At 42.7% G+C, this 144,179-nt stretch overlaps 5 protein-coding genes across 5 annotated transcripts; 3 read left to right on the top strand and 2 right to left on the bottom strand.

Moving 5' to 3' along the window:
- Positions 1-225: 225 nt before the first annotated feature.
- Positions 226-40,817, top strand: itga5 (integrin, alpha 5 (fibronectin receptor, alpha polypeptide)). Its single transcript, XM_084365563.1, has 30 exons — positions 226-635; positions 12,023-12,153; positions 16,589-16,689; positions 17,789-17,912; positions 18,103-18,164; positions 18,246-18,291; positions 18,392-18,517; positions 18,619-18,663; positions 19,654-19,697; positions 19,916-19,972; positions 20,604-20,656; positions 20,831-21,039; positions 21,443-21,634; positions 21,728-21,773; positions 22,482-22,595; positions 23,942-23,997; positions 24,406-24,563; positions 24,864-25,001; positions 27,384-27,451; positions 28,794-28,944; positions 29,054-29,146; positions 30,456-30,535; positions 30,671-30,751; positions 30,840-30,945; positions 31,278-31,436; positions 32,019-32,126; positions 35,567-35,680; positions 36,301-36,402; positions 36,494-36,616; positions 37,328-40,817. The coding sequence occupies exons 1-30, from the start codon at positions 427-429 to the stop codon at positions 37,409-37,411; spliced, it is 3,180 nt and encodes a 1,059-aa protein (XP_084221689.1). The 5' UTR covers positions 226-426; the 3' UTR covers positions 37,412-40,817.
- Positions 40,818-40,869: 52 nt separating this feature from the next.
- rapgef3 (Rap guanine nucleotide exchange factor (GEF) 3) lies at positions 40,870-60,756 on the bottom strand. Its single transcript, XM_084365751.1, has 27 exons — positions 60,328-60,756; positions 55,577-55,621; positions 50,300-50,406; positions 50,081-50,202; positions 48,747-48,924; positions 48,553-48,637; positions 48,068-48,128; positions 47,535-47,611; positions 47,290-47,436; positions 47,092-47,198; positions 45,798-45,886; positions 45,601-45,686; positions 45,300-45,443; positions 45,117-45,199; positions 45,009-45,039; positions 44,785-44,860; positions 44,303-44,440; positions 44,048-44,145; positions 43,829-43,954; positions 43,290-43,471; positions 42,822-42,912; positions 42,679-42,729; positions 42,497-42,584; positions 42,339-42,403; positions 42,184-42,238; positions 41,977-42,048; positions 40,870-41,554 (listed from the first exon to the last, which is right to left on the bottom strand). The coding sequence occupies exons 1-27, from the start codon at positions 60,409-60,411 to the stop codon at positions 41,436-41,438; spliced, it is 2,607 nt and encodes an 868-aa protein (XP_084221877.1). The 5' UTR covers positions 60,412-60,756; the 3' UTR covers positions 40,870-41,435.
- A 6,551-nt stretch (positions 60,757-67,307) lies between these two features.
- On the top strand, positions 67,308-70,651 carry slc48a1a (solute carrier family 48 member 1a). Its single transcript, XM_084365641.1, has 3 exons — positions 67,308-67,766; positions 69,022-69,189; positions 69,350-70,651. The coding sequence occupies exons 1-3, from the start codon at positions 67,637-67,639 to the stop codon at positions 69,484-69,486; spliced, it is 435 nt and encodes a 144-aa protein (XP_084221767.1). The 5' UTR covers positions 67,308-67,636; the 3' UTR covers positions 69,487-70,651.
- Positions 70,652-72,143: 1,492 nt separating this feature from the next.
- Positions 72,144-80,126, top strand: LOC311264635 (solute carrier family 26 member 9-like; the record flags this gene model as incomplete). Its single annotated transcript, XM_084365657.1, has 20 exons — positions 72,144-72,268; positions 72,483-72,622; positions 72,790-72,900; positions 73,064-73,239; positions 73,337-73,501; positions 73,583-73,735; positions 73,848-73,930; positions 74,015-74,162; positions 74,251-74,364; positions 74,472-74,549; positions 74,632-74,727; positions 74,811-74,917; positions 75,028-75,097; positions 75,176-75,268; positions 75,358-75,498; positions 75,662-75,913; positions 76,809-76,863; positions 77,869-78,005; positions 79,829-79,882; positions 79,982-80,126. 20 exons carry the CDS (start codon positions 72,144-72,146, stop codon positions 79,991-79,993), a joined length of 2,310 nt encoding a protein of 769 aa, XP_084221783.1. The 3' UTR covers positions 79,994-80,126.
- A 12,007-nt stretch (positions 80,127-92,133) lies between these two features.
- tmdd1 (transmembrane and death domain 1) lies at positions 92,134-96,463 on the bottom strand (the record flags this gene model as incomplete). Its single annotated transcript, XM_084365805.1, has 5 exons — positions 96,319-96,463; positions 95,815-96,006; positions 93,902-94,021; positions 92,873-93,016; positions 92,134-92,402 (listed from the first exon to the last, which is right to left on the bottom strand). The coding sequence occupies exons 1-5, from the start codon at positions 96,386-96,388 to the stop codon at positions 92,134-92,136; spliced, it is 795 nt and encodes a 264-aa protein (XP_084221931.1). The 5' UTR covers positions 96,389-96,463.
- Positions 96,464-144,179: the final 47,716 nt, after the last annotated feature.

Raw genomic sequence — 144,179 nt, forward strand, 5'->3', positions numbered from 1 at the left:
GAAAGTCTTTGAACTCAAAAGCGCAAAAGTGACCACGTTTAAACCACACTGGTCAACATGTACTCACAGATAGTGGATGAGAAGAGCCCCCTTCAAGTTTTTCTTTTTTCCTTTTTTAAGGGAATCACAAGCTCCTCCTCTCCCAAACTTTGTCACGGGTGTGGGAACTCCCTGCTCCATGTATGATGAGTAGGTGAGCAGAGAAGGCGTGGAGGTCTGGAGAGAGAGAGCGAGAGGAGCGAGGACGCAGAGAGGAGCTGACGGAGCATTAATGAGACACTGGCCGGTTAGAGTTACAGGGATGCAGTTTTAACCCACCTACCACCGCTCTTCTCAGGCTTCATCTGCGGACTTGAACGCACCACAAACTGGGACAATTTCGCCTTTTGAGTACAAACTTTAGTGGATTAATTTATTCTCAAGAAAATGGGCTTGGAACGATTTCGCGTAAAGACGCCGGGGATGGCAGCCCTCCTCGCCCGCTCCCTCCTTTGTATAACGGGGCTATTACTCACTTTTTCTCCGCCTGTCTGCGAGGCGTTCAACTTGGACGTGGAGAACCCAGCTGTTTACAGCGGACCTACAGGGAGCTACTTCGGATACGCGGTTGACTTTTATTTGGCTGATTCTTCCAGGTGAGTTTCTGTAACACAGCAATGATTTATCTTCTCCAAATAGGAAAAAAAAAAAAGTGGGCTTTTCAGCAACAAGCTCCGGGAGGAAATCTGAAACATTTGTTTACAATCTTCATCTGGACACTTCACGATACCCAGCTGTACACAAATATGCTGCGTGCAAACTTTCCACTGGCTAATATCGCAGGTTTTTTCTTGTGCCAGACGTCAGAACATTTACAACTCGCCCGTTAAAGTTGCAGCTCAAGTTTCCTTTTGTCGTTTTGGAAATGCTGAAATCATTTGCGGGGTTTGTTGTTGTTGCGGCTCTTGATATTAAATCTGGGTGTTGTGTACATACTGTGATCTCTGGGCACATGCTTTACGCACAGCGCACACGCCCTCAGTGCGCACACAACTCACTGTAATTAAATAGATTCAGGAAATTGCATTTGTGCTCTGAATGATTGCCCACATTAAATGCAATAATGCTGATATAAAAGAGTGGCCATGTCATTATAGAATAACAGAATGAACCCAAGTAAAGACGACAAGATTTTGGATTCGCCCTCAAATCTTAATCTTGTTGCACTACGGAGTGACATTTAATCTGACCTTTTAATCTGCTAAACCTGTTAACTTCAACCTCTTGTAATCAAATCTCATCGGTCTGAAATTCTGCGTTTAATTGTGATGCTTCCTGGCTCAGTGGGGTCTGATCCCTGTGACACCCAGCATGTTGTGGTTGTCTCCGCATTCTTCTTTAAGAGATTTTGGCATCAATCATGTTGAGGGTCTTAAACGCATACGTACATGCCTGTGGTCAGGTCTAATACCTCAGTAGTATGGGGAGAAAATAACAGTGTGGGACATCCTGACAGTCCTAGGAGCCTTTAAATCAATTAGGATGCACCAAAAAGCGAGGCATGGGTTAATGTAGCTGCTGACGGATCCACACGTCGTGTTGCTGCACACATTCTGTACATTTTGGTGAGCCTCAGACCCTCTAATCCCAATAATCATTAACAAAAGGTTATGCAGCCGCAGTCAAGGCTTCGCTCAGACGTAATCAGACTTCCTGGCAGAGTCTGTGTCTGCTGAGCACCAGCGGTGTCTCGGCCCACTGTTCAACCAGCCGGCATGCTGGGATTTGAGAAAGGGCTTTGTGCCGAGTGGGCCGCCAGCAGCAGCTCTGGTTTCCCTGTTTCTCCTCCCCACTTCCCTGGACGGCAGACACTCAGACATGGGGAGATTTCCCCCCTCTCCAGCCCTGGCCTTAGCTGTCTCTTTAAAAGCCTGCTGCTGCTATTGGTCTTCACCTCTCTGTCAGGGAAGCAGGAGCTTCAGGAGTGCCGTATGATTTAGGATGTGAAGCCTGAATGCTTGAACCCGGCTTCTCTCTCCAACATCCCCCTCCTTTACTTCCTCCTATGCTGATGTCATTCTGCGGGGCTTTTTAATTCATCCATCCCGTAAAGTAGACCTTCCCCCCACTGTCTAGCCTCCCTCCCCATCATCTCTCCCCGTCTCATTAAGTGTGAGGCAGAGTAGACGTCATCTTACTGATGACTTAATCTGAACTTTCCTGCAGTCGAGACGCCGTGCATATGGAGGAGGAGGAGGAGGAGGTGAGACAATGGTTTGTATGTGTGCAGAGCAGGAATAATGTTTAAGTGCAGCTTCCCTACATCCCGGCGCCCTATAATTTTCCTGTGGATGATATGTATTCAGAAGTCAAATGTCAAAGAAAACAAAGTAGGAGAGAGCAGATTTAAGGCCGTGAGTCATTGCTTTATCTGTAAACCACATGTATCTGCTGCTTTTCATTCACAGTTTCTTAGAAGTCGACACATCAAAACAATATCAGTGGACTCGTGGAAGGAGTTTCTGTTATCTCTCGTTTTTGCCGTCACATCATCATCGCCCAACACTTTGGAGACATGGGGGAGAGGAGGGGGAGTAGCTGGGGTGAGGTCAGCTGAGGGTTGCACAGAGACTTTCTCCTAGTCCGGATGAGCTGCTGTCAGCCCGGCTCCGGCCTTATGAGTGAAACTGTTGCTTCTTTTGAAAAAACTTGCACTCATCGCTGGTGGGAGATGAAACTGATGGCAGATGCAGATATAAGGGAGGAAGATAGCTCTCCCATCCATAATAACCCCCGTCAGGCCTGCGAACACAAAGGCTGACTTTCTTCCACTTTGACACTCAATCTTGACAACGAGTTTATATATGCGGGTCTGCCGTGCCCTTCGGCCCGGCCTAACACAATTAAGTTTGGACACTGGTGGACGGCCCACCGTGGAAGAACGCCCGAGGACGGAGTCTGTGAACGGACGGCTCTTGTCAGATGAACACAGGAAGGGCAGGAGGATATATGTTCCCCTGCAGTGTCTGTATGTTATTTCATGTTGAGCGAGGGTTGACTCCTCACATGTAATGCCAGTCCCCACGCACGCCCTCCGCTGCATCATGGGAAGGACTTCCCAGGGCTCACTCTCTCCTCAAACACTTAATAATCAAACAGCGGTAACTCCTCTCTGACTGTCTCCGGTGCCTGGCACAGATGAGGGAGTGGATCACACTGAGATAGACAGAGTCAAAGGTCACGGGCTGTAAATAATAACAGACCTGTCCTGGAGTGTATGAAGGGACGAGACGGCTCCTGGTGCCTCTCCACAAGTGAATGTTGGGCTTGTGAGGGAACATAAATGTAGACACTTTCATTTTACAAGTACATTTTACTCTGGCACTGTACCTAATTACCATTTTGAGGTACTTGTACTTGAGTATTTCCATTTTCTGCTACTTTATACTTCCACTTCACAACACTTTGGAGGATAATATTGTACTTTCACTTCACTGCATTTATTTCGTAACTGTAGTTACTAATTACTTACCTCTGCCAAGGCCCAACATTCCCCCTTTGTGCTCAGTCATAGATACCAGCTACCTAAATACGCCTGCTTTCTTTAATCAAAGTCCATCCAATAAACCCTGAGAAATGGATGAAAAGTGTTTTAAGAACGCCTTATCTCAATTCTGGACCGAGACCCATCCTCCATCCAAGTGTTGTGGAAATCCTTTCAGCAGGTTTTCTGTAATCCTGCTGACAAACCAACAAACTGATGTAGGCAAAAACATAACCTCTGTGGCCCAACAGTCCCCTTTTGTTCTTACTCATAGACACCAGCCACCTAAATGAGCCTGATTTTCATCATGTTTCACGCATTATTCACTGAGAAATAAATGAAAATGTCAAATGTTTTCATTCAGTGGGGTAGATTTGTTGGTCCAGGTGTGTTTGATGGGATTTTGAGGGATGTCTGTCTGCGAGTCTTCAACCCTACTTAAGACCTCCCCCATTGTCTTGTAGAGTCTTTATCCTTTATTCCTAAAGAAAGTGAGAAAAAAAAATCCTCAATCCGTCCCTTTACCCGGATTCACACCAAAAGTTAATGGGGTCTCTTCTGGGCCGAGATCCATCCTTCATCCAGGTTTTGTGAAAATCTGTTCAGTAGTTTTTGTGTAATCCGGCTGACAAGCCAACAAACAAACAAACAAATGAAAATGGGTGAAAACACAACCTCCTTGGCGGAGGAACTCATTTATTCAAGTGGCAGTTGGATTAAAAAAACACTTCTTGGATTTATATTATATGTAATAATGGACCAGGCGGATAATTGACCAACCCATAGTATACAGTATTTACTTACATGTAAATATGTGTATAATATTACTTTAACTCGAACTGTACTTTTGATACTTAAGTACATTTATTGACAAAAAAACCCATTTAATATCACATACTTTAAGACTTTTACTCAAGTACTATTTGTACAGGTAACTTTCACTTTTAACAAAGTAGTATTTAAGCACAATATCTTCACTTTTACTCCAGTATGACTTTTTGATTCTTTTTACAGCACTGTCCCTGTGTGGGATTATAATGTCATTTAAAAGCTATGTCTAATGATGGAGGACGCTCTGATGAAGTAATATGTTCCAGTCCACACCAGTCCCGTGTCTCAGGGACATGTCACTGATGTGCATTAGCTCACGGATGGTTTGACCATGACGAGCACACAGCCGAGGTCAGCCGGTCCATGTAGGTCACTCTCCTGGAGTTTACCCTCCCAAACAGGGTTAGAGTTGAACTAATATTGACATTGGCACCGGGTCTCTTTTGGCCACTAAAAGCTGCAATGTTTTCTCTGTCTACACCGAAGTCCCTCTCCATATATGATCAGTCTTGTTTCTGTTATTGTTTTCATTGGTGTCCTTTTCTTCGGACCTGCCTCTAAATCAAACCAGTAAGTGTTTGAGCTGCAGGAGCGCAGCTTGTATATTTGGGCTGCCAAACTTTTCTTCGTCCAGGTTCTTGGCGTTGCGTGCAGACAATGGGGCCCTTTGTCTGACGGCAGAAATTGTTTACTGTTTTCCATTTGAGGAGTTTTCACCGTGACTCATTTCTTTCTTAATTTATTGGCCTTTTGAAAAGTTGCCTTAATTTCTCTGTTGTCATACTTTGTGTGTTACCTACGGTAATCAGACCAGTAGGTGGGGAAAATAAGTGTCTGTTGCTGGAAAGGTCAGTCGGGATATACTTAGCGTGGCTACACTCTGTCTCTAACTTAAAGTGCCTGTCTAGCTTTTACTGCCCTGTTGGTAAAAGGGGGCTTTAAATAATGAGCCTGTGTGTGTTTGACTGGAAAAAGTTGTCGGTGTGGATGGTGGCGATGTGTGTAAAGGGCCCGTGGCCCTCCGCTGTCACGTCTGCTGCGCTGGGAATGCCCCGAGGACGTCATGTCTCACTCGGAGTGGAGTTAGCCGCTGGTCAGGGTCGTCCTGACTCATACTCACCAGATTTAATCTGTGACTACCAGCAGGTCTGGTTTGCTTTAACCCCCCGGGGTCACTTGATGACTCACATCCATGGTAACTTGATAAAAGCTGTGCTTTATATAGCAATAAGCAAATGACGCCATCGTCAAGCTTGTTCACAATGAGATCCTGCTTGGCTGAAAGTCAGATTAGCATAAGAACTCATATTTAAGATGGAAATGAGATGTAACCTCTGGCCGTTACTGTCTTCTGGATGTGTGTGCGATTGTATGCATGCATGTGTGGGTGCGGCTGGGAATGGGGGGTGCACACACTAAAGTGTTTCAACAGCTGCTTCCCCCCCCCTCCTCCAATCAGCACGTTTAATACAACAGCCTCTCTATCCTGAGGTGAGACGACTGGACCCCCTGACGTGGGCATTGTGGAGAGGTGTGAACCACCGGCAGTTAAGCTCCCTGCAGGAAAGATTTTAGGGCAGTTGGACTGTGAAAGGGGAGGGAGGGCTTGTGTTTGTGGGGGTGCAACAGTTTGGTATGAGAAAATGCTTGAGCACATGTCGTTGTGATGGGTTTTTTTTTTAAAGTAGGAGGATGTTTCAGATTTCTCCCTTGCCACTTGTGAATCGCTTTTTGCGTGTTTGGTGGTTTCGACAGAACAGCTGCTGGTTTACACACAATAACCGTAAAAAGCGCCCATAAGGAGGGCAAAATACAGTCGCTCCATGATTGCTGCCTGCTGAAAAGTCAAAGAAGTTGAGCTGCGAGCGGCTGCTTTTTTAATGAAACCCAGGTTTTGTGAGATTTAGCGAAATCGGCGTTTTCATTCTGTGAGCGTTTGTCATGGAATAACTTGTAAAAAGATCTAAAATTGGACACATTTAAATCCATTTTTGAATTTACAGGCATCATTAGGAGTTTAGTGAAGGAGGCGTGTGGTCGTTCTTCTCTAGAGGCCACTGTGTTTGAATATTTTGTGATTTTGTACGGCTCCTGCCTCGGCCTCTTGTAAAAGAAACCTTGATCTCAATGGGTCTTCCTGGTAAAATAAAAGGTGAAAGAAAGGCTTTGTCCTCGCCGCCATGGCCCAGGGTTCAAATACGACCTGTGGCCCTTTGCTGCACGCCGTCCCCTCTCTCTCCCTGTTTCCTGTCACTCTTCGCCTGTCCTTTCAATAAAGCCAAGAAAAAGGAAAAGAAAAATTGAATAGCAATAAAGAAAAGGTTAAATACAATAATCGCTAAATCAGCTTGGTGTCCGCTTACTGATTCAGTTACCAGACTTGTTACTCCTACCCGGCCGCAGAGTAGCGTAAAATCATCACGTATAAACAATCATTTTGAATTGCCTTTGGACGTCGTTTGGATGACAAAAAAACATTGTTTTGCTATCTTGGCCAGCAGCACTTGTAATTTGCAGGCCACCTGTTGCCAGACACGGTAATCCTGTCGAGGATAACAAGGAAATGATTTTATGGCGATGGTGGGATCAGATCCTTGACATATTGGACTGTTTATCTGATCAACACTGATTGGTGTGGGCTCCAATCTGCCTTTCAAGTTCACTCTTGGATGTGGAAATGTCTATAGATGGTATAAAAAACCTGACTTGCTGCAGCCCTGTAGAGCAACATGCAGATCCTTTATCTGCTCCCGCTGCTTTTTACAGCACCGTCTGACCGTTAACAAAGAATAAGGCTTCAGCACAGCACAGTAGACTTTCTGTAGTCAGCAGCACACGCCATCACAGCAGGCACTGCTACTCTCATCATCTCCAGGCTCCTGGACAGCAGCACGGAGAACATGTGCGTATGTGGTGTGCGAGGAGACGGTCGTCCATATGGCAGACGTAAGGACTCAAACAGCTTCTGTCTGGCCTTGGCTCTGAGAGGACGCGAGACGGTTCGTGTGGCTCCATGTGGTCTAGAATAAGTCATCGCACACTTCTCACGTCTGTCATTCAGCTGATCTCACTCTAAGTCACCACGCATGCTTTGAAAAGTCAATATTGCAGTGGGATGACATCATCCCGCCGCAAAATTGACTATTCATTAATTTGTTGAACATGTTAGCTCGCTGTCCGGCTCCATATTTCCACTCTCATTGATCCAGGTGTCATTTAATCATGTTGGTGAAGTGATTCTCCAGAGTCGAAGGGGGAGAGATGGTTGTACTTTTGGCTATAGCAGCAACAATTAAAGGGTAACTCCACCAATTTTATAATTTAAAGTATGTTTACAGGACTACTCCATATGTGAAAAAAGTCAGTTTTTATCATTTGTTTTGTAACTGTTCATAATGAGTCAGACAGTGTTCCAAACTGATAAATTGCCTTGAGTGATGTCACTCAGTTACTATATTGCATTGTGGGTAATGTAGGCACCAGATTTTGAAAAGCAGTCCACTGGTTACACTCGACGAATGATCAAAATCAATAGTGCAGAACCAGAAATATCGCCTTTTTTAATGCTCACATTCTTCTTCCTTTTCAAAGCCAGACGCCTACATTACCCACAATGCAACTTAGCCACTGAGTGACATCACTGGAGGTAATATATTAGATTATGGGCAGCTTCCTCTGGAGCCACAAAAGGCTTTACACTACTTTTTTCCCCACGTATTCAGTAATACTCCCTCAGACCTGTAAACACACTTTGATAGGTAAAACTGGTGAAGTTACCCTTTAATCGGTTAAGTTGTCTTCTTTTAAATTAATCAGCCATTATTGTCATAATAAATAAATCAGTTGGGGAAATGTATGTAAGAAAATCTAAATATTTTCTGCTATCACAGTAAACTGAAAATCTTTGGGTTGTGGACAGAACAAGACGTTTTTAGGACGTCCTCTCCGGCATTTTTCACCATTTTTAGACATTTTGCAGACCAAACAACAAATCACTTAATCAAGAAAAAATAAACACATTAATCAGCAGTGAAAATAACCGTTGGGTGCAGCCTTTATTTTCGCATTGCTCCATTTCTCTGCTGCTGGAATGAGAGCAGTGAAGGTCAAGTGCTGCCTGTGGCTCAAATCAGTTCACTGCGTCTGACTTCTTTTACTGATATGGAGCCACTCCAGTGTTTAAGCATGTGTTGATAGGTCAGTATGAACTCCATGGGTCACTGTTTTTTACTGAAGTGTTGCTGAGATGTGAAGGCCACTTCTCCTTTTTTTTCCCCCTTTGCATCTGTGCCGTAGCGCTCGTCGAGTCGTGTTTATGACCGCAGATGGCGACTGCAGCCGGCTCTGGGGGGGCCTAACAAATGTGATTGTAATTTTTCTCTTTCTTGCTTAAACTGGTTATAATAGCGCTCAAGTGACATCAGCTCTGCAGCTGGGATGGAAGACAATTAAATGTGGAATGGAGGACGAAAAAAAAAAACTGTTGGGGCTGAAGGGCGGGGGGTAACACAGGAATTTGCCCCGTGACAACTTCCCTCTGTAACCTCATCATAGACCTTTATTAGCAATGTCTCCGCATCCTTAGTGTCACATCAGCAAGTTCCAGCACTCTCCATCACCCCTAATCTCTCAGCCCCACATAAAAAAGTGGTCGCAGTCTGGCAATTATGGTGTGGTGAGAGATTTTTTTTGTAGACTTGTGTCCTCTGATGAGACAAACCCTCAGTCCTCGCTTACAGTGGAGCTGTTGTTTACGCATTCCTCGCTCGCAGCCCAAATCACTCACAGTAGTTTAATTAATGCTTAATTGTCAGCTGGTTGGTGGAGGCCATTAGTGGCTGCTGTATGGCAGCTGGTGGGGTTGGCTATGCTAGACATGGTGAAGCCGCTAATGCGTCTCATCCGCCCTACACCCTAACTAGGACATTGCTCAAGTCCCCCTCTTGTGAAACGCTGTTTGTCCGTAGCAACATGGGAAGGACTTGTTTAATTCTCCAGCAGCCAAAACATTTCAGAGAGCATCACTCACGACTGTTCATGGCTTCACAGATGTGTCCTGAGCTCTTCCTGCTGTGATGGTGCTGCTTTCAATCCCTCCGTGAACGGTCTTTTGTCTAGACTCACTGTTAGCCACAGCGGCTCAGACGCAACCCGATGAGTTTGTCTTTCAACTGAACAGCTGAGGATCGCTCCCCCCCCCCCTCCCCTGCCAATTACATATATTTGCATACCCATCCCAAGAGCCCTACATACACTCCACCTACTTCAACAAAGGGATTTGCAGTGCAGCACTCAGCCGACTGCAGCCAGAGCTTCATTAAATGCTGGTGAAACAAAGGCTCTACCTTTTGAGCTCACGGCCGGCAGATAAGGTGAAGGGCGGGCAAATGCCAGTTAAGAACCAGACTGATCCTCGCCAGATAAAGACCCATTAGATGCTAATTTGCAGCACTTTAAGATCGCTATCAAACTGTGTTCGTGTGTGACTGTCTGCACATCTGCATGCATCTGTGCAAGGTAGTGAAAACCGGCTTCAGCTGCCAGCTTGCTGATTAAAGCGTGATCTGCTTGTTTTGTTATTTCCTGTATTTTTCCCCCTTTGAAAAGCTGCCACGGCCAACTACAGCTGGACTGCATTCAGGTCTGATTCAACAAAAAAAAAAAAAAAAAAGATGCTGCAGCTTCCAGTTTCCTTGGCCTCGTTAGTGTTTGCTGCATACATGTGCATGCACTTGCATTCAGATTATTTCTAGAAAAAGCAGTTGATCCCTCGTTCAAGGTCTTGCAGGTTGCTGCCTCATAGATGCATAGTTCTTGTTCAAAACACATTAACAGAGTGCGGTCAGCTCGTGTTAAATATTTACTGACTGCTCGCATATCTGTGAGTTTTGGACACAGCGAGAGGGAGATCCTCAGCTGTCTCATCGTGAGAATCCCCGACCTGGAAGCCTCTCTGTGATTTAGATTACTGCGCAGGTGGAGGCTCTGCAGGGAGATTCCTGGGTCTGCACATGCGGTCAGGAGCTGTTTCTTGGCTCTCCAAGTCAGACTGGTTTGTTTCTGTTTCTCTCTTCCAACACAAACCAGGAGTTTTTCTGCTCCACATTTGGACTTGGCATCGTGCTGTATCTCTTCCGAGGTATTAAGACCACAGCGACGGTGTGATACTAAACTCATAACTTCTCCTCTGTGGCGCTTCCTTTGTTCTCTCACAGTTGTGTGTTTTCAAAACCGGAGATGCTGAAATGATTCGAAAGCTTTGTGCTGACCACCAACACACCCCAGCCCCGCTTCTCTTAGATTTTTTTTTTCCATAAGCCGTCCCATAACTTTCAGCATTTTGTCATCTGAGGTAATAGATAGGTTCAGTGGGATTAATTACCGTGGCTCACAAGGCTTTTGAATATCGCTGGGTTTAACTGCTTTTTGAGTCATGGCTGGCTCCCCAGCTTCCTCTGGACCCTGCTGAGTAGTTACCCTTGGGGGCAGGATGCTAAGTTTAGCCAAAATGTAAACCGTTCATGGACTATTGGAAGATCTCGGCCAGGAAAGGGTGTGCTCTTCCTCTGTTGGAGTCCCCCAGGACACCGTCTGGTCTCAGTGGTCCTTGATTCCTTTGCCCACATCAATGCCAGAAAACTGTGTCTGTGATGCTTGTCAGGGTCAAGTGGGTCTAGAATGAGGTAATGCCTAAGTCATCCACTTAAGACGCATTAACTACTGGGAGACATTTTTTTTCAAACTTTACCAAGCCCAAATCCTGGTTTTCTCCATTAACGTCTCATCACTCTCCGGCCGTTCTTCTTTCATCTCTGAAGGCCGTCCTGCATGTAATTAGTCCTGCGCTCACCTGTAACCTCACCGATTCTTTCCACGTCGGTTAAAGTGGTCGGCCGGCTCTTCCTGTGGTTGTACAGTGTAGCTCCAAGGACATGGAAGTTTAGTGCCCCAGCTGAAGAAACAAGAGTGTGACTCCACTTAGCCTGTCTGCTTTCTTGTTTTCCTATCGAATCCGCCCCACAGGGATTCATGTGTGACCGTGTGAGTGCTTCTCTTTGTGTGTGTGTGACTGCACAAGTGGAGTAAATATGTCTCTGAGCATCACATGTGCACATGTCATAGCAGCAGTTCCCCCCCCCACCCCCCGGTTGGACAGGGATTATGTAAAGCAGAGCTGCAACCTGTTAAAATGTTTTGCTTCTGAGTCAGAATACGGCAGTAAAGCGTGCGTACTGCATCGTGTTGAAAGCCGACAAGTGGGAGGTCTGGAATGCGATTTTTAATTAAGGCCAGGCTAAGAGCTTACAAACCTTTAGCAATGGTTTGGTAGAGAGTTTCAGGTTTATAAGGTGTCGTCCTGTGGTTTGGTAAACTTCTAACATTTTGAATTACAGTAACGTGTCTCTGTTTCTAACGTGGATTACCCAAAGGTAAAATGGGAGCACGCACACAGATCTTCAGGACAGTTTCACCAAATTGTCATCAAACATGTTAAAGTTTCGGCAACTTATGTCCAGGAGTTGGCAGGTGATTGGCTTAGAGGGATGATAATTAACCCCCCAAGTGCCCCAAAGGTCTTTTTTTAACATTATGACATTGATTAAACAGGTGAAATGTTAAATCCTGTAAAGTTTAACAGTTGTCTCTCTGTCTGTCTCTCGTTCACAGTGTGAGTGTGGTGATAGGAGCTCCCAAGGCCAACACGAAGCAGGTTAACGTTACAGAGGGAGGATCCGTCTTCTACTGTCCCTGGAGCCTCGGCCAAACGGACTGTCACGCCATTGAGTTTGATGTTGAAGGTAAGCGTTCTCTGTATATGTATTTATATGTATATAAACCTAAACGAACCCATCAGCATATCCTGATTTCTGACACCAGGTGCGAACATGACTGACATGTGCGCTACAATGAAAACGGTCTATCTGGTGTAAAGCTTCATGAGAGTAACCATCGCACCCTCTGACATTTGACGTTGTCCATACATGCACATCGCAGGTAGCTAGTTCACTTTTGTACCTGCTCTTCAGCTACAAGAGAAAAGTTGGACTTCTTATCACTTTAGCAACACGCTGTCACTTAAAGTGATTGAAAATCAACCCCTCATTTTTATTTCCCTGATATTTGGTTGGAAGACAAATCTTCTACAAATGCTTTTTTTAACAGTCTTTTCCCTGAAGCTAACTCTACTGTGGGGAAAATGAACACACGCTGCTAACTTTGAGTTCGAACTGTAAGCATATATCTGCGACTGCCTGGTTTTTGGAGAGGTTGAGAAGATTGAGATGTCGTTTAAACTCAGGTTTTCTGCTTCTTTATACACTCCTGAAGCCAGCAGAGCGTTTCCTCTCCGCTCCTGTTGTCAGCAGCAGGTCTTGGATCAGGCGTCAGTGTTCCACTCCGCTGAACCGCTGTTGGCTCCGTTGGTTCCTGGATGATCCTTTTTTCCTGTTTGTGTCCTCTCTTTGGGGGATGAAAAGGATAATGGGGTGCTGAGGAGGTTTCTGAAGGATACTCCTCCCTTTCCTCTGAGTCCTGTTTGTGTTGTCTCGCCCCAGGAGCTATTTGGGAGATAAGCAACCAATAAACAAATAGGGTCGGACAAAGAAATGTCCTGTTTGTATGACAGATGGAGCAGACGGCACCGGTTCCTGACAAAAGGGCTCCGGTTGAGTCAGAATTAAGTAAAGTGGTTTTGGGAGAGCACGAGGAAGTCTGTGAGGTTGTCTAATGAATGGATTCGTGTTTCAGTGTGTTGACAGAGTACCCCTCAGCCTGTTTGGCACAGTGTAGCCCTGGTGAGGTGAGGATAGGGACAATGTGTAGGCACTAGCTTTTTTAGATTGAACATAGAAGGACACTCACCGCAGCGCTTTTGGCTTCCTTCCTGAGAAATCAAAGCTTAACATTGTCGGCCAACTTAAATTTACTGTCCATACTGCACAATGGGGAGAAATATTCCACTGAGTGTTTCACAAGCCTGGTTTAACAACATACTTTTATTGGACACCGCTGCTTGGTACCCTTTGCTCCACTATTTTTTTTTTTTTGCACTGTTTTTCTTGCAACACACAATGTGTTGCACGTCCACGGGCGCTGGCTGCAGGCCCACAGCGAGTGATGTCATGCGCGAGCGGCGAGGCCCTCACAGTGAAGGTTGGTTCCCCGGGGCCGTCAGAGAACGTCCTTCATATTTTTTTTTCAAGGGGGCTTTGAAGGGAGCTGATTTGAGAGCCAGAGCCGGTTCCGACATCTGGATCGTGGCAGAACCGCCGCACAGAGGAGGAACACTCAATACATGGACATCTGCATGCAAATGCGGCTCTGCCAAACAGCTGTTACATGGATGACATTTACTGCTGTAGTTCATTTACTGTAGCTGTGACTTTTTTTTTTTTTGCCAAGCCGGATAGTAACAGCTAGAGCAATAAATAAAGACACTCAGTGATGAAGCTGCCATTTTTCTTTATCCACTATGAATGCTCGAGTAAAGGAGCGCTGCTGCATTATGTTTTGTCTTAGGGTTAGGGTTAAATATATTAATATATTTACTTTACTTACTCGGCCATAGTGCACCTTTAAAACCCAGAGACTTTTCATTTAATATCATAAATGACAAAGAAAATCAGCAAATCTTTACATTTCAGAAGCAGGAACATGCAAGTGTTTGACATTGTTTCTTTAAAAATGAAGTGATTCATTAACTCAGCCAAGGAGGTTATGTTTTCTACCATCGCCGTGTGTGTTGGTTGGTTAAAATTTAAAGTGATATCAAGGCTATCAAGTCTGATATTGGATCAGGCTTGATTTAATCAAAGGGGTCTGTTGGGGGTGAGTCCTATTCTCGTTGATTATGAAAATAGCTGGCGATTCATTTTCTAATCGATGTCGCTCTATCTTCCTGTACATTATTGCTACTTAGAAGTATATTCCTCCAGCGAAGTGGTGTCATAGGTCTCGCTGTCTCTTGGTGTGTTTGAGCTCTGACCCACAGGCCACAGACCCTCTTAATTAGCCTAACTAATTGGGTCAAAGTGGCCAGAACTCTCCCCCATCCTCCTCTCCACTTCCTCTGCCATCGAGATAAGAGTCTTTCAATGGATCTGAATGGAGAGAGGGCTAGTAGGGAGGGTGTGTGGGGGGGCTCATACAGGATGGGAGGAAGGGGAGGGAGGGTGAGAAGGCCAGAGGGAGTGAGTGGAGGGAGGAAAGAGGGAGAAACCAGAGCCCTGTTCCTCCGCTCTGTCCCCCCTGCTGTCCCACGGGGGGGGCAGCTGATGTGATGAGTGAATTTGGCCATTTGTCTTCCACCACACACACAAACACACACACACACACACACACACACACACACACACACACACACACACACACACACACACACACACACACACACACACACAACGAGGGGCTCTAACTCCACTAATGGCCGTCCCCCCTCACACTCAGTTCAAAGGCGAGAGTGATTCTATATGGACGTGCTCCAGAACCCCCACGCTCCTCTGCTGGTCCCGGGAGAGTCCGTATTGGGCACTGTCACATCAGCACACTGCGCTTCACCGGCCTCCCATGGGAGGGGGGGTCCGGTCAGATGGCATGTGGCTGTGACCCGTCTCTATCGCCACTCTGGATCTCCTCCATTTTCATTGAAAGCGCTCCATGTGACTCCGGCTGGGAGACAACAAACAGAACTTTTCACGAGCCGTTACTGACACAGAACGAAATGCTATAACTAATGCCACCATGTGAGCGCCGTACAGCGCTGCGCTTCCTCGCCTTTACACGGTCAGATAAGCCATCACAGTTATGCTGTATGGATTTAAGAGGCCTTTACTTTTCTCGCTGCCTCGGTAACACGACTCAAACCAACACGGTCCCCTCCTCAGCTCCTGCCCTTCTCTGGTGGCTTTGCGTCAGCCTTATCCAAACAAAGACCCCCTGAGTTATGAAAATATTAAGAAGGTGTATGCTTAAAGAGAGGGTGCCATGCAGCTAAGGCAGATTAGTTAAAGTAACAAGCTCGTAAGAAGCCGTTTGAAGTGCTGGTCATGTTATTGCCTGTATGGCTAAAGCACTTCTTTTCACACTTTCTGACCACTTAACACAGTGGCGGCAGGGGTGGGCTGCTGTAGGCCCATGATGAATAACATTAGCAGGAAAGCCCGGTGTTGGAGATTAAGCAGAAATAGTTGGGTTATTAAAAAACTATAATCCCTCCGCTAACCGTCTTTGGGTGAGGGGCAGCAGGACTCCCTGAAAGCAAAGGAGAGAAAGGGGCTGCACAGACACGGAGACTCGAGCGAGATAGTGCAAGAAAAATGAATCGGAAGACGAAGATAATATTGAAAATGAAAACGGAGAAAGGGAGGCAGAAGTGTGTGCCTAAACAGAGATGACTGAGAGGTTGCTATGAGGAAGCCTGGGCCCGAGTGTGTATGTTTTGCTTGGACCCCGGCCTCCTGAGCTGTTTCCACAAAGACGCGGAGCGACTCCAAGCTGCCTTGTTGGCCGGGGGAGGAAGACGAAGGGGCGGGAAAGGCACGGATAGAGAGAGAGGCCCGACACACAGCCTGCTTTCCTCACATTCACAAAGGTCTTGATCTCCTGCAGTATGTATCCGCAGTCGTCAGATGCTGCTCTGCTCGGTTGCAACACGACTGTGGTTTGACAGTTAACAGGGGAAATGAGTCTGCGGGGTGGAGTTTTTCCTGCTGAGGTTGCTCTCTCCCTAATAGGTGTCACCTCACACTCTGACATTGACAGCTAACTGGAAGTGATGCGGCTTCCTCGCTTAATCAATTTGTTTGCGTTGCACTCTCAATTGCAGCACATCTGCCTTCCAATAAAGCTGAGTTTAAACCTGACTCCCCGCGCCATCTGTCACGACACCTGCTGCTGTCGAACGCGTCGATGTGGGAGATCAGTGTTAGCGGACAGGTGGTCAAACAGACCAAAGGGTCAGCGAGGTTAAGCGAGGCGAGTCCAGTCCAAACCTCGGCTAAGCTAAGAGAGCTATCATGTCCTGAACAGTGGCCGAGCAGCGGATACATTCTCACCCTGATTGTCTTGAAAAATAGTTTAACTGGAGTCTTACAGCCTGCTTTCTGCCAAATGTCCAGATGTTTCCAAGGGCCTGGGAAAGGGAAGATAGAACGAGGGTACTCAGAGTCCAGCTGAAGCAATACATGTTTTGTCGTACTGCTATTACTCACTGTCACTTCTCTGTGTTTTTCTCAGGGGATCGAACCGTCTTGCTGAACGAAACAGACCAGCAGGTCGATTTCAAGTCCCACCAGTGGTTCGGCGCCACTGTGCGTTCTCACGGTGACACAATTCTGGTAAGGTGACCCTCTCAGAGAAGACACTGGGGGGTGGGGTAGGAGAAGCACTAGTGTTTCAGGTTCACGCCACACCACTGGTGCTCTCCTGTGTTATGATTGGGGCTTTTAGAGAAAGCCTGTTCTGGCCTCAAGGCTGCGAGAAAAACTTTGTACAACCCTGACTCCTTCACTTCTGAGTTAGATGCTGTAGTTTTCCCCTCTAGCATCATTCAACAGTCCAATTTGGGGGCGAGTTTGGGTGTTTGGATGGGTCGGACACAGGACTTTGCCCACCAGTTGTGTCTATTCATCAAGATTTATTTATTTTAGTTTATGTCACATATCGTCATTATCTTTTCCTAAACCTAACCAGGTAGTTTTTGTGCCTGAACTTAAGCAAACTTCGACTGTTTCAGAGCATTAGTTGCAGTCCAAAAGCCCTAATATGTCACAAGATGTGAAATATTTGTCAGCAAGACTCACTTTGAAAGTTTAACCAGACGTTGCATATTTTGTATTATTGCTGACTTGAGTGTGAAGCCCTTCATGTGCAAAACGGACGCTAGAAGTGTGAAGAAAGTGTCAAAGTTTAAAGCTTAAGGCCACTGACTACTGTTGATTTGACTGACTTTCCCGGGCTTTTGTTGCCCCGTCCCATCTACTAAAATGTGCAGTAAAACACTAAATATATTGTCTGTGTACTGTTTTTGATGATGTCTCACTCTGCCGTCAGTGTAAATGTGTGTGTTCTTAGTTATATATTTGTCTCCCACATTACCGTCCATTACGTTGTTGTCATTCCAGTTCAATTTTCACCTCCAGTCTCGACACACTGTAAAGAAATGTTTCACGACCCCCCTCCGCCGTGACATCAAAGCAGAGCCGCCTCTTGTTTGGTCTGATAGTAAAGGTTGTGACCCGGGTCGAGTTACCCTTGCTCCAGATGTACCACTGACCTCGGCCCGGGTCTCGTCCTGAGTTCACCGGGGTGTTGTTGCAACTGGAAAAACATCTCCTACCTTAAAGCTCACCCCATTCATCACCACATCTCCTCCTTCCCCCCCTTTTACCTCCCTGTCAATCCCCATCCCTCCCCACCTCCTCCTCTCTACTCCAGGCTTGTGCCCCGCTCTACTCTTGGCGGACCGAAAAGGATATCCCCCGTTCTGACGCAACAGGAACCTGCTACCTCTCAGCCCGTAACTTTACCAAATTTGTCGAGTACGCTCCCTGCCGCACAGGTAACTGTCAGTCCACGTTGCTTAGCTTATCTTGACATGACAGCTGTCCACAAGGGAAACTGTCTCATCCATGATTTTCATTGAATATTATGTCTTGATGTGCTGCAATCCCCTTGAAACAGGAAGCTGTGGCTTTTATTAAATACTTATTACACCAAGTAATTCACTGTATGACTTCACTGTGTTTCAGAGATCACTGATGCGGTGGGACAAGGTTACTGTCAGGGAGGATTCAGCGCTGACTTCACTACGGTAATAACTATCTTCCTGTTAAACCACCTGGGTCATCTCCTCCCTTTTTCATTGTAGTGATTCACTGGTTTTATCTTTCAGGATGGCAAAGTGGTACTGGGAGGGCCGGGGAGCTACTTCTGGCAAGGTATGTAGGGCATACCAATCACCGGCTTGAATATCATCAAAAACCAAGCCTCAAAATATCCGTCTGAGGTTATTTTCATTTCCCTTTGGTCTTACTTTAGGTCAGGTGATCTCCGCAGCTAAGGAGGACATTATCGACTCGTACTGGCCAGGATTTTTCATGCAGTCTGTGAGGAGCCAGATCCAGACCAAACAGGTCCAGGCTGCACATGATGACAGCTACCAAGGTGAGAGAGGCGAATATAATTCTCAGTGCTTTTATTTACAACATATTTACACATATCTTCATTTGTTTGCCGAGGCTGATATCTGTCCTTTATGCCTACAGGCTACTCTATCGCTGTTGGGGAATTCAGTGGTGATCAGGTGGAAGGTGAGTCTATAAAAAGGGGTTTCATTGTTTATTTTGTTTTATTTTTTGCTGATGAAATAACCCTAACCCTAAGACAACTATCCTCTTTCTTGGATAGTATGGATCTACTTAGGAAGTCAACTAGCGTGCACTGCGCTTGCTGCATGCCTCACAAACTGTACAGAAATAAAGTTTGATGAAGTATCGTGCTCCATAAAACATTTCTGGAGCTTCACAGTAAAACAATGTTGCAGAATTCCCCTAAACAACTGAAGAAGCTGGGGACGAGCGTGACCACACGTCAAGGCTGTAAATTATGTCTTTTCAAATCAATTTGTGATCTCGGGGAACTTCTGGAGACTTGGATTACTTCGGATGAGCTGTGTGGAGCTATTTTTAAGGTTTTTTTTTCTCAGTTATATTTTTTGTTCGGGAGATTGCTGCAACACTGTTTAGCTGTGAAGCTCCATAAATGTGTTTTTGGGACTGCTTGGGGCTGATTAGAAGATAATGACTGAATTCCCACTTTTTTTTTGTGAACTTTTCCTTTAATTCTAGACATATGATGGGAGGGAGGAACAGAGAGTAGAATAAACACATTTCCAATCACAACAGTTAAACCTGTGTCTATATTGCTTGTTTAAACCTTAAACACCCTCCACATAATTGATCTACAGTTAATCGATGTGTACTTCAGGGGTGTGTAATAAATTTGGAAATTCTAGAGAAATGTTTAAACTAAATTGAATTAAAACTAAATCAGGCTGCAGGTTATGTGCCCTGGTGGCCAGTGTTGGATGATGGTGTGCTGTAAGTGAAGCACATATGGGAAGTCACGTAGCAATTCAGATATTACAGCTGTAAAGTAAAATAAACTGAGGACAGCTACGATATTTTACACCATTATTGAGCTGGAAACGTCGTCAGTACTGGAATCCTCTCGTCCCCCCCTGTCGTGCTTGACCTGTATATATATTTTCCCTCCTTAAATCTTTGCTTCATCTCTCTCAGATTTTGTGGCCGGCGTTCCAAAAGGACTCATGCTTTACGGTTCGGTAAGAGAGCTTCATCATCACTCTTCATTTTAGAAACGAGCGGCCTGGGCTTTAGACTTGGGACCGATGCAGGAAAATCGGAGAAATAAAAACAGCCGTAGCGATATTGTCACAGTGGGAATTATTTTCGCAGTGAATTCCTGAACAGAGACTGTGCTTATATTAGAGCGTATAAAAAAAAAAAAGACGTTCACCATATGTGGTTTGCTGTGTTGCAGGTGTCTGTTCTGAACGGTTCGGATCTGAAGACCATGATTAACTACACTGGCGAGCAGGTGAGTCCTCTCGCCGTCCTCTGCAGAAAAAGCTCCTCCACGCTTCACTTCCTCTGTGTTTTCACTGCCTGGCTCCTCATGAGAGCTCTTAATTTGTTGAGTCAGTGTAAGCAAAAATAATTTCCTTTACGGCGTCCTCTTTACTAGATTTGGGTCTCTTTTTCGTGGTTTGCTGTAAAGCTCAATTATGGAGGGGGAAAGTGCAGTGGCAATTTGTGCAAATGGTTCTGGGAATAGAGACGCACCGAGCTCGTTTAAACAGTGATGATTGACTCAGCTGAATAAATAAAAAAAAATCACAAGCGAATATGCTTACACTCTGGTAATTCAGACTCGCTCCTTACATCGCCAGTGTGTTTTTTTGGACTAAGGTTCACGACAGGAAATTCAGAAAATGAAACTGACCTGGAACAGAAGCGGCAGCAAACTGGGCCGAACCTGTAAAACGCATCAGTTCTTCATGTTTCCTTAAGGCCTTTCCTTTTTCTAGTAAAGCAGAAAGTCTGAAGTTTGCAGCAGCAGCACTGTTTTGTATTATCTGAGAACAAAACCGAATCCTGATGATGATAAATGTCTTTGTACAATGAGATTTTTATTAGCTAATGTCACATGGAAACACTTTTGTTTACAGATGGGATCATATTTTGGCTATGCAGTGGCGACGACAGACATCAACGGTGATGGGTGAGTAGAAACCCTGTGTCTGTGTTTCTCACCCTCCCTGTCTTCCTCTGTCTCCTCCACTCTCTCCTTCTCGATAATGAGCTGCAGGATCTACATTGGATGCCACCAACAACTTATTACAGGCGTCGACGTGTCTGCGCCTTGATTGAGTAAAATCTCCTGTCTTGTCTGCAGGATGACCGACCTGCTGGTGGGAGCGCCCATGTTCATGGTCCGAGGCTCCGACGGCCGTCTGGAAGAGATGGGCCGCGTCTACGTTTACCTACAGCGAAGCCCCCTGAACCTGGAGCTCCGCCTACCTCACCTGACAGGCACCCAGGTGTTTGGGAGATTTGGCAGCACCATTGCACCATTGGGAGATCTGAACCAGGATGGGTTCAATGGTAAGAATTGGGCGACTGTAGTAGCGGGACTGATGGAAAAGAAGAAAATAAAATGAGCTAGCACTATGATTTATTGTTTTATCTTTTAAATTATATACAGAGGAAGTGTAAAAAGTAGGTTGGTTACCGGTCTAACTCAGGCAAACCTTTTGTTGCTTCCCCAGTAACGTGCTCCTGTTGGTAGGCTGGTTGGTCCAGGATATTGGCTGTATTACCATGACATTTTTACACAAATTGGATCAGCCCTTCTTTGTGTTTACTGCCAATTTGCATTAACTTTAGCATTTAGCACAAAGCACAGCCTCGCCAGAGCTGCTGGCTGTAGACTCTGAAGCAATTTCTACACAATGTACCTGGAGCTTTTGAACCCGGGATAATATTCGTGACTTTTGCTCTTTGGCAGACGTGGCTATCAGCTGTCCGTTTGGAGGGGAGGATCAGCAGGGACTGGTCTACATCTTCAATGGATACTCAGAAGGACTCAGGGAAAAGCCATCTCAGGTGATCACTGGTCAGTGGGCTGTTGGTACGATTCCTGCCAGTTTTGGATTTGCCCTCAGAGGTGCTAAGGATCTGGACATGAATGGATACCCAGGTGAGTGAGGCGGCTGCTGGATAACAATAACCATAACCAACCACATTTTATCTTTTTATTATGTTTTCTAATTCTGCTGCTTTATTTCCTCAGATCTCATAGTTGGTGCCTTCGGTGTGAATAAGGCCGTTCTCTATAGGTACGTTGTTTTGAATCTCTCTCTGACGAACAGTGATATTCAAATGAAATAGTCATGTTTACGCTAAATAGGAAGCTAAAGCTAGAAGATAGTTAGCTTAGCTTAGAAGAAAGACTGGGTGACTGACCAAGGGAAACAGCTAGCCTGGTTCTGTCCAAAGGTTAAACAAATCAACCTACTAGCGCCTCCACAGCTCACTTTAGCTTTTACGTTACACCCTGTTTGTGTAAAAAGTGTAAAAATGTGATTTTTAGAGTTGCTGGTTGGCAGGTTTTGTTTTTTTTTTACCTTTGGACAGAGCTAGCTACCTGTCCCCTCTGTTTCTAGTCCACATGCTAAGCTAAGCTAACCGTATCCCAAACAGACACACAAGATGCATATTTCCTAAAAGGTGAAACTTCTTTACATTTTCCAAAATGTCTATTGTCAAATAATGCATTTATAATGAGTTTCTTCTCTGATGCTTTAGGTTAAAATACTGTCACCAGCTCACATTCTCGTCTGTTTTGTCTGTCTATATGAAGTATATGAAATAAACTCACAAAACGTGAAGAGATTAGATATTTTTACACCTGTTTTCATTACTAACCAGAAAAATACAACCTTGTTACCTCATTAAACACACTCAACACCTTTTAAGGCAATAAAAGTGGAACTTAAATGTCCGATGATTGAATCTTAAGTCCACATTCCTCTTGTTACCAACAGATCCCGCCCGATTGTCAACACCAGTGCCGCTCTGACAGTTTCCCCCACCATGATCAACCCCGAAGAGAAGAACTGCATGGTCACCAACGGAAACACGACCGTTCCTGTTTCCTGGTGAGTTTTGCAGCTCGTCCAGTACCGTCACTCAGCTTCCTCTGACTCAGGCCTCAGTAATGCTCTGTTTGACCCCACTGCAAAAAGATGGGCTTCCCCATTTCCTCCGCATGCATAAACACTCCTATCCTGGCAGGAAGCTCTGATAAGGAATATCCTTTCCATCAGCAGTCACGGTATTAATATGTACCCAGGGCTGCTCTTATCTGACCTATTTTTCAAATGTCTTCACATCACACTGCCTCTGTTGCGGCGCAGAGGAATAACGTGCTGAATAGCAGCATTGTTGGGCCGTTTTTGGCCTCGTGCGCGCAGTATTCAGGTCCAGGAAAGGAGAGAGGAAACAGACGACGGTTGCTCGCTGCTCGACATGGTTGACACTGCGCTCACGTGTCTGCTTCTCCCCCCCCCACTCCTTTTCCAGATCCTGATCCATAAAGGAAACTCTTGTATACACATGTGTCTTGATTACACTACGTTGCCTGGTGATGAGGAGTTTTTCGGTGGGGGTGAAAGGAGAGCACAAGGGGATAATGGGAGGGAGGGCGGGAGGGCAGGGGCTGGAAGGGTTTTTTCTGCCGTTGCTTTGAATGAGATATTGTTTGGTGGTGGAACACAGCTGGGAAACATCAGGACACGTCGACTCCCGTGAGCGTGCGCACACGGTTGTGCAGGAACAGGAGTGGAGAAAGTTATTACTACTCCTCGATAGAAATCCTTGTAGCCTATGTGTCTCTCTGTCTCGTTTTTCACCTCTCTTCCCTTTCCTGTGTTTTTTTTCCAACAGACTCTCTCTTTTTCTTTCTGCGCTTCTTCCAGCTCTGTTCCTCTTGTGTGGGTTTACTAGTAAAAAAGGATTGGGGGTTTTTTGGGGTTGCAGACTTTTGGATAGCAGCGGCGTGTTGTGCGGCTGATGTCATGGGAGAAGAGCTGCAGGCTTATATAGACAGCCATTGACTGGTCAGCCTTGAAACCTGAGTCGTTGCCCAATTTCACCCTTCTTAACTCTGCTATGCGTTTGTGTGTGTGTGTGTGTCGGTTCTGTCAGTGAAAACGTAGACCCAGCGATTTATCAGCTTGGCTGGTGAAAGCAGTCAGATGCCAGCACGTCTCCGAACAGTTGGCATTTCTTTCATATTATTCATTGTATTCCCATTACGTCTCGTGCCTTGTAATGTGAACCATGTAAGGAGCTGACACAAGAGAAGCGGGCCGTTAGAGGGAAGTGAGAGAACAAGCGAGGGCAAGTGAGGTGTCTTGTGTGTACAGAATATTTGTACTGAGTTTCTGCCATAAACGAGCAATGCTTCTCTCATCATGTCTTTGTCCCCGTCTGTCCAAAACAGTGTCAACCTGAGTTTCTGCATATCTGCCGATGGGAAGCACCTCCCAGACGTCCTAGGTGAGCCAATTTTCCACATCTGCACTTTATTACAAGTTAGGAAACTTTCAAAAAGGCCACCAGTGGTAATGTTTTAAACCCATAACGGTCTGTAGGTTAAAGTGTTTTGGCAGCTTTTCGGATTTTGTTATGGCAAAAAGGAAGTGCCTGTGTGCAAAATACCTTCTGTGATCCACCTTTTAATGATCAAACCTCATCTGTGCTCGGTCCCGTTCCCTATCAACCCCGAGTTATTACCTCTAATTGCTCCTTCCTTTATAAACAACTGCCATTAAGTTAAAGTTACTGCATTGTGTGTGCGCTTCAGAATATTTATGGAGGTCTTTTTTTTTTTTTAAAACCTGTCATTACGTGACTCGAGAACATTCATCATGCCATGAATGCTCATTTGTGCGTTACGTGGTGCAGATTTCCAGGTGGAGGTGCAGCTCGACAGTCATAAGCACAAGCAGAAAGGTGCCGTGAAGAGGGCTTTGTTCTTGGATTCCCAGCAGCCCTTGCTCCAGAAGAGTGTGACGGTGCGGCATGGCGAGCGCGTGTGCAGCAACACAAAGATCTACCTAAGAGTGAGTCCTCATACTAATCAAAAAATGACCGTGATTGTTCTTCATGTGACTTAAAGGTGCAGTATGTAAGATTTTAGTCTGAAAACATTCAAAAATTGTCCAGGAAATGCAAAGAAACAACAGTTTTGATGTTTTGATGACTATGTATTATGCTGCAGAGCTTTCTAGTGAAGGTAGCAACCCTGGCCTCTCCTGGGATCAAACGATACCGATCATCCTGGGACTTTCTTGACCAACAGATCCTCAGTTTTTTTTTACTAAACTGCCGCTGACACAAACTCTTTGTTCCTTTGTCTGCAGGATGAGAAAGAGTTCAGGGATAAACTCTCCTCCATTTATGTGGCCTTGAACTTCAGCTTGGATCCAGAAGCTGCAGCTGACTCCCACGGGCTGCGGCCTATCCTCAACTATCAGACCACCAACGTGATTGAGCAGAAGGTACTGCGGCTTTGACGTGCACTACACTTCCCACGTCTTCTATCAAGCACACTTAACTAACTCTGGAGCGCATCGATATCTGGTGGAGCAGTGTTCCTCTAATAATGCACATATGGTTCTTAGACTCATTCTCCCTGAACTGATGATAAGAGTATCCACCACACTGAGTAATCACTCCCTGTAACCGCTGACTTTCTCCTGTCCCTGATGAAAGAGTCTGTTTTTTTGAATGTAAACTCTCAACTACTCTGCTGGGAAGAGGTCCAGGGTGTCTGGAAAGCTGTTTTTCAAAATGAAAATGTGAGGCATATGTAGAGCAGAGTGTTTCCCTGCCCCAGTAGGAATTGTTCTCAGCCTGCTTCGCTGCACAACGTTGCGTAGGTGACTCGTTCCAGAGCTGCAGGCACAAAAAAGATCGGTAGATATTTGAGCGCAGGAGATTTGCCCATCTGGTTGAAATCTCTCGGCGTCTTGCCAGTTTTCCTCTGGCAGTGAGCGGAGTTGGCTCAACATGTGGGCATCCTCTCAGCTGTGGCACAGCATGCACCATGTGTGAGTTCACAGGGTTGGGGCATTAAGGGAATGGCAATCAGCATAGTTTTATCTCCCCCCCCCTTCTTTCTCCTTATTCCTGTTGGATCAGGACTGAACCCTGTCATTGAAGTCATTCCATGATATCAAAGCTGTCAGGCCTCCGACAGATGTGGTCTTTTGCTGAACCAAAACCTTGAGACAAGCCTGAGCTAAGATGTCAACCTTAAACCTGAAAAAGACACTTTTTGCCAAACACCCCAAAAAGAGCCAAGCTAATCTGTGTGAAAGGGGAGTGAGGGCCTGCCAACATACCTCATTAATCTTGCTTTAGACTGTGTGAATGTAACTCAGTCTATGGGTGACTATCACACCGCAGCCTCGGCCTTCATCAGACACATGATGCCTTATTGATTTGCACATATGCTTTGAGACTATGTGGCAGCCCATGTAACATTTTGTCGACTCTGCCAAGGTCTTACTTTGTTTGAGCCCGAGTGAGAGTGAGAGATGGTTGATGTGCTCTCACTCTCTCTCTGTGCTCTTAACAAATCCCACATGTTTCTATGAGGAGTTATGACATTGTGGAGGATCTTTTAATTGCCATGATCTCTCAGATCTTGCACAAAAGCATACATTTGTGCGAAACTTGCAGGGATCCCAGTTGTCGTCACCTTCTTATTGAACCTGGAAACCACCAAAATTGTGCATCAATGCCCTCATTGTTCTTAAAATAATAACATCTGACCTAATTTGTGTGATTCTGATTAATGTGCTCCGCTCATTTTGCCAAGTTAGCGTTTTGAAGTCACAGTGTGATGCTTGCCCTCATTATGTCACTCGCTGAGGTCAGCTTTGTTGTTGTTAAACTACACTGACGGGCCTACAGACGTCGTTTTCCTGCGCTACGCGGGCGTACGGACGGGGGTGCACATGTGGCCGTGTTAGCATGGTGGTTACCACGGTGTCCATAATTAGAGCCCCTGGATGGTGTAATGACAAGGGGGGCGCTTGGCACCCTCTAATCTCCTCCTCCATTTCTATTTATTATCCTCATCGTCACGAGTATCATCACACTGTCACAGTCGCAGCGGGATGCAATTTAGCAATCCCGCAGGGCTTTCCCTGCCGCGGCCCTGCCACACGTTCAGCGGTCGTCCACTTATCCAGCAGTGTTTCTGTTGCTTTGTTGTCTCTCCCTGCACTGTAATCTTCGAACCCCCTGCTTCTGCTTTTCAGGTCAACAGAGATATCCTATGTCTCAGTCAGTTCCTCTAGCGTGTAGGCTCCTCCCCGGCCATATGATCAGATACCGCTGTGGTTCGCTGGGCGGTGTAGTGTGTGGTGAAAGCGCGGTTTGCCGCACGGGGCTGTGATGTGGGACGCCGAGAGCAGGCGGCTTTGTGTCAAGCTCCACAGGAGTATCTCCTCTGGGCTCGGACTCATCATTTCCTTCTCTTTCGTCGCAAACAAAAAGCGTGTGTGTGTGTGGGACAGCTGGTTCGGGGGGGGGAGTGTGTCTGCGCCTGTCATGACCTCACTGAATCAGTCATTGTCCTTCTGAGCCACAACATTGTTTCTTACTGTCTGATGTTGTCTTGTAGATAATGGGGACTGCAGTGCAGGTGTGTGCTGGGTGGCGGTCGGGAGGTGGGGGTGGAATGTATTAGTCATACCACATGTCGCATCTTGCTACACTCATCCTGTTGTCTCCTTTAAACAGATACTTGATGTATCTCATGTGTGTCTAATTCCTCTCACATGTAAAAGAAGTATGTTTGTAGTCAGAACCGATGATGATCTGCAGCCTGTATTAAAACTTTATCACCAACAATGTGTGGTGTCTTTTAGGCTCAGATTCTGTTGGACTGTGGCGAGGACAACATCTGCGTTCCCGACTTGAAGCTGGCAGTCCACGGGTGAGTGCTCATTTCCTTATATATTTCTTTATAATCCATATGGATTTCAGGGAATATCCTAGAGTGATGTCTCATGGTAAACTGTGAACGGGGTCACAGACCCTGAACTCTTCACCTCCTCTCTGGATTTGAGCGCTAAAGCACAAATACAGCTGTTTTTGTTGTTCCGCTGCTTTGTTTAGCCTAGCATACCAGAGTGGGACCGTTAACAGCCACAGCGCTGCAGTAGAGAAGAGGTACACCGTCTTCTGAAAACAGGAAGCGGCCCGGCTCTACAGGTGCAACGACAAACCGTTAAGGGGAGATGAAAGGAAATATGGGAGCTGTGTGCCAGAGTCCTCGACCTCGCCTGCTTCTGAAGCTGTCAGGAGCAGCCTGCCCGCCACACTTTGATTCCAGAAATCTGTTAGCATTTTCCTCAAAAATAACAGCCTCCCTGATACTCCCTTCTCCGCTCTGTCATTTTGATTTCACATTCCTATATTTATCTACCATCTGCCTCCATTTTTTTTTTTTTTTTTCTTCTTCAACGTATGGCTGATCCATCACATATGGAACAACCTGCCGCCGCTCCATCCGAGAAATTGAGACGCAGAAAAGTGCAAAGATTAGTGCAATTAGAATAATAGCTTGATGTTTTTGTCTGGCCTGTAGTAAATTAATAGAGTCTAAATTAGTTTGAGGGGTTGACGGGAAGGCCATGATTTAGTGGAATGTCCATCATTCCTGCAGTGTTGTTTCTTTTATTGCGCTGCCAAAACACATAACCTGTTGGACCAAGGGTCCCTCAGGGAAGCTTTACGTTTTTTTTTTTCGTGGCGTTTTCTAATTTTGAGCCTTTGTTTGGTTTGAAAAGTGCGATGCCAGTTAGAATCAGAGCGCCGCCGACTCGAGGATCGGCTGCAGACGTCTTCTCTCTCCTGCGCCGCTTTATGAGAGCAGGCTGTAATTAAAAACGTCTGTGTGGCCCTCCATATGGAATTTCTCATTGTTCTGAGCTGTGGAGCGAGGGTGGAGGGAGTGAGAGAAAGCAAGGAAGGGGGAGGTGTTTTACACTCCCACTCCTACGCCCTGTACATATATACATGCATGTATGAGTTTATTACCACATCGGAAAAAGTTCTCATTTAATGGGGGAGGGGCTTTGTGAGATGAATCTTCTGCAGTTTCATTAACGCAACTGCAATTTGTTTAAGGCTCTTCTCCCCACAACACAAACAAAGAATGACATTGTTTACTCTTAACGGCGATACGTTTATTTGTCGAAGGAGTCGTGACACCAGTCATCCTGACCGCTGACCCTCTTTGTAATCATTTTTTTCCCCTCTGGTTGGCTCCACAGGAACAGGAAGGAAGTCTACCTGGGCGATGACAACGCGCTAACCTTGACTTTCAACGCCAAGAATGAGGGTGAGGGAGGGGCGTACGAGGCAGAGCTGTATGTGGTGCTCCCCCCTGAAGCTGACTACAGCGGTATCGCCCGCGGTAATGAGGTGACTAGAACTGCAGAAACAACCCACAACTTCCAGCGACTAATATGCCTCTCTGGACCTGATTATGGTCTGTTTCTGTGGTTTGACCAATCTGTACTCTTGTTTTCAGAGCCTGACCCAGCTGACCTGCAGCTATGAGTCGGAGAACCAGACCCGATACCTCAGCTGTGATTTGGGCAACCCCATGAAGTCTGGTACCAATGTAAGCACACCGCCGTCGTTTGGCAGTTTTTGGGCTCTATGTCTATTGAGTTCAAGGGTTAAAGGATACAGAGTCGTGCAGGGATGATGCATGTTTGTAGGCCGCCCTGGAAGTTGGCATCGCCCCGGCTCCCTCGACATAAAGCCTATGGGATTATTGCATTTGCTTTTTTCTTTATTATTGTGGAAATTAAGCTCTGTGGCAAACAAAAGTTAATGATACTTTTCACGCTTTGTTCGGACAGATAATCTTCACAAATGAACGCCACTTTTATGATTTTTGAACGTCCCAGATTACCTCTGTAATCTCCTGTAGCCACTTGTTAGCAACCGCAGTTTTTAAGACGTGTAAAACCGTCAAAGTCGGGTATTTACTGACGTATTTTATGTCATAGAACAATACGTGAAAATCTCTTAAGCTTGTGTTACCCACAGACTTAATTTCAGACATATTACAACAGAAGGAACTTATAAAACCCTATTTAGTTTGAGAAAGGGGAACCAAAAGTGCAAAAACTCTATCTTATTTCCAGGAGTTATGACTCAGCCCTACATCTTGAGTGTTTTTATTAGAGATAAACATTTGACACATGATTTCCTGCTCTCTGTAAAAGGAAAAAAAGATTGTGTGTCTGTGTCATCCCCTGATTGGGTGTGAACAGCACAGGAAAAGTTGGTATGCGTTAGGAAATGTTGTGACAGGAAGCACAGACTCCATCTGTGCCCCTCGGCCTCCTGCTGGGCAGAGTTCCCTTTTTTAATGGTGGAGTCACAAGCTGGCAGGCTTTTAATTGGTCTGCGGAGGAAAACCGTCAGCGACATGTTAACTGGAAGAGACAGACAGGCTTGTTGTCACAGAATGTGCTGACTTGTTTCTCTGGGAAGGTCTCAGACTGCAGCGTTATTGATCTAAAGTGACCGGCCAGTTGTGTGGGAAAGAGATGGATCTGAAATTATTAATAGAGAAAAGGGCGGAGCAGGAACTCTCAGATACATTTCGGACATGCCCGCTTGTAATGAATCTGCCTGTCGGACGGACAAGAAGCTCACTGACCGACACACCCAAGATCTTCACATATCTGTCAGAGGATGGGAAGAGTAAAGTGGAGGGGGGAGGAACGGCTGAGAGTCTGAGTTAGCTCTACCGAAAGTTAGCTAAGAGCTGTCTTAAAGAGTGTTTTTGTGCCTCACTGTTAAAATATTGTCATTTCTATTGACATTTTATCAACCTTGACAACATGAGGTGCTTGTTCCAGGTGGGGCAGCTGCAAAATGATGATGATCAATATGTTGTATCTTCCTCTTTGCAGCTGTGGGCAGGTCTTCGCTTCACCGTGCCACGGCTGAAGGACACACACAAGACTGTTCAGTTTGAGCTGCAGATTCGCAGGTAAAAACTTAAAGTCATCATGCAACAGACACACGTTACGGCATCTTATTGAACATGCTTGGATTCTGATCTCCGCAGCTCTCAGATGATGTCAGCTCATCAGAATCTTTTTTCTTCTTCTCTGTGTTTCCACAGTAAAAATGAGAATAATTCCCACAGCGAGGTTCTTCCCTACAAGCTGGAGGTGGTTGTTCAGGCTGATGTCATCCTGCAGGGGTGAGCTCAGTTGAACTTGTGGAATTTCATTAACTCTCCACTGCCTCCTCGACACATCTTCTAACGTCCTTCTCTTTTCTTGTTTAAGTGTGTCTCGACCAGATAAGGTCTTCTTCCCGCCGCCCAACTGGAAGGTGACCAAAAGCTACGAGGTGGAGCAGGACGCCGGGCCTGCGGTGGAGCACATCTATGAGGTAATCAGCCATGTTCGTAGCTGTGCAGACTCATCGCGGGGCTGAGCAGATTGGGTTGGAAAGCAGACCTTACTGCTCATAAAGCGAGCTGACTTCTCAGGGAAAACGTTCTCCAGATTACGCAGCATGATTTATTCTCAGGCTTTCCTGATCTACTTTCTCTTGGATGAGCTTTAACAGTGCTCTACTTTAGGTGACCTATTTGTAGATTAAGACAATATGTCAAATATGAAAGTTGCAGCATGAGAAAGACGATCTGTTGCAACCTCCCTTTTGTAGTTTTCTAACGCTTCACATACTAAAGTTTCCTCTTCTTTGTTTCCTCTTTCCAGCTGGTGAACAACGGGCCCAGTCGGATCAGCCACACCCAGCTCGAGCTGCGCTGCCCCCTCAGTGTCCAGGGTCAAACCCTCCTTTACCCCCTGGAGTTTTCCACAGAGGGCCCCATTAACTGCACCTCGGACAAACACATGAACCACCATCGCCTCAAAGTAAGTGCCTCACACCTCTGAGGGGTCACATGAGGCTACAGCAGACAGCGAACATCTCCCACCGATTCCCCGTCAGATGTATGATTAACAGCTGGATCGTCCCACTGGTTGGCCCACACCCACCTCCTCCCAGCTTTTTCAGCCCCACCCAGGACACTTCCCCCACCACCACTTTGAAGTCCCAGCTCTTCCCTATGTCCCGCACAGCTCGACGAACCACCTCACCCAGCAATACACTCACTAATCTTCGACATCCAGCAACGCCCCCCCCTTATACACAGTTGCAGCTTTCGTGTTTGTGTTTACATTTTGAAGCTTGACAGATGTTGAGCGGGGTGGTCATCAGTCTCAGCAATTCACAAGGGGAAAAAAAACATTAGCTCACAGCTAAGTACGCTGTATTTACCACGGGAATCCATGAGGAGTAGCGCTCACATGCTTCTGATTAATGACAAAAAGCCTCTGGGTCACGCTAACATTAGGTCTTATATTGACAGAAAGGGTGGTGTGCTCGTCTGCATAGTGAGGTCAGTGTCTGTGTTGTCCTAATGGGTGTTGTGTGCGTTTCCTCTCCTCCTGTAGCTCCAGCGGACTTCCACAGAACCACCTATCCTGGCGCTGAAGGCCAGCGAGCACCACGTCGAGAGGAGGGACGTCCACAAGAATCAACTCGCCCATTTGACTAACCTGGTAAGAGGCTTGAAGGGGAAGTGTCAGGTTCAATAAATACAAGATGGTGTCTGCATGAATGAACGTCGTCAGGCCAAAAGGTGAAGTCTTAACGTAATAGGTGACTTGAAAGTGAGAGAATGAGGAGCTTGAGTTTACAGTTCAGGGTAAATGAGGTTATGTAGTTAAACAGCAGGACGCTGCTCAGAACAAAGGGGTTCAAACAATGTGTTTTGCTGCATCGCCTTAAGTTAAGTGTGTAGGTCTGGATCTATTTTGGTGACACTGGCCCTGATCTTATATGAGGCTCCTGGGATTGGGTAATTAGGTTATGATGTCGTTAAAAGGGAGGGGTCAAAGGGCGCAGGCTTGCCCCGTTGTGGTGATTAACATTAAAGAGCCCTTTAGTAGTGGCGGAGGGGTGGAGAGGCTGAGAAGACATGGGAGGCTTTTTGTCAGTGATGCACTGGTTACTTCACAGACTGCTCTTTAATTTTGGGCTCTGGGTGGTGTGAGGGCCCCCGGAGGCCCCCACACACTGGCCCTATTGATCCACCCAGCTGCAGGTAGCTTCTCCCTCTGCCTGCGTCTGTGCATACCTGCCGCAGCCAAAGAGGTCTTTGTCCGAGCGCCCGTCGCTCCCGAGCACGCTCGTCCATCAAGCGCGTCCAACGACACGTTAGCATGAAGGACCCCATTCTCCCGTTTTTCTCCCGCGTCTGCACTTTTTGTGTTTTACGCTCAGCAGGACAGACATCTCTGTTCAAAGTGTCTCTTGATCTGAGTGTGTTAGTGTTTAGCAATGCTTGAACGAAGCTGTCAGCCGAGGTCAAAGCGTGAGAGTTTAAAATGACCCGCCTAGTCTTTGAAGAGCGGTGCTATGCACAGAGAACAAAGGACCGACTTTAATTACACTTATTATCAAAAGGCATTTTGTAATTTAACTTTTTTAATTTCTGTTGTAGTACTTTTATTGTGTTTTAAGTAGATAAGTGGGTTACATACGTGTGTTTACTGCTCTTGTAGAGTAACACTGCACATGTAAAAATAGAGGTATAAAGCCTATTATGGCTCCAGAGGAGTGATGTCACTCAGCGGTTTAGTTGCATTGTGGGTAATGTAGGCGCCAGGTTTTCAGGAAGAAAAATGTGTGGAATAAAAAAGAGGATATCTCTGGTGTTGTACAGTGGATCTTGTTTTTAAACTGTCCGAACAGTGTTACAGGAGTGCAATGCTAGACCAGTTGACTGCTTTTCAGAACCTTGTGCCTACATTCCCCACAATGCCACTCACTAACTGACATCACTGGAGGCAATTTGTCAGATTACATACAGCTTTGGGGTCGCCACTTGTGATATGTTTCTCTGGCAGGTGTTCATCACGTGTCTTTTCAGCTTGTTAATTCATCTTTAACTGTAGACTGGATGGTTTATTATAGAAAATGTGAAACCCCTAAGTTTTTATTAATGATAACTAAAGTTTATAACTGCATTATTAACAAATTTAACACCAGACAAACAACCTGACACGCCAAAAGATGCTATTCAAGATTATTTATTCAATGGCTTATAACTGATCTGTAAAACATTAGTATCATATGAACTAACCATTGATAAAGCCTTTATTAAAGCTGTCTGTTTTCTCTTTGTATTATCGAGAAATAGGTCAAAAAGGGTTAAACTAGTATTTACAGTCCAATACTGCAGAACCCAGAGGGATTACATTTATAAAGACATAAAGCCGAGCGATCCTCAGATTCAAGAGGCTCAGACCAGCACTTGTTTGGTTGATGCGTCGATAAAATCTCGACTGACTCAGTGATTAATTGACTTCCTACAGTGTCGACCTGGTGCTGGTCTGCAGCTGTGTAGTGATTTTTTATGAAGCTGTGGGAACAGATCTTGACCACATAATCCCACAAGGGAGGATATGTGAGACTTGGGTCTGAGGCATCTTTGGCACTGGTCCACGTTCATGTCATTTCCACAAACCTCCGTGGCCCCGGTGCCCTGGGGCATTAGGGAGGTCTACCAGGAGGAAGTGGACTGATATGCTCCCTGTCTGTCTGAATACCCTCATTAAGTCTGTCTAATACTGAGCCTAAAGGAACCAGGCAGGCTCTCTCTACTCCTCTTTGTTTGCCCTACTTGGTGTAATAAGTAAACTAATGCGCCGCCGCAGGAAACCCGCCGAAACCTCTCAGTCTGGTTGGTGGCCGAGCTACAGCGCCCGCTCCATAACACAGTGTGTTGCATGTTCCTAAATGTTAAACATACCAAGCTGCATTATGGGGATCTAATTAGGACTGTGTATTATACAGTCTTGAGAAAAATGGGCTGGTTTTAGTGGTTGGGCAATAATGTGGAGAGTGGTGCGTGCTGCATTTTTACAGTCTCATGACATTCCTTCGATCTAATTTGAAGCAGGCGTGGAATACAGATCATAACATTGGGCTCTTTGTTATATTTATTCGACCTGCGGCATTAACATGGCTCTTATTTGTCCTTCACTTATGTTTTTTTTTGCCAGTTTTCACTTTTGCTTGTCCTTCACCTGCATGCAGTCATGTGATCCTGTTAGTTAAACACACTGAAGAATATGAACTGGCTGTGAAATAACTCAATTTTAATACTGATTCCTCGGCATGACCTACTTAAGCAAACGAGACCAGCAGCACGAGGATCATATTTCTAAACAGTTGTTATTAGTTATTAGTTCTTAATGCCTGTAACCCAGTCCACTTTTGAAAAGTCATAACATTAAAACGGTGATGTGAGTGGTGAGGATGAATGGAGGGGTCTCATCGCTCCAGGGAAAGAAGCTGCTCTGTAGTCTGGTGGTAGAGCACGAAGACAAAGATGACTTTGTTTTGCTTTGTTCACAGAATAAACAAAAGAAAATGAAAGTTCCTTGTAGAAGCTTTAAAGGAGCACTATGTAGTTTTGGAGAAGAAATTCAAACTCAGAATTTTTATATTTACTATATTAATGAGGTGATAATACAAACTTTTTTCCATAAGTGAATAAACAAGCCGTTCTCAGAGGGAAATAAGGTCCCCTGAACACTGTTTGAAGCTAGAAAAGTGGCAGGGTCCGCCACATATAAACAGTAAAACAGTGTGAAAACAAAGCTACTATTACTGAGCAACCTATTCTGCTAACTGTAGGATTACATGTAATGTATGTATATGAACGGGAATATTACAAAAACAAAGTTTATTTTGTTTCACCATCGTCTTAATCATCGCTGTGCTTTTATAAAAGCAACATAGCATTAATAATGTTTCCTCTTTCCTTCCCTTGCTTCAAAAACAAACACACATGCTAGCCAGATCTTGATCTTTACGACAAGAGGCGGCGGTGTTCATACCAGAATAGCTGCTATGCACAAGAATGACTCAAATAAAACTTATTCAGCGTTTAATTAACATCGTCTTCGCTCCTTCCTCTCTGTTCCTGCAGTCCTGTTCTAATTCGGAGTGCTGGACGCTCCAGTGCAACGTGGGTCTGCTGGAGAAGGGAACCACCGCTATCCTGAAAGTGCGCTCCCGAGTCTGGGCTGAGACCTTCATCGAGGTTTGTTGGAGATGACCCTTGCCTTACAAACTGAGACATGTACTGTAGATGAACACGTGTTACGACCAGATGACAGAGGCACAGCAGAGGAAACTACAGATCAGTCTTTTCCCACCGGTGCCTGTGTATTTTCTCATGTCAGGCCTTGGCAGGAAGTAAGAGGCAATTTTCCATTAAAAAATAAAACACTGAGATTTTAAAAATGTGCAGCTGGCAGAGATACATAGCTGCAGTAGTCAGTCTCACACACGTATTTGTGTTGACTAGGCATCAGCACTGGTTTTGGATCAGTTCTTAAGGCTGCCAGTATGTGCCGTCTCACATATTTGCCTCAACAAATGGGACGACAGTTGCTAACTGAGATTTCAACTGTAGTTTCCAGCAAGTTTACGTTTATTGTCAGCCTGCCATGTCTGAGCTAAACATTATTACCCCCCCCTGCATGCTGTAACACAAGGCCTACGTGTGAATGCATTGAAAATTCATTATCCGGTATCACAGCTTCTCATAGGAAAGGAATGCTGGAGGGATTTTCTTTTGCAGAGGCCGACGGTCTCTGTCGCCTCCTAGTGTATGATCACTGAATTATTTTTTATAACTTGCATTGTTTCTTCCTTCAGAGAGCCTACAAGCAGTATGTGCTGGAGTGCCTGGCCAGATACAGTGTGGAGAAGATGCCTTACGCCATCCTACCCAAACACTCTCCCAGCGGACACAAAAAGGTATTTAAGATCATCTTTCGTTCACACCAGAGACGTCGTCGCTGTTTCATTTTGTCCAGTCAAACTCATGAGCTGTGCTTTGTGTCCTCAGGTGGTGACACCAGTGGTGTGGAACAAGCCAGATATCGAAAACTCGGTTCCTCTGTGGATCATCATTCTGGCCATTCTGGCTGGTTTACTGCTTCTGGCTCTACTCATCTACGTCTTATACAAGGTCAGTGAAATAAGGATTTTAGAGCTCATGTATACTGTTTTACAAAAGTTACGTACTGTACCTATTTCCATTTTCTTCAACTTTGCTACTCTGTTAGATTACAGGGAGAAATCTTGTACTTTTTACTCCACTCTACATTTATTTGATCCTTTTTTTCGACTAGTTACTTGCAGATTCAGATGAATAATGCAAAATAGAATCGACAAATACATTATGATGATATAATACTATGAGAAGATAAAACTTCACAAGCTACCCAGAAGATTAAATATGAAAGGTCCAGTATTATAATATGCATTTTTCTGAAATGGTCCATTAAGCATAAGAAGTACTTTTATATACTTTAAATATAATATGATGCCAGTTCTTTTGTTCTTTTACTTAAAACTGGCCATGAATAATGTTTTTTTTGCTTTAACGTATCATTGTGAAATAATATTCAAGCATGATGTAAAGCCTATATAATAATAATGACACCGTATGCATTTAGATTGGTCCCCTTTATACTCTTTCACTGTGCAGTTTTTGCCATTGAGCACAAAACCTCCCAGAACTGTTTCCACTCCAAGTAAAAATGTTGAGATCTGAGTTCTTCCTCTATCTCTGCTGTTACACGGTGTACCAGAAGATTTGTTTATGCAGTCTGCAATTAAACTAATTAGGGTCTGTGCTCGCTTCTAATTTCTGCCTCTCTTCAAACGTTCGTTGTAGTTTGGCTTCTTCAAGCGATCTCTACCTTACGGCACCGCCATGGAGAAAGCACAGCTCAAACCACAGGCTGCCTCCGAAGCCTAGATGGACAACCAGAGCTACCAGAACCCCAGTTACACGGCCGTATGATTGCAAACGGAGGAAACGCGATGGATCATGTAGAGCGGATCAGAGAGCAGTTGAAGCGAAAGAGAGACCACTGGAACTCCACTGTGCTGCACTAGATGAAGACAAAAATCCAAAGATCTCCACGCCAAATGAATGTTTTTCTTTTTCTTTTTTTAATTTATGTCTTGTTTGTTGGCAGGTTGGGATTATTACCAAAAAAAAAAAGAAAACTAGAACTTTTTTCTAACATGAGACTGGCGAGAAAGTGACTGCAGAAGGCTGCCGTTAGCCTTCCGTTGCAGTGAGATGCCTGTTGAGTTTCCTTTTGTGGATTCTTGTGATGGAGAGTATCTGTATCACCCCTAACTGCCTTTATTTTGGTGCTAATGATGATTTTCCGATGTGTTAATGGCCACATGTAGCGTGTGGCGGCCAGGAGCTGTGAATTATGCTGCCTGCTGAGGCCTGAAAGTATTCTTCTCGAATCTCCTGAACACATTTTCTTTTATTTTTCAAAAAGATCAGTGGCTACAGCAAAGACAATAATACCTGCTAGATGTTGAAATCTATTTAATAGACTCACAAAATTGTAAGTTTTACACAATCTAAACCTGATCTGTCAGAGGTGTTCCCCCCTTGATTTTTGCCCCGATGCATGCTGGGATAGGCTAACCCAGCATGAAGTGGGCGTAGAAAAAAAATGCATGGATGGATGTTTCTCAACTGTTCATGAAAAATGATCTCTCTCTGCCTCAGGTTGGTGGACAGCGCTGGGTTGAGTTGTTTTTTTGCACTCAAAGGAAATCTACTGATATAACTCCAAAGACACCTAAAGACTGACTGACTGACCTTCCTTTGAGTTCTGATTTTGACTCCTACTGATCACTTTGTTTAAACCCTGTTTTGTTCATGTTCAGAGTTTGCCGGCATCATCATCGTTGTTGTGTAGTCGACTGGGATGGGACTGGAACCACCACAGACCTGTGAAACCTCACATCAGGGCCTAAAGCGGCGTGGTGCTTCTGTCACAAAAAAAGTGGCGTTTATCCTAAAGATTTATTACTCTTAAGGGGGAACAACCAAAGAGTTAATGGCCATGTCGTAATGAACCAAAGACGGGACAATCAGCAATGTTGTAGCCTTGACAGAGAGTTTAAGTCTGAGATCATCGCTCTCTTTGAGTGTGAAGGATCCATTTTTCGGCTTACAGTGTGTGTGTTACTGTGAGATACTGTATTTTTGATTGTCTTTTGAGTCGAAGCTGCGTGTGTGCAGAAAAGAGAAGTGGCTGAGTCATCCCACTACCAAAAGGCTACAGGGACTGAACATTGTGTTGGTTTCTTTAATTTTGTCGTGTACATAGATTGTTACGTGCCTTAAAATGTAAATACTTAATGTCTGTGGGTTTGAGTGAGGGCTTGCATGTATATATGTGTGATTTCATGCGTACATGCATTTGCGTGAATGGGATATTTATGAATGCTTGTTTTCGTGTATGAATCGGTCATTACCTTTCCCACTGCTTAGTCATGTTCATCCCTGTCACCTCTGTAGCTTGAGATCATTGAGGTTAAGCCATTCTGCTTTTCTAGTAGTCGTGATGGCATCGATTCAGTCAGTATTCAGGATTGTTTTAAGGTTCAGTGTGTAGGATTTAGGAGGATCCACTGGCGGAAATGGAATATAATATTCATAATTATGCTTTTATCAGTGTGTAATCACCTGAAACTGAAAATCAGTGTGTTTTTGTTACCTTAAAATGAGCCCTTTTCATATATATAGAGGCAATAGATCCTCTTCTACGGAGTCCACCATGTTGGATTTAAGAAGTCGTCAACTAATCCCAAAAAGTAGTCAGTTAATTGTAGGTAATTCACCAAATTACGATGAAAAATTTTCGTCAAAAAGGTCTAAAATACAACCAGTAAAGGGTTAAATAATTTCAACAGAATCTGGGGGAAGGTGAGGTAGCAGAGCCGCGATCTGATTGGACTAAACCCTGAGGAAGCTTATCCGAGCCGGAGTCGGGGCTTTCCCGCAGAAATGACTCGACTGCTTTCTTGCAGGGACAGCAGGAGTATTTCCTTCTCTAAATATATTAATTTTTAAACATGACATAACATAGAAACTGATCCTTCCTGTTGCTAGAAGTCCATCTCAAATGCTCTGAATAGCCTACCATGATGCATTATGATAAAAATGATCACTGCATCTTGCTCAAGTCTCTCTTTAACAACTGGTCGACAACAATGCAAAGTGTCGACTGATGGTTTTCATAGCTGACTAGCTGATTATTATGTGAAACCCCTATTTTCTACAGTAGCCTAGAAGGTACAAACCAACACTGACTCTAGAGAGGGCTTTTTGTATTCAGCTAGATGCTACTGAATCCTACACACTGAACCTTTACATGCAAGGCAGTAATTAAAATACTTAAAACCTCAGTGGATATATAAAAAAAAAATGACTAAGGCTGCCGTCCAGATTTTGCATCCAACAGGATGTCTTGTACCTCTAACAAAAGGGATAACAACTAGGCACTGGGAACTAAATGTTGTTTGGAAGTGCAATATTTATATTCACTCTGTTTTTTAATATTACAGTGCTTTTCTTTTTTGTTTTATGTTTTATTGTTGTGATAAATCAGAACTTTTTTTTTGTATCCAAGTATGTGAGAAGCACATAGTCCAAATCCGTTTGTGAGGTTCTGGCTTTTCACTTTCACCTGCTTTAAATTCTCACTAAAGTGTGAAACTTTAAAAAGAAAAAGAAGAAAAAAAAAAGACTTTTTCCACTTCAGATACGCTCACCACTTCATTGCTGGACCACTTTTTTTTAGTGTTTTTATACCACAGACTGCCACAGAAACACAAATACCAGAACATATCGGAGTTGAACTCGCGGTATGTTGACACAGTTTGATAATTTATGTGCTCTGCTGTTGCACCTGTCCAAACGCCAACATTATACAACCACATGTTTTACATTTGTTTGCCTCATCACTCTCTCTCACTCTTATTGGATAGAGATTTACTATTCGTCAAATGGTCCTCAAAATTCTTTCCTGAACATGTCAACCCATTATTTATAATGACACGGGATCATTTCACTACTTCCTCCGTGGTCACATCCGGAGAAGGCACTGGGTTTTTTCTTTCCTTTTTGATTTTTTTTTATACGTCTTAACCCATTTTCATTCTCCGGGACTTCCAAAAAGAAGTTGTACATATTTATGACACGGAGAATAGTTTTTGAATACAAAGGATAACTGATTTGTTGTGAATTTTCTCACCCCATATTGGGGAGAACATTTTTGTCAGGGGGGGGAAGGACGAGGTGGGCTTTGGGGGTCAATTTGTACCTGTTATGGTTTGTACTTTAAATAAAAATATTTCCCTTTTTACATACTCTTGTGCTTTCATTGAACACACACGTGTGAGAAAATAATTTATTTAGAAAAAAACAACATTGTATGAAATTATATGCATGTCAGTTCGTCACCAAAAAATGATCCGATACAATATATTAGCTTTAATGTGAAAACACTGGTGCACAGAACACTGACCTAAAGTGATAAGCTATGGCTAATATCTGCAGAGTGTGTGTTCTTATGGCCTTTTTAGTGGTATCACCACAGTGATGCTTCCACAGACAGCAGTATACAAAATGTAATATGAATGAATTTTTACACGGACGTCACTCAGCATGTTGTAACGTTGCCTTTGTGAGGGGGATCAGTTTCAACTGTGGCACATACACATAAAAATGTATACACCGGTGTGATGTAAGGCTTCCTGGATAAAAAAGTGTCCACCAAGTCTCATGGGCACAGAACTAGTTCTGTTCTTGTTGTCCTGCACAGACAGCGTCTCCATGACTATAGTCCTCCAGAGATGCTAGGCAGGTGTGGAAGTTTTTTGTTCATCCAGCTACAATCCGTTCTCTGTTTTCAGATTTGTGCTACAGTTTCAGAGTCTTTGCACGTTTGCAGGTTGAAGTCTCAGCATTCTAACGTTCTCGATAGCTGCGTGAGTTTGCGCTGGCTGTCGATCACCTTCAGGTGCTGAATGTAGTGCCGGATGTTGGTGGGACTCTGCAGAGGGAGGGTGTGGTTCGAGCCTGGATAAGAAGAAGAAATAATAATTTTTACAGGATCATGAAGCATGCCCATTCTGAAGTCAACATGTTGCAAACAAGTTGGCACGAGAGCCACTAAAGACTGGGAAAGTTGTAGACCGCTCCATAAACACCTGTTGGGAACATCCCACAGGTAAACATGTTAATTGGCAACAGGTGGTAGTGTCATGATTGGGTATAAAAGGGGAATCATCCGTCGTTCACATGCGAGGATGGGGCGAGGTTTACCACTAGTCAAACACATTATTGAATAAAGGATGTCAGGAACACTTTCTTAAAACTGTTATCAGTAAACACAGTTTGCTTGCAGATAATTGCATTCTGTTGTAAAAGCAGGCCGGGGAGGAACAGGACCATGACAGCGATAATTTAAGAAAGTTAATGTTAAGATATATGTAGCTTACATGTAGATATGCGTGTCGCGGGCCCTTCCAGAAACATCCGGTCTGCCAGGCCCCTCTGTGGAGATGCCGGCACTGCAGAAGAAAAAATAGACACCTGTTGTTCACCTGACGTATCCTGCATGTATTATTCATAGCCAATGTGTATATATGCTTGCCAGCACTGTGAGCGAGTCGTGCTTGTATGACGAGCTCGGCTGGATCACTCACCATACGGCTGGCTTCTGCATCCTCGTACTATTTTCACCGTCTTGGCGATCATGCGCTGTGAGAATCGGAGGAAAAGGGAAACATTTGAGGTAAATCTCATACTGAGGAGAAAAAATCAAGCTGAGCAACGTTTCAAAAACAATTTTTTGTCTTACCAGTTTCTCAAAATTGACCAGTTTTTCCACATAGTTTGGATTTCCCTCATTAATGAATGTCATGTCTGGGCACAGGCAAAAGAAAACGTGATTAGAGATTTAATGTACAGGAGAGTCACGTCTAATGCTTCACAGGCGACACTGCTAGTATCTGTTACCTTTGAGCAGCAGAGGCATGAAGGGGATGTAGGGAGGACTGAGTTTGGCCACAGCCAGTCGGTAGGCCCGGTGGTTTCGTGAGGGATCCTGACAGGAGCAGAAAATAAACAGGAGAAAGTATAAGCTGTCTTTGAATGTTGCACGCAGGGAGATTATAAAGAGTTTCGGGATTGTAATTTACCATCAATCTCTCATATGCACAGTAAATCCTTTTTGTCTTGCTGGGGATTCTCTGTAAGAGACAACCAAGCAAATAGTTTCACGAGTCATTACCAAAGCTGTGTTTCAAGTCGTTAAATATCATCATGAACGTCGTGTTCCCACCTCCCAGGTCTTGTAAAGCCTGTGCACGGCACTGTTGCTCAAACCGAACATCACGGCGAAGAACGAGTTGAGATTCTTCTGCTCCTTTAATCTGTGACAGGGAGGACACGAGGTTTTAAAGATATTATATGAAAACAAGAGTCTACAGCCATGCTAGCAGCTCTGTGAAGCTGTACTTTGAGTGCTGATGCTTTGAGCTAACATGGTCACAGTATAATGTTTAGCATGTTAGCATGCCATGATGGTAAGGACATTCATTTTCCAGGTACTTGGTCATGAACTAGCTCGATCTTTGACCAGATATTGGCACAATATGACAAGTTACGGGATCCCAAAAGTGATGACAAAGGGAACTAAATTACAAGGACATACAACCAATTCTTGTTGAGGACTCAAAACCCCAAATTTATTGACCTTTAGTATTTAACCATCAAAACATGGCCGAGGTTTCTTGTAACTGACTCTTACACTGCTGCGATCTTGATGAACTTCTTGAGCAGAATGGCTCGTTTCACCAGGTCTTCACAGAGGCACAGCTCGGTCACCACCCAGTGCTGCACCTCATTGAAGCGGCGCACAAAGCGCTCAAGGTTAGCCGTGATGGCGCCGGGGAACTTGTGCCGGCCGAATACGTAGTAGACGAGCTCCACCTGGAGAGGCGGGGAGAGTGAGTCACGACCACTGACTTTTTAGTTAAGTAACAGTTTATTTTACAGGTGACTTCATGAATGTGATTTGCTTCAGAGACACGTGAAGAATGCAGGAAGTTGTACTGGACGACCAGGTGATCTCAAGGCTGTTAGATAAGAAGTGACAAGGAGTGTGTCATAGGAAAACATTTAATCGAAGAGATCAATCTTTTGTAGGAAGGAGGAAATGTCTGCGTATCTGGACTAGACTACTTGAGTCTCACCATGACGAAGCATCGCCAGTGCAAATAAGCAACTTCCTCTTTGCTTTGGTATCGGTTTGTACTGTATGCTGTAATCAGATGTGAAATGTGTCACCTCGTGCATGGCGGTGAACAGCTCCCAGTCGTAATTGGTGAGTTCAGTGGCGATGTCTTTAGAGCTCATCTGTTCCAGGACATCGGTCGTTCCTCGCTCCGGACCCTGCTGCTCCTTCAGTGGCGTCTGGGGGGAAAGAGACAGAGGAAGAAAACTGTTTAAATAATGATAATTAAAATATGTCTGAACTGATGACATGTCCTCTTTTGGTTTCCTCACCAGTTGTTCCACTTGGCTGCTTGTGCAGATGAACAGTCTCTCGTTGAGTCCCAGGGCCGTGTAGACTGCAGTGGCATCCAGCTTTAACTGAGCTCTTTCTGTGTGGATTTAATACATCAAAAACTCATTTTCAGCATAATGGACTGACTGTGAATGGCAAAAAAATCTAAGATGACAGGCTAGATTGCTTTCTTCTAACAAACGACAGTAACAGACAACATCTTTAAGCACAAGATGTGTTTTTCCGTGTCCCACCTCCCGTGGAGTTCATTTTGACCAGGACGTGATCTCCTCCGGGTTTGACGATTGCCGACATCACATCCTGCACAGATGTGTTCACTGGGAGCATCAGGGTGAGAGGTTTGATGTCTGGCCTGTAGATCTCATACAGCACTGCACCGAGACAAGACAGGAGCCGAAATGTCAGTACTGGTGACGTGAGAAATGAGGTGCGGTGTGTTATTCATATACACCCACAGACACCTGAGCGTGCGTAAACTCATCTGTGTTGCAACCAGGGAATGAAATTAGCACCTGCCACCTGCCATGGTGGTGACAATTTCAGGTCGCCTGTCACCCTGACATATTTGTCTTATGAATGTTATTGTTAAAAAGTAATTTGCTCTATTTCTTTATTCTAAAGTTTGTGTTTATATTTGCATGAATATATGAAGGAATGATGATGCCAAAGGTCCATATATTATCCATATATGTATTTGATTTCATGCCTCGCTCACCTTTATCTTGCGCTCTGATTGGTTGTAGCCTCCCCACCGGCTCCTCGCAGTTTGAAAACCAATCAAACTGCTGGTTCTGTCGATGGCATCAGAGAGACTCAGTGACGTTAAACCGAAAAAATGACATTGGAACTGTTTTCTCACTAAGATGAAACTCTGATATCAATATTCTGCAACCAGCTGTCATCTGCAAAATGCAAAAAAAATGATAAGAGGATGCTCACCCTGCTCAGTGACTGATATCCATTCTCCAGTCTGTAAAGAGATAAATCACATGTTCATGATTTGAGGCATTAAGTTGAAATAGCAGACGTTATAAGATTATATATTACATTTTTGTTCTCCTCCTTTCCCGAAATTGTTCCTTCAGCATGCTGTACAGACGGAAATCAGCTGCCACCTCCTTCTTCAGCCTCTGTCTCAGCAACATGAACAAAGCAGGAGCATGATTATTGATTCTCCTCGCAATAAATATAATCTTTATCCTTGCAATGTGTTCGAGCCTGCAATCTCACCTCCAGGAAGTCCATAGCAATAGGGTCCTCTTTCAGCAGGAGGCCGTACAGCGCCACCCACTGGCCGATCAGCTTCACTACCTTCTGCTTTGTTGTGAGAATGTAGGACGCCTTCTCCTGATCCGACCCCTCTGAGAGCTCCGCCTTGTACGTGCAATGATGGTTAAGGGGCATAACAACAAAAATCTGAGATAGTAACGACATTGTGGGTCAACAGAATATACTTGTTTTAAACAGTAGCAGTACACATTATCCTTATGATCAGCATCATCATCGCTGTGTATCATTATTGACTATTCGCAGGATATTGGTGCTGCAGTGCGGGACACAGCAGGCTGGAGGGCATGAAGACTTTGTGGGTGAGCAGAAAGTCGCTCACACAGGGATCTGCAGGGAGACAAACATCACAACAACACTCGGTTAACTAACCAGCTGACTACGCCTGATTATCTTGAATCACTCAGGGGAATAGGCGAGAAGATGCCCGCGGGCTCCCACCTATAGCGTCATTTCCATTAGAGTCCAACTTGATTGTTTCCAGCAGGTGTTCCAGGATTTTCTCAGGTGCTCCTGACATCACTGTGTACCTGTACAAGAGAGGAACAGATCAATCCACTGTATTGCTCTGTGTGTATCCGTTCTGCTTCTTCATTTGTGTTTTTAAATAACTGCCTGATAATCTGGTGTTACCTTTATTTTAATCATATAGAATTGCACCCGTTGCTCGATTAATAGTTCAGCAACTATTTTCCTAATTGATGACATTTCAGTCATTTTCAAGCAAAAATGTCAAACAGTTACAGGTTCAGACAAAAGAAGCATTTTGTGCAATTTTTTAAGATTAACGCAATTAAGCATCAAACGATTCATTGATTAGTTGTGAAAATAATGACAAACATGAAACGAGCCTAAATCAAATGGCCTGCAATTATAATAATTATGTGCTTTTTCAATGACTCCCGATTTACAAACGATGCAGAGGCTACAGCCAGGCTGGTTCCTCTGTGAGACTGGTCTTTCGGCACAGAGGTGCTTGGAGCTAACACATGTTAGTGTAGTGTGAGTTGCACTGTATCTTTTAAATAAATACATCCATAAATAAAACAATAAATGATGAGAAGCATCTCTCCACATTGACTTTATCATTGGTTTGCATGTACGTTGGCTGATAACCTCCCAGCGACAACAGCCAGAAAAAAAATGACGTAGCCGTTGTGTATGTTGTCCTGCAGACTCCGGACAGCACCCGCTGGGTCAATCACAGATCACATGTTTACTGTTGAATGCCTTGCCTTCCCTCAGATACTGTATCTGATGGCATCATGTCCGAAAATGTGATATCAGTTTGGCTCCTCTGAGAAGTCTTGGTTGCTTGGTTGAGTGGACGGAAAACAAGAGAAGATGGTTGTATGGTGCAAGGTGTGCAAGCGAAGAAAAGAAACAAGGTAAAAACAGGTTAAGTTTGAAGGGGAGGTCAACCGTCACGTTAATTCACCTATGTTTGCTAAAACACTTCAAGACTGATAACGAGTCTCTCAACAAGGCAGGGTTGAAGTCCATTTCTTCCCCGGCTGTCAGATAACAGCCCATTAATACGATCTTAACCACGTTTGACAAAAAGATCTGTATGCTCTACACCGACAGTGTTATGGTGACCAACGGCAGTGTTTGTTGTTATTGGTGTGATACAGTATCTGACCTCACCCAGGTGAAGTGTCTCAATGATTATGGACCAGCCTGTGCAGTGACTGTTGTATTGTCTCGGACGTGCGTGCGTCAGAGTTTTTCTCACTTGCTGTTGTTTCCCGCTCCTCCCTGCTCGGCCCAGTCGGAGCTCTTCTCCAACACCAGCACCGTCTTCCCGTGCTCTTCAAGTCGCACCGTGTTAGCTTCAACATCCTAAAAGACGAGACGAAGCTTTGTGGAATCAGACCTGCAGCGTTTCTGCAGTCACTGCATGCACGTTCAGTAATCTGCCGGTCGTACACACCTTGAGGATGCGGATGAAGTCCTGCTTATCGACACGGAGGAAGTGGCAGTTGTCTTCTCTCAAGATGATGGTGGCAGCACGAGGTGCATCGTTCAGCAGAGCTAGCTGCCCAAAGTCCTCGCCCTCATGTAGAGTAGTTACCAGGCCCTGTATGCACACAGCTCCATCAGTATCACATCATACTGACATCTAATTCAAAGGCAACAAAGCATTTGACAGGTGACGATTCCTCGAAATGGATTTACCTTCCCGTGTGTGATCACATTTACTGAGCCTTTCCAGATGATGTACCAGGAAGTGCCTTTGTCCCCCTGACTGAACACTACATCACAAAAAAAAAAAAGAAAGACCGTCAGCATCGACAGTGATCATTCAGACGCGTCTATGTGTGAATAATCATCAGAACTGCATTAAGATCACGTTTACAGGGCATGTTTATACAATAGGCTTTATCATGTATCTGGGCTATGACTTCCATATTCAAGGCCAGATGGGCAGCGTGATGGAGAGACTAAAAAAACAAACGTGTTGACCTGATTACCTCCAGTGAAGTAATGAATCAATCATGACTGGAGGATGTTTTTAATATTCCTGATGTTATACACGGTTTGATAGAGATAATATACCTGACAGGCGTGTTTGGCAGAAGAGGATGTTAAGAGGGCATTTACGCACGTCGGTGTACTTCAGTGCGGTTCAACTTCACAATGAAACTGTGTGTATGTAGCTCGACTCTCTACCGGCCGAGCTCAAACGTCAGCAAAGCTGTCACACTCACAGACTGTTCCGGCCTTGGCATGTGATTCAAAGACCAGCACCGCCGCCAGCTCCTTACGCACCTGCAGGAACAACAGGGCAAGAAATGAGACCGAACTCGATCCGAATCGATAAGTCGTGATTTCATTGTGTGATTGTTATACTAGTGGTTCATAAAAGTTAAAGAATCAGAGAGAACTGGATGCAAAGATTTGGTTGATTATCACAAATGAACAAAAATGGCAGAAGCATTATGGGGCAAATGCCACAAATTATCTTCATATACACAATTTTCTTCATTTTTCATACAATGTCAAGAGTTTTATGGATAGTTCTGTTGAAAACAGGTTCAAATGGAGCTCTTGTGTCAAATTTAATACAATGTGCACACAAAATTTGTCTCACTTTTCTACGAATTCTGCCTTAAAAATGATTTACAAGATGCTATAATCACATAAAGAAATCTACATATGGTGGCTTTAGTCAAGAGCAGTAATAGTGACTAACGGAGGTGGAGAGATGAGCCGCGGCCTTGACGTGAAGCAGCTCCTCGTAGATGACCTCCAGGTCCTCAGCGCTCCTCTGACTGGGACTGAACACAAGAAGGAGACGACAGGCACAATCAACCACAGATGGACCAGCTGATACATAAACGACAGGTTCTCGTGCATTGTATTTGTATGACGGTTTAACATGCTGACCATTTGCGTAGGATCATAGTGAGCAGAGCGTCTGGGCCGAGCTGAGACAGCAGCGACAGGCTCTCCTGCAGCTCGTCGTCCGAGTCCCTCTCGTTCGTCATGTGGTTCAGGCCGCACTCTGCGTCCTGGAAGCGGTAGAACTGGGTGTCCTTGTCGAGGAAGTTCAACTCGTGTTTCACTTGATTGAGGCAGAAAAAAAACAGAAGGGAAGATATTAACGACACCTGATTGTAACTAGACCTTCAGCGACTGATATAGCAAATGCCGACCTTCGGGAGGATTAAACTGTCTTTTAATAACTTTACAAAAGTCCAGAATGACCAAGACACATGAAAATAAGTGCAAATCTATTCTGAGTGACCCCTTTCTTCTGATGATGAAGCATTTATACCCTGATTGGAGTGTTTCTCCTCGAGGAAGACAGAGCCCCCAAACAAAGAGCATAAGCGCCTGGTGAACACTCGTCTGAGTGAGAACAAAATGTAAAACACATGCCCTGGCAGGCTCCATCAACAGATTCCAGACTGCTCAAGCACTCCTGGGACATTCTCGAGTGCTGCCTGAGATATTATGATCAGAATATATTAAAAAATACCAGAATATGACAGGATTTCAAGTGGAATTACTCCACATACTTCTACAGCGAATGCCAAGCTCGCCGAAAACATGAGAAATATTATGTAAATTTTGTCTTTAGTTGTGCCTGCTGGCCGAAGGCTTTAATTAAAACTGAGAAAACTTAAAGCCAAAGTTATATTTTAGAACGATATCAAGTATGACAGTACTAATACACAGAATATACATAAACACACTTTTTTTGTTGTTGCAAAGATCACCTTAAATGTGGTTATCAACGATAGGTGTGTAATGGAGGCAGGATATTTTACAGTTTAACACCAAACTGTATCGTCCAAGATGACACTGGTCACGATAAACGCGTCTGCTTAGGGCGTGTTGAGATAGTGAAGCCCAAACTAGTGTATAAATACACATGAAAATGTGAATTAAATCAGTTTTTTGGGGATATTTTTATGTTAAATTAAAATTATTCTCCTTATATGTATCATGGATGGTTTGTCCAAATTACTTGAGTGATAACACATCCTTTGATGATTGAAACAAACAAAAAAACAAAAAGTTAATGGTCTTAATTTCTTTTCTTTGGCAGGTGACCATGTTATGAGAGGGATAAATCCATTATCGGGAACTAACGGCCTCCACGTCGTCCTTTAGTTCCTGATAATTGACGCCTTGTCGGGCAATATCTCTTACATAATGGCCCATAATATCGCCGATATACTGGACTCTAATCAAAACTGTCTTTAGTTTCTTACCATGCACAAGGATTCCTTCATCCACCAGCACCTGCCACATCCCAACTGCCTGGCTTCTTGATTGCAGGCCATCATTTTGTTTCATCAGCCAGTCAACAAGTTCCTTTCCCGAGCAACATTGTCTGTGAGAGACATTCAACATTGTAAATGTGCATGTAACTCCCAGGTTAGAGTCACACTTCTAACACAGAAGAAACCACCTCCCCTCAGTGTGGGTACCTGTATGTTTTGAGGTGATACTTTCTGTCTCGGACCAGACCGGGGTTCCTCTCGATCATAATGCTATACAGCGATCTCGCCGCCTTCACGACACGATCTGAAAGAAACTTAATAAAGACAAGAAAGGAAAGATTAAGCAGTTAAACTTTTAGCATATTTCTTTATAGATATAAATCTGAGTTGTGTTTTCGTTGTGATGATGTGATGAAACAGGCTGAGAGAGGGCTGAGCACATAAGAGAGGAGGATGTGTAACACAGGCGTTCTTGTTTACCGAAACGGTTGAGTTGTGTGTTGGCGGCAGACAGAAGTTAGCAAAAGAAACAAGTGGGCATGTGTGAGCGCAAGAGAGAGAGAGAGAGAGAGAGAGACAAGTTTATTTCCACTCAGCATGGAGATACGTGTGATGGCACAAGCGTCAGCAGCGTGAGTGGAGATTACTGTGGGTGTTGGAGTGTGTAGTGTGGGGTGTGTGTGTGTGGGTTTGCAGGGAGGTGAGAATGTGTTAAAAATGTAAAACCCACCCACACCTCGCTGAGTTTCCCAGCCTCTACAACTCGCTCTGAGGCCGGCACGCAGCGACAACAAACTTTCCCTTTCCGACCACCCTAACTGTATTTCCTTTGAACCTCTCTCCATCCCCCCACCACCACCAGGCACACATGCACGCAACTCGCTCGGGTCGACCCGAAAAGACTGCAGACCAGGGTGCAAAAACTTGTCAGCTGCTGATGCAGAAAGGAGGCTTACGCAACACCAAAGTGCTTTGTCTGCTGCTGTAATGTGCCTTTCCAAAAATCAGGCCATTTCAAGATTTACTCTGTTACCACCCAACAATATATATCTTACTCATGATTGTAGACGTTTTTATTTTGCTCCACCCTGTTGATCTCCCCCCCTCTCACATCTCCTGCACCCAGTCTTGTGACTCCACGAGTGACTCAGTCGGTTTGCATGTTTGTTCTTTGGTTTTTCTTCGAGGCACTGCTGTTTGCCCAAGGTGGTGGTCTTGAGATGCACACAGGAACATAACAATGAACATTTCCTACATCGGTTCTTTCTCCTTAAAAGGACAGCTCACCCCCAAATTCAAAAATATTTCTTCCTCTTCTCTGTAGTGCTGTTTATACATCCGGATTGTTTTGGTGTGAGTTGCAAATGTTTTAGGAATATTGGTCGGAGAGACATCTGCCTCGTCCTGCCTCGCAACTAGACATCACAATGGGCCCAAATGCAGACACAGAGGCAGGTAGGTCGAACAACAAACACTGAGCTTTATTGCAAATAAAGCTGAAATCGAAACTCTAACTGTACCCATCAGCTGTACTACCACCCAGAAGGAAGAGGTCAAAGGCTGCAACCAAATACCTAGAACTCACCGTGCTTCTGGTGACTGAGAGGGCTAACGGCTGTCCAGATCCACAACTCATTCAGTCCAGGAGAGGCCTGGAGGGGACTTTCTGCAGACCTCCAGAGAGTTATATTGGCTATCATGGGCATCTCTTCCATTAGCAGATACAAGCTTCCTTCTGCAGAGTGATTCGGTTGGCGGGTGTAATACGGTGCAAAGAAAAACAGTTCCTACATGAAACTGCGAGGACGGTGGGTTATCTTGACCAGCTGGGTCATGATTTCCTGAAAGAAACATTGCTGTTGAGTTTTACAGAATTGTTTTGCCATCTAGTTCGATTATATTCAAGAGAAGACAGACGTCTCTACAGCCGATGTCTCCAAAACTAGGCCACTCAGGACAAATATGTATTTCTGATTGTCCCTTTTAAAGTGCCGATGTGAGACAGCCAGTGCCAAAAAACTACCAGTAACTCATTAAGGATTTAAAAAACGCCTGCTGACTCCATACCACCACGACACCAACGCCACCTTTGCTCTTTCGCCTGGACTTGGGGTCACGACACATGCGTGTTAAATCTAAGTTCACACAGAACTGCTAATTATAATGTGCCACAATAACGGACAACTGTGGGTCGCACAGTGCAGCACGCACTTCAACCTATCGTTCCCACATCAGCTCGTTCCCAGACATCGGCAGAGTAAATGCGCCACAAGGCGTCTGCTGTGCCCCGCTGGAGTTATGCTGTCTGGAGGTCAGCATGATTCCCAGGGGCCTGTTCTCCCCTGGGACTCCCGCACTTACGTTCTCAGGCATGTCAGCTCAGACATTTATTTTCCTGATGAGACAGTTTTCCATTACCTAAACCCAGCCTTTAAGAAAACAAAAATCAAAAGCCATTTTTCACAAAGTGGACCTGGCCTTCGATACCATCATGTAAAACCTGCAGAAAACTGTGCGTGGTGATGCTGTTTATTGTCTGCATGTAGGCCACCTAATCACGTTATCTCGGACGCCGATTATTGTTCCAACTGAGTCGAGTTACAAAGCAAACAGCCCTTCCTGAGCAACAATACATGCTCGGCTGGTGTACAGTGACCAAACGCTGATGTATGGGCCGTCTGTAAAGTTTGGACAGGCAGTCGTAAACTATTTTATAACCGGGGTCTGTCGCTCTACTGAGGTCATTTTTACAATCAAGCGCCTACGTTCAAAAAGTGCTTTCAGACCTGCTGATGTAAAGTACAATAATAAAAATTCACACTGGTTTGCACTTAAACTGTCAAACTTACATGTACTTTACATATGATGGTTCTTATGCAGAGCTGGCTACAGAGCAGCTGCTCTACAGTTTACTCAGTCTCTTCAGCGAGGCATATGCTTACTATCAGACAGAAGTGCACAGTCATTTGCTCGGCAGAAGGTTGTAATTGTCTCTTGACACAGCATAATCACATCATCTATTCTGTGTTTGATTTTTCTTTAACATCAGTCTGGTCTCCGGCTGAAAGAGTCACGAGCTTTTTGAAGTGTGCGGCTTCTGTTTTCCTGCGTTTGTCTTTTGTGGGGTGGAATGATGACGAGCAGAGTTATCCACTGTGTCTCCTCTGTGGGCGAGACATTTTTTATGCTCCTCACTCTCTGTGTGACCTCAGTGGGCTGTGCTGTGTGAGAAGCAGCTCCGGATGAACGCTGTGCGAGTCGACAAGCAGATTAATGCAGCTGTGTGGACTGCAGATACCTGACTTTTCCCCTCCGTGTGCGTGAGAAAAATGCAAGACCCACACTAAAGACGGCGACGTCTCCGTCCTGTGATACTGACGGATCTGGTTCGATTAGGTCATTTGGTTCTCATCATATGAAGCTGTTATTACCCAAATGAAAAATGTATTTTTTTAAAGTGAATCATTAATAGTGACACGTGGATGTTTCAGGCAAGCCACCCTTGTTCAGCATGTATTCTGGCATCAATATACACAAGATAATAAAGCAAGACAACACCATATGACTATTTTTTTAAAGATTCAGCACCCAGTGTTTAGCTCTAATTGTGAGTTGAGCCTGTTGTGTCTTTTATTAGACTTTATTAAGTCAGTTGAAGTAGTAGTCCACAAATCATTTCTGGAGCTTTACAGCAAAACAATGTCTCGACGTAGCCAGGACGCTACTCGTCAGGCATAATCTAATTCTCCGGAAGCCCCGAGATCCCAAATTAAAGTGAAAAGACGTCATTTTTTATGCGGTTGAGCTCTTGCACCCTCATAAAACGGGGTGTGCGTCAACACTTTTAGCTTAGCAGCTAAGATTTGTCTTAAAAATCAATTTGGGATCTAGGGGGCTGACAGACTTGATTACACTTGATGAACTGCATGGAGCCATTTTAATGTTGTTTTTTTTTCAGTCCGTGAATGCATTGTAGACGTAGACTGCAAAACTTTGCCTGACGCTCCATCGGCATGGGGCTGAGTAGATAATGACTGATTTTTCACTTTTGGGTGAATCCTCCTTCAGCATGTTCATGTCTCCAGAGGAAAACTCCATCTCTCTGTGCGTATAAAAGCCGGAGCACAATCAAACGCAGGTTATTAAAAACAATCCATCTTGCTGCAGCAATATCACAATGTACGACGCTCATTAGTGTCCTTCAGAATCCGGAGCCAACACTCGCTCGGCAACCAAACAAAGCTGCGAGAGGTTAGCAACACCTGCCTCCTGCAGACACAATTACTCTCAGGACAAAACTAAATGGAAGAGGCATTGATTCTTTTAGGGTTGAGATGCTCTCTCTGTCTCTCTTCCTCTCAAAGCCTACTTCCTGTGTCTTGGGGGAGACCGCTGAGCCCGAACTGGATTCACTTTCCATGTCATGTCCTTGTTATCAGTGTTTTAAAGGTTCTCTCCTTGACATGCTGTCGAAGAAGCTGAGATAAAGCAGTGCGAGGGGCCTGCCAGGGTGGGGAGGGTCAATTAACCGTGGACCCTGAAGTGCCCTTTAGACTCCTTGTGACTGCCTGTCCCTGCTAGGAATGTGTTTTTTAAAGACTCGCTTGAGTAGTAATGCAGGATATTATAACAACAAAAGAACAAGTTCAGCAGTCTGAGAGGATGCAAGCGCTGCAACTCTGGATGAGGGAGAGGTCAGTATGGCTTACAGCCAGCTGGACTGTGATAGTTTAAAGAGTAACAGTCTGAGGAACGATGCCAGCCAGCGTCAGATATCGTGGTCAGCGAATTAGCAGAGTGACAGAAGCCTGATATGTGATTAAGGACCTGATTATGAAATTGTCCTGGAGGTCTTGCATAAAAAAGCACAAAAGGATACCACATGACTTAGTATGAGCTAAGTAATAATTAACCTCAATGACTAAAGCTATAAAGAATCCACTTTTTTACAGTCATATCTTATTCAAATGTCCGTTCTTAGTGTTAACAGACATCAGACACTTAAATTTAATGCCTTTAAGACCTTTTGAAAATCATTTAAACCAAATTTAAGACTGATTTTTCTTATTCAAGCATTGCGGGTATGCATGGTTATTAGATTTGCTTAGATTAATATACACTTTCCCTACTGGTAAGTATGAATATAATGTAAAAAGATACGATTTCAGACTCAATGGTAAGTTTAAAGATTTGCAAAGTCAGAAATGTTCACTTTTCACGAAGAAGTCCTCGAGTCAAAGTCTTTGAATTAAAAGTTGGACAAATTAAATTAGTGTTTGTGGCAATTAAAACCTCACAAATTCAAATTTAAGACTATTTAATGTCTTTTAAGGACCTGCAGACACCCTGTTCAATCATGTAAAAGTGCTAGAGTGCTAAAACCTCCTCTGGCATTGTGTCTCAACCCTAAAACACCAGCAAGAACACTGGATTACTCTGGACTGTGTGGAGCTGATGCACCGTCACCGTCTCTGATAAACTCACCTGCTTCATTGTGTCCTTTGAATTTAAGGCCTCTGGCAGCGGAGTCTAAGAGAAACAGAAATAGAGAGACGTTAGCCATTTCTGCATATCTAAAGCCTCTGAAATAAAGCAGATAACTTGCTTTGGAAAACGACATTCCAGAGGAACTAGCTGGACTGGTCGCTGATGATAATCTGGCCGCGGTTTCAACCAAATAAACACTTATAACCAAGCTGGACCGTCCAGATAGACGGAATAATTATTTTCTTTTCATCCGGATGAAGGTCAACACAAATACATTACCTCAACCTGCTCTGTGCTGCCATTGTCGCTGGTGTGATGTGGGTGGATGTAATGAAGTGGGAGGAAAGAGTGCACACTGTGGACAGCAAAGGGAGAGTACATAACCTGCTGCCACGCACATTTTGTTAAGTGAAAAGGGCGCTTTTAACTACAGACCATCCTTTCATATGAAAAGGCTTTTTGAAAGTCTTCACCATTTAAAGATTAAACACACTGCAGCTGATGGCACACATGAAGTTTAATCATATTTCTGGAGACTCCCTTTACTCTCCACGCTTACACGTCAGATCAGGCCGGACTCAAACCTGCTGCCGTGGACAAATATTCAACATTCCCACGTCTGTACTTTGGCCTGAGTTGTATTTCCTCTTTCTGGCTTCGTTTTGATGTGTTTATGATCCCCTTGTAGCTACCGTTGTCCAACTTTATTCCCAAGGCAATTGTTTTCTCTCCAGATCTGGTAGCTTGTGGGTGCTTAGTGCAATCTCCGAAGGAAAACTGTTTTACAGGCACCATATTTCACTCTGTCTCAGCATTGTTTTGCTCACGTTGAGAGGGAAAAACCATTCACTAAAAAGAGATACAGGTTCCTGTACACAATGCCAGAGTTTCCTTCGTTGATGCATCGTATGAGCAGCTTGCAAAGAATTTAAGACATGCAAAGGGATCACATGGCACAGCTGACATCCACACACACACACACACAATAGCTGTCTGTATTGATCAGGAAGCTGTGATCAGCTCATCACATCTCTGATACACATCTCTTAAACGTCTCCAGTCCCTCCTGCAGACAGACTCCGTGGCATGTTTTGTTTGGTCTGCTGTGCAGCCAGCTACGTCACATGATTACAGCCTGAATGGCACACAGCGAGTTGTTTTACTTCCCTCATAAAACAACTCAACTAGTTCCCACTGCAAGACTGCTGCTGTGGGTGAAGAAGTTGGAAAAACATGATACATTTTTCACTGGTTGTGAATCGGGTTCTCAAGTATTTTTGACTGTATACGACTCCATAAAACCATATATTTAGTTTTATCATTTATGAGCCGACCAAAATGACACATGTGCCCTGTGAGTAAACACATCGTGTGGAGTCCTTCCCAGTCTGCAGGCAGACAGACATGTTTAGGGACCTTTATGAATGTGTGGCATTTTGTTTCGCATCGAGTCCGTGTCTCAGCACTGGAATGCAAGAGTGACAGGGACAGGGAGACGATGCCCCGGCATCTTCTAATGATGACAGCAGAATGAGGACAGTTTTGACCCTGTTAGAGGTCTCCGCCTGTGCGAGCTCAGGGAAGGAATTAGCAAATGCCTCAGTGCCAGTGAAACTGTGCTAATTGCTGATATCACCCCTCAGTGAACAGACACACCGGATACCATTCAAGCCAGTCGCCAGAATAAACGTCAGCTGAGTACGTTTCTGCAAAACCACAGATCAGTCAAAACTTTCTTTATGTTGAGGTGCAACTTTTTGCTTCTCTCTCTCTCTTGTCACAACACTGTGCTTAGTTTAAAATACCTCTTTTGGTTGCCACAATCACGGATGGACGTGGTCTTACTTATATAGCCTGTTTTGGCTGCCACAAAAGCAGCTGGAAATATCCCCAGGTGTCCTTAAAAATATCCAGTAGTGTGACTCAAACTGTTGTCGGCCATTTGCCAGCCTTGTTCGCCTGTTAACTCCACCACCATCCCTCCACCTCCTGATGTGAAAGGTGGGTAATAAGCATATAATGTGAACCTGACATGCCACCTTTTGTACTAATGTGTCTGTGGTTAGCAGAAATGTGCACTGTTGACATTAGATGCCGGCAACTGGGCTGCACCAAATTTAAAGATGCAATATGTAAGAATTTGCCAGCTGTCGAATGTATATCCCAAACGAATAGGGGGCAGTGTAGCCGTTATAATGCTGTTAACTGTAATGTTAGCTAGATAACTCAGTTAGCCATGCAGCTAGCGGTCCTATTAGCTGGACCTGCCCAGACTGGGAGCTCACAGAAAGTGTTACTAAGTGATATTATGAGAAATGATGGGCAACCCTGTTATTTCTTCACATTTTGTTGATAATTTTGGGTAATTTACACTAAAATTCTTACACATTGCATCTTTAACGCAGCTTTGATTAATATTGAGTCATATAGTCGAATGAATGTTGTTATTGAGGACGATCACACTGGTTTGGTGCCGATATACTCCTGTACTCCTATACTTGTAATGTCAGGTCCATGTATTTGATATTTTATGATTTGAGTGCTTTTAGTACGCTGTCAACTTGAACTTTACACTTTTGTGTAAATCTCGTTATAGGCCTGACGAGGACGTCTCTGTGGAAATGTTCTTATGTAATTCATCATGTGTAAGATAACCTGTATAAACTCACTCGGTGCAGTGACACCAAGTTTAACTCCTTTTCCATTTGGGAGAATATGTGTAGTGCGGTGATGTCGTGCTGCTTTTTAGACTCAGGTTGTGTGGTGTCAAACGGGGCCAGATCCAAAGCACAGTGAACTTGTTCCTTGTAGTTTCACCTTTTGAGCTGCTTTATGTGAAATGTGATGTTGATATTTTGGCTGGTAGCTGCAGGAAGTTGAGAATGCAGCCTCTGGAGATTTACAGTTGTCTTTGACCTCTTGATGCTTTAAAAGTCAAGTAAATTTAGAAGCTGAGCGCCTCACCGCTGCTCTGTGTCTTCCTGTGACCGCAAGAACAAAAACCTCCCCTCCACATTCTTCTACAAACTCTTCTGTAAACTGAGCACGGGGGTGAAATGGACGAAGGTGAACAATAAACAATACGCTATTTTTAACCTGAGCTTGATCAAAAAACTTGCACATAGTTACCTTCATGTGTCCCCACGCCGCAGCCACTGAAACAATAGAGGGAGTCTGCTTCTTAAAATATCCGCACGCTGCTGTTTTGGGGGGACCTGAACTGTGTCATAGTGGAGGTGAGGGGGAGTGAAGTTAACTCAAACCTATTGTTACATAAACATGTCGCCCGCTCCATGACAAAGAGCGTTCCTGATTCGCAGCAGTGAGTGTTTTACATGCAATTTTCTCGTACACTGGAGGGCGGCTTACGCTTTAACAAAAGGGCTTTTAAGGTCATTAAGCCGTCATGTGTCACACATTCACCACATGCCAAATTTCCAAAAGCAATTATGACTAATGTTACTTTTCAGGCGCTCTCAGACATTTACAGAACGCATCTCAGAGTCATTACTTTGTGACCCAGCTTGAGATTTGCAACGTCATGAACAACACAAGATCTCCTCTCATATTACAAGACAATGGTGGCGATGATGGGACACATGATGGTCCAGATGATGATGATGATGAGAATAAGAGGTGGAATGTAACTGAGAACATTTACTCAAGTACTGTACTTCGAATATTTCCATTTTCTGCACCATCATACCTCTGCTACACCAGTTTGTAAGTCAATACTTTACTTATTACTCCACTAAACATATTTGACATCATTAATTACTAGTTACTTATTAGTTAGGCTACTAGTTACCTACAACAACTAATTAATTATTATGTATTATCATGGATTAAGACAGCCGACTGTATATAAAGAAAATGAAATTAGCCTCAACACATTAATGCATCATGAATTATGATACAGTAATATAATATATATTACTCGTAAATGGGCCATTCGTCATAATGAGTACTTTCACTTTTGGTAAGTACACAAAAATCACACTTGAGTAAAAGTAAAGATATCATGTTAAAATATTACTTTGGTAAAAAGTTACCCATACAAATACTACTTGAGTGAAAGTCTTTAAAGTATCTGATATTAACGTCTTTAAGTATCATAAGTACTTTTTGTGCAAAATACATTTAATGTAATAAAAGTAGTAAATAATACATATTTACTTGTGTATTATTTTTATCCAATTGCTAAAAAAAATTAATTCATTTAAAAAAGAAGCATGAAATCTCCAAAGTAACTAGTAACTAAAGTAATCAAATACATGTAATGGAGTAAAAAGTACACTATACACCAGCAAAATGTAGTAGAGGGGAAGTATAAAGTAGTAGAAAATGGAAATACTCGAAGAAAGTACAAGAGCCTCAAAATTGTGCTTCAGTAAAATACTTGAGTAAATGTACTTAGTTACATTCCATCACTGATCGTAGTGGGCTTTAAACATACAGTACTACTGTATATCACAGTATATTTTATTATAGTAGACATTTAATAAGACTTTGAATGCAGGACTTTTACTTGTAACTGAGTATTTTTACGCTATTGTACTGCTACTTTTACTTCTACTACACTACTACTTCTCAGATCTGAGTACTTCTTCCACCACGGATCATAACAATGGGAGTATTATCATCACACTCATCCTGTCCTGACCATCCACCCTTCAGTGGACGAGCCCTGCACTCCTAACTACTCCTCAGTTACTTCTCCTCAGGAGTAAACATGAAAAGCAGCGTACCCAGCTGATGCCTCGTATGGTCGGCGTCTCCCCTGAGAAGCGGTCCGGGAACACTTGATAATTATGACTCCGGAACAGATGCATCTTTGTCTCAGATCACAAACACGAGCGGAGGACAACTTTCCCAGTCAGGAGATCTGTGCACTCGGACGCAGCGCTTCCAGACATTATCCACGGCGCAGCGGACCGCGCCGTCACCACCTCCTTACTGCCCAGCGACGGACACAACGCAGCGACGCTGTCAGCTCAGGACTCCGCATTTTGTCCACCCAAAAATCCGGGCTGGGTTGTGCGTGTGTGGTCCCCGCGTCCAAAAAAAACGCACACGGGGTTATCTGGCAGGCGGGACGCGTCTACCTCAGCTCGGCCATCCCCTCGCAGCACAGGCGCACTGCTGAGTTGCGTGTGTGCGCACTTTGGCTCTGCCAAGGAACTACCGCGGAGTCATCAGAAGAGACGGCCTCCCCCAGCCTCCCCTCGGCCTCCCCCCGGCAGCTTTACTACCTAATTAATGACGTCTGATTTATTAGACTTGACATCGATGCACTCCGTGTGCAAGTCGGCAGGTGCGCACTGCACATTTTGTCCTTTATTTCACAGCACGTCAGCGAACAGAAACATTTTATGTGTCTTCATCACACACTCAGAGTAGATGCCGTGTTTAAAGGAGCACTATGTAGTTTTTGGGGGAAGACATTTTAATCTGAGGAGAAAGATCTTCACTGGCTTATTTTTAAAGCGAAACCAAATGAGCAAACTGACTTTAAAGGACAGCACAGTTTCATACTGTTTTACTTTGTGTATATGTGGCGGACCCTGCCACCTTTCTAGCTTCAAACAGTGTTCTGGGGACCTTATTTTCTTGTTTGTTCAGTTATAGAAAACACCTTTTGGGATATGTTTGTCTTATTACCTCATTAATATTGTAAATATAAAAATCCTGAGTTTGAATTTCTTCTCCAAAACTACACAGTGCCCCTTTAAAGGTGACAAAACCTAGACCTATAACTAAAAATCCCCAAATAGACACATAATTAAAGAGCCAATCCTCCACATGTTCTTGAAAATATCTCATTACATGTTATTTATTTACATCCTCAGCCTGAAGCACATCCCAGTGTTGGAAATCTAAATGAAACCACTACAACAAAACTACCTGTCGGGCTCCACCTGACACCGCAGGATTACCAAACCCGCCTCAAGGTTATTAAAGGAGGCTCTAATGTACCATGCAGGCACTTTATGGTCTAGTTTGTTCAGTGCAGGAGTTCAGAGCAGCCCACACGAGCTGCACAACGCTGCACACACACACTTATCAGGTTGTCCAGCTGTCTGGCTCAACCGGGTGGACGTTCAGATAACCTGCTTCAAGGGCAGAAAGCAGCTAACGTCGAGAACAGAACAGCACTTGATGTCTCTCATCAGCTAGTTTTGTTCAGTTCTGTGCTGTTACATAAGCACCGCTGGTTTATGGATTCATAAAAGGTATGTTATATCAACAGGTTTAATGTGCAGCCTTATCTTTCCCTCGCTCTGCGGTTCAGACTTCATGTTTGCGGTTAAAATGTCACTTTATTGCCTTTGTTTGCTCTGTATCATAGAAGACGACTTACTTCTCCAATCTCTGGTGTACGTCTGCGTGGAAAACCGATGGATGCAACTAAGTTCTCCATTGTGTGGGGATGGCTTGGATCTGTGTGAAAACATGGAGAAACAGGCTAATAACAATCGGTTAAAAGAAACATGGGAATGCATTGTGAAAGCAAAGAGATGTAAATCTGCAGACTGTCAAACAACAACAAGGGGACCCTCTATTTAACTTGACTTCCCGTGCACCTCCAGTTATAACTGGATCGTGGTCAACTGTGTCCCGCGGGCTGGACAATGTTATGTAAGACTTGTTTAAATCCCAGCTATTGTTCCAGTGCAGGGCTGCCCTTCCTGTACTGACCTCAATGCGTGAGTGAGTTCACCATGGTTTTTCCACAAGACACACACACACACACAGCCAAGAACATGAAGTCTGTCCTGCTTCCCGTGCTTTGATTCGGTTCTTCCTCCAGCTGGAATAGATGTGTTGGAGCCGCCTCTTCTGGGTATTATTATTATTAAAAGTCCAGCACCTGTTGCTCCTGTGTGTCACCTCTGTTTTAGACATTATCGCTTCTTTCTCGGAGCCCTACTCCATTAGTGCTTCTGCTGAGTGAATGACGGGTCACAAGGCGACAGAAAGCACCGAGTTTGTTTTGAATCACAACCCCACCCGCCCCTCCACCTCTTCATCTCAGAACAGAAGATGCATTACACTCCCCAAACTTTGACGCTACTGTGAAGCATATCTGATGCAATCTCTCAGAAAAACAGCGGCCCCTTACCAATTTTTGACCACCGTGGAGTCATGAGGATCCATCCAAAAAAGCCAGTATTTAAAGCAGGCGAGCTGAGAAGTTTTCCGTGATCCGGCTAAACTTGTGTGCCTCTCTGTTTCTTCCAAATGCCTCACAGGGGACTTTAGGATGCCTAATTAAGAATGTTCACAACAGAAGAATCCAGTTTTGCTGCTTATGGCCTCTCGAGGGAAGGTAACATGATAGTTTTGCTGATAAGGAAGAGCACAGTATGACAGTCTGTTTGATCGTATCTGAAAAAGATGACTGTTGTTGAGGGATTTGTGGGAGTTTTCTACCAAACACACAAGGCTGAGGGAGCAAACTGTTTTATAGAAGGTTAATCTACACTGGATGGGGATAATCTGGAAAAGCAGAGCCAGAAAACTCAACAATGGTAATTGCTCTGTGGCGCCGGGATTGTTAAGAAAGCTCATTAACACTGGTGACCTTGTTTGAGGTTCACTGTTGTACAGCTGTGAGCATCAATGGGAGATTGAATCTGGGCTGCTGACACTTCGAACTCTGCAGTGACTCAGGTTTCTTTGTGTTGCTCAAAGCTTCTCTTCACCTGTGTGTGTCTGGCTTTCTGAAAATGAATGCTGCCCTCTACTGAAGACATGGATGTCCTGCAAATGGCATCAAGAGGAGAGGAAATGTATGTAAACCTCAGTTAAAAACTAACCTTAAATTCTTTATATTTCTGATGGAAATGGAAGAAAAAATGTCATGTTTTATTGTATTACAGTCTGTGTCATATTGTTGAGTGTGCTCGTGTTGTCTCTTGTGTATTTGTTGTTGAGTTTTATGTTTTATATATTTTAAAGGTCCATCTGGAGATGGGCATTGCAGATCAGCTTTTAGGCTATAAATGCTGTGGTGTGTGTCCCAATACTTGTCCCAATAAATACACATTAAAACAACATAGTGTAACTTTTTTACCTTAAAATAACAGCTTCAAAAATCATTGTGATGGTACAGTGTCTTGTAACAGGGCGAATGGTGTCTCTATCACTTGTTACTTCAGTGAGAGGGGAGGATCACAGTGTCACATACATGTTTACTCCAAGGTACAAGTTTTCAACACATAGCATTGTTATGACGTCACGAGTTTTGTTTGTAGTTAGCACTTACATTACATCTGACAAACTGTTACAGACCTGGGGTTTGTATTTATGACAGTGGTGTGGCACTCAGAAACTGTTTCTACATAATGTTGCTTTAAATAAACAAATGAACAATTTCTTCCTTGCAAAACAAAAAAGCGTACAAAACAATGAATGTTTGCATAATCTTTAAAGAGGTCATATTATGCTAATTCTCATGTTCATACTTTTATTTGGGGGTCCTAGTAGAACAAGTTTACATACCTTAATTTTCAAAAAAACACATTATTTTTCTCATATGGTGCATTGCTGCAGCATCCCCTTTCACAATGCGTCTTGAATGCTCCGTTTCAGCTACAGAGTGAGACATCTTGCCTCTGTTCCATCTTTGTTGAGAGTTGCACATGCACATTACTTAACCGGCAGGATGTAGCCAATCAGAGGCAGAGTAGGGCGGGTCATGCCGAGCAAGGTAGCGTGATCTAAAATAACGGCAGCAGTAGCAACTGTATGTCTGCTGACTGACTGGAGTGTATATATATTTTATAATAAATATATAAACATATATATTTATGTGACGCCTGTTACATAGTGACGCACATACTATAAGTTCCAGAAGTAAATGTATAGCACTGACAGTGAAGTTATTATTTATCAGCTGATTCCCTTTTTGAATAAAGGGAAACTCTAAATTAGTCAAATACAAAAATATAGAAATGTAAGTTTTAATGATGAAGGTTTTAAACTGATAATGTTTGTCTGTATTGTTCGTGTCTGTGTCTCTTTCTTCTCTTTCTACATTTATTTTGAGTGTGCAAAGTGTTTCTATTTAGATCCTCTGGGAAAGGGAGTGGGATTTCCTGCGACACATCTACGCCCATGGAATGTGTACTTTGCCAACTGTCTTTGTTGTGACTGTGTGGTGGTGCACACACACACACACACACACACACACACACACACACACACACACACACACACACACACACACACACACACACACACACACACACGCACACCTTTTCCTTCCCCTCTCTCCTGTCCAGTTAGCGGTGACAGGGAGAGACATATCTGTTATTACTTTGACCCCTCGGTCAAATGACGACTGAAGACAAAAAGTGAAGCAGACACGGGAGAAGCCATAAAAAACAGACGGTGACAAAAACTTCAAACCTTGAAAAACCCTCCAGTTTGTCAGCATCGCTCTAACACGTCCACCTCATGCTGCGCAGTCACATGGTGATACTTGTGCAATTTCCATCCCAGTGAATTCAGTTATAAATAAACAGAAGCAACAAATGACTTGAACAGATAATTTAGAAGATGAATGACTTGTTTTGTCTTGAAATTTGAAACACTGATATAAAAAAATATCTGTTTATATTAAAAACTGCTCGTTAAATCTTGTCAGACGTATTGATAATTGGTCACACAATCTTACATTGACACGGGATGTCATATAAAGAATTACTTCAATTTTCTTTGTGATGAACTTACAGTATAATAACTTTATAACAGTATCATAAACCGAACAGTCTGTCAGCCTGTTAAATCATTTTGATAAGTGACCGTAACTTACCAACGGCTCTTGTAAGATTCTTCAGCTTGTTGGTGTTCACACTTTTGTTGTTCTTCTGCTTTCCCTTCACAGCTCCGTTCACATGTCAGAGGATGATTCCTGAGGCAGTGCAGATTATGTGAGTTGTGGGGTCTACTGCTGGACACAGCTTCCTGTATCTATCTGATTGGTCATGAAGAGAGTGCCTCTGGGCATGGGCTAAGTACAGCAGTGAGACATAACAGTGTGTGTGTGTGTGTGTGAGTGAGAGAGAGAGTGTGTGTGAAAACAGCATCACAGTCGGAGCAACTGCAATGTCTTTGGTTTAGTTTGCTTTCACTTCACAGCTTTCATTGTGGTTTTCATTTGCATCGTCGACGGCTGCAGAGCTGCTAACAACCACAGGAAAGCCTCGAAGCTCAGTGTTGGAGCACAGATTTCAGGGCTCTCTGCATGATGAGTATTTTCTAAAATGTAAAGTCAAACTACAAAACATTACTCAGAATAAATAATATTGTGATGATTTAATGTTTCCTGTAGAGAGAGCCACTTCCTGCCCGCACCCATGCTGGGTCATGATGTTTCTTGTGTAAATCTTTGTAGATGCAACTTTATTTAAATTTTTGGCAAATCATGCTTCCTGTTTAATGTTTGTAATCTTCTGTTGTCTCTATTTCTGTCCATCTTGTTTGTATTTACACAATGCTTTTATTCTTTGCAGTGATGGAATGCAACTAAGTACATTTACTCAGTTACTGTACAAACAATTTTGAGGTACTTGTACTTTACCATAGCATTTCCATTTTTTGCAACCTCATGCTTCCGTTCCACATTTTGGAGCCACATGCTGTAAATCTTTCCACACTACATTTATTTGAAAATTTAAGTTATAGTTACTTTGCAGATTGCATGCTGCATCAAAGCAAGAGCAGCATTTTTTAAATGTGTATCACCAGCAATGGGATTTTAAAAAAATGCTGAATATTGGATCTGATTATCAGCCCGGTAGATAAATGGACGACCCAAAATATACAGCATAAACATATTGCATGTAAAAATATGTATAATATACTCTTTCTGGTACTACTCATACTTAAGAGGCTATTTATTACCAGAACTTTACATCAGGCCTATTCAACAACGTTTTTTCTACTCTTTTGCATCTTCTGTCTCATATTGTCTGTGCTTAAACAGCCTGGGTTAAGGTTTCTTAATTAAAAAGTACAAAAGCAAAAGACTTAATGAATGAATGGGCTAATATGCCTATTATTAATATGTTTAAGGGGAATGAGGTTGTTGAAGGGCTGTATTTGGCCCACGGGACAGGCCTTCTTCACATCTTTTACTCAAGAACTATTCATATGGGTGAATTTCAGTTTCAGCTAAATTATATTTTAACATTCTAACAATATATCTTTACTTTTACTCAAGTATAAGTATTTGATACTTTTTACACCCCTGTTTCTTTGGCTGACCTTATGAACTTTATGTAACAGGGTTGTTGTTTGAAGTAATTTAGTTGTAATGCATCAAACTAAATTAAAGAACAAATATATTTAAAATGAGCTCCCAGTGACCTTTATGTGACCCTGAAAAATGTGCCTAATTGGCATTTAGGTCTGAAGCTGCAGTTCCTCTGTGCGCCACTAGGGGCGCCATGTTGGCAAGTCGGGGGTTTCCTCAGTGCAAAGACATTTCATGTACAGGTGATAGATGACTTTAGGGCAAATAGTTGAAAACACACCCGAGAGATTCGCTTTTTTCTACACAGCAACAAGAATAATTTTGTATTTTGTGTCTTGTTCTCAAGTGAAACACATGAAAAGGCCAGTAAAAGTGAAGACTTTTAGTTGTCACCGACATGTTTTAGCCTCGGCTGCAGACAGGGATGCGCGGTGGGAGCGCTCTCAGTCACCGCACACCATCTTTGCGGCGCACATCAGATAAACACTTGTGTTGCTGCCTGTTAGCTTGAGATCTTAAATTGTACCATCGGAGTTTGTGCGTCGGTCTCGGCACCAACACTGGCTCATATTTAGGTATTTCTTAGGCTAGTCTTTCTAACAGTGACAGGCGTCTTTCCCACAGGTCGTCCAGATTTAGGGGGGGGATTCATCCTGTCGTTAGTATCAAGGATATTAGTTACATAATGTGGCGGTAAGCTGTTGCTAGCTTAACACCAGCCTGTTTTTATCTGTTTTCGCCTTTATCTGCTACGTCTGTTACACATATTTGGTTAGCAGGAGTCGTTGTTAGCGATGGGAAACAGCAGAGTTTACATTAGCATAGGTTATGCTACCTTTGGCACCCTGGTTGGACTGTCGGCTTTCCTGGTCTGGAATATTGCATACAAACAGCCATGGACGGCGGCCATGGGAGGCCTGTCAGGTATGTCAACACACCTATTGGTGTATCTGTCATATTAAATGTTCCTGTGATATGTACATTTGTCTTCCATCACATGATTGTGGAGCATTTAATGAGGCTAATCCCTGGGAAAGGCCTACACAGTCAAACAACATACCATAATCGTGCCATCATAAGGTGTTTGTTCTGATCCAGTGTCACTTTCGACACTGAAATCTATTTAAACACTTTATTTACTGTCAGTATTTGTTTGAGTTCAGTAATGTTTGATCGGTGGTACCTTGTTAACACACTAATTTAGGTCACATTTGTGCACATGACCGGATTTGAAGCTCATCCCCTTCCTCACCCTCACGTGAATGTACTGTACTCTGCCACAAAGTCAATTTTTAAAGTGTGTCACTCCTTTTGGTTTGTGGACTGACATTTTATTTATTTATTTATTTTTATACAATCTGAACTTTATGCAGTTCAAGAATCAACTTGTGCAATGCTCTGCTGTTGACCATCTATCTAATGAAGACTAGAGCCTGATCGATATCTGAATCCTGGAACCGATACTGATATTATGGAGTGAAAAATTGTGATATCGCTTTATCAGCAAGTACACACACATTTATTGCAATGATCCCTCAAAGCTGGTTATCAAACAGTTGTGACACAGATATGTATCGGTGGCAGGGTAGTTTACAGTTTGACAATAAACTTTTTAAATGACACCAGTGCACTGAAACAACAAACTTCAGTCAGAATTTGACTTTGTAAACTACCCCAGCTTCTTTTTCTTATCTGTGATAGGCCAGTATCGGTGGATAATATTGATATATTGGTCAGGCCCTAATGAAGACACTAAATAACTGCAAACTTACTTCACCCTGGTAAACCTAGTTTGCCATTTCTGTACTGCATTGGCCGACATATTCACCAGCACCATAGAGCTGCAAAAATGAGTTGATTAGTTGTCAACTTTTATCAATAATCAATCATCTTGAGTCATTTTTGTAAAAGAAAAATATTCAAATTCTTTGACTTCAGCTTCTTAAAGGTGAATGTTTTATGTTTGGGTTTTGGACAAAACATAACATTTGAGGACATCATTTTGGGCTTTTGGATAAAAGTTTTATGGACATATATAATCGCTTAATTGATATCAACACCATCTCCTCAGGCATTAGGTGATTGAGACGGGGATATGATGCTCCAGTTATTTGGATAAAGTCTCTGTGATGTTTAAAAATACACTCATTGAAAGTGTGTGCGTCTTTGTCTCTGACAGGAGTGCTGGCGCTCTGGGCTCTCGTCACGCACATCATGTACCTGCAGGACTACTGGCGCACCTGGCTCAAAGGCCTCAAGTTCTTCATCACTGTCGGCGTGCTCTTCTCAGTGTTGGCAGTGGTCGCCTTCATCGCCTTCCTGACTCTCGCCATCACACAGAAGCAATGTAATCCTCTCTCCACTGTTCATAGTCCATCATGATTCATTTTCAGTATAACAGAGAATAAGACTCAAACATTTATTATTAACAGCTCATATCCTTTGTAACTCAGATGATTGATTTCCTAATGCAGGTATTCATCACTCTGCTCTTTTCTGTCCCACAGCTCCCACTGACCCGAGGAGCCTCTATCTCTCCTGTGTGTGGAGCTTCCTGACTCTCAAATGGTCCTTCCTATTGGCCTTATACTCGTACAGATATCGCCAGGAGTTCGCCGACATCAGCATCCTCAGCGACTTCTAGTCAGTATGGATTTTATAAGACTGCCATGGACTTTGAAGGGTTTTAGGCTGCCGGCGGGAGCCGGTCAAAGAGCGTTTGTAACAAAGAGAAGGAAAAGCAGACATGGCGAGATTAAAAAGTCATCTGACTTTTACCACATGGAGTTGCACTCGTTTAACAAGCTCTGTATTTATATTGTAACCTGCTCTCCTACTTTTAAACCCACACATTATACTCCTGTAAGTAGTCATAAAGTCTAAACCTCTGAAGACTGGAACTGCTTTTGATTGAATCGCCCTGGTCTTTTTATTAAGAGACAGGTGGTTTTTCATACAGATTTTTATCATGGGAGTGTTTAATCTTAAAACGACTAACAAGGAAGAAGGAAACCCCCGACATAACAGGCTTTTAATCCAGTGATACGTTGGTAAAATGAAAGTGAAAATACTCCCTAAACCCACCAAACCTAAAACCTGAGGCCACCCTGCTCATGCTAGGTTGACGGTGTTTGTTGGAGCGCTTGAATGTTTGTGACAATGAGCTTTTTTCATAGTTGCAGTTTTGAACCACAGAGTACTCGTATCTCTGAACAGTTGCTTTCTTAGTGTCCACTGAGTCAAATTCTTAGCTCCCTTCAGTGTCAGTGAATTAATTAGAGAAATATTTTTATTGTTACTTTTAAACTCACGAGCTTTGTTCCTTTTCTTTGCACAAGAACTGAAGAAAAGGCATTCCTGTGGAGTTTGTGCTTTTCATCTTGTGTACCACCAGGGGGCGACTTTGTTTTTTTTTTTGTTTTCCTGTCAAGAGTCCATTTGAAAATTCTGACATTCCTGTTAAGTGAAAACACAAATGGATTTAATAAATAATTGCACTTTAGTCTTTGATATGGATGCCATTGTTTTGCACACAGATCCTGATACAATGGGAGAAAAAGAAAAATCACGTTTTACACATTGTCATCTCTGTTTCACCCTTTTTAATGTTGAAATACGCTATTTATATGTATCATTTCTTTTACAGTTAGTATGATTTGTGTAAGTCAAGTTAAACTAGGCTGTTTGCTTGTGTCGACCTTTTATCATGAAACTTCAAATGTGTTTTTCTGTTGATGAGAGAATGAATATGAGGATGCTACATGTATATAGAAACTGAACCCATTAAAAGTTGCATTTATTGTTAATTACGTCACGTTGTCTTCTCGCTCTGTCCTGCACGGATGCAGCCTCACACATTAACAGTAAAAGTGATGAAGGTTTTCCCTTCACAGCTGCACGTTCTCAAAATGTTTCAAGCTTTTTTAAGGATTTCAAGCTCCACCCAGGAAGTGTAGAGAGTCTTTAGCAGCATAACTTGATAAGTAATCAAACAAGTGGTCATACACACATCTGAGCCAAATGCCTGCAGACGTTGTGCCTCAACAGTAAGGTACAGTGCTGGTTTTCTTTTACTTTTACATTAAACTGTACAGAATGAGCTTGATATCAAGGTCAGCTAATGACTTGCTGCTATTTTGATTCATTCATCAGTGACATAATTAGAGGACAAATCTTTAAGAGTTTCAGACCTGAATCAAAACAAAAGCTAAATGCACATTGTTGACTGAGTGATTGAAAATAATTATCCTCCACACGTGTTTTTTAACCTTTAACCTTTTTTAAATAGTGCTGAATCTCTTTGCAGCTCCATTTTATATCGACTTATTCTTGCTATTCTTCTTTTACCTTTCATAAATTATACTTCAAAGGTAGTCATTCCCAGACATTTCATCTAAACACTAGTTCGACCATTTGTTTGCCCTGACTAGTAAAATGCCCATGCTGCAAATATTGTATCTGTAATATAAACTTTCTTATGAAAGACAACATCTCACAGACTTGAGAAGTCTTGTCCACAGCGGGCAGACTGTACGATGCAGAGTGAACTTGAGCGTGTGCTCATATTTACCTGGTGTTGAGCAAATATTTCAGCAGTCCACCCACCTGTTGGCTGATCCTTCACCCTTCAAGGTTAGATTAGGACCTTGCACTTGAAATGGGTAGCAGTGCGATCCTAAAGATGCCCTTGTTCCCACAACTGAATTATGTATAATAACATAAAGCTCAAACCAGTCGGACTGGGTTTTAATTCTTAAATCTTGCTGCATGTCGAATACGTGCAAACAAAGTTGTGGTGATGTCGTTACATTACATTTACTCAGGTTTACTCAGGTACTGTACTACAGTTACATTACAGGGATATCTTACTGCTAGAGTCAGATTGATACTTGATGTTTTGGGCCGATGCTTGACAAATTCAGATATAGACATATATTGGCCGATATTCATATTTTTGTGAAATGATCCACACAACGATACACACAAATTTGTTTCAGAGGCAGAAGATTTTATAGGAAAACAAGACATTTTATTGCCTAACGTGACATCAGTGAACTTCACTGTGAATTAAATCATTATTATTTTCCTACAATAATATTTTTCTGCATACAGGCGCATATATCAAATTTGTATGCTGATTAAGTAAAATTAAATTGATGCTATCTTGTCAAGTGACTAATTTTGGGAAAATATATGAAACTCGGTAAGAGACTTATTATTACTTCAACTGATGCACCTTGAGGTCATAGTATTAAAAAGGGAACTTGTTATTGTCTGACTACGTTTCAATATGCTCTAGCCATGCAACCAGACCGCCCGCGTTATGTGATTGACAGGCCGGCGTACAACCTCCCAGACTTCGACAAAGAGTTCGACAAGAAGAGTCGACAATTCCCCGTCGGAGAGAAGGTGAAGAAACTCTTCAGGTACAGAGCTGCAATCTCTCCGCACAGTCAACATGAACTACATGTCTTCCTATCACACAAACTCCACCTCTGACAAGCTTTGAGTTGCGATCAAATAGAGGAGAGCCCTGTAGCTATGACTTCACACCAAGTTTGGATATGTATTTGGATGTGTATCGTGAACAACCAGAAAACCTGAGCTCTTCAAAGAGTTTCTCTTGTTTGTTTCTGTCAGATGCTCCGTGTCGAGTCTGAGGGGCTTGTTATTCAGACATCTGCCTGTACTCAGCTGGCTCCCCAAGTATAAAGTGAAAGAAAACCTGCTGTGTGATGTCATCAGCGGGGTCAGCGCTGGCACCATTCAGGTCCCCCAGGGTCGGTCATTGCTCCTCCTCTCTCTCCTCTGATGCCTCTTTATAATACACTCTGCCTGGTGCTGGTTGCTGCAGTGTTGGCTCCAGTTTACAGCATAGTTTTTGTATTTTTTCTATACGTTGCATGATTTATGTGACGAGTTTAAAAAGGTTTCTGTTCTTTTCCAGGCATGGCATTTGCCCTCCTGGCGAGCCTCCCTCCTGTCAACGGTCTCTATTCCTCATTCTTCCCCCTCATCCCGTATTTCTTCATGGGCACTGCTCACCAGATGGTCCCGGGTAAATCAGAGTGATTTATCTGCAGCGATTTCATATGATGACAGTGATAAGTTGCCAGAGCTGCACGGTGCAGATCAGCTGCGCTCAGCCTCGACTCTGCCCTGTTTGCAAAATTGCATTGAAAATAGATGTGACACGCTGCTTTTTTTTTTTAAATGTCCAGGTACGTTTGCTGTCCTCAGCATTATGGTGGGAATCGTGTGTCTCAGGCTGGCCCCAGAGTCGGAGTTCAGTCACTTCAATGCCACTCTAAATGCTACAGTAGTGGACACAGACCAAATGAATAACGTTCGCTTGGGAATATCTGGAACCCTGGCCTGTCTCACTGCGATCATACAGGTACTCGTGGCACTAAAGGCTCGGCCTCTTTGAAAAGAAATGTGAGGTACAGTTCAATCTAACAGTGACACACTGATATCTGCTTACCTCTGTATAGATCGGCCTCGGCTTCATGCAGTTTGGGTTCGTTGCCATCTATCTGTCCGAATCCTTCGTCAGAGGCTTCATGACTGCTGCAGGCTTGCAGATCCTCATCTCAGTGCTCAAGTACATCTTTGGCATCAGCGTGCCACCTTACAGCGGTCCGCTGGCTGTCATATATGTGAGTCACTCTTTCATATTGAAATCGAAGAACATCAGAACACTTTGATTTGCCAATAAAATCTTATTTTTTTTGTCACAGACTCTGGTAGATATCATTCGTGGCCTCCCTGATACCAACATAGCGTCATTAGTATTTGCTCTAGTCAGCAGTGTAGTCCTGATCGCGGTGAAGGAGCTGAGTGCACGCTACCGCCACAAGCTGCCCTTCCCCGTTCCGATGGAGATCATTATTGTAAGTAGTTTGTCATTTCTCTGAGGACACAAAAGTTCAGTCATGTAAGTGTTGCTTGGATTTTTATGTAAGATTGAAAGTGCTGATTGGTTTCTATTCCTTTCCTCTGCAGGTGGTGGTGGCCACAGCCATCTCGGGCCCTCTGCATCTTCCTGAGCTCTACCACATGGACATAGTGGGAGAAATTCCTTTGGGGTAAAAAGAAAAGCATTAAAATTACTCGTGCATCTTATTTTTTTGCTGTTCACTTTAGTTTTATTCCTTGGCTCTGTTTTCCAGATTCCCCGCACCGATCCTGCCCACAGTGAGTCAGTGGGAAGACATGCTGAGCACCGCTTTCTCCCTGGCAATCGTGGGGTACGTCATCAACTTGGCTATGGGCAGGACGCTGGCAGCCAAGCACGGCTACGACGTGGATCCAAACCAGGTAGAAGAACAGCATATCTTCTGTTATTTAACAAAAAATGTGTTTTATTCAATTTTATAAAAAAAAACACATGCATGTTCTCGTACAGGAAATGTTGGCTCTTGGCTGCAGCAATTTCCTCGGCTCCTTCTTCAAGATCCACGTGATCTGCTGCGCCCTGTCTGTGACGCTGGCTGTCGACAGTGCAGGTGGAACATCACAGGTGGGTGCTGTGTTACCACTTCAAGGAACAGTAATCAAGTATTTCATGAAAGTTTGTATGCACTACAAGGAAAATAATACCTCAAACTGCTTGCTGCCTTCTCGTAGTTTGCCAGTTTGTGTGTGATGCTGGTCGTGATGGTCACCATGCTTGCCCTGGGAGCCTACCTGAAGCCCCTTCCGAAAGTAGGTGGACATAAGAGTGCGATACTAGCTCCTTTAAAAATGAGACATACATTCATGCAATATCTAATCTTGGTTTCCCCAGTCGGTGCTCGGAGCCTTGATTGCAGTGAACCTGAAGAACACGCTCCTGCAGCTCTCCGACCCCTATTACTTGTGGAAAAAGAGCAAATTGGACTGCGTGAGTTAAAGCCTGGCATGAAATATTGTATCATCTTTTTTCTCTCCATATTTTATCTTATTCTATCGTTCTCTCTCCTCCAGTGTGTGTGGGTTGTGTCGTTCTTGGCCACATTCTTCCTCAGCTTGCCTTATGGAGTTGCTGTTGGAGTGGGCTCATCCATCCTGGTGGTGATATTCAAGACACAGTTGTGAGTACATTCCCTGCAATACGCTCTATCTTTTCTAGCCATAAGACAATGCATCAGAGTGTTAACTGCGTATTAATGTATAACTCGTTTTAACAACGTGTTACTTGCAGTCGTAACGGTTCGGCAGTGGTTCAGATTATGGATACAGATATCTACAAAAACCCGAAGGTGTACAGTAAGGTATGAAAAGTACATTTGTATTTGTTATTTTTGTCGTCACACATCATATAAGGGGATTTTTTTGTAATAACTCCACAGGTCAAGTCAATAACAGGTGTGAAAATAGTGAACTACTGCTCGCCGCTGTATTTCGCGAATGCTGAAATCTTTCGCCAGAGGGTCATCAGAAAGGTACAGTGAAAATCACTCAAGGTTATCCAGGTTTGAATCAATGTGTTCGTGTGACGTACGAGTGTTTACATAGTCGTGTTTGTGTCTAGACCGGCCTGGACCCTGGCAAACTTATCCTGGCCAGGCGGAAGTTCTTAGAGAAGGAACAGAAGGACAAAGCGAAAGAGGAGAAGAAGGACAAGGAGACGAGGAGGAGGAAACCGAGCTCTTTGGTTACCATGAAGTCTCAGGTGGGATCAGATATATGACACACGACACACATGTTTTACTGAGCAACAGAGTGCCAGAAACATATACAAAAACTTTCAATGGGTCATGAAAAAAGAGTTATCTGAAAATAAAACCCGTGACCTTTTCTGTGCACCTTTCTCTACGTATTTCCTCTAAATCTAGACCATATCTCAGCTTGAACTGCAAAATGACTTTGACATGAACGATGGCAGCGCCAGCAAACCCGAACCTCCCACCAGCTATGTCAACTTCCACTGTAGTGACATTGAGCTGGGCGAGCAGGCGCCTGACCAAGAGCCACCCAGTCCCACCGCCGTCACGCTGGAGTCCCAGCCCGTGCCCTTCCACACCCTCATCCTCGACCTGGCAGGAGTCTGCTTCATCGACCTGATGGGCATCAAAGTGTTGACAAAGGTTGTAAGCCTGTTTACAGTACCACTACATTCACTCTGAAAACAAGCGGGTCCACCTACAGTGACAACAATAAAGATTATGATGATATACAACATTTTTAGGCTATAATAACGTAATAACTTTAAAGGATAAGTTCACCAAAAAATGAATATTAAGTTGCTCGCACCTCGTCGGGTGCACGAGCTCGACCTTGCATCGAGGGCATAAATAACGTCTTTTCAAATCAATTTGGGATCTCGTGGATGACAAAACTTCCCATCAGCATGGGTACATGACTGAATCTTCCATTTTCTTATGTAATGTTACACATTTAACGTTATAATGCAGCTTCACAGGCTTTATATTAGCCCGGCTATACGTTCTTAAGTTAAACATCTTTTATAAAAACTCTTGTGGAGCTGTTATACATTACTGTACTTATATACTGCAGGGTGACTCACCTAATTTCTTGAAAATGCATTAAGATGACATGAAAGTTTTAAATTTCAGTTGACAGTTAACGTTAGATAGAATCGACAAGCCAACGGTTAGCCGTAACTGACATCCAAGTTTACTGACACAAGCGTAATCAGACTGTAATTCGACATTTCAATTTGTATAATATTAAAATAGATAGTTTAAGTGCAAGAGAAACATCTAAGTTAACGACACAGCTGTTACCAGTGACAGCCTCTCCACAGTGATGTAGCTCTCCTCTCCTCCAAGTCAAAGAGCCCCTGATGTATTCTGCACAGATCTAATATTGAGCCTGTTTGTCACAAAAATGTTCTTTTATTCAGAGGATTGAACCGTGGCGTTCCTAACTGAACCTTTATATGAGAGAAAATGTAATATTGTGGGAGTGCTGGCCTACAGTCATGGTTATTGTCTTCTTCTCTTTATTTCCCCCACACAGATGAACTCAAGCTACGAGATGCTGGGCATTAAACTATATCTGGCTAATGTTCAAGGTAACATCTTAAGTGACTTAAGTGCATTTCACACCTGTTGGCTAGACTGAACAGTTGTCATGGCAACAGTAGCCTAGTCATTCATTCAACATAAAGTCCTTAAAGGTCCGTGAAGGACACCTGTGAGAGACAGAGTACAATTGTAAGCCAAAGATTAGACGTCTACACACTCGTCATTGGGCACATGTGCCTTCCATTTTTCTAGTGAGATAAAGAGGTGATCCACAGGTATGATTAATGCAGACACTAGAGGCAAATATCATTTCTTCATGCAGTGGTCAGTTTTGAAATGTTGGCCTGTTTTGCTTCTATAAATGTCTTCTTTCAGACTAGTGCAAATACAAGTATTGCATATTTAATTAGATAATGCATAATTAGCATTTTTATGAAAGCTTTTAATACCAAAAATAATGTTCTTAGCCTTAGCAATTCATAGCCTGATTAACATAACATTTCATTCCTGAAAACATGATGATAATGAATGTTTTCATGGATTTTTTTGATAAAAAGAGATTTTCAAAATTCCCTCTGTAAAAATCTTTGACAAAATGACAGAACCTGGCTTTATCCAGTGTTCAGGTCTATGTTCTGGATATGTTTGCATATTGCCACATTAAAAATAATGTTGCCTATTATTTGTTCATTTTCATAAACAACTTTGATGCAAAAAAAAAAAAGGAATGGGAACATTGGCTTACTTCAGACACACTCTCACAGAGCCAAGGATGTTGTTAAAAAGCCTTTTTTTAAGGGCGTATCAGAGTAAAAATCACAAAGGAGAAACTGCTGACCGGTTTCTAACCAAACTGGGTCTTCCCCAGGGCGTGACTGGAAAAAACAATTGTCTTAAAGTAATTAATCAACTGGGAAAGTTTCATGGAAAGTTAACATTTGTACCCTCTTCACCTGTGGTGTCTTGACTCTTTGTAAATTGCATTGATGCCAGATCCCTTGCGTCACAGTGTTCAAGTCCTCGTGTGATATTTGTCTTCCCGCCGCCTGCAGCCCAGGTGTACGAGGAGCTGGAGACCGGAGGAGCTTTTGATGAAGGCAATATTGGCCGCGGTAATCTCTTCCTTTCTGTCCACGATGCCGTTCTGTTTGCTCAGCAGACCACCGCAGAGAGGCGAGTCTCCCTAAAGGTAGGTCCCCCGGTGTATAAAATAACCTTATCATACAAATCCATTTCATAACATCACATACAAACACCTGCTGTTCGAAGGTTTCTAAGGTTAGGGATATAGGGAGAGATTAAGAGGAGTAGAAAAGTGAGATTTATGCTCTCATGTAAGAAATTCCTCTTTGAGCACAGCCTTTGTCACCTTATCTGGTCCAACAAGGGCAAACAGAAATATCACAAAGGTTTGTGTGACACATTAAACGGCACAACAAACAGAGTTGTAAGTTACACCAAGGTCATGCTTGGTATTGTGTGCCTGATTTTGTCTTCTCTTACTGCATGATAAGCACGAGCAACTTTTCGGCATCTGACAGGACAGATATCGTCCTCTACAGGTTTAATGTGGATAACATTTGTTACAAAATTGACCATCTTTAATACACGATTCATTAAAAGATGTTATGTGTGTGTCAGTCTCAACTTGCAACACCGAAGTACTGCCCTGTAGCTTCCCTCTCCAGCTGCTGCAAGTCAAAAAAACTACCCATTTGCCAACTTTACGTTTCCTTATTTTTAAAACTTCGGTTAGGTTTAGGAGAAGATCACGTTTTGGCTTAAATGACCTGTTTTGGTCGCCACAAATGCCACTGGAGATGTCCCGACTTTTTGGTCACAGAGACATGATTGGAAAATGTGCTGGAGCTCCTTCAAAATATCCAGTGGTGTCATGCTTACAAAGTTGAAACGCAGTCTCGAACTGCGGCGACTGGCTTGGCAAAATCTCGCCTAAAGCTCCACCACCATCCCCTCTGCCTCATGACATGACAGTCAGGTCACAAAGACGTAACGTGAACGTGATACGACAGGTCTTGTAAAAAATATCAATATGGTACGTTCCTGTGAAACATATAAATGTGAACGTATCAGTGGTTTACAGAAATGTTAACTTCTTACATTTTATCCTGACAGCTGGGCTGCAAAGAAACTTTGAAATAAAGCTGCTATTCTAAAACTGGTGGATGCTCAGGATGTGAATTTGAAGAGCTCAGCTGTAAACAATAATGTAGCAGTGTCAAAATCCCTCTGGACTGATCGCTGTGGACTCAGATCACCTGTGTGCAGGTGTGTGGAGACTGACTCCTAATTAATGTGAGAGCAGCTTGAGGTGTTCCCCTCCCAGCCAGTCAGGGTGTGACGACGCCCTTTTGTGAAGGCTTAAGAGGGGTGGGGAACGGCAGCCCGGCCAGTCTGCTTCTCATTCTGATTCTGTCCTTCACACAAACAGATTGTCAGCCAGACACTCTGCTCTGTTCGGGCCCTGTTGAGATTGCTTTGCTGCCCTCGTTCTGGAAATTGTGTGCATCATACAGCCCAGTTCAGTGACCATCAGAAGTCAGCCTTCAACTAGCCTTCCTGCATCAGGGCCGTGCTTTTTTGTCAAGAGTTTTGCATGTGCTTGAGTAGACTGGCTCCTGGTTTTCTTCTGTTGTTTGTCTTAACTGAACACCTTGACATCCAAGCCCCTCTGTTCACCTTCAGTTCTTCCTGTTCCAGTTCATTGTGGACTAACGAGGCAGTGAAATAGCTATATTTCAAGATTATTATCCAAGTACAAGTGCCCGTCGGCATTCCCCATGGACATATATATATATATATATATATCTTTTGTTTACATTTGCTTCTCTTCTCTCTCTCATATGTGATATCCTTAAAGTTACTTTAGCTGAAGCTTGCCTCTATCATCCACGTTTCTTTATTCTGCTACCGCCGTCTTTATTGCACTGGGAGCAAAGTCCTGTTAGTGTTTGCCTGTTTAAATATGTGCATTCACTTTGTTGGCTGCAGGCAGAGAAAGCAAGACAGGAACTCGCCTTTAACATTAATGAGGATCTGGAGCAGGTATGCACTGGTTTGCCAATACAAACTGAGACGGAATGACAATTTCTTCTTACTCTTTTTGCCATTATTCTGTATCTAAGAGCAGTTTTGCTTTCACAGGAAATGTTTTGAGCACTGATTGCTGCAGCGAAGATGAGCCGAAGGAAACGCATCGAAGATGCTGACAACAATCTTCAAAGTCGCTGTAATTTATGGAAATGTATTGCTGCCAAATTATATCATGTACTTGATCTTGTATCTTTTCCCTGACTGTCAATTATCTAAATAAAATGTTTTACTTTGCGACCGGGCACAGTAATCAGTACTCGACTCCGCTGACAGAGGGTGGTACATACCAGCACAAGAGAGACGGCCAATAACAAGTGAGCGCTGAGCAGATAATGAGGAGGAACTCTGAGGCTCAGTCTCAGCCAGCCCTCAGCAACCGTGGAGTGAACCTGCTGACTGTGCAGTCATACAGAAGTCGTCTTGTAATTAACTGAGAGCGTGCATGGGCCACAGCTGTGAGGTACCAGCCAGCTGAGCAGTCTGGCTGAGTCCCAGTGGAGGCAAGACAGTGAGAGGGGCTAAACCCAAATGAAAGGAGATACGTAGCATCAGCAGTTTCGTGATATCTCGCAAAAACTCGAATCACAAACATTTTCCATCAGGCGGAGTGAAGATTCAACAACCACAATAACACTTTTAATTGTTTGCGGGTTGCACCAGCAGAGTGACTGTAACAAAGACAAATATGTGGGCCAACTAACTTGTGTTTGGGTAGCAGGTGCCTGTGGTGTCTCGCCTAGCAGCAGGCTGACAGTGGTGTTGGTATGCGTGTGATGCATGAATGGATTTATGAAGCTATTAAGAAATCATCCTAAGGTATTCTGGCACACATCTGCTCCTCTGCTCTCCTTCATCTCTGCAGCAAATTGGCACCACAAGTGATTACAAGGTTTCTATGGCCATCAGCTTTAATTTGGAGCTCTGGGAAAGTCTCTCATCACTTAATGGTGTGTGTGTGTTCATTTTCATCACCTGCAGCTCATCCCTCTCTTTCTTCTCTCCCTCCATTGTTTGCAGACCATCTGTAGAAGCCCTGTGTTTGGGCCTGATTTAATTAATTTGAATTAGGAAAATATTCAGATTAGAAAGAATTAGTTTGACCATCGTCTGTCACATGGTTATGAGCCGTCATGCCCCTCCGTCCCGCCTACCTTATTGACTTGTCTTTTCACATATTGCGACCTAATTATAAACATAAGTTATGTCCCATATGCATACTGCACACTAATTCTGAGCAGGTGTTGAGTATGTTATGTGTTTAGTGTTTCTTCAAGTTAACTAAAGCGGAAACCGACAACTAACGGTGACCTCGAAAACCTGTGCTCTGAAAAGGCAGATTAAAACACTCAACTGTTACTCATTGCTCTAGTAGAAACGATGTTGGTCAGAGCTGTCTGGTAGGGGTAAACACAGACTCTGACACAATAGCAGCAGTCTCCATCGAGTGAATGCCCCTCTGTCACTCTTGTTTTACTCTTCACCTTCTGTGCCTCCTCCATCAGCGGGTTTCCACAGTTATTAGGGCCCGAGCACAAATCTTGTGCGAGGACCTATTGCATCTGCTCGGATTCTTTATTATTATTTTTTGTCCTTCCCCAAGATCGCATATTTGTGACCATATCATGTGACCAAAAACTTTCTCGGATCGTCATGAGGCTTATTGAGACTTATGGGTCTCAAGGACTTAGCCCGGAATTATTTTTGTCGGAATTTTTGGTGCAACAGGAAGTCGGCCATCTTGAATGGCGTGCGGCGATTTTAATTTTTCCAACGCTGTTTTTGGGACTTTCGGATATTCGCAGACTCACCAAATTTGGCATGTAGCTTCTTACCCATGAGTACGTTATTTCGATACCACAACTGCCCTCATGTGCAGCATGAAAGCTCAGTAGTGCCCCATTACGCCACCCTTATGGCTTTTCCCATTCTGTACGGACCCAATGTCTGTGCCTCGTACTTTAACTAAGTCATCCTACAGATTTAACGCCACAGACTTCACACTCACTAAATATCATCTTCAGAACTTGATGATGACACCTTGTGAAAAGCTTTCGCCTATTTTTTATTAATTTTTATTATTTTTTATAAATTTTTATATGTAAATATTAGCATTTTAGCTCAATAGCTCCCAGGTCATGTGATCAATTGACTCAAAATCAGTATGGGATCATGCAACTACACTGGCTGCATGAGATACGCCTCTTGTTTTTACGTTTTACATCTTTTCATATTTTTTATTAATTTTTATTATTTTTAATTAAATATTATATGTAAATATTAGCATGTTAGTTCAATAGCTCCCAGGTCATGTGACCAATTGACTCAAAATCATGTTGGGATCATGTAACTACACTGGCTGCATGAGATACACCTCTTGTTTTTAAGTTTTACATCTCTAAATATTTTTTAGTAATTAGGGCCCGAGCACGAATCTCGTGCGAGGACATATTGTATCTGTAGGCGGAATTCATTATTATTCTTCCATCCCCGAGATCGCATTTTTGGCGGCCTGAACATACCCCAAAACTCACCAAACTTGGAACATACATCACATGTGGTGAAAAATTTGATAATTCAAAATGATTTGGGGTGGGTGTGGCCAGGGGACTCCATAGCGCCACCTAACGTCGTTTTGTCCCCGCAAACTTTTTCTCGGATTGTCTTGAAATTTACAGCAGTCATGGGTCTCAAGGATTTAGGCTGGAATTATTTTTTTCTGAATGTTTCCCGCAACAGGAAGTCGGCCATCTTGAATGGCGTGCGGCAATTTTAATTGTTCCGACGCATTTTTCGGGACTTTAGGATGTTCGCAGACTCGCCAAATTTGGCCCGTAGCTCCTTACCTATGAGTACATTAATTCGATACCACTACTGCCCTCATGCGCGGCACGATAGCTCAGTACTGCTCAGCTTTGTGCGATCCCAATTTCTAAGTCTCATACTTTCAATAACTCGTCCTACAGATTTAACACCACAGACTTCACATTCACTCAGTAGCATCCTCATACCTTCAACAGCGCGTGTTACACCTGATGGGCGTGGCGGTGCGGTCAATTGTGATCCTTCGCCATCACGCAGGAAGTCCTTATAACTTCAACATACACTTGCCCATCTGCATCAAACTGCTCACATATGTAGAGGAGCTCACACTGAATACGTCTCTGTATCAATACTGTGTCATATCTATAGCGCCACCCACTGGACACAGGAAGTCACTGAATATTCCACTGTTGTGTTTTGTGTGACACGTATCCCATTTAGGTAGGAAATTTCCAAAGGCAAAGGGCGAGTACACATCTGGGCGCGCTGCCTACGACGGCGCCACAGCCCAACGTACGTGGGGGGGCGAGTGCCCGTTCATCACTGCTTGCAGTTTTAATTCCATTTGTTCCTCCTCCTGTTTTGGTTGCGCAATTGCAGACGTGCTTCATTTGGGCCATAAGCTGTCCTCTTTTTGGAAAAAATAGAGCTTGGTGGCAGACTGACCGGCATAGTGAAAGCGAGGCTTTTAGGGAACCAGTCTATATATGGATGATGTCTTTTTTCTGCAGGCATTACACTGTGCAATCAGTATTTATTTCAGATGGATGAGTTAGAGGTCATATTTTGCTTTTTGGGGTTTTTTCCTTTCCTTTGTGTTATGTAGCATTTTTGTGCATGAAAAGGTCTGCAAACATCTGTTTTGGAGTCGAGCCTTTACTTCCGTGACTTATGTGTGTCACTATGTAACAGGCGTTATATAAATATATATTTTTATACATTTATTATAAAATATATTCACTCCTGTCAGTCAGCAGACGTACAGTTGCTACTGCTGTAGTGGCGTTATTTTAGATCACACTACCTTGATGTCTCACTCTGTAGCTAAAACGGAGCGTTCAAGACACAGTGTGAAAAGGGGTGCTGCAGCAATGCACCATATGAGAAAAATAATGTGTGTATTGAAAATTTAAGTATGTAAACTTATTCTACTAAGACCCCCAAATAAAACGTATTAACCTGAGAATTAGCACAATATGACCTCTTTAAGGCAAAAGTGGTCTATTGCCAGTTTACCTCCTCATTCCTTTGATAATCGCAACTAGGAGGAGTCATGAAGGAGTTAATCTGCTAAGCAAAATGTTCAGGGGAATCTATTTAGAGCATCAGTATGTTTAAATAAAAATGACGATATCTGGCACCAGTGTATTGATAGTGATCATAAGAGGAAGTAATGCAATATAACAGAATCAATATGTTGTCCCACCACGAGTATGTAGTATGGAATAGGGACACATGCTACTGTCTGTCCATTCTGTCAGAGATTACAGCGCAGGATATATTAGGGTAAAGCCCTTTTGCATTTTTAGGCTTGCAGTGCCTTGCTCAGAGGCACTTTTCAGAGATTGATTTCACACCAGTAAAGCCCTTTTAGTTGCCAGCTCACATCTGAAATACACACACCGAGTGCCAGGCAAGCCTTTGTTATTGCTCAGTCTCCCTGCCCTCATTACATTTAAAGTTACGTTGTACTGTTATACTTTTTTACTTTTATCTAAATTTACTATAGGCTTTAGCCTATTTTGCTATTCAATTTGACCTTCTTGTTATTGTTCCTTTTATAATTACCTCTTATCAGTAAAGCTATAGGTAGAAAAACCCCCCTATCCCTTCTGGAGGTCAAATGATGATTACATTTCATTATGAAATGCTTCTAGCTAAATCCTTATTCAAATGAGATACTGTTATAATGGACTAGCTTCTCAATCCCTGTAATTGCAAGTTCACATAAAAATTAATTTTACACCCTGTGCACATTCATTGACCATGATGGTTTAATTAACAAGGTCCCTTTTTAGAAAATTTGAGAAGAAGAGATTTATGTATTAAATTTGTTTACACGCCCAGTGGTTTCATGCTATTGAGACTAATTGCACGGTGTCAGAGGGTATCTCCTCGTTGAGTCATGGGACCTTGTCATTTAGCACTGCGCCTGCTTTTATGAAGAGCTGTCCCTTGGTGAATATTCAGCTCTGACCTTTCAGAATCAATATTTAAATTGGGAGCGCTTTAATAAAGAGTCAAGAAGCAAAAATTGTATAAAAAGAACATTGCTCAAATGTGCCGTGGGCTTTGAAGAGCCATCTGATGGAATGAGGATGACAGGGCAGCCAAACCCACCTCTGGAAATTTAAATAATGCCTGTTTGACATTGATCAAGTGACGGCAGTTGGTGCTTTGCATATGCATTTTGCAGAGCTACGTTTGGGGATCTGTTCTGCTTCATTAGCAAACCGGTTTGCAGCCAGGGAATCATAAATCTTGATTGTGAAATGTCAGCAAATTGTCTTTGGACAGGGTTTGTTTACAAAGTTTCTGAAGGCAAATCTGACCGCTGATATCTGGCATTAATTAATGTTGCGTATTGTCTCATTCCAGTAGTTCGCCAGCAATCGAATGCACCAAAAAATTGAACGTTGTCTGGTAATTAATTAAGGCGTGAAATTATTGAGTCTGCGTCTCTAACTGGATGATTAATTATTTATTGTTAAATTAAGCCACAACCCCACGTCTGATGGAAAACACTGCTCGACCTGCTCGCCATTTTTTTGTTTTTCTCTTTAGCAACTTGTGGATGTAATGAGTTCTTTCATTTCACGGCACCATCATTGCATTAAAAGCAATCAGTGTGTTAATTATTTCAAAAAGCCGCTGACCTATTATGAAATGATTAAAAACAACGAGCAGACTTTGAAATAAAACCTCATGTCTGTATCTTTTCATTTTTTGGTTTCTCGTGGAGACAGAAGGAAGGAATTTATTTAGGTTTCATAAACAGTATCATAAAGAAGATAAAGCTTCAGAAAGATAAACAAATTTGACCTTCCTTCTGAGTGTGCCATCAAGACAAAGATTGATTTGCAGCTATCATGTTGGACAGATATGCAAATGTGTGTCATCAGCGAGGTGTTTTATCTTCCCATCAACTCATTAAACAGAGCGGCAGGTACTGTTTGCTCTCCTGTCTTCTTATTAGATAAAAACCGCAGTGTGATGACTACAGATACCAGCTCCTTACTGAGCCGTTCAGTATCAGCGGGGAAATTAGACAAGACAATGCAAAACAACGCAGTGTGGTGCAACGCTAAGGGAACTCATTAGAACACTACAGCATGGGAGGAAGCCGCATGATGCTTTGCAACATGTCATCAGGGGTGTTGTGAGTGTTATTACACAATCATAATTTGATAGCTTGTGCACAATTACTTCATTAATTTTGACGATGTTGCATGATAAACTCACCGGCTGAAAAAAGGACAAATGAGGGAAAAGCTTTGGTCTGATAGGAGCTCGTGATTTGCTGAAGCTTAAAGGTCCAGTGTGTAGGATTTCAGAGGATTAAGGGAGCAGCAGTGGAAGATATTATTGGCAGAAGTAGAGTATAATATTCAAAGCTATGTTTGTATAATCACCTGAAAATGAGAATCATTTTGGTTACCTTAGGAGGAGTCCGCCATGTTGCACCGTTTTTTTACAGCCACCATAAAAAGAAGGGTTAAGCTGACGTGACACATGATTTGTTTCACAAAATGGTTGGTTTCAGAGAACCATCTGCAATGAAGCCACAAGAAACTGTTTATACAAGGGCAGACACTTTCAAGAAACAGTCAGCTTTGGACACGAAGGGCTCTGTGGTCAAGTTGGCAAAAATACTGTAGATGCTGTGTCTGGTTACACTTTCAACCCATCCAACCACCACGGCTACCCACCAACTCAGACTTTTCTCGTTCTTTCTTCCACGACACTAGAGGATGATGCCGGAGGGGTAACTACAACATCAGAGTTAAGGCCACTGACATGTTGGGAGTAAGAACGGGCTGTTACTCTTGTTCTTGGACGAACTATCGGTCTTTCACTGTCTATCACAGACAAACTTCAAATAATCCGATCAACAGTTGGAGAGAAGTTTGTAAATTAAACTCTCTCCCATCAGTCAGGAGGAGACCAAAAACACTTCAACTTCAATGTCATTCTTTGCCTTCAATGAAATAAACTCTCCAGTTCTGATATAACTGATGCTATAAAAGCATCTTCGCTAACCTGTTGCAGAGCCACCATTGTTGTTTTCAAGTAAAAGTTTCTTCTCTTGCTGGTCATCACACTGAAATCACACTCGCAGCCGCCAGTAATTCCTCAAAGGAGGATGATTGGTTAAACAGCTGCCTCGCAAGGTAAGGGGAGGGTGAGACGAGGGCGCTAGATGCAACTAAATCCTACACAGTGGACCTTTTTAAAAGTGATTCAAGTTGTGTATTGAATCATCATTCCACGGTGGATTGCCATTTCATGTTGAGTGGATTCACGAGCCTTTAATCCATTTGTCAAGGGTCAGAGTTACATAACCGCTGACAGGATGTCAATATACAGAAGGTGTGAAATGTGGTTATAGCCACAGCAATCACAGCGATGTTTTCTGTTGGATCCACAGTGCATCAGTTTCACTTCGGATGCATCTTTACACGTTGGCATACTGTATCAGTGTCAGGCTTGAAGAAGTGAACTGTGATGAGTGCGGCTCAGCTGACACTGGAGTCACACTTTAGAGACAAAGACCAGCCGTGCGCGAGTGTCGTCAAACGTCTGTCAGGCAGATCAGGCTGACAGCATTAACCACACAAGCATTAGTGAAATTGCCCCCTGCCTCCACAGCATAATATATCAGAATCATTAACACAAACATTTGCAAATTAGCTTTCCAGCGAGCTCTACATGAAAGCGCTCCGTACAGTTCTCCATATAAAACTCATTAACCTCAAAACACAAAGCTTACAAACTGAAAAGAAAAGGAACGAGACGAGACAGGAAAAATCTTTTTTTCTCCACTGAATTTGTTGTTCAGCTCGCTCTGGTTTTCTCTCTCTTGTTGTCTGGCGTCCCATGGGTATCCAGCTGTCTCTGGTGCAGAGGAAACACACCTGTCTGAAGCTCAGAGGAGAAATCTCCGGCTTTTATCTCAATAAACAGGCAAGCCAGGCAGCCATTATCCAAAGCCCTTTGCTGCTTTTGTTTACCATCCTACCATGAGTCGCCTGTCATCAGGGGATTTTAACCGTGCTGGTGATTTATTAACTCTTTTAAATTAGAGCTCAATTAAATTCACACATGAAGACTGACAGGAAGCATCTTGTCTGGACTTTGTGTGTCATGATATTAAACACTGAGACAGCAGCTGTTATAAAACATGGTATTGTCTGTAATTAACTGTTTTTATTTAGAATCATCAGCTTTATAAGTTTAATCATATATTGTTGTATTTTAATGCTACTCATGCAATATGTAAATATCCAGACATCCTGTGTTTTTGTGTTTTTAAATGCACAATGTGTCAAAACAAAACAAAAGACATATGGACAGTGTTGCGCTGGGGAAAGCCGGGCTGAGCCAGCTGTCTCTGGAGGAGAGAGTCGGGTGCGGAGCCAGAACTTCTGGAGGAATAAACATCCGGAGCTGTTTACTGACGGGAGGAGAGCTCAGAGATTAATTTTAACTTTTTGGACTAAAAAGTGGATTTACCTTCACTCCTGTTTATCAACCTGACTGCAGCAGTCATCCGCAGAGGTGACCCCCTACGTATGACATGAACGTAATGTTACTGAGATTCAAGATTCAAGATTCATTTATTTGTCCCGAGGGAGATTTGTCTTGGGCAAAAGGCTGCCACATGACAATACATAATAAAATACACACATGAATAGACAAAAGACACAAGTATCTTTGGTCATCATACCCTCGCCTTATGGCCTGGGTTTACGAGACTCACTGATATGGGAATAAATCAGTTTTTTTGTATCTTCTCTTATATTTAATTGGGACCCTATAACGTCGACCGGATGGAAGCGGCTCATATTGAGAGTACGGGACATTTGAGGGGTCGGCAGTAATCTTCCTCGGAAGGAAGAAAGAGTCTCTGGTGAGTGCTGAGTTTAGTGAAAGTTGACCTGAACTCAAAAACACAGAAACACACTCTCAGTGCATGTTGTTGCCTGCTAGCTTACAGCTAATGCACGGTAAAGTAATCTGGCTGTGAAAAACTGGTGCGAGTAACCTGAATAAACACAAATGATCCCAGCGGTCAAACTCAGGTCGTGTGAGTACACAGCTCAACACAATAATATAGCAAAGGTCTAGTCATTTGTATGCAGAATTCTTACATACTACATCTTTAATTGCTTTAAACTTCCACACATTATGCTTAATGCCATGCAGCAGACACATCCAGATATCCTTCTTACGTTTTAAAAAATCAAAACCTGTAAGAGGGAGATTTGCACAGAAGTACCCAGGACACATTTTCCTTTATTGTGACAATGACGCTGCTTTTAAACAGCTGTCTAAGTACACCACATTATGACTACTCACCTCCTCACTCGCCTTTAACAGCTGCAGATCTTTAACGGTGTAACTGCGTCTCCACAGCTGCTCTTGAAGGTAAGGCACTAACTAAAACTGTTGCTCACTTAATAAACACTAGTACTTTGGTAATTACCGCAGAAATGATCACGTCTTTCATAATCTACTAGAGAACCAGAATGCAGAAGGACTTTTATTGCCCTCTGTCTGTGTATCACTGTAATAAAACAATTTATAACTGCTCACATTATTTTCCACTCTTGCAGCAAGCAGTGGATTTATTACAACCTTTTAAAACTGCTCCTAAGTAGAGTTATTAAAAACTACAATGCTCAACTGTAATTTCAATAATTATGTTTGCTGCAATTGCCTGCCACGACCACAGGATGGCACTGTGGCTTTACCTGTAAACCCACAGGGCCGCTCTTGTCTGATCAGCAGGAAAAACTTTGAAGAAGTCTCAGATTCCCCCAAGGAAGCCATGAAAGACAAAGTTGTGAAGGCTGGAGCCGAGGCGATTAAAAAAAAAAGTGACTGTAAAAGAGCTGGTGTTGTGATCTTGTTTCCTGTGATCCATATATATTGAGCAAAGGGGAGAGTGATGGTTGAGTGGGGACTGCTGCACCTCAGTGGCCCTGCAGATGAATGAAGATGCAAATGGAGGGAGGGGGAAGTTAAAGCCTTTAGTGACACTAAGCACACCCCGGAGGCCCTGGTGCAGAACGCTCAGCCTCAGCACATCAAGGACGCAGCCCCTGTGTCTGAACGTCCCCCCGGCACGCATCACATCCCGTCCGTCTACATTTTCATCCAGACAAACACTTGACTCCTTCTGCCGTGCCGAGCCAATGACAAGAGACAGATGTGCCCTCCTCAGAGAATCCAGTTTGATAAGCTGCTGCTCCACAAACTATTAAATAACCCAAAGAAACCACCCGAGTAAAAAAGAGAAAGCCCTACTTTACATGAGAATGGTTATGCCTGGAAACCGTACCCTCACACGTTGGCTTCGCCTTGGCTGTAAATGTCAATTTCATGTCAGATCCTCTCTCTATTCATCCATGTCGTCTATGATTGCTTCATCCCTTTGCATGAGAATGGCTTGAAATGAACGGTGGCCCATTCTGGTGCTCCTTCATGGTGCTCTGTAAATGAAATGCATCTGAAAGGACCGGCAGACAATCACATGATCAGGCTCTGCTTTGTAGAATATGAAATTGCTCGCTGTACTGTATATTTCTAAACTTATGCGGCGTCGCCTCCAACAGACTCGACGCGTTGAGAGCTTTCTTTACCCGCTAAGAGCAGCTTCCTGGTGGGACCTTGGCTATGCTAAGGAGTGTCACAACCATGATGCAGGCCCCATGTGGCATGCTGTTTCTGCGAGTCACTCAGGCATACAGTACTCTGGCTTTCCTCTCCACTGGTTACAGAAATACAGGTGAGCCCACAGCAGGTGAACCTGTCATAGTCAGCACCTGCAGGATCCTAACAGCCAGCAGGGGAAAACTGAAGGACAGAGGAAGTTTTGTTGTGAAGAGTTCTGCTGCGCCACCTGGGAAGCTCAGCGATGAAGGTGAAACGCAATGTTGCCCGAAAGACACAAACTGTTAGAGAATGAGTTTGGTTGAATATGAAAGAAACTGTGCTTTGGTTTGTGTTCTGATCTTGAAAGAGGGTTTAGTATAACATTAATGACATCATGCAGTATGTGTTATTATTTAGGTCATTATTTCGGTAATGAGTCAAAACTCAAATGCCCTTTTTGGCCCTGTCGAGCGTCGTTCATACAGTTCTGCTCGGCACTATAATTTGTTTAAATGTTGATTTATGAACTAATTGTCTGTAATTGCCGCTTAGTGCCACTGTTAATCCAAGCTGTCTGCCTCCTGAAGCACATTAGGCCAGATTTGTATAATGAAGTAATTACTTCAATTACGAAAGGAGAAAGTAGGGATAGCGCGAGAAAACTGGGAACAAGAAGCTAGAAAGTAGTCCCGTGGCGTGAGCGTGTTTTTCTGTATTCATGCCATTATGAAACATACACGGCAGAGGATATGAAAATATCCTCACTGTGAGCAAACGATTTCCTTAATTAACGCTTGCACATGTCAACAAAGTTAATTTGAATCTTCTAATATGGACGTTTTCACTCTGTTTGGTCTCAGATGTCAGTTCCTGGACCGACTTCGCTGCGGCATCTCACGTATCGAGTTATTTCAGCTTGCGAAACGATTCTCGCTACTTCACACGTCGGGAAAAAAAATATAGCTCTGTGTTTTCTATTTGGCTTCCGTCACCCGCCAGAAGCTGCCATCACAACCAAGAGTGCTCCATTGTCTGCTAGCATTGTCATTGTTATTAGTCTTTTGGATTGCCTGTGGAGGTATCGGCAGGCTCCGGGGGAAGCAGGCGCCAGGCTGGATAATTAGTTGTTCCTCGATGCCAGACGGGCACGTTGCCGTCACTTGGAGGGGAAATGGAAAGTGGCATCACTATCACAGTAACACCGGAACAACCTTTGGTGTGAGGGCTGGGATCCAGCGCATCTGTCACACCACTAGTCATCTACCCACTGGCAAGACAATAACGCTTACCGGTCTAGCAATACACAGCATGGATAATGACTTTATCTGAAACGGAATTATTCTTGTCATATTTGTCATAATTAGTCATGGTGAGGTGCAATCGATAGTGAGCCTCTGTATTGGCTCTGGTGTCGGCATTTCAGAAAATATAGGCTTATCTGAAAAACAAGAAAAAAGAAGACAAAACGAAGCATTTATGCCAGTTGTACATACATTTAAAATCCTTTAACTGTCTATTGTTCGGCCTCTGGCCACCCAGAAGCTGCGTTTTCCAGCATCAACTCTGGGGACTCTGGGGAGGCGTCCGTGCTGGTTTCTTCTGGAGACGAGGATGAAGACGAGAAGCACAGCGACGCCCGCGAGAAAGGTACCGCCGAAACCCACCAGGATGCCGTACAGGAGCGGCAGAGCGACATCCAGAGGCCCCTTCTGGTACGGAGGGACGGGAGCCCGCTCTACAATCAGATCCAGGTCACGCCAAGACAAATCCCTTACTAACACACACACACAGGACACACAGGACAAACAGGACAGACACACTTGCCATCTCAGAGGACAGTGGGAGCACTTTTGTCAAGTTTTAACTTGAATGAAACACCGCGGAGGATTAGAAAAAAAAACGGACAGGTGATAATTACATTTTTGAATTTCGAGGCATCCTGGGAAATACTCCTCATACAGTGAGAGTGTTGATGTTGAGGAATAATGAGTTGGAAGCATGCCCACGGCCACCAAATCTAATCCGGCATCTCATCTAAACACTTAATAGATTCGGGGTTTTCGTTGAAACATTATATCATTTGTCATTCAGACAGTCTCCAGAGGGATAACCCAAAAAATCTCCTCTTGACATCAATAGCCGAGGATATTTGGGGCTCAGACGTGGCCACACATGTCGAGACTTAGTTATCCATCTACAGTGAACCAAATTAATGTGACTATCTCAATCTTTGGGACAAATTACCTCTTCTTTTTCCGCTCCTCTGGCCTTCATGCTGGTGGCTCTTTGAGTCCGGTGGGAAGTTTAAAGCGCTGACATGTTCGTGATAGCCTTCGACGTAGCGCTTCAGGCTCAGTATTTTTTCCTGGTTGATGTTCTTCCCCACTTCTGTGAAAACACAAGCACGGAGCCGGCCTTTAAAAGTAGTTCGCTGCCACCTCCAGTGCTGAACATGTATGTGTATTAGTCCTGTAAATGATTGTCAGGCTGAATTTAATTGTTGTCTTCCTGGCCTGAACATAATTAGCTCTGGCAGCAAAGCAACTGTTGTCCTTCAGAATAAAACAAAATGAACTACTCAAGTTTTTACTCATCTCTTCAGAGCTGCAATCAAGTGTACGATAATTGCCGCGTTCTGCATCCACACAGTATTTCATCAAAGCCGCCACTGCCCCCCTCCCCTCACCCGTCTTATAACTCATCTCTTCCCATCCTCTCCTTGTCTTTTTTTATTTCTTTATTTTTTTTTTACTCCAAAGCTGCTGATGAAAGGAGCAGATGGTTTGTTCTGTGGCTGGTGTCAGCTCCACTGAGTCCTCTGTCAGATCATTTACACCTCCTTCCATCCAACGCCACTCGGCTGTGGAGTCGTGTGTGTACACTGGACTGCAACACATGCCAAAGACTGGCAGTGTGCAAAATATGCCACTTCTGAGGTTCCAATTAAAACGAATCTCAAAGTAATGAAGCAATTACGCGCTGTTGTTAAAGTCTCGAGGAGGTCTTCTTGACCGAAATAAACCAATTTTTGAGAACTCACCGCCGTGTACCCAAATGAGGCTTTGTTCCAATTTTCCTTTTGTCAAGGGACCTGCTGAGATGTCTGCTCATGACATTTGCTGCTGTCAACAACACTGTACATAAGAAGTGAACCATTTTAATTCGAACCCCATTACCTCAGTAGCACCTCTAACAATTACTCTATTCAAGAAAAAAGATTGTTCGGCGCTACACAGGGCACACGTGTTCTTGTCGTCTCAGTTCGTTTCTCACCGATGGCGATGTCTGTTCTGCCGATGTGCTGCAAGGCGCGAGTGAGCCTGTCGTAGTATGTCTGCTCGCCGTACCTCAGCAGCCAGTCTGTCAGGGCCGTCCGGCACTGAGCTTCACTATCTGGTAAACACAAAACATATGGCCCTCAGACAGACAGGTCTCTGACAGTCAGCCCGCTGCCAGAAACTCCCCAAGCTGAGCTGGACGTGTGAGAAACAGACAGGTCACAGGGTGGACTCTTCTTCATTTCTACCTTATTGCAGCTTGAAGCCTCTAACTCTGAGAGGATAGGTTCACAGAAAATTGAACTAATAGACATCACCATGAAACAAGTTTTCTGAAATTTGACGTATAATTATGCATGAAATTAGATCCATTAATTTGCATGTAAACATCCAGAACAGAAACCTGACGATTGGGTAAAAAACATCTGTAAAATTCTTGTTTTATTTTGTTGACACATCAGAGTCAGAGGTTTCTACAGAGGGAATTTTGGATATCTCTTTTTAGCACTCCATAAATCAGAAAATGCTGTCAAGAGCCCAGAAAAAAAAATCAATTTTCACCATGTTTTTAAGATGGATGACATATAAATAAGCCCTTCTGTAAAACCTTCAGAATACAGATACGAATAAAAGTGGAAAGTCTGGTGTGTGTGTAAGTGCTACTGAAGAGGAGATTTTGGCTCGGAGTATGATCAAAAACATTTTGAGAAGGCTGCCGTTAAAGATACAATATATATATATTGTAAATTCTCATAAATTTTACTCAAAAATCATGAAATTTAACTAACTTCACTAATAAATATCACAATGAAACTTTCCCAGTCGATGGTGATGGGTGACTTTCTACAGGCCTCCTCCTTTTCCTGTGCAGAAGAGCTCAGTTGAAGAGAATATGAGACCATCTTTTTTTGGTAAAAAGTTTCCTCCTGGTGTTTTGCCAGACAGTTTTTTTTTTACTTGCTGAGCTGCACTAAAGCGAAATTAGCACAAAGAGGAAAGTTGGTAACTTTCTGAACTTAATTTGTTTAACAGACTGAGGCCTCGGTCCAACATTAGTATGCATTTTGGCACAGAATGAGGACTGTTTTGCTGATTGCTTTAAAGGTCCAATTTATAAGACAGTTGATTGCTGAGTCTCATTCCCACCTCATCAAATACTGGCTCTTTGGGTTAGAGGCTGGCCCGTCCTATAACCCAAAGCGTCACTATTTGAAGAGTTGGGAATGAGACACAACAATCAACTAGAAATTGGTCCTTGAAGAATGGATCCCTCCAGGGCTATTATCACATCTTACTGTCTAAAAATGCAAAAAGGCCATTATTAGAGCCAGTGTTTGGTTTGTCCATTCTGGGCTACATGGCGGTGGAACATGGTGGACCGCATGGAAGAGGACCTGCTCCTTCTGTAGATTTAAAAGGCTCATTGTAAAGGTCACGAAAAGACAATGATTCTTATTTTACATAATTACTAATATTATATATATACATCCTCCTAAATCAACACACTGGACCTTTTAATTCAAGTTCAAATCACTGTTTTTCACCGGACAGGAAGGCAATGAAAAACTGTAATCTGCAAAGGAACAAGTAACTAAAGCTGTTAGATAAATGTAATGGAGTAAAAGGTACACTATTTGCCTCTGAGATGCAGTTGAGTAGAAGTATAAAGTTGCATAAAATGTACATGTAAATTCTCAACTAAAGTACAGTACTTGATAAAACACCACTGCAATACAGCAACAGCGTTCAGTGTCACTGAGGGTCTGTGCCTTAAGTACATTCAAATATAGACTTGATAAGCTTCGGTATCTTCCTATGCATATATTATTATACACCTGTATGATCTCTGTGGTCTACAGTGCCTCAGGTGTCAGGTGAGACGTGTCTCAGACGATGATGAGTCCTGACCTGCAGCTGGAGACGTGTCTCTCCTGGCTCGACGTTTGAGATCCAGTTGATTTCTCTCCGACGAAAGGCGCTCGAGGTGTTGGAAGATGTTCTCCTCTGGGTGAGAGAGGGCTGACAGAAGGTCTCTGCACTCCTCAGACGTCAGCAGCTCCACTAAACGCTCCAGCTGATGGGCACCGATGTCTTCTGCCACTAATAGCCAGAACACGCACCATCCAATAAGTGATGATGGCATGACCAGACGGTACACTGTAAATTCTAGTTAACGAAGCACGATGCTGACACCACAGCAGCATGCCTGTGCTCTCAATTAGCAAGAACTGCTTGTGTGGTGTCAAACTGTCATATTAACCTCCTCAGCTGCAGAGAATAGAAACTGAATAATCAACATTTCACAACAGAAAACAGAACAATCAGCAGATTTTGGTCTCACTGAGAGTTTTTTCTTACAACATGCTGAATGCTGATGTAACTGCAATCTGCTGTGGGAACATTTGCTCTCACCTGTGTCCTCCCCGAGTGTTCGACTCAGAAGTAGAAAGACGAAGACAGGACAGAGTATCAAGACTTTCATGTCAGCTGAAATAGTATAGACTCAAAACACACTGCTAGCAATCTATGACATTTGTTTTCAAAGCTTGAAAAATGATGGAGGATTTGTTTCAATCATAAACACCCAAAGTAGCTTTTTTTGTATTTTTTTTGGAACAGCCAATCACCAGGCAACAGATACTCATGCCACTGAGAATATGCTTATGGATGCATTACCAGTTTTGTAAGAGATAGAAAAAGCATCAAAATATTGCTAAATTTACTGGAGGGCAGCAACTGTTATCATCTTATGAATTAATCAACCGATTTTAGTTTATATAAGTCATTATTTGTTCTGTGAAATGTTCAAACACAAAACTAAACTTCAACTTCCTGTTCACAACTCTCAATATTCAATCAGCTTATATACTGTAGTCTATATAAGTGAAGATGTCACGTTAAGATATTACTAGTATGAATTGTACTTGAATAAAAGTCTATTATCTGATATTAAATGTATTTAAGCAAAAGTAATTTAAAGAAACAAGTAAAAGTAAATAAAAAAAAGAAGTAGTAAACTAGTAATTAAAGTTATCAGATAAAAGTAGTGGAGTAAAAGTGCAATATTTGTGTCAAGTAGCAGAAAATGGAAATACTCAAGTAAAGTACAAGTACCTCATAATTGTACCTAATTACAGTACTTGCGTTACCTTCCAGCACAACATTCATTTGGCATCTGCAGCTTTCACGCTGTCTCCTCTCCTAACTGTTGACTCTACTAACTGTTGTGTTGTCAGAGAGACAAACATTGCTTGTAGCCATCCACTTAAAAGCCCGACACTGTTAGGTAACTCAAATACTCTTAGATACCACTGGAGGGAAACTCATGCCATGCCTTTGAGACTCGCAGGGTGCATTTATATTTGTATGAGTGTAGCCACATGCATAACCACGGGCCAGAAACATGTTGCTTTCCTCTGTGGTAATGTTATTATTATTATTATTATTATTATTATTTCACATTTCAAATGGTCCCTGATTGTCAGGAGACAAAAACAAAACAGACCCGAGCAGTGACGGGGCATGCTCACAACACTTATTTAAAATTCTATTGAACTTTAAAGCTTCATCCAGACCAGGTCTGGCTGTAACACCCTGCAGTTAGCTTTACACAAACTGCAAAGCCTATCCTACATATTCAATCTGTATCACCGGCTTTACAAAGAGGGTAATGTACTGTGTGTATAAAATGATACTGATGTATGGCGAAGTGAAACAGCAACAGCTATTATGTTTGTCTTTGATGTGCACTACTGGAGAGAAATGCGCTGCGAGTAGTTGAGATGCATCTCTGTAGCAGGGAGAAACATGTTTAATGACATTATTGTGTGGGCTTCGGTGAGGGCATGTTTTAAATTGTTAATAAGCTTCATTTGCCAAACAGTAAAGGTTGTTTGTGTGGGCTGACTTTCAAATTCTCGGTGTTGGCTAATGAAAAAAAATCATGCTCTGGGGCTGCGAACCACAGAAAGTTAGGTGTGGGTGGTATAATGGCCCTGTAATGATATGAGATGCTGCAGTTGAGGAAAAAAAAAAGAAACACCGGGCACAAGGTCAGATAATTTATTCATATCTCTGAGTTGCTCAGTACAGTTTGCTATTGATGAAAATACATGCATAACATATTTTGTTCTTTATGTTGCATGAAAAATACATAAAGTATCATATAACACGTAAACAGTAGGATCTCGCTGGGAAAAAAAAGAGTTGCCAACATTCAAAATGGAACAAATTGAGTTACTTCTTTGACTTTTGCCTCCTGGCTTTCTGACTGTCTGTGGAGTCGTATCCCCATGTCTCTTACACTTCACACCACTGAAATCTGGTTAAATACTCATACAGACTCCGGTGGAATGAAGGATAGAACACATGGAATATTCTCGCAGAAAGACTCTGAAACATAAGACACGAAATGTGAACGACGCAGTTTCCCCCCCCCCAAAAAATGATGCGCTGCAATAAGTGTGTTTATTGCAGCAATACTGAGTCCTAACTCTGAGCGTTTAAGCTCTACTTTCAATGTTAAGCTTCAGGATGGAGGCCAACCCCCGGCACCTGGTGCGGAGCAGGCGATTGGGACTGTATGATTTATGAGAAAGCCTTCGAGGTTGAGGGGGAGGCGAGGAACTGAATGTTGGCCTCTCCCTTTTTTCTTGAGTTTAAGTTTGAGCCTGAGCCTGAGCGAGACCAGGCCTGCCCCTGCTCTGTGGCTCCGGGCTTTCAGGGCTGCTGTTGAAATCCTGGGCTCTGGCACGTTATCACAGGCCTGAGCTGAATGACTGTTTAGTCATCAGTGATGCAACTCCCACCACAGCCCTGCTCGATCCCACCGTTGCCACCAGACTCCGCAGCCAGCCTTCGCTATCTGTCCGCCTCAGAGTCACGCTCCTGGGGGGAAACACAACACCAACTCGACACACTGCTCACTCCCCACACCTGAAGCTCTTTGATAATCGTGCTTTCCCCAACTTTTATGCACTCAGACCACACTTCTCCACACAGCTGCCACCCTACTACGCCCCACAAATCTCTGTGGGTCCTGCTGAATCTTAATACAAATGCTGCTTCGAGCACATGGCTTCTCCAGCTGATCTTATCATCTAAATAAATTGGTTACAAGTACTTTTCTAACAGAATATTAGTTACAGTTGTAGCTCTGGATAAATCTGTGCTCTGAAGAAGACTTTCTGTGCAGAGATGAATGCCTTACCTTGCTTAAAATGCATTACTCACCTTATTTCCTCCCTCTAGCTCCCCGGTGACTCTGTGAATTCGATGCAAATCAAACTACAAAAACGCTCAAAGCAGTCTTCAGAAGGACACTGAGGGGACAACTGACAATGTGCTATCTGTCTTCTCTCTGACTTTTTTCTCTACCTGAGTCAGGTATTGGTGTTTTAGAGCACCCTGTCGTCCAATGAGGTGCGAGCTGGCCCTGAGGAGGACCACCCATTTTTCAGCCCCCCAAAAAGCTGCCACACCCTGCCATGTGGCGTCAGTGGGCTTTTACTGCCAAGTATTAAGAGAAAGAAATAATAAACAAGAACTGGAATCAAAGTAAAGGTAGTATTCCCCAAACCGCCGTGAACACACAACGGCTTTAGTAAAATCGTCAGTTTCTTAAGTCTCTTATTAACAGACACAACATCTTTTTCACTTCAAAGGCTTTGAAACACTCCAAGGAAGCCATAAACTCACAAATGAAATAAGAGAGTTTCATGTAATATTCATCTAATAAGGGCCTCCTGTTCATTATTTGATGAGTCTTTGCTGTAATTTGCTCATTTCTGTCTCTGGGGTAAAGCACATTCTTCATTAGGCCGGAGCATCTCTGAAGCATTTCAGAAGCCCTTCAAAGCCATTTTCATAAAATATTCCAATGATAATTTGCAACTGTGACAAGGACAACTATGCATTTGCGGATTGTTGTAATTTTGTAATGATTGTCGCGGGTTGTAAGCATCACGTAGCTGTAAAATCACTACAATCTGTGTTGTGTAACATTATCAAAGCAACTCAAAATAACAGTGCAGTTGATTGAGCTGTCATCTGTTAAACCGGATTTTGTACCTTGATTTATGCTGAAAGAAAATCCCAAACACATTTGTGCATTTTTCCTTAACAAGAAACTTTTGCAGCTCTGCTCTCCCCTCCTTTCAGCCTTAAATGAAAAATGGGGCGACACCCGACATCCTTCACCGTGAAAGGAGCGACTTTTTGAAAAGCATTCCTTCCCCTCACAATGGCAGGGTTGGGGGGTGGGTGGATGGGTGAGGAGGAACGGCGCAGACACATTCCAGAAGTAGAGAGCTGCACCAGCCCTCACCTGACAAGATATTTCTCTCGAGAGCACATTCATTTGAGCCCAATCTTCTTTATATGTGATTTTATTGACAAGGACACCAATATCTATGAGTTATGAGCTGTTGTTCTCCAGAGACAGACGCTGCTTTACTTCTGTGTTCTGTGTGGGCCAGATAGCTCTGGACAGTGTGACTTGTTCGAGGTAATCTTTTGGACCTCTGGAAGGTGACAGCTGAAAAACGAGCCTCTAAAAACACTCGAAGGCAGCTCCGCGTCGGGCTTACTAACCACACAGAAAAAGACTCTGCAGGAGGATTTTCCTGAGCTCCACTGGCCATGTCACATTGTAGCGTCGCTTTGTTTTAAATGTGTATGCAAATAACTGCATAATGAAGCCTATTTCACATCTTAGATTAATACCACACTGGCAGCACGTATCAGTCAACTGATGTCTCCTTGAAGTCTCTGACAAAAGGTGTGTGCTGTTTTTGGGAAGCTGCCTCAGATAAGATGAAAAGGCCGACTGATAAACAGCAACTGCTATCCGCAAAAAAGCACCTTGTTTACAATATCTTTTTTATTGATATTGCTCAAACAATATAACAAAAATGTAAGCATCAAACACCGGATGACAACAAGCAGTCCACAAAGTGTGTTCGCCTCTTTAACAAGCTCTGCTGAGTGGATTTAAATGCTGCTGGTTTATGACTGTGCTTCACAACAGATCTGGTCTTACATCATTTCTTGTTGTACATGTTTTATACATTTAATATTCATCAGGGTTTCTGGGAAATAATCTATATGTGTGGTCAAAGTTTGAAAGCCCGGGTGTCTCACGGAGTTCAATTGTTCAGAATAAAACTCCTCGTTTGAGCTGAAACTTGTATTTCTGTCCCGGTGGGAGACAGACCTCGATATTGACATGTTGGCCACCTTCATCTGTTTTTGCTGGAATGAACAAGCAAGGTTACCGTTTAGGAAAGTCAGTCACTCAGAGACGCTTTGGGCCGAGCGCTGACCCTCAGACAGAGAGGTTTGTTGAATGAAGAGGTGCTGGATTTCAGCACTCCGGCCCCTGAAGGCAGCGGCACACAGAGCGAAGGCTCCGTTGCAACACGTCACTGTGAGGAATGTGAACTTCAGCACACAATTCACATTTGTAGAAGGCCTCCGTCATGGCACATGCATGTCAATGTGGAAACATGTCATCAGTTTGATCCTCAACAGACAGCTGAACGCAAACATCATTATAATGTGGCCACGCTGCTGCCAAACAGTTGTTTATTTGTTTGTAAGTGGAGAATGCGTCACCTATAAAAGACAGGACTGATGCACTGCAAATAGCCAAGCTTGAAAAAGTAAATCTCATGAATATAGGCTGTCTAGATGAGTATAACACAATATGGTCACCCTTCTTAGCTGCAACATCCTGAAGACAACAGATGGGATAGCTACTAAATAAATATTTAGTGTTTTAATAAAATATGCAGTTGGACTAATGCACTCGCTGCAGTCGTGCGTTTATGAGCTGCAGAGACTCACAATCCTGTTTATTTACTTTCCCTCGATTAGTTAGATATTCATTTTACTTGTTTTGTGTGTTTTTTTCCTTTTCTTCAGTTGGTGTTGTTACATATCCTTCTGTTACCAATGTAAGCGCTCGCTACTTTGTTTGCTGGATCTATGAAATTACCTGACTTGCTGTTTGTGTAAGATACAAACAGGCTTGGGGAGTAACAGAATACATGTAAAGGGATTATGTAATCAGGATACAAATAGAGGTACCTGTATTCTGGTAACGTTAAAGAAAAAAAAGATGTAATTAGATTACAGATACATTCAGCAAAAAAGGATTACTAACAGGATTATAGAAAGACATAGTAGTCCTAGTATAAGACACATTATCAAGATTAAATAAAAGTAATTAATATTTTTCTGTAGTTGCTCTCTAATTGTTTGTGCCAACCTCGGTTGTCTATTGTATAACTTTTACAAATTAAACACATAATCATGATAAATGGCAAAGCTGCTGTATGATGTGGGAGTGCACCATCAAATTTGCATCACTCTGCATCTGCATTAAAATGCAAATTGCGGCATGTTGGGCGATAACACTAATTCAGAAATTCGTTCACTAATGACACACGCTAACGTTAAATAAACATATCACAGCTGTGTCACGGATGCTTATTCTTTATTCATGTATATAGCATGAAACATGCGGCGCGATGAGCACACTTCATCGTTCGTGCTGTCGTTTGCTTCATATTTATGTTCTCCATCTTCTACTCCCGCGCTTCAGTACAAGAATAAATGTATATAATAATCCCCTCTTTTTAAATAATTAAACAAAGGCTCCTTTTCATGTTTAAATGAGGGTGTTTGCTTCAGAGGCTTTTGACATTTATTGCAATTTGAATGATTTTCTGTGAGATTCCTGGGTGTCGGCCTCGTCTGCAGGCACTTTAGCCCGAGGCCGCCCAGAGGTTGTCTCCCTACCTTGATACTCCCCTCATCTGTCTCTCCCTCTCTCGCCGATGCCTCATTGGCTGATTTTGTTCAGACTTGCCTGGGCAGGAATGCACCTACCTTTCTAATGCACTTTTATGTTCAAGCAATTTGACAATGAAGAGCACCATCATTTTGCAGCATAAATATTTCATTCCCCATTTGGATGCAGATTTGAGCTGTCACGCCCAGAATACAAATGGGCCGTCTCTCCCGTGGAAAATAACGGCGGCGCAGTGCGAATATGATTTGTGTGCGCGCTGGACAAATATGGTGGAATGCGATTAGGTCTTATTGAGAATCACTGTCACTGTAAAAAAAAACAACAAAAATAATAAATAAAGAGTGTGAATCGTAATCAAATTCAACATTTTCGAGTATTGGCAGCAGCCAGGAGAAGCAATTATTGAATGTCCAGCAGTTTTTATAAATCACTTTTTAAATGTTTTTCCTTTCACTTCAAAAGTGATGAAAACAACACTGAATGGAGATCTTGAAAGTTCCTAGTTTCAGGTAGTTTCAGCGAACTCAGAGAGTTCACTAAATGTCGGCAATGTAAGTTTCTGCCAACCATAAATATGTGCAACTTTTTATGTGATGATGCTGTGCTTATGCTGTGGTTAGCTTAAGACACAAACAACACTTGGCTAGGGTTAGGAAAACATCTAGTTTTGGCTTAAAAAGCAGGTTTTTGTTGCCACAAACATGACTTGAGATCCCCAGGGCTCATCAAAAACACCTGGTTTAGTCAACAGAAACACATCGGAGATGTCTCAACTTCGTCGAGCTGGCCAACATAGTTATAAATTGATATAAGAGCCAGGTCATAAACATGTAATGTGAACATGATATGACGTGTATTGTAGAAATGTCAACATGGCACATAGCCTATGACACGTACAAATGTGAATGCATCAGTGATTTGTAGAAATGTTAACTGCCACCATTTTATCCTGGCGACTAGGATATTTGGAGCCATGTTCACTCTCATTATAGCTCTGTTTTGGTCTCCACCACCTCCTGAGGAAAATATTTGTCTCTTAAGCTACTGAATGCTCCACTATATTCACCAGCTGGTCGCTAACTCTGCTGTTTGGTGCTGGAAAGGTAGCACAAGTAGCATAAGTAGTAGGTGCGAACAGGAAAACTAAATGAGCTGAAGGAAGCTATGAAAGAAACCTTTTACATTAAACACAATCATTTGATCCTTTGTCTTCATTATAAAGTTGAATATAGCTACTTTAAGTAAAAGGGAAACTTCCTTTTCTTAAACACAAATGTAAGATATAGGCCAGGTGCTCTCCAGTGCCATCTAGTGGCCACTTTTGAGTGACCGCACATCAAAAAATACCTCAACATGATTTGAAAATCGTTCTTGTCAAAAGTTGCTTCCCATAAATGAACGTACTGGGGCAGGAGGGAACTGGATAATTCCCCCATTCATGTGTGAGACAGGGGGTCTGTCAGTACCCTGTGTTTATGTACTTCTCTCGCTGACATGGTGTAATGGAACGTGCAGTAATAACAGTGGAGGGACGGCAATCGCAGCGGGAATCATTGAAAACGCTCCATTTTGCTGCAACATTGCGCCTTATCTGAATATTACTGGCGAGTGAATGGCTCAGTCAGTCCCCAATCTCTGCGGTGCAAGACGCCACGGAAAAACCGGATTAATTATTTTCTTATGTCCGAAACCATCAAGAAAAACACATCACCTCTGTTGCCATGGGGATTAAACACATTAAGTCATAATCAGAGGCATTGTTTCGTTATGTTTGGCTGCATTGGTCGTCACACTTTGCAGAATTTGCAACATTTCCTTTGCCAGTGTGTGTGTTTCTCTCTCAGCGAGACAACAAAACACTCCCATGTTTTTTTTTTTTTTTTATAATAGTGCACTGCAGCCTCATCAGTGAATGAGTCTGGGCTTGTCTTCTGTTCAGAATACCTGTCTGGTTTTTCACTAAGCCTTTACTTCTATTGAAACTGGGGACATTCCAGCTGGCTTGCAGGTGCTGATTAGTCCTGGTTTGTTTTGAAAGAGAGCGTACGGGGGCTTCTGTGTCTGTGTTGTGGGGAGGGAAGCGGGGGGCAGGCGTAGTCGAGAGGTCAACACTCATCTATTGACAAAGGTGAGACAAACATGACCAACACCCTTTGATTAGCTAGTCCATTAGTTAACCTGGTCACACAACAGAACAGACATGGAGCGCCTGGGTCAGATTTCGTTTTGTCTCTTTAAAAGGTCTAATCGTGATCTGGGCGAGGATTCAGGCTTCCTGTCTGTGTGTGTGTGTGTGTGTGTTTGTGTGTCGTGCGTGTGATTACACTGTATATGGAGCTGAGCTGTGCTGTCTGAAGGATATGGAAATAACTTATATCTAACATTCATGTGCAGCTCCGCTCGTCTATTCAGATGAAACTCCAGATCTGAATCTCCAAGTCATATAATAAAGCAAAGGTTATTCGAGGTTTATTTCCTGAATCCTTGTTTTCAAATACACAGATTCACAGAGGAATTGATTTTTTTTCCTTCCCTTTTCCTGCTAACCTCAGAGCACAGGGTTTGGTTACCTTGACGTAAACAGTCAATACACTGTCCAGAGGGACTGAGAGGGGTCACAGAGAGGCAATTTAGATTCCTTAGCCTCTACAGTCAAAAGTTAATCTAGAGACAAAAACAGGCAGAAGACAAAGTGAGCAAGGTGTGACTGGGTGCACACTGCTCTGTTTTGTCCCTGTTGCAAAGGTCGTTTGGTCAAATTCTGCAGGAAGGCAACAAACCACACAGAGAATCAGTCAGTGGTCTGTTCTCGCTGAACAACCATCTTAAAAAGATGGCAAACTGGTCTCTCAACAAAGCACCAGCTATAAATGAGCTGTATAATAATGGCTGTTGACAGGTGGTAAAATTCAGGGACTCAAAGACTGGACTGGAAACAACTGGGAAACAACAAGCCTGAATTTGTCCAAAGGCAATAAAATCCCCTGGCCAGTCCTCACTAATAAAGACCTTAGTCACGCTGTGTAACTTTAAGTCTTTATATCGCTGTGCTCTTCACACTACACAACTTTCTGTGTTGTAATCAGGAATCTTGAAGTCATCGTCGTCAGCAACAGGGGGTCACACAGTACAAGACCATTAACCAAGAGGAGTCCCAAAAGAGGCTGTATGTTCTCTAAACCATGCTTTGTCACAAAAACACATGCAAAGAGACATAATACCGTGCACCAGACAGTATCTTTTGGTTAGGATCCAAAACAACACATCCTCACACCGTAATGACTGAATAGGTGGATGGCCAGCGGCTCCCCAAATGACATATAAGCCTTCCCAAAACAACATGGCCGCTGCATCGTACCAGCAACAGGCGTACTGGACCTAAGTCATACAGTACGCTTGAGTTTGGTTACGTTTAAGTATTAATATCACTTGGTTATGTTGCAAAAACAGTGAGATTTGGGTTTTAGGGATGGCCTGGTCCAAGAAGTCTGCAGAACTTTTCTTGTAGTCATGTTGCAGTTGTCATATTTCATGTTATTTCTGGCTTCTGCGTCAGTGCACTTCTGTCTCCCCTACAGGAGTGTAGCAGTCCCATTGTATGGCATTGCTATCTTTTTTATTTTATTTAAGCTGAATGTCCAAATCCCTCTGCACTGATTGCAGTGGATTCAGATCACCTGTGTGCAGGGGTGTGGAGACCGGCTCCTAATTAATGAGTGAGAGCAGCTTGAGGCGTTCCCCCTCTCAGCCAATCAGGGTGTGACGACGCCCTTTTAGTGTAGGCTTAAGAGAGGTGGGGAACGGCACCCGGGTCAGTCTGATCCGTTTCTCATTCTGATTCTGTCCTCGACAAACTGCAGACCTGATCCAAACAGACTGTCAGCCAGAAACTCTGCTCTGTTTAGGCCCTGTTGAGACTTCTCTGCTGCCCTTATTCTTTTTAGTTAAGGAGAGTTGTGTGCATTATACAACCCAGTTAAGTGACCATCAGAAGTGAAGCCTAGCCTACCTGCATCAGGGCTGTTCTTATTTGTACAATAAAGCTGCTTGCCTTTCAATATAACTGAGCCCCTTGAAATCCAAGCCCCTCTATACACATCAGTTTCCCCATAAATATATATATTTTATGTTTATATGTGGTTCAGGGCTGGTTTTGTCGGCATTTTCCTGCCAGTACCGCCACAGGACTCCTCCCCTTCCCAAACCCGGTGTCAGCTCTTATTGGCCGCAGCACGCTGCTCCACAACGCGTCCCCGACATCACCAAATATTTAGCCTGTTTAATATTCTTTTGGTATCTGCATCAGAGAACTCAAGGGAACTCTCAGACAGCATCTTTGAACAGCTCTCACATAGCAATCATGCATCAACCAAAAGCTGATTCGCTTCCATTCTGGTGTTTTTTTGTCTCCCACTTGTGGGAAAATCAGAGCTACATGTCCGTAGCGTGAACTCTCGCATCTTCCTTGTTGCATTGCATATTTAGAGGTGATGGTAGGCTGCGATCTTTGTAGCCAGGCTAGCTATTTCACCCTGTTTTCAGTCTTTATGCAAAGCTAAGCTGTTGGAGCTTCATATTTATCCGACAGATATGTTGGAGTTTGAGTAAACAAAGTTTCTGTCATGGATGTCCAGTCAGTGGGGAGGCTTCTTCTGTGTCACATCACCCGTCTGTGATCAAAAACTTTTGCGACAAGGTTGATGAAATGTCACCTCCTCTCATCGTGTTGCCAGGTTTTGATGTGCAGAATACTTTCATACTTGTGTGTGTTCACGAGAAATAATGATGCTGTACTGTTGATGGTAGCCGTTAATTTGTTAATTGAATCAAAGCGCACAGATTCTGTGAAATGTGTAGGAGGTGTGATTGTGAAGCCATAGAAAACAACAATTCAGCAGCAAGATTTTTTTCTTTTCTTTTCATTTTTTTTTTTTTAAGCTGCCTTGACAGAACAGAAGCGGAGACGGTAAATAATGCCAGACTTTTCTCAAGCGCACAGCACGATCTCACCTGAGGGTATTTAAAGCTTCCTCATAAAGCAGCAGGAAAATATCATGTGAGAAAGTGTCTGTGTGATTATATAGGCAAAGGTGTGAAAAAGAAAGAAATATAATAACTCTTGTAGTACTGTGAACAGTATAATAATGTGCTGGATTTGTAACGATCCACATCAACAACAGGCTTCTGTGTGTGACCCATACTTTTATTTTTAATATGATAAATAAAAGCATCTTGTTCTCTTAGATAAGTGAACAGTGAATAATTATGACCCTTGACTAAGGGTAATTTGTGCCTTTTGTTACCGTCTTAAGTTAGCCTACCTGAGGCCCTTTCTTACCGCAGTCATGCCGAGGTCACGGGGCGGTGAGCTCAAATGTCCTGATGTTGCGTGTCAGGTTTCAAATCGTTTTTAAAGTGGAGAATCTGACAAATCATTGACATTTCTCAACTTTCTTTTGATCCTGAGGGACCTGCACACTGTTTCCAGGGAAAACAACCCATTAGCTAACTTTAGCATTTCACCACTTCCTCGCTAACATTACTGTCTGATTGCATCGACTGTGTTTTACATCCAGGTTAAAATAAATGGGTCCAAGATGTCTTCCCTAAGGTAGGCTATCATGTAACACTATCAAACAATAATGTTAGCTAGAAAGTGATTGAATGCTAACGTACTGTTCGCTACCGGAAGTGATCAAATATGTTGTTTTAATGGCTCGATGTCTCTGAATTTTCACTATCCATGTCTTCTCAGTTGTAAATCAATGAGGAAGTATTGAAATGATAACAATTTGTCAGATTCTCTGCTTTTAAACGACGTGCAAATTGGAAAACAGTGGTAGGGCTACAACATTTGATCTTAGCACCCTGCATATGACATCAGAGAAAAATGGCCACCGTGTGACTATGCTCAGTGGAGTTTAAAATGACAATAATTGCAGATTTACCACTCAAAATGTGCAATTCTGAAAGAAAACACCCAAAGAACGAAGCTTTAGCTGGGCTAGCATTAAAGGGGTTAGCAGAAGTCAAACAACCTTTCCTGCTTTATATCTTCAGATCACTACTGGTTTTGAATATGCACATGATGGCAACACAGATGTAATCCTTAAAGACTGAGGCTAAAGCTACATGTCCCAAGAAAAAAGACAGCAGTTGATGTAAAAGGACACAAAAAGACACAGAAACACAGTATACTGCAGCTCGGCACTTGTATTGGAGAGCTAATATAACTGTTTAAGTACTTAGAAGATACACTTGGACGACCAACAGCAGTGTAATGCAGTCTCATGCTTGTTTGGCTGGGGCCGCTTAAGTGTGAATTTAATAAAGAGCAGGGCAGAGTGGCTAGACTTTGAAATACTAGCGTCTTTACTCCAGCACAATATGTTCCAGACTGCCTTCGGAGGAACTGCAAGGTTACGACTGAGATAAATACAAAGTTTGATCCATTTCTTACTCTTTTGCTTGTGTTTTTTTTTTTGCTTTTCTAAAGGCTGAGAAAAAGACTATCTGTGCACTCGCAGTGTGGCATGTGGAGAAATCCAACGCTTGACAGGCCTGCTGCGCCTCGTTATAATTGCTATTACTTGACAATCTCTGTTCAGGGGAGAGATTTAGTGAGTGGTCAGTTACAGTGAAAGTGACTTCACATAGTCAAGAAAAAAAACTGATAACAAGGCTGTTAACAACCTGAGAAAGATGTTCTGGCAAAAGGTCAGCAGCAGCTTCAAACTTGTAACAAAAAAAAACCCATCAGACGTCACTCTGAAGCTCATGATCTCTGAAAGGATTGGTGGTGGACCTGCACAGCTTTTAGGATGTCAAAGCTACTGTCAAGGAAACTAGCCCTCATGGAGCTGTTTTCCCTCAAAGCCTCCACATTTCAGTTCTATATAGAGTTAAAGGATTATCCAAGCTGAGCCAGAGAGAGCACATTAGTGGGGACAACAAATGTTTAGTCGTGAGCCAGTTAAGAGGAGATGATCCTGAGACGAAAACACACAGATACCCTGTGGATGTCGACCGTTATATGCTCCGGAACAACCTCAGAAGAGTTGGAACATTTATTTCTTTATTTGTAAGCGTTCGTCTCTGCTCTCTATTCGAACAATTGAACACCAGAAAGTGATTCAACTTTGTTATGTTTAACCTGTTTGTGCCAGAATGTTCGACCTTTACAAAAGAATAATGACACATCATGCTTTTACATTTGACAATAACAATTACTTCTATACATTTTTTGTATTTTTGTTCTTACAGGTCTCAATTTGTAGAAATTGGACGACTTTAATTTGAGTAATTTAGAACGATGCCTTTTTATTTCTTTGATAGTTGTTACCAGGAATGTAGAATTTTACATTTCTGGTTAATTATTATATATATTTCCAGTCTATTAAAAGTGTTTTGACATCAGCATTATGATAATATTTAATAAAAAAAATCCCATCATTGAGTCTCTCAAATCGTCATAATGATAAACACAAACATAAGTCCAATTTAACTTCTTGAACCTGGAGCCCAATTTAGTCATATTGCCTCAAGTTTGTGAGTTTGGATATGAGTTACAGTATCTGCTAGACTTGGCATGCACTTTCAAATGAACTTGTTGTATTTGTGGCACTTGATGTTGATTTCACATTTCTTGGGTTGCTCAGCTGCCATCTTTTTGTTTTTATATATATATTTTTTCCCCTTTTGACGAGTGGAGCTGCCGCAGAGGCAGAGCTGAGGCTGGTGTGTGTGGGAAGGTGCTGTCATCTCATGAGATCTTCTTCATGAGGAGCCTCCCTTAGTTGAGACGGGGTTTATTTCTCCCAACACGGCACAAGGCATTGTGGGCCAGTATGATCTCACAGAACAACACACCAAGCCAAGGCTATCATTCATTTAAATGTGTGTATGCCTACTACTACTGCTATAATCAATGTTTTTTACATTAACAGTACATCAAATAACTATGTGTAACATGTAAAGGGTGTTATGTAATGACAAACCCATAAAGAATTATCACTCTATGCATCATAGTGAAATTTTGTTTTTGAGCGTTTTAGCTTCTTGGGGCTCGTTGTTTTGGTTCGCTCTTACTGCTTCAAAATGGAGGCTGATTTCAATGGAAAGTCTCTTAAAACCCTCTGAGCTGCAAAAAGACAAGATTAGTGAATAGCTGGTGGAGCATTTAGCAGCTGAAACAACAGATATTCCCCTCAGAAGATGATCCAAAGCAGATCTAAAATTAGAATAAATATACATTTACATTCACCGGTTCGACATAAAAGCGGCTCCGAGTTGATGCTTATGTTGCTACATGTTTGCCTGATGTCTGAATAAGCCATATTTGCCAAACCGGTTATCATATCATCTTAAGCAAATAGGGTGGTGACATGTCAGTGTTTATTCTACAGCTTTGTGCGATGCCCTCGAGTGGCAGATCAATTTGCTTTTTTCACAGTAGGAGAAGCACAAGTGTGAATAATGATATTAATGATGGCCTTTACGCTGCTTTGGTTTCAGAAGCACCTGAACAGAACAGAGCCAGCGTTAATGTTATTAGTAACACCTGTGCTTTTCCTACTATGACAACTCAAAATGCCTACTGTGAAAAAGGCCTGTACAGATCAGTGGATCATCTCAGATGTTTCTTCTTCCAACACTTCCCCAAGTTTCTCATCGTCATCACGGCCGACATGTGACCAAACACCTCTTTGACACTCTTTACTTATTGTCACTTATTCAATGTTGTACTACCACTGAACGACTCGAGGGCCGGAGAAGATTTATTTATAGATCCAATCTTACGAGAACTGATCAGGTGATAATTATGTGTTTGTTCCCTGGACTAACAGGTGTAATGTTTGGTTCCCATGGGGGGGAGGTGTGAATTGTTGTGAATGTGTGACGGAAGGTTTTCATTCAGAATATTTTGCTGGGACTGTTTGGTTCCCATTGGAGGGGAGAGTGTAGTAAGAGGGAGATGTGTGCGTGAAAGGGACACATTGCAGATGTGACGATGGTGGAGTCGGGCAAGAAAGCTGTGAAGCCAGTGACTGCAGTTCAAGACTGTGTTTCAACATTTGTAAGTGTGCTATAACTGGATATTTCTAAAGAGACCTAAGTACGATTTCCAGCTGTGTTTGTTGCAACCAAAGCCAGTATTTTAAGCCAAAACATGATCTTTTCCTAACCCTAGCCAAATTGTTTTTGTGCCTAAAATTAACCAAATCAGTGTCGTCACAACATAAAATAGATTTTATATAATATAATCTGAGCCTTAACAAAGTTGTAAAGTTTCAACTTATCAGTGGTCTGCAGGAACATACATTGAAGACATTTATTCTGGCTTCGACACTTACATTTGCTATGAGTGTGCCAGTGATTTAAGTCCCTACATTTCTGCAAAGTGGTGATTGTTCATTTTTATGGATATGCTGTGGATATCATCCAACTTTGAAAGAAAACAACAGGAAATATAATTTGGAAACTTATCAGAAAGACTTCTGTCAGGATATCGAAAATGTTTGCATCATCACCGCTGTACACATGATGATGTTTAGCCCAGAGACGATTCCTACATAACTCTATTTCAAGAAGACGCTGGCACTAAATCTGGAGTTTGTAATCTGGCACTGGTTATTTCCCAGCCTCTGCTTATCTGAATAGAACATGAGGATCAGAATGATTTTCTGACTTTTGGAAAATAGGAGCCAGAGACGTCGGCTTTACATATTTATTCGGTAGCAAAGGTTGGATAACGCAGCTGGGAAACTAAATTATGTATCAACATCTAATGCTGATTCCTCTCCATAGGCCAAGCTCTCTGGATGAGGAGAGGGCAACATGGATGGCAGATGTATGGCTCTGCAAGTGCCTATTTATCCTGCTGAAGAACGCCGAGACAGAATAAATACTTCCTACTTTACATGTGGATAAGAATAGTGTTTGGGTTCGGGGGTTTGATTGAAAGCGCCGCTATCTAATCTGTGATAAATATTCATCCCATGGCCTTTTGTATTCAATTGTTGCGGTGCACAGAATTAATGGGAATTTATGTGGTCAACTCGGAGATGCGCTTGAGATTCATGACATTTGGACATCTGCTGTGTGGAGACGCCTTCATACTCGGGAGGGCGAGGTTTTCATTCACCTTATTGTGACCTGCAGCTGAACAAAACCACATAGATTACATGGAATAAAGCTAAAGTTAGTCGTAAGGGATGACCCACATTGAAAGATTTATTTTACACTTAGTGAAACATGTTAAGGATGCATTTTATCCTTCTTACTGTGCTTTTAAATTCTCCACCCCCCTCTTTTTCTGTCATCGCTCAGCCAGGAATTTTCCAGGAGTGTTTCTGCAGGACTGAGGAATGCTGACAGGATGGAGCATGTCTCCGGTTCGTGACTATCTGCAGAATATACGCAGCATGTCCTCAAGTGTCTGTGCATGCTCGGACATAAAAACACACAAGACATAAAAGAAAAGTTCACTTTCTAGCAAGTGAACAAGTTGTATACTGGCACAAACACTGACGGTTCAGGGATCGTGGTGGTGATAGTAGATTGATGTGCATAAATACAGAGAAAGACGAAGTTCTCAGACTTTCTACTGAAACTTCACCACATGACATCATCTGCTGCTGTGCTGATTGGTTACTTCAAGTCTCTGATGTATTTCTGAGCTAAAGTGACAGATGTACTTCACGCGGCTGTGAAGGAGGAAAAAGAAGTTTCAGGCGGAGGTTTTTATCAAAAAAAAACTCAAAGCAAAGCTTCAGGCTGACTCACAACTGACTGTTTTGCTTTCACCTCCTCCTCCACCTTCATTCCTCGCACGCTGAAGTATCCTACTGAGGTTACTGCAGGAATGTGACAGAGTGGAGGATGCCTTTATTTTTTTCCCGAACGATGCTGACACAGGGCAACATGAGCCGCAGCTTTGTAAAGCTTCTCGTCCTCTGTGATCAGCTCTGGTTAAGTCACTGGACCTGCCTGCCTCTGAAACCTGATCCAGTTGTGAGATTTTCTTTGAAATGGAAAGGTAATACAGTTTGCCTGCCTCGAGCGTCGATAACAGTTTGAGGCTTCTTGACTCTCTCTATTATGTGGGAGTACCATCAAAATGCATCAGTGCAACACATCTCCGTGGAGGTAATGGGATCCGAGTCCCTGATAATGATGTACAATTTGAAACCTCATTTTGCCAGGATAGTTAAGCTTTAACACCAGCAACGCTTGACCATTATCTGCCTCGATGCTGATCTAGATTAGGAGAGATTTCTGAATTAGGCAAACATGACCGCAATGTCCTTTAATAGGAAAAATACTTAGCGAAGACTCATCCTGGAGTTGGCCAATTTATTCCACTGGGAAATGAAACAAAGTGTGGTACAAAAAGGACAAAAACAATCTCAGCAGCAGACCTACACTGATGACCTGCAGGAAAATCATCAAGTGTAAGGTTTGCCTGACCAACTCAGAGACTGAAAATGCACTTGTGCGCCATCTACTGAGGCAGAGAGGGAAGTGTGAGGGGGCAAAAGCTTAACTACATAAATGATCAGTGTGCTTTCAGTTTCCCTGAAAGCAAATTTCTTTCAAATAAAATAATTTGAATAAATCAGAATACAGTCTAGACATTTTTAACATGGTAAATGTTAATGGAATATCTATATGGGAGTACAGGACCATTTTCAGCAGACCATCCCTCCTGTGGTCCAGTGGCACATTGCGTTAGCTAATCTAAATTTGTCAAGTTAAAAGGCTAATTGATCCTAAGAAAAATCCTGCAATTATGTTGGCACAGCTGAAAAACTGTTGTAAATTGGCCTTACTTAGGTTTTAGTTTTTTGTAGCATCGGCATTTGTGGGTCTCAAAATGGCCTCAAAAAACTTTCTTCTGAGACTCATTAGTATATTCTTTGTTTTGAGAGATGAAGACTAGTGCATATGTGAAATTGCCAAGAAACTAAAGTTCTCACAATGTTGTCAAAGAACAGAACAAACTGGCTCCAACCAGAACAGAAAGAGAAGCGGGAGGGAAGAGTAACTAATGATTAATGAATTACTAATTAAGGAGTAATCACTTCTTTATGACTCATAAAGAAATTGTTCAATTTGTCGATTCACATATATTAATGAACTAATCATTACGTAATGATTCATACAGTAGTCTGTTTTCTAGTAATTCATCATTATCTGCTGCATAGCCCTTGAATCACAATTATTCAGGAATTACTCATTAACTATTGATTAATTATTAGGTAATTCTTGGTTCATTCCTCACTCGTTCCTCAGTTACTATGCATATTTTTTGTACCTCATTGTAAAGGGTTACAACTTCCTCATATCACAGCTGTATATTCCAGTATACAGAAATATGGTTCAGAAAACATTTGAAGCAAGAAATAGACCATGCAGTCACATGCAGCATCAAAATCATGATTCATATTTGATCAGCAATGCCTAATATTACAGTTACACGCCTAATATTACAGTTTGATCTGAGTTTTCTGAGCAGATGTGCACATTTGTTTTGCTCTGAGATGCTGGAGCTCTTGAGGCTCTATTTAGTCATCTGAAATCTTAAAAATATCAGGGAACTATAGATGTCATAGTGGAGTACATGTACCTCAGAAATTGTCCTTAAGTACAGCACTTGAGTTACTTTCCACTGCAATAACAGCTTATTAGCAACCTGAACTTCTGTGTGAATTGCTCTTTTCCACTCTGATTTAATGTGAGAAACTCTCTCGGACCTTTTCTTACCCCGACTGTCTGAGGCCTCACTTGAACTTTCGTTTGATTACCATAGAAATTCATGGTGTGTCCACACTGTGCGCCTGGAGAGAAGTGAAGTGAACAGTCCACCCGGCTCCCGGTTCAAACTATTTCTTCCTTTTTTTTCTGACATCTAATTTAATTTTGCTCTTTAGCTCACTCTAATACACACTTGACACAGAGTCTGAGTACAGCAGGATCCAGCCCTGTGATTTCACACCAAAGCTTTAACAGAGGATCCTCATTATTTTCATCAAACAGAGGAGAAAGAAACCTTTTGTCTCTAAATTCAGAGGAAATGTCTTTGATAAACAATAATCAACAACAGCACAATATGAAATATAATCTGTTATAGATGTTATCGCATGCTGCACAGTAGTTGAGGAAGGTTCCTGTATAAAATCAGAGAATATGTTTGTAGTAATTATTTAGGATTAGAGAACTTTTGAATACTCTGGTATGTTCATGTACTTTCTTTCTTCATAAGCAATGGATGAGACTATTTCACTATCAGTCTCTCTCAGCGCCGAGCCTGTTTTCCCTCCTGAATGTTTCCTTTGCTTCTGGAACTCTGATATGAATTTTCAGCGAAATGTGCAGAAACTAGATTTTTTGTAACTTTTGAAAGTTACAAATGGTTTCTGCAATCTCTTTTCTCCATACGAGTGTGGGGCGAGTCATGCGGAGGTATTTTCTCCAGCCGACGGAGACACATAAAAAAAAGAACGCTGGCAATATTATTTCTGAAACCGAGTTGACGTTATTGCAGTTTTATGTGTCATGGGAAATCATTGTGTCCTGGGCTGCAGCAAATGATTATTGAGAGCTAATAGTGTGCGATGTTTAATATAAGGGAGAGAAAAGACAAAATCACTCATAGCACCTCGGGGAATAAATTAAGGGTGAGGAAGAGTGAGGGGATGAGGTATCTCCGCAGAAGGAGAATCTTTTATTACCACCTGCTTGGCTTTGTGTTGTGTCATTACTGGGACACAACAAATTTCATACTGTACAGCTGGTTTGAGAACTATATTCCCAGACTCTGCTGGAATGAGTGTGTGTGTGTGTGTGTGTGGACTGCTGTATTTACAGAGGCCAATACATCCAGCAAATATTGACCTGTGAAATGTAGTGGGGAGCCATAGTCCCTGCGAACTCCTGAGGCAATCTGCAGCATAACTTCAATTTCTTTTGCCATATGTTTGACTTAACAAGTCCACATTCCTCCTATCGTACAGCTTGTGTTCTCGGGTGTATGAAGCTAAACAAAGATAAATTTGCTGTCTGCAAACCAGATCATACATAATTTACTTCTCTGCCTCGATGGACTCGTGCAGCCCACTGGTCTGTGGTGTCAGGTCATTGAGTCTCCTCCACATCCCAGTCCCCAGGCAGGCGGAGGCAGATTTCTCTCTCGTTGACCTTCTGCAGGGCAGGCTGCCGCTCGTGTGTTGTGGAAGAAAAGCAGTGTGGTCTCTGGAGGCCTGCCTGCGCCTGGGTGTGCTTATCAGCAAGCGGAAGAGAGAAGCTATTTTCCCCCTATCCTTCAATGAAGGGCACCTGGAGAGGCTCCAGCACAGGTAGGATTAGCTTTATAAGTCCATGTGGCTACCAGGACTGCAGAAAGAGAGAAGACATTAAAATAAATGAATATGCAAAATGCAAAACGGAAACTTGTTATACACTTTAGAATGATTTGTTTTGGTCTAGGTTGAAGTACATCACTTTGTATAAGTATTTTAGTTTTGTCTGTAATGAAAATACAGAGAGAGGAAAACATCGGCAGACTCAGCAGGGACAGCACTCGGCTCCATAATTAATAAAACTGTACATTGTGTCCTGATCTTAGTTTTCAAAAAACTTAAAATTTCTGTGGTTGCTTTCAGTTTTATCTAATGCTGCTGGAGTACAGGGTTTTAGGGATGCACCTGAAGGTAACCGAGTGGAGCCTTGAGGCGCTTTCTTGGGGGTCACAAATATACTGCAAAGTGTGGTATTTAAGGGGACACGGGATGAGATTCTTGTCGTATAAAGCAGAGATGAGAAATAGTTCGGCCGTGGAACCGTCTTTTTAAATGGGATCAGGCACACAGCTATCCTTGGTCGAGACAGGTTTCTGCAATATTTTGTCTTTTTGATTTGCATCAGGAACATTTTGCAGTGTAATCGAATAAAAGTAAAAAAAAAATACTGCTTGGGTTTGTCAAAAATGGCAGTACTTTATCAAAGAGAGCCTAAGGGGAAATGAAAAACTAATTATTAGGAATAGACGTGAAAACAAAGACCGTATTTACACCATCAAGACGTGAGGTTGTGCAAGTTTGTGCGGCCACTTCAGGCTAATGCTTTTAGCTTTTTGGCAAATGGAAAAAAGGCGTGTACTGTATAACATCTTTTCAAATGAATTTTTGGATCTTGGGCTTCACGAGACTTGGATTAGGCCAGATGAGATGAGCCTACTTCAGTTGTTTAGGAGGATACTGCAACACTGTTTTGCTGTGGTGATCCAGAAATGTCCAGGCTTTCCACAACTGAAATGTATGTTTTTTATAATTATACATGCATTAATGATTAAAAATGACATTATATGGTAAAGGAGACAAGTAATATTTGTTCCAGTGTTTACATGCATACAAACAAGGCAGCTTAATTTCCATTAAATAAGTATATAACAAATGAATTAACTTTGGGTAATGCAAAATGTACTTCATCAAAGCAGTCCATTATTAAAATATTGTACCAATCAACATGTTTTTTAAGTAAGTTCATCTAATTAAAAGTTTTAAAACTGAGTGGAAATATGAACATTGCTCTTCAAGGAATCAAAAATGCTTACTGTGGCTCTCTCCAGTGACTCCTGGCCCACCGCAGGCCTCGCCCTCCGCGTCATCTCACAGTGCTGGAGGTCTAAACAGAGCAGTGGAGGAGCGAGCGGTGATTAAGTTGGAAGGTCAGGTGGAATTGATTCTTTTCCCCCACGGTACATCCTTGCAGCACTTAGACTGGAGACGAGTGCCAATTTGTTTTGGGAGCATCGGATTATTTTGGAGACGTTCACTCCCCGTCCTTCTTTCTTTATCCTCCTCTCTCTGTCTCTCTTTTGGGTTTTTATCTGCTCACACTGGGCCTCTGGTGCTGCCCTGACTGGACAACTTCAGCTGCTGTCTGGAGGTCGGAGCACAGACAGTGGTCAGACGTAGGGAGAACAGAGGCAAGCCCTACAGAGATTGGCTTAATTGAGCTCAATTACTTCATGAGATGGCATTCTCTAACCCGGAATGATCTTCTCTAATGATTCATTAGTGCATTAATCACCCATTTAGCTAATGGGAATTACTCTCTTTTAATAGCTAATACAAACAAAAAAATAATTTGCCTCGGTGTGTGGGAGACCACCTCACAACTTCTGAATAGCTGGATCACGTAGTATAGCAACAGCTTCTGTTTAATATGCTGCGACACAATTGTTGATTAATTTTTTCCACACAAAATGTCCTTCGCCTTTTATTATTTGTTTATATCAAGATGTGTGGTGCTGTATGGAGGAAAGCAAAAGCAGGCGTCATGTATTTCATGTCATGAAGACAATATCGGAGCAGCGTGAGCTCGAATCTGACAACTCGTTCTGTTGTCTTAATGCCTCATCAAACAGTGACAGCAAGCCGTAATTGTGGACCGAGCTTCTTGTTTTGATAGAGCTGACTGACACGAAGCTGACAGCACATACGGCTGTCATCAGTTATGAAGCCACCGACATTGTCTACATGTTCATGGGGCTGAACTGATTCGGGGACACCTGAAGTGTATCAAACAAAGGCAGAGGAAAATAGGCATCTTTAACCACGGTTGCTTTAAAGATGCGCTAAAGCAACATGAAAACCATCGGCGCAAAAATGTGGTGTATGAAAACTTTACGTTCAGCTGGGGGATGTCAAAGCTGAGTTCAGCCATATAGGTTGTCTGTGCAAGAAGCCTATTATGACAGTTTTCCATTAATTGAAAGGTGGTGACGTCTGGTGGCCATATTCATTTTGACGGGAGCAAAGGAGGAAGTCAGGTGATGTAGAATAAAGTCACCAAAGATGGGTCAAACACAGGAATTTCACCCAGGAGATTGCTGTTGTGAGATTTTTTGTGTCCCATGTGCCTTAAAACACATTTCATACACACTTGACATAAACAAAATAAAACTCACCAACAATCTTGGTTTATCTTTCCACAATTTGGTCGAAACAAGTCCTTAATTCACTGAGGAAGATGTGAAAATATTTTGACTCTACACGTTGTTTTCTCGCGCTGCTGATGCCTGACTCTCTCGGCCCCCGTGCTGCTTCATGCCTCTCCTGCCGTGTCTTCTTGTCCTTAAAGTCATAGTCCTGATCAGAACTGCTGTAAATCGCCTCCATACTTTATCCCCCATCTTCAAACTAGCATCTGTCGGTCCCAGTCTTGTGCTTCCTAAACACCCCCGGCCAACAAGGTTGCGGTGCCAACAGTCTCCCATCATGTGAATATGGTCTGTTACTACTTAGCTCCATGGCTAACAGAATTAGCAGCTGGTGGCTGCACCCAAAGACAGAAACTTCAGCATAGAGTAGCAAGTTCAGTATAGTTTTGGAGCAACTTTTGAAATCCAGAGAGCCATTTCTTACAAATTACATTTTTTAAGAAGCCTCACAAAGCTTATACTTTTCTACAGTTTATGTGAATGTGTGTCTATGCATCATTTGTCTTTGCACCTCTCACTGTGTACCTGATATGTGTGTGTGAGAGATAGCACGGTCTACTGGGACTGTACGTTTTTTCCCCTCCTTTTCTTTTTAACAATTCATCCTTTCCCCCCTACAGATTGCTGTGCCATAGCTGCAAGTCAGCCGTCTGCTCCCCCGATGCCGGGTGGTGGATGGAGGCACTCTGACTGTGAAGAGCAGGTGTAAAACGTGCTTCCGCTAAGCGCCTCTCCACACGTCCCAAAGGAAATGCAGACGCTGCACTCTCCCTCACCTTGCTTGGTTACATGCGTAGGATATAGGAGATCGGGGTGGTGGTGGTGCGGCGTGTGGCTCGGTCGGTCGGGTGGAGGGTTGGCAGAGCAACAAATGCACCGATGACGCAGGTAGTGGCTGCTTGGAATGGTAATGCTGTTATAATGATTTTGAGGGAATGTCTTCATAAATGTCTGCTCTCTGGGGAGGCAGAGGGGAGACGCGGGGCCCTAGCATGGATGGGCTCTTTTTTCACCATGAATAAATTCATGTCCACTCCTGTGTGCCGCTGCAGCCTCTGTTTGCTCATCTCGTATGCAGCTGGTTCTGCGGCCCATCCCAAGAGATGAAAGTTTGTAAACATGAATAATAATTAGGAACAGGTCGACGGGCAGGTAAATCTGCATGTGGGTTCCAGAGGCGTGCTAGCCCGCTAGGCATCCATTTGGGTGGGCCTTCCATTAGCATTTTGTTTACACAGGGACGCAGGTAATGTTTGATCTTTTATCAAGGCAAACAGAATAGATGTAATTTCTAATTGCTTTTAAAGGAGATTAGACCTTATATGAAGAGGGGAATGACTGGCAAATAGATGCTATGACTTCTGGGCATCCTTGGTTTTTTGACTAGACTTTTTATGCCAGTTGCCAGCACACTAAACCCAAACACGTGTGAGTTATGAGACACACAGGGGAGTCCATCTTATCAGCCGGAGTTACACACAGCAAAGTTTGTGCATTCACACTCCAGGTTTATAATTTTTCAGATGTTCTCTGGTCTCAGTGTTGAAAAATCGCGTATTGCATAAGAGCAGACAAGCACACGGAGCAGGCTGCCGAGCATCTGGGGGACGGCTAAATTAGAACTCATGGGTTTTATAGATTTGATATAGAGTCTCTGGTGGCACCAGGTTCCTGACTTGTTAATATAATGACGGGATGCTAATGATTAATTAAGAGTCTGATTTTCATTATTACTGTGGCAAGAGAGAGGTTTGATCTTGAAGTGACTTTGGGAGCAGGAAGAAAAATCGAGGCTTTTGCTATTCTGCAGCCATACCTTCTCCTGGCACTAACAAGCCCCTGACAGCAAACAAATCTTTGACAAGTCCCCCCTCATTGCCCGACCCCCTTTTATAGATAGTCTTAAGACTTTAATCCGGATCCAGTGACAGGCTCATCCTCAGTCAATAGGGTAAAGAGAAGCTCATGCGAGGGATGTGTGCAGTTGTCCAAAGGCTGGTCCGAGCGCACATGCTCCGAATGTTAAACTGGAGCTCACCTCGAGTGAAGGGTATTGAAGGAGGGATTGACAAATGTTTTGTAAATAAGGCTCGGCTTTGATTTGTTTCGCAATTCGATCCGAGCTCCTTAATTTTCTAGACTTTAAACGTGACAACACAACTTATTGGACTGAAAATGTAAAGAACAGAATAATTATTAAGAGTTAAGAAATACCTTTCTGCTCACAGTTAATTCACTTCACCATCAGGGTAACTTTCTGTATTCAACCTTGTAACTTTCCCATGCAGTCCCTCTGAACATTCACAGATATCTATTGCCTCGCGTTGGACCCGTGTTTTATGTGTGTGGTATCTCTGTCCTGTCGGCGGTGATCCATGCACAGTCACATTTCAGAGCTTTAAGCTGGAGTGTGTGAGAGGATCTGCTGGTTATAGCGATGTGCCCTGCAGGTCCCAATCTGTCTTTGTTAGGCATGCTGCGCGGCCTATCGCACCTGCCTTGGTTAAGACTGATCACCGCCATCTCCACCAGCCTGTGCAGCTGCAGCTAATAAAACAATTCACATGCACTTTGTAATTGTCACCAAGTGGCACTTTAAGTCTGTCCCTTGTGCATAGTGACAACCCCCACCTTCACCAAATCTGCTGAAATTGAAATAATAAAGCAAATTTGAGATGTTTGCAGATGATATGTGTTAAATACACAGGTTGTTGAGAAAGCACATTTACTCAGGAACTGTACATGAAGTACTTAATTCGACTAATTCAAGTTTGTATGACTTTTTTTTCTGTCCTCGATGTTACTTTTTTCACAGCAGACATTTTGACATACATGCGTCACACCTGGAAATGCACAGGTGTTAATAATAATGATGGCTCAGTTCTGCCCGGTGAGTCATGACAGTGTGACGGAGAGGCAGCATGTACTGTACAACACCCAGACCATCCTCTCCCAACAAACCTCTGGATAAGTTGTCTGTGCTACCACCCTAAATATTTATCCAAACAGTGTTTAGCTTTATGCTGCGACTTTGCTCAATGACATTTTATTTGCAAAATAATTCATACGGTGCAACAACCTCTATTGTATGCTGACCGGCCTGACCCAAAAGGCATTGACAAAAGTTAACAAATAGCTGTTAGAGGCATGTTTCCAAATAGTTGGTGGAAAGCAAAAAAAGAGCAAAAAGGAGGGTGACGCTTGGACATAATTTCGACAAAAACACGACTCCATGAATGCTTGTTCTGTATCTGTTGGATATGCAAACAGGCAGCTGTTAAATCAGGTATCACACCTAGCTAAAAAGAAATCACAGTATCCTCTGTGGTACTGTAATGAATAACAAACCTGCTACATCCTGTTACATTTAAAAAACAAAACAAAACAAAAAAAACATGCAAAACACCACACACACCCCTGGCTGTTTGCTTCACATGGTATTTGAACTCTGAAGTCCTAATCATCCCTGACCTCCTCCAGACGAGGACTTTCTGGCTCATTGAATTGCATCCGTGCATTGTTCTTATCTTAATGGCCCCCTGCTGCTACTTCACCTTCATACATGCATGTAGTTTTTGTGCCTTGGCGAGCCAAACTGTCACTCTCACATGCCGTCCTCTAGTGGATCAGTGGGTCTACTGCATGTTGGCATGAGACTGGGCTGAAGTTTTTGCTAACGAGCGTGCCGTAACAACTTAAAAGGTGAAAATATATCAAAAAACTTGTGTCTGCTTCCTCCAAGTGGACAAAAATCTGTTTTTGTAAGTTTAAACCTTAATGCAGGCTTGTTATAGAGTAATTTCACCATGAGTATTCATTTCCCACCACTAATCAATGTTAAACCTTTTAAAATCTGTCTGTAATCCCTGCTGTTTTACTGCTGGCTGAAAAATGTATATCTTCAAAATGCCCAAAAAAGCTGGAGAAAAACTCTCTTAGTTTATCATCGAGGCTCTGATATCTCTTCAATGAATTATACGATTACATCTGAATGAATCATACATTAGCTGTTCCTCATTGTTTAAACATAAAGCTCCTCTATATTGACTAGTTGTTAACTTTATCAGGATGTCAATAGTCATTATTGCTTATCTTGTCTTGATTATCCTCCGAGCTGTAAAATCAATTAGGCATAATCCGATCTCACTCTGCGGGTCAGGAGTTCATACTGTATGATGATTCACTGTACACTGTCAACCCTCTCATAAATGCGTTTCCCTCATACGTTTCTTCGCTCATACGTTTCTTCCCTCCCTAAGAGGAGCGGGGATGATTACATTTTTTCCATGCGCCACGAGAATAAATCTAACGTGCTAAATAAGCTCATCACTTCACCTCTTTCTCAGTGGGAGAGTACAGGTCACGCAATACTAATCACAAGGCTAATAATGTTGGATACATTTGTAAGCAGGAGCTACACAGCATGGCGATGATCAATACAGATGAGCCAGTGTGAGCGGAGCGATGAAAAGTATTCAGCGCAGAGCGATACAGGTTAAAGGTGGGACAACTTGACCTTGCTCGGTTCGGCAGCTCACATGGGATAATTGGGAATTTCCATATCCAAGGGCAGCCTTCCACACTGATCCACACACTCCTCACACACCACCACAGGTAACATCTCCAGGTTATTACTCTGTAAGCTCTGTTGAATGACTCCATCTTTTCTTGCCTGATTACATGATCAAATAGGAGAGTGACAAAAAGCAGTGTACAGCAACAGGAACACTGGAGTAGTAATAATCCCCTTATTTCCCCCAGCAAATCCAATTTTAACAGCATATTGTGTCCGGATAGGTGTTCATCCTTGACTGAATTTGATGGAAACCTGCAATAACATGTGGGCATGCCTGAGATAATGCAGAGTGACATTGCCATGAGTGGCTTTGTTTTTCCACATTTCTCTCCTGATGTAATTTAATGACCCGTTGCTGAGATAGAAAGATCTACGTGGTTAAGAAAAAAAACACAGAAGCCAACAGGTTGTGTTATTGATTTACAGATTTATCCCCAGAATTATCACAGTCTGACATTAAAAAGTCTAAACAAAATGCACATCACCTATTAGAATAATCAACGGCAGCTGTAGCTTTCACGGGGCGACGAAAAGCTGTAGGTTATTTAGGAATTGTCCCTCACTGCAGCCCTGGCCTAAGCCCTCCACGTCTCTGGATCAGGGTACACTAATTTGATTTCACGGCATGCCGTTGAAGATGCATTAATCTTTCCCAGACCATCGCATGCCCCTGAGCAGCTGGAGGAAGAGGGAGAGTGAGACACAGAGAGGGAAGTGGGGTCGAAGCGACGTGCCTCCCATGCTAACAATGTTCTGCCGCCAAACAGAAGCGCATCCCTCCAGGCAGGTCCGTGTAAACAGTGCACACCATCTCTAAATCACATTCGCACCCTCGGAGACTTTTCTAGGCTCTCTGCCCCTCTCCATACACCCACCCCACCTCCTCACCCTCCTCCTCTGTCTCAGGACTGAGACAGCATGGTCAGTTGGCTCCTTTCGAAGTGCTTTTTGTCGTCTGATGATTTTGTCACCTACTCTGTTTGTTTTTTTGGCATTCGGTGCCGTTTCACAGTGATTGTGTGCAGACGATTATTTGCATTAACCCTTTAAAGAAATAAGAAAATATCACACCGTAACAAAAACTTCACACTTCCCTTTATCCGTCTTGTTGATCATCAAAAAGTGTGATTTTTTTTTTTTGTATTCTTATGAACAAACAGCGACTTCAGTGCTGATAACATTAGTATTCCATGTAATGCACCTCCAGTTCCTGTATATACGTATATAGTCTGGGCCCTATAGGATGGCCCCGAGACAGCTGTGGGCAGCGATAACTTCTGTCACATAATCAAAGCTAATCCATGGCTGTGGGGCAACTTCTCGTATCTTTCTTTAGAGCAAAGTGGAAATAAAAAAAGGACCCATCAATGAGCAAATGTCCCCAAGTCGATTTTTGGTCAACAGAAATCAAAGAGGACGGGGGGGAAGAAGAGAGGGAGGAGATAAAGGGGACCACCACAGACTCACTCTTGCTGTTAACCCCCACCCACCTCCTGTCCCATTGGCCTACCCAACTGTCATCTCACCCTGGGGTACAGCGCGGCTCTGCCAACAGCTTTCTTGTCTTGTTCCATTGATCCATTTTAACACACAGTGGTGAACGCATCAAACGCCGCGTGCCACGCAGGATCCGAATACCCCTCCCTTCACGGCTTTCAAAGGCAACGATGAAGGCATGAAAATATGAAAATGCTCTTCACAGGGGTCTGTGAAGGAGGCAATTTCCATCATGCCCATGTCTTTTTCCTATGTAGAGGAAAATAACACATTTCTCTGATGTTCCTCCACACAGAGCAGCGAGCGACTCTACTTCTGCTGAAGCTTACAGCGAGGGTAGAACAGATTGGGGGAGTATTAAATTACTGAGGAGGCTGACATTTTTTTTTTAAACTCTTTATTTGGTTTACACCCCTGGGGTATGTAATCATAGCCACAGCAAATCCTTGGATTGGCTTATTAGCATATTCATATATCCTGAGCTATTTGTTGACATAAAACTTTGTGGTTGTCCTTGATAAGCATTTTTAAATGGTTGTTTGATTACAACACAGTAGTATATATATACTGTATACTGAGGATAGCGGCAAGGCTGTGGAAGCGGCAGAAGGAAAGGGAAGACATTTTTTTTCTTTTACTTTTGTTGCAGGCAGGTTTAAAATTCTGGCCTTGGAAAAATGAGAAAAAAGCATGTCTATGTATAAAATATAACCCCTTACAGTGCAGATAACACTTAATATTTCAGAATAGATTTGTGTTTTTTAAGTACGCTCGGCATTGACATCAATATAAAATGGATTTCACGAGACTTTTTCTTTTTTTCTTTTCTCCATATCTGCTTTGCTAATTTAGTTTTAGCATCAGGCGTCCAACAATGTTAAATCCCTTCCACACTCATCCAGGTTGATTAGTCCTTTTTAAATAAACATAAGGTCAAAGAGGGATCATGGTATCACGTCGCGCAGTGAGGGTGGCGTTCCAGTAAAGAGCCCATTTGCATGAAGGAGACGTGCCCGTATCAGAGTTTGATGAGCTGCACTTGCTTGGTAAATAAATGAATTAATCCCGTCTATTGTCCTTGAGATTTATTCAGCTGGTGTCCTCACAGGAGAGTAGAAGTTAATTAAGATCACAGTGAGGGATGTGCTTCTGTCTCGCTACTCATAAAGATATTGTGCTTGAGTGGAGTCGCAGTTCTCGGGCTGGCTGTAGTGTAAACAATACATAAAGCAAAGACTTTCTATACGTCTGTCTTTTGTATGACTGGATGATATCTCAGTCTCATCTGATCCTTCAGCAGACAAACACAATTTTCAATTATCACTTATCAAATGAGTTTTTATTGAAAAATAATCTGCTGTATTCAGAATTCATCCTCCTGCACACGTGAATTGGGTACAATGATTGTACTGTTGAAGCTTAATGCAAACGCCTGAGGAATTAAAGACTATAATAACACTAAAACCTCTGCAGGTAGCAGAAGAAAAAAACCTCCTGGGATCGGAGTCTGTATGTTTGCTAATATTCATCTTCAGTTCTGTGTTAACATTTGTTCTTTCACAGACATTAAAAATGATTCAATTCCAAACATTGTTATTCAAACAGTGCAACTAAACTTACAGATTCAAGAACTTGTGTTGAAGATAATGTGCGGAGTTAAATTATGATGTGCTTAATATTTCTACTGAACAAATATTCCCTTTCAGAATTGAACCGACACTGCTCTTAAATGTTGTTGTTATATCACTGCTGACAATTTTTTTCCTCCATTCAGTTTTTCAGGAATCACTGAGTCATCAGCAACCTTTCTCACATCACCCTTTTTGAATAATAATTGCTTTGGTAACACTTAATAATACCACCATTAAAGTGCAATATGTATTTTTGGAAAATAAATTCAAATGGAGGAATAGAAAAGTCACAAAAAGAGCCAAATTTAACCTCTGTGGCTTTGCAGAAACGTGCTAAGCTAACATTTACTCTGGCGATCTGGTTGGCTGTAAACGGTTTGTTTATTCAAGTCAATGAAGATTTTTTAATTGTAAAGATTTAAGAACATCAGTTGGAACTTTGTATATGGTTGAACATTATTTTGATGGCCTTTATAAAGTATTATAAACACAACTACATAACAGTTGCTTGATAAATGCATTATAAAGCATTTTGTAGTTTATTAACTGTCACATTACTCTAAACTAAAGTTTATCTAACTGTATATTTACCATTTATAAGCTAAAAAGGATCAAATGTCGGACGTTCCCACAAGTACTTGAACGCACCTTCAAAAAAATATGCCGTAACCCTGCTGTCAACATCCTGCTGTTATTTACAGTAAATATGACATCCAACATGATGTTCACTGTGATTACTTCCAATAGTATGTACAGACATGAACCAACAGCAAGTAGGAAAACATACATTTGGCTATTTTAAAAGCACATGCTGCTTTGAAACATTTTAATAATGTGATACATGCAGTAGACATGATTTGCAGCAAATGGACTGAGTATGGAAAAAAAACGTCAGTGTGGTCCTCTAAATTACCTCCTGACTCCGTCCCTGTCAGTCAGTGTGAGTGAAAGTAAAAGACTCACACCGGCCCGAACAGTAAAAACTCCGGGGAGCTGACACCTGAATATGTCACCGGCATTATCACCCCCTCCGGCACATTCGCTCAGCTTATCCCAATCCCACCAGCGAATACTGTACTTTTCTACTTAACTCAGCAATTAAGGGTCACACAGGCTCCTTTCAAACATTTGGGGATGTGCTGTTTTAAAAGCAGAGTGCAGTGCAGTATAATTGATTAAGGCAGATAACTCCTGACACAGGTGACAGACGGGTGTTTAACTGTTTGCTATATATTTAACATGTATATTGTGCTGCATTATGAGGCTTTGTGGATATTTTAATACTGTATATGTGGTTTAAGGAACAAAAATATGCATCTGCAGTTTTACATCAAGATAAGGTTACATAGCTGACATGCAATCATTTCACAGTTAGAGGTGTAATTATGCCGCCATCTCGATGCTGTGTGCAATGGGTGTCTTGATGCTGTCTTGAAATACACTCAGTTTGACACCATTACCTGATAAAATAACCCTGAGTGTAATTAATGCATATCAATTAGCTTGATTATATGTAACCGCTCAAGCTGTCATTGCACCGCTTTCCAATGTGCTCGCATTCCTAAGAATATATTGTTCGAATTAACATATTTAAGAAAACAATGTTTACATTTTCCACCCACTGAGTCACATGTGGCCTCAATACTGCTTAGAGATTGTTTGTGCGAGCTGTGTATCTTTAAGTTGATGTGACATAATCAAATTTTCTATCTTTCTTTTACACATAAAGCTCGACGGTCTCACAGGTCCTCATTACTGCTGGAAAATCATAGAAGTCTTGATTTTTTGGCTCTGCAGATATTACCCGGCCCCGTACAAGATGTTCCCCAAGATGTTTGAGAACATTACTGTAAATTTAAATCATTTTTATTTTTTCCATTACAAATATGAGTTGGGGCCGCTGCTGGCTATGGTCCCCCCAGCAGCTATTTATGTGCCTTAATAGCCAGGCACTGAAGCTGTATTTCACATATATTTCTTTTTCTGTGTACTTATAGAGACATGCAGTGGAGGCACAGCAGTGATTGAAGTGAAGCCCTTAGCGGTGACAGTTCCAGCCTTGATATTAATGGAAGCCCACATAATTGCGCATGCCATTAAGGAAGTACAGATGCTATCAGGGAGTGCACACATCGTTATTTCTCAGTGTAACACCTCATTAATATTTGTTGTTTTTAAAAAAAAAAATTTTCCTCACAGCCTCCCTCCCACTTTGCGAGGAGGAGGGCTGGATTGGATGCTGTGCGTGATCGAAAATGACAGAGAGATGAATCTTCCTGACTCCAGGCAGATGTTTCCTGCTCAGCATTCAAATTAGAAGACACACCCTCACCAGACCCTCGACAGCGTGCCCACTGGAAAAAAACAAAAAAACAAAAAAGTGAAACCTTTCTGAAGATCATAAAAGCAGATTTAAGGCGCCTCCGTCGCGTGTCTACAACTTCCCCGTCCGTTTAAAGGTCAGATGGCTGAGAGCGAGGTGTGATCTATTCAAAGATGTGGGCCGGAGCTGCAGCATCCCTCCGTAACCTTTTAGCTTCTCAGGTCTTCGTTGGGTTTGTTGATGACCTGCGGTTGTCACGGTTTGTGGAAAAGGTGTTGGAGTGGTGAACATGGTAACACTGTCGTATTTAATCATGTTGAACACGATAAAACCAGCTGAGTAACAACTGTGTGGATGTTTGTACTTCGATGGATAAACTCATCACTCATGTTCGTCACCATAAACAAATAAAGGGATGCAAAGATGATCGTCATCCATTCAACTCCTGCTGAGTGAAGGATTGATTTCCCAACCACTGAATGGTGCAGCGTTCTCTTCAAGCAAGATGAAGAAGACTCAGAGACACCGATGACTTACGTTGAAGTAGTTTATACAAACTTGCAAGGAGGAACAAAATGACAGCACATCTGTCTGCACAGTGCGATGTCATGTTAATCCTCCCGAGTCTCTCCAATGCTCAGATTATATCTACAGCTCAGAAAGCGTCCCTCACATACATGGTTATCTGTTTAATAACAAAGTAAGTTACTGCAGAGCTTCTCACCTCTGGCCTGGTGAGGAATAGAAAGAAAATAGGTAGAAGACAGTAAGTCTGCTACCATAAATAGATCGAAGGCCATCCTACGAGTTTACACAAACGATCAGCTTTGGTTTGTCGGGGATCTGTTCTGTAGACATATCTACAGCAGCTTTGTACTGCTACGTTTGCAAAGACCATCAGAGGTATGAACTCATAGATCAGATGTCACTATGCCGTCATCCATACCTTATTGGACCTGACGTTCATATAGGGTGCGTATGACATCCTATCTTATGAGATGTTATTGTCAGAATGTCCTGGACCTTTATGTTTTTCTCCCACACCTGCAAAGATGGATCAAGCGATGCTAGCAGCCACCGTCAGTAAATTTAATGAGAAGCAGAAGAGCAGCTGCTGAGCTGAGGGAGGCCACTGCAAGTGAAAAGAGCCAAGAGGACGAGGATTTGTCTCTCGCTGTGTCTTATGTCTTATCTTATATGGTTCACCTCGAGCAACGCTTAGCTATAATAATGGAAAATAAACAGAGTAAATGTGATTTAGTAGACAGGAATATTGCTGCAGTCGTCTGTGTGACCATAGGACAGCTACTCAACTCTATAAACATTGCAGCATATTTTCAATCTTGGTAAAACTGCACATATTTGAAAGTATCTGATAGTATTTGATGATATTTTGAGGACGTTCTCAGAATGGCACATGGAAATTGATAATAAAACTTTAGTGTGATGCTTGAACTCACTGCCTATTGGACAGTCTGAAGAGAAGCAATGCATTCTGGGGCTGCTGAGTATGTGCTCATAGCGCATATTCAGAAATTCTTGCTAATGTAGTCGACATCGGGGCGTTTTTCTCGTATACACAAAACCCACATGCAGTTAGTATTCTGATCGCAGCCTGTGAGTCAGGTTTTGCTTGTGATCTGGTTGCCAAACAAGCCAGAGCTGATCTGCGGCCAACACATACGAGGTATACATAATCTGTTTTATTTTAATTAGGTACAAAATGTGAACATTTTCACACAGCTCGACGTGAGGAAATTAAAAAATCATTCTCTCCTTTCTGGGGCTGATTCAAACCTCACAGCATCGTTTTGTCCGAACAAAGATAACACTTGCTGTGTTCCTCTCACCAGCTTTGAAATGAACATTTTTAAACCAGCACTTGTGTTTTTCTCCTCTGCAGCTCTGCCTTTTCTCCGCCGACTTTCTCCTTTTTCAGCTTAAGAGATAAAAAAATGTCTGTTGAGAAGCAGGAGAGTGGATATTGGACTTGAAGTCTGGAGTCCTGTCATCTATGATTCAATGATTTCTCTATCATTCTATAAGGAAACATGGTAAATCTCCTTATAACATCACAAATCTCATCCTTAGACCTATATGTTTCTTTCCTGCAAATGACATTTCATATTCTCTTTTTCTGATCACATTACATCAGGCACTAGAATTTCTGTTGTTGTAATACGGACAGTATAATGCTGGCTTGGATGTCGATGGGGAGTAGATGTTCTCTAGCGTTGTTTAAAGTCCTGCTGGTCAGTATTTGCAGTGTGCAGCTGGCGACAGAAGAGTTAAGCAGCACATTAAAGCAGCTGTGGTCTGACATTGTGGAGGTAGTTATGTTCATCGCACCTCCTCACCTCCCACTGGCCCTCGAGACGTATGTGGCGGTTGAAGTAAAAGTGACTGTAAAAGTCACGGAAAGTCTGAATTCAGCAAATTGACCATGCAGCTCTCCGTGTCAGGATTATTAGCCTCCTTGACAGTGCATTTAACCGTTTTACAGGAATGAAAAGAAAGGCTGCATACTGTGGTTACTTTTATTTTATAGTCATTGATTTTTTTCTACAATGCATCTACTTAAAACCACACAACATCTAGACGCAAATTCCTTAACAACACAACCTGAAATGAGACAATAAAGTCAATTCACTTAATGTGAAGATTCAGGTGTTCATTATCGACTCTCCTCCATTTTCCCCTGCACAGCACTCTCAAAAGAGCCTAATGGTGAAACAGTATCTTCACTTGATATGACAAACAAACTATTAAATGTAACATACAACATGCAGACCACATGCTGCAAGTAATTGTTCCCCACTAATGACCAGGCAGCGGCGCAGCGTTCACCCTTTAATAACCTCAGTTCGGGCCTCCTCAGTGCTTGTGTGGCAAATCCCACAAAGTAACATTACCGTAATATATGGCTTTGTTTACAGTTAAAAGCCGTGGTGCGACTGCACTTATTCATCTCCTCCACCTTATTACTGTTATTTCCAATGAGGTAACAATTTCCAGGCAATTTCCCTGCATCTAACTAGACCAACTGGGAATATGTTTGTTGAGAATGATATGACTGGGACACATCACCATCACTCCTCCACATATTACTGTCATGTTATGGCGCTCCAATATAATTACTGTATATGAATAATGCCGCGCAATATCGCTCTCTAAACGAAGAAGGGCCCTAAATTGGCCCCGGAAGGAAATCTAAGTCGTTGGAATTGAGAAAGTATTTGATGAACTGGTCTAAGTTTTATATTATTTTCTGCCTGGAAATTCAGTTTCTCTGTTCGTATGCTCCCTGACAACAAATCACACACAGGCCACAGTATTGTATTGTATGTGCGGTTGAGCGTAAACACTACCAACCACCAAAATCACATTAGAATGAATCAATGCCTTGATGAATAAGGAGAAGAAGAGTGATTCATTTTACACTCCATTTTTCATTCAGGTCATGTGTACCCATTACTTTCAGTGAAAGCAGGTGCGTCTTGTTTAGTCTCCTGCGTACCCTTGCTTGTGTCTCTCACTTGCTCCTCTGAACAGCATTAAGAGGAATTGAGATGTCCGATCGGTAACGATGGCGGACCAACATCGATTTCCAGGTCAGGTGGAGGACAAAGGAGAAATGAAACAAGAGAAACGAGATGCACCGTCGACTAGAAGGAAGAAAGTCAGGAGTTAGTATACATCGCGTTTATTTCATATCTCCTAGTAATTAGTGTAAAGGATAAGTACAAAATATTATATAATAACGTGAAAGAGGATCAGAGTGGAAAGAAAAACAGAACATTTGCCTATGCTTTATTTAATTTGCTAATAGATAGTCCCCAAAGTAAAGTGGGTAAATCAACTGAAGAAAAATGAAAATACAATCAATATCTATTTAAGCCCATGCCGATGGAAAGTCAGGTGAGGTTTCGTAATCCACACAACATTTCACTTGACTTTCCATAGACAAGACACTACAGGTGAATTTTGATATAAAACACCATGAAACTTTCCCAACTGATTACTTATATTCAGAACATTATTCTTTCTGTATTACATATTTTCTGAAATTTGGTGTTTAGGTACGCAGATGACACACTATTGAATCAAACACTCATTTATCTGCATTAATTACTAGAACAGAAATTTGAACATTAGATGGGCAGGCTCAAAATCCTTGTGCTAGTTTGATAACACATTTGTTATGAATAAAATGTCATATAAATCAAGCTACGAATAACATATGAACAAAACCTCCAGAACAGACAGGAATAAAACTGGAAAGGTTCATGTGTGTAAGTGTTACTGAAGTGGAGAAGTTTTCTGTTATTAGCAAAAGTTATAAAAATGATTTTACATCTATTGCTTTATATTTATTGTACAATTTGTTTTTTATCGTTTAAAAATGTGCTGTATTGTTTTTATATGTGTTGCTTTCAGGCGTTGTTGCAAAGCAGAGCCTTCTCTTTATGGCCTTTCCTGTTTAAACAATAGTAATGATGGTGATGATGATGATATTTTATGTCTAATTATGCAAATTGGGCAGTTAAATTATGTGCTAATCTGCATAAATCTAGAGACTAAACACCTGAATGTATGTTTTGGATGTTTTTTAACCACAAGTCTGAAAGGAAACATGTTCAGGAAGCAACACTTCCTGACCAGCCACCTGTGGTGTCTCCTCTTGATACATAAAGGTTACTCTATATTTCTGTGTACATCACGAGCTAGAACTGCCTTTAACTTCTGTTGTTAGCATTGGCACAGTGTCCCCAAGGATTGGCTAGACTGGCCCTAATGGTGACTTTGGGATAATTATTGGCATTACTATTCCTGCCAAAATATTTAAATTGTGTTATTTCAGAACTTGCTACTCCCTGAGGAGATCACACCACCTGTGTGTGCTCCTCACGCTTCAATCCCCTGTGGACCGAAGCCTTTTCCAAACACGGGACGGCGAAGTGCAAACAGACTAATGAGGGATTTATCTACTTCCCTCCCTTTTGACTCACACACCCCCTGCTCCACTTCTGCCCTGTATTAGCATAGTTTTTGTCCACAGTGAGATCATAATCCATTTGTATGTCCTTGAATGTGGCACAAGGAAACTGCAAAGTCTGTAATTTTCTGTCAACAGCACTGAAATCGTCCCACTGTTCAGTAATCCAATTAAAATTATTCTTTAGCCTGATTCAAATGAGGGTCTTTCCCTCAGCACTAGCACCAGATCAGCGATGTGGGGGGTTGTTAAGCATGTATTACTCACTGTGGGTGGTTTGCCACAAAGAGACAGCTAGACCCCCATCAGAAGAAATATTATACTGTGCCTTCATTACCCTCTGGACCAGTAACATTTCCCACAGCTAATGAGAGAAATAATTCTGGTTTGACACAAATAATGTTTTTGCTGGGACCTGGACACAAATTTTACTGCTGTTGACATGTTCTTCCTGTAGTTTACACCGTTCCCTTTTGCCCCCATCTCGCCTAAAAAATGAGCCGTTATCGCTGTCACGACTGCAGTCCAAGTTAATTCTCCAACAAAACATCAATTACAATCTCTAATGGAAAAACCCATGTGAGAATCCTGGGAGGGGACGGAGAACTCTCTCCACAATCATCCTAAATATCTTTTGCACTATTTATCCACTTCCGATTCCTCCGTTTATTCTCCCTCTCCTCTTCATTTTTTCCTCTCCCTTTGCAGAGATCCATTCTTTCTAATTGGAGCTGATGAGGATGGGGACTTCATTACCGGCTTGCTATGAATTATTATGTGGTGTAATTGGCCCTCCAGTCCCATAGGAGGTGCCCTGCTCCAGCTGATCCGACTGGATGAGGCCCTTCTGGTCCAGGTGGAGGCCGTAACACAGCTGAGGTCTGGCTGTAACTCCACTCATCGAGAGGCTGGTAAGTGCAATATGCTCCAACTTCAAAACGGTTTCCAGCAGATGCTTCAGAATTGCCCGTATTTATTGGTTCTTACTCGTAAAGCTGATGTTGATTGAAATCTTTTTTCTGTTCCATAATCATGAGTTAATTAACATGTGTTAATGACTTCTGAGATGCTAATTGAGAGCCAGTGTTTACACCACAATAAGCAATGCATTCAGGCAGCGGAGGAGAGTTCGTGACTGATGCGCGGGCTGGCTAGCGCTGCGCGGCCCGTCGCTCGCTAAGATGTGTGTTTAATAAATCATGTCGTCCCGTCAGAGTGACTGATAATTACCCCAAAGATCACACACTGAAACATTTCTAAAGGATTCTCAAATGTTTTCCTCTTTCGCTCATTACAATTACTGCTGTCTCCTCTCTCACTCAAGCAGATTAGCAAGTCTGAATGTGATGTGGTCTCCGGGAAAAAAAAAAAAGAAAATCTAATGTTGATTGCTAATTGAAAAATTAGAAAGTCAATTAGAGGCTAGAGATCTAATTAAACTAGAATTGAATGGAAATCTTGCTCTCTCCAATATATAATCTCCTCAAGGCCTCCTGATTTGCCTGGTGAGTGAATGCAGCGCTCCTCAGTGTGTCGCTAAAAATGCAATTGGCTTTTCTCAAGATCTGACAGATTGATTTGGATTCAATCACGGTCCCTTCCCTGGCTGTGAGAAAGATGAAAATAATAATGTAAAGTCATTACGTGGATGGGAAGTCTCTAAACAAAGAGAGCGGTGTATCTGCCCCTCCCCTGAGAAAACCCTCCTGGTTTCTAATCCAGGCCTGAAGCTTTACAGGACTGAGAGAGCAGAGGAATCTCTCTATGAGCTGGCATGCTTGAGCGGCGCCTCAAACGTCTTAGTTAAGGACATAGCCGTTATTCTTTAAGGAATTGATGGCAAAATGAAGATGTCACTCATGACAAACTAGTGCGTGTGCACAAGCTTGCTGCTCATCTGTTATGTTGTCAGACTCTGAGGCTCGCTGTGTCTGTCTTAGATCTATTGCACCCCAGCAACACTGTCGCCTCCACTCACATTATTGGTTACCTCTCAGTGCTTTACCTCACGGAAAGAAAGGTGTGTGCTAAAATTGGTTAATTATAAATAACAACAGCCCGGGGCACCGGCAGATAATGTATTGACATGCCCAGGCTCTGATACATGAGGGCCCAACAACAGTTGTGTGGCGTCACAGTGGGAGGTCTTTGACAAACAGCTGTGTGAAAAATGAAAACTGTGTTGGCTAACTGTAATCTATGGTTTTCTTCTGCTTCATTGTGTATTTTAACGTAATATGTTATGGGATTTTATGGGTGCTGCTGATGGCTGCAATTTTTTTCTCTGTCCTAAACATTTTTCCTGCCTCTTGGCAACGGCTGTGGAGATCCATTAAAATGATTGATTGAGCGTTGGGTTGGATATCTGAATAGATGGAAAGCAGGACACGTATCAAACTCAGACGTACCACGCCAATGCTGCAAGGTCTTACCGGAAAATGAAGATTCATACAAATATCGGATTAATACACAGAACGTATTGCTGTTGTTAGTTGGAAACCTTGTGTCTCCAAAATTTCAGTGTTCCAGGAGAAAAACAGCCTGTTTTTGTTTTGAGCCTGACAACATTGTATTTTTGAAGTCATCAGACGGATTTTGAAAGGTTTAAACCATGCTAGTGGCATGACTAGATATTTCAGTGTGGGCCAAGCCAGCAGACTGACATTGTCATCCATATAAACAACTTTTTGTTGAAATGCTGTAAAAGTTTGTACAAATGTTCTCCTACATTTTTCTGACTTTGGCAGCTGTCGTATTATGTGTCTGATGCTGATGTTAGCATGCTGAAAGGCAGCGTTAATTTCTCTAATGAAAACTATTTCTGCCAACAACTTTCCTCCATGACTTAGACGAGACGATGACAAGCTGCAAATAGATCCTCTATAATGACAATTATGATGTTGTATGTTGTTTGAGTTGATGAGACCAGACAGGACTAAATGTTTTCTCACAATTGTGTGTCTAGTCTGTCAAAACATGAACTTTCATTGATTGATCCACAGAATCCCAGGTGATGCTGTCCAACCGCTGACATCATTATGACTTCAACAGACAGTCGTTGTCGGGAAACAAAAATGCATTGCAAGAACTATCCAGTCAAACTGTCACACAGCAGGTTACACAGCAATTTATTCAGAGGATACTGGGTCTAATTTCGTAGCTCTAAGGCAAGGTACGAGCATGAAATTAACATTCGTTTCAACACTAGTGGGACTTTAATTGTATTTAATAGTGTTTGTTAAGTATAACAGCCTGAGGCTTATTAGCCCAATCAAATTCTTTTACAGAGCAAAAAGTTTGGACTTTTTTGTGGACACAAACTAGACTGTGGGCGGCTGTGGCTCAGGGGTTGAGCCAGCGTCTTGTTTTTGGAAGATCGCTGGTTTGATTCCCCTGGTCTGCATGCCGAAGTGTCATTGGGCAAGAAAATGAACCCCAAACTGCTCCTGATGTGCTGGTTGACACCTTGCATGGCAGCCACCGCCATCAGTGTATGAATTACTGTAAGTCGCTTTGGACAAAAGCATCTGCTAAATGCCCTGAAACGCAGACTAAAACTATGAAGGATGGAAATGACTAACATGTTACTAAAACTAATATCTAAAGACTAAGACTGAATCTAAAACAGCTGACTAAATGTGCACTGCTAACAGGCTAAACTAAGATGGCGAACATGCCACAGTAAACTTTATAAGTGCTAAACATCAGCATGTTAGCATTTTAACATCAGCATGTAGCTCACAGAACTACTAGCATGTCTGTAGACGTGTAGTCTTGTTGACCTGCAGTGACGCATGTCAACTTTCAATCAGTCTCAACACTTTGAAAATGAAAACCACACTTGGAGATGCTCGGGTTTCGATATAGACTATACAAATAAAGGTTTGGGGTATTAGAAAAGATAACACAAGGATGAGTAATATCATTCAGATACAATCTAATCCCCAAATGCAGCACCCACCTCCTTTCTGTGCTTTATTATGTAAAAAGCTCTGTGCAAACAAACTGAATAGTCATTTGTTCAGTTTGGGGTTGGCTCCACTAAGCCATTTATCCCCTCTCATTATCTAAGGCATCCTCTCTCACTGACAGGGAAGGCAAGGACAAACGTTCACCTTCGCTTTCTCTGCTTGATCCAGTTTTTCTCTCAGGTAGACGGAGACTGCTGAAGCAGGACAGACTGGATTTTCTCTGCAGCATTTTTTCTTTATAATCCCACTTTGAAACATCCAGGATGATGAATTAGACTCTCCTTTGAAAACAGGACTGCAGGGTCTAACTTTAATAATTTATATACTTTTTTAAATTCACATTCTGATTTGAGTGACTTCTTGGTTGCGCATCATCCTGAAGTTCGGTGTGTGATTGCTCGTTTGCTGAAGCTTTTCCTGGAATCTGGACTCAGTTTTAACTTTGTGCAGTGGAGATATAGTCTATATTTTATTTGGAAAAGAAGTTTCCCTTCCTTTAATTGTTAGAAATACATGGTCTGTTTGTTCACAGACACTTGTAATTGTGTTACTACCAACACAATTTAGTTCTGCTGCAGAATGAACAAACACATCCCAGCCCAGTTGCCAGGATAAAACGTTGGCACTTAATGTTGCTGCAAACCACTGATGCATTCACATTTTTTGTACAAACCACGTTGACATTTTTACAATACGTGTCACATCACATTCACATTACACGTTTATGACCTGACCTTCATACGTATCTGGAGACGGAGGAGATGGAGGTAGAGTTATTTTAACATTCAACATTTCCTAGCATGACAGCACAGGATATTTTTCAGGAGAGTATAAGGTACTGAATATTTGAGACTGTGAGTCTGGACATCTCCAGCTGTGTTTTTGGCTGCCAAAACAGGTATTTCAAGGCAAAACATTATCTTTTCCTAACCCTAACCATGTGGGTTTTGTGCCTTAACCTTATTTCCAGCTGTGTTTTTGGCAACCAAAGCAGGTATTTTAACCAAGTGGGATTAGCATAGCCACAGCAGTGTACACCAGATGTTTTTGACAAGTCCTTGTAACCTCTCCAGCTGTGTTTGAGGCAACCAAAACAGGATTTTAAGCCAAAACATGATCTTTTTCTTACCCTAACCATTTTTTTTGTTGGTGCGTGAACCTAACTGGACCATAAGCAGTGTTGCCACAACATCAAATTGGAAACTAAAGCAACATAAAGTTGTGTGTGCCGTGCTGTGTCGTGTCGTGGAGGCTGCATATTGTGTCCAGCTATTGTGATTTTTTTTTTAGGCAAGGCAAGGCAAGGCAAGGCAAGGCAAGGCAAGTTTATTTGTATAGCACAATTCAGACACAGGGCAACTCAAAGTGCTTTACAGGCGCATACAATTACAGTAAAACATTTAAGATACATTAAAACAAAACATTAAAACAAGTTGAGAAATAGACATTTAAACAAAACATTAAAACAAGTTAAGAAATAGACATTAAAACAAAACATTAAAACAAGTTAAGAAATAGGAAAACAAAAGTCACAGAGAAAAAAAATAAAAGTCACAGTGCAGTTCAAAGACTTAAAATTGCTTCAGTGAAAGGCAGTGGCAAACAGAAAGGTCTTCAGCCTTGATTTAAAAGAGGTGAGAGTCGGAGCAGACCTGCAGTTTTCTGGGAGTTTGTTCCAGATGTGTGGCGCATAGTAACTGAACGCTGCTTCTCCATGTCTAGTTTTGACTCTAGGGACTGAAAGCAGACCTGAGCCTGATGACCTCAGAGGTCTGGATGGTTCATAACGTGGCAGCAGATCAGAAATGTATTTTGGCCCGAAACCATTCAGTGCTTTATAAACCAACAACAGGATTTTGAAATCTATTCTTTGACTGACAGGAAGCCAGTGTAAAGATCTGAGAACTGGAGTGATGTGATCTACTTTTTTGGTTCTTGTTAGGACTCGAGCAGCAGCGTTCTGAATCAGCTGCAGCTGTCTGATGGATTTTTTAGAGAGTCCTGTAAAGACACCGTTACAGTAGTCGAGTCTGCTGAAGATAAATGCATGGATAAGTTTTTCTAAATCCTGCTGAGACATAAGTCCTTTTATCCTGGATATATTTTTAAGATGATAGTAGGCTGATTTTGTAATTGACTTAATGTGGTTGCTGAAGTTCAGGTCTGAGTCCATTATTACACCGAGGTTTCTGGCTTGGTTTGCAGTTTTCAACATTATAGATTGAAGCTGAGCAGAGACTGTGAGTCGTTCTTCCTTGGCTCCAAAAACAATTATTTCAGTCTTATCTTTGTTTAACTGAAGAAAACTCTGACACATCCAATCATTGATTTGTTCAATGCATCTACTTAGCGTTTGTATGGGATTGTAGTCCCCTGGTGAGATGGTTATGTAAATTTGTGTGTCATCTGCATAACTATGGTAACATATTTTGTTGTTTTCCATTATCTGAGCTAGAGGAAGCATGTAAATGTTGAATAGTAGAGGCCCCAGAATGGAGCCCTGGGGTACTCCGCTTGTCATTTTCATCCTTTCAGATGTGTAATTACCAATAGACACAAAGTAGTCTCTATCATTTAGATAGGATTTAAACCAGTTTAGTGCTGTACCAGAGAGTCCCACCCAGTTTTCTAGTCGGTCTAGTAGTATGTTGTGGTCGACTGTGTCAAACGCAGCACTGAGATCCAGTAATACTAAGACTGAAATTTTGCCATTGTCTGTGTTTAAATGAATGTCATTGAGGACCTTGACTAGAGCAGTCTCAGTGCTATGATGTGGTCGAAATCCTGATTGGAAGACATCAAAACAGCCATTTACTATTAAGTAATTGTTCAGCTGTTGAAAAACAGCTTTTTCAATGATTTTACTTAAAATTGGGAGGTTCGATATGGGCCTGTAATTATTCATTACTGATGTGTCTAGATTGTTCTTCTTCAGGAGTGGTTTAATAACTGCAGTTTTCATGGCTTGGGGGAAGACGCCTGAAAGTAGAGACATGTTGACAATCTGTAGCAGATCTGAAGTCATGCAGTCTGAAACTTTTTTGAAGAACCCTGCTGGTAAAATATCAAGGCAGCATGAGGAAGATTTCAAATGTTGTATTATCTCTTGCAGGTTTTTGTCATTGATTTGGTCAAATTGTGTCATGGTGTTAGAGTTGGTTTTCGGTGGACACATGGATAACACGCCTCCTGTACTAGGTACGGTGGCACAGACCGCTTGTCTAATTTTCTGAATTTTGTCAGTGAAGAAGGATGCAAATTCATTACAGGCCCTGGTAGATAGATGTTCAGAGGCTACTGGCACAGGAGGGTTTGTTAGCCTGTCGACAGTAGCAAACAGGGCACGTGCATTATTATTGTTTTTGGTGATAATGTCTGAAAAGAAGGACTGCCTTGACTTTTTCAGTTCTAAATTAAAAATGTAAAGTCTCTCTTTATAAATGTCAAAATGAACTTGGAGCTTAGTTTTGCGCCACCTGCGCTCTGCCTTTCGGCATTCCTTTTTTTCCATTTTGACAAGCGTGGCATTTCTCCAAGGAGATTTTTTCTTACCAGAGACCACCTTCATTTTAGTGGGTGCAATGGCATCAATAACATTTGTAACTTTAGAACTGAAGTGATCTACAAGGTCATTGACGGAGAACCTGGAGAGGGGAGGTGTGGAGGAGAAAGCCTCAATGAATATGTCACTGGTGTTTTCAGTGATGTAACGCTTTGAGACGACCTCAGTTTGAACATTTGTGTACACACATATATCACTCTCAAAGAGAACACAGTAATGATCAGAGAGAGCAACATCAGATACCAGAACCTTAGGAATGTTCAGACCCTTGGAGATAACCAAGTCTAGGATGTGGCCCCTGTTGTGTGTGGGCTGCATCACATGCTGAGTGAGTCCAAAGTTATCAAGGACACGACACAGTTCTTTAGTCCATCTGTCCTCAGGTTTGTCGACATGGATGTTAAAGTCACCAACAATTAACACACAATCAAAGTCAGTGCAGATAAGAGACAGTAACTCAACAAGGTCATCAAAAAAATCTGTACAGTATTTAGGTGGCCTGTAGATGTTTAGAAATATAGCCCGAGAAGATGAGTTTAACTGAAGAGCCACATATTCAAAAGAAGTAAAATTTCCATAAAACATTCGCTTGCATTTGAGTAACTCATTAAACAGAATACTAACACCTCCTCCTTTTTTATGCTTTCTAGTCTCACTTATGAAAGAGAAGTTTGGAGGGCTTGATTCAATGTGAACAGCTGCACTGTTGTCTTGGTCTAACCAGGTTTCAGTTAAAAACATAAAATTAAGATTGTGTTTGATGATAAAATCATGTATTAAAAAAGATTTTCCTGCCAGAGACCTGATGTTTAATAAAGCTAAATTAAAAGAGTCAAAACCAGCTGTGCAATCTTTTGTGACAGTTTGTGGCTGACGAGGAATGGGAGCTAAATTTAATAGATTGGCAGATTTATTAAGGCACTTCCTGTGTCTCAGCAAATTCACCATTTTTCTATTACCTGTAAACACAGGAATCGAGGAGACTACCTGAACTCCAAGGGGCCCCGGCTTTTCTGGGGGGAAGACATTAAAGATATCAACTTCGTAGCCTGGACCCGGAATGAATGTTAAATTTGACATTACACTCTTTCTTGGCAATTTAAACATTCTTTTTCTATTACCGATCATAACATGAACTGAAGAAGCTTCCAGTACACTGGGCCCCGACTTTCGCTGGGAATAGTCAGGAGTGACATCTTTAGAGCCTGGACCCATAAAACATCAGCAGTAAGAGACAGAAAGATCTAAGTGTGCTGAGCTCTTATCAGCTTGGGGAGGATGATGCCTGTGTGAAAGGGGTGGGGGTGGTGTGTGTCTTAGCTTCACCGAAGGCTGAGGGTGTTTCAGGGGAATGAGAGGAGAGAAAATTGCAGTAGGGCGGGGGGTAAACTGTGTCCCAGCGATGACCAGCTTGTTCATTTGGTCGGTGAACTCCATGAGGGGGGACGAAGGCGACAACATGCCCACAGTAGATGGTGAACTGGGTGGGGTTTGGGGTGGTGTAGACAGTTGAACCTCACAGAGAGAATCCTCTTCCTGTTTGTCCTGACATCTCTCATGAGTGGAGCTCACTTCAGCTGGGGGTTGTGCTCGGTTTCCTTTGTGATTATCTCCTGTTTGTTTCGGCCTGTCTTGCCTCTTGTCCTTGGTGGAGGGAACAGATTGGTGACGCAGGCAGAAAGATATGTTGGACATAAACAGTTTGACTCCTGACCTATTTAGGAAGAGTCCATCTTGCTTAAAAAGATGTCTGCGGTCCCAAAAGAAATTGAAGTTGTCCAAAAAATACATAGAATGGACATTACATGCTTTGGAAAGCCATGTGTTCAGTGCCATCAATCTGCTGAATCTCTCAGCACCTCTTCTGACTGGTGGAAGGGGGCCACTGATCAAAACC

The sequence above is a fragment of the Pagrus pagrus genome (assembly GCF_965226575.1).
Source record: "Pagrus pagrus genome assembly, chromosome: 11".
Classification (NCBI taxonomy): Eukaryota; Metazoa; Chordata; class Actinopteri; order Spariformes; family Sparidae; genus Pagrus; species Pagrus pagrus.

What these genes read in the sequence shown, in the direction of transcription:
- itga5 (XM_084365563.1), top strand. Translation starts at nt 427, where the DNA reads ATGGGCTTGGAACGATTTCGCGTAAAGACGCCGGGGATGGCAGCCCTC. An exon ending in GTACGCTCCCTGCCGCACAG is followed by an intron (nt 17,913 to 18,102) that starts GTAACTGTCAGT and finishes ACTGTGTTTCAG; the next exon opens with AGATCACTGATGCGGTGGGA. An exon ending in ACACAAAGATCTACCTAAGA is followed by an intron (nt 24,564 to 24,863) that starts GTGAGTCCTCAT and finishes CTTTGTCTGCAG; the next exon opens with GATGAGAAAGAGTTCAGGGA.
- slc48a1a (XM_084365641.1), top strand. Translation starts at nt 67,637, where the DNA reads ATGGGAAACAGCAGAGTTTACATTAGCATAGGTTATGCTACCTTTGGC. An exon ending in GGCCATGGGAGGCCTGTCAG is followed by an intron (nt 67,767 to 69,021) that starts GTATGTCAACAC and finishes TGTCTCTGACAG; the next exon opens with GAGTGCTGGCGCTCTGGGCT. An exon ending in CGCCATCACACAGAAGCAAT is followed by an intron (nt 69,190 to 69,349) that starts GTAATCCTCTCT and finishes TCTGTCCCACAG; the next exon opens with CTCCCACTGACCCGAGGAGC.
- rapgef3 (XM_084365751.1), bottom strand. Translation starts at nt 60,411, where the DNA reads ATGCATCTGTTCCGGAGTCATAATTATCAAGTGTTCCCGGACCGCTTC. An exon ending in TAATGGAAATGACGCTATAG is followed by an intron (nt 45,687 to 45,797) that starts GTGGGAGCCCGC and finishes GTCTCCCTGCAG; the next exon opens with ATCCCTGTGTGAGCGACTTT. An exon ending in GGCTTTACAAGACCTGGGAG is followed by an intron (nt 42,730 to 42,821) that starts GTGGGAACACGA and finishes TGTCTCTTACAG; the next exon opens with AGAATCCCCAGCAAGACAAA.